The following is a 106,493-nucleotide window of genomic DNA, read 5'->3' on the forward strand; positions in this document are numbered from 1 at the left end:
CTCCGCCCTCCAGGTTCAAGTGATTCTTCTGCCTCAGCCTCCTGAGTAGTTGGGATTACAGGCATGTGCCACCATGCCAGGCTAATTTTGTATTTTTAATAGACATGGGGTTTCACTATGTTGGCCAGGCTGGTCTCTAACTCATGACCTCAGGTGATCTGCCCGCCTCAGCCTCCCAAAGTGCTGGGATTACAGGCATGAGCCACCAAGCCCAGCCTTACTTTTTAATTTGAAAAAATTTCAAACCTATGCAAGTATAGCAAAACTAATTCCTGTGTATCTTTCCCTCGATTCCCAGTTTGTAAGCATCTTGCCACACATAATCTATACTGTTTTTGTTTTTGTTTTGTTGACTCCTTCTAGAGTTAGTTGTAGACATCATGCCCCTTCACCACGAATTACTTGCAGCTTGTATCATCTAAGAACAGGACACTCACAGCCTCAGGACAATGATCAGATTCAGGAAATGTAATACTGATAGCATAATACTACCCTATATGGAAGATGGTCCCTGTGCACGTTTTGCTAATTTTCCCAATACTCCTCTTTTCAGTAATTTTATATTTTCCCTTGACCCAGGGTCCAGTCCAAGACCCCACATTACATTGGGCTGTGCCTCTTCAGGCCCCTTTAGTCTAGACCAACTCCTCAGCCCATACACACACACACACACACACACACACATATACATATATACATATATACATATGTATATATGCATGTATATATGTATGTGCATGTATATATGTGTATATATGTATACACGTATATACATATATGTGTACCTTGTATGTACATTTGTGTGTATATATATATTTTTAATTTTGGAAAAATTTTAGATTAACAGGAAATTTCCAAAGTTAGAACAGAGAGTTCTCCATAACCCTTCATCCAGTTACCCCTAAAGTTATCATCTGACGTAACCAGAGTACACCTGTCAAAACTGAGAAATGAGCTTTGTTACAGACCCCAGACTTTGGATTTTATCTGTTTTTCCACGAATGTCCTTTTTCTGTTCCAGGATCTCACTGTGCACTCAGCAGCAGCTGTTGATCTTTCAAGAGACTGATGGACGTTAGGTTCTTTCCAAACTTGTGTCATTTTAATTTCCTCGACAACCCGGCAAAGACGGTGTGTTATCGAGGAAACCAAGATGAGAGGAGGTGAAATGACTCGCCCAAGGTCACACGGCTAGTAAGTGGAAAAGGCAGACTCAATCCCCTCAGCCTGGCTCCAAAGCTAGCTCTAACTTCACCTGCATCACGAAGGTGCATACACAGAGCGTTTTACCCATGTTTAGCAATTGGCTAACATAAACAATTATAACACTGCGTCAAATATTAAAAGAATCCCTCACTTTATCCAACAGGTATATTCCCAAAAAGTTGACTGTAGTTCTCTAGAAGAGCTCACTAGAAAGTAGCCGTGTATCAGCCGGGTGAGGTGGCTCATACCTGTAATCCCAGCACTTTGGGAGGCCGAGGCGGGCGGATCACCTGAGGTCAGGAATTCAAGACCAGCCTGGCCAACATGTTGAAACCCCATCTCTACTAAAAACACGAAAATTAACCTGGCTTGGCGGTGCATGCCTGTAATCCCAGCTACTCCAGAGGCTGAGGCAGGAGAATCGCTTGAACCCTGGAGGCAGAGGTTGCAGTGAGACAAGATCACGCCACTGCACTCCAGCCTGGGCAATAGAGGGAGACTCCATCAAAAAAAAGAAAAAGAAAAAGAAAAAAGAAACCATGTATCCTTTGCCTGCTGTGGGCTCAATACTTTGCGTATATTTCATTTGATCAGTGGACAACTGTTGATGGGATGTGCTGTCACGCCCATTTTAGAGATATGAAAATGGAGTCACAGACATGAGAATTAACTCATTCTAGGTGGAATGGCCAGTTACTAGCTGAGCGGGGATTGGAACTCAGTTCCCTTTGTCCCCAGTGCCTCGTCCTTAACCACCAGGTTCAACTCACTCCCAGATGAAAGGGTTCCCACTGTCCTTGTGCATCCTCGTGCAGTGGCAGTGGAGAATGCTGGACAGAATGGCTGCAGAGGCTCTGGGGTGGACCCGAGGCCGCTCATGATTCCCGGGGACTCCTGTGCCTTGAGCAGCCGGTGCCACCCTGTCACTCAGAGGGACGAGGCTGATCCAAAGGCTCCACTTTAATAACGGGTCCAGCTGGTGCCAGCTTTTATTTTAGCGACGTGTGAATGCTGTTGCCATGGAATGCAGCCTTATACCCAGGGTGCAGGAATTACCGAGAGGAGAAGCTGCTCTGGGCTGCGTTTTTCCCTCTATCCAAATTTCATTTCCCTCGGCTTGTTCCACCACTGATTATCTTTTTAGTGTGCGTGGAAAACTGGCACACGGAGGACAATTTGAGTCAAGGCGCTCTGTGCTTTATAGTCCCCATGTGTTTACAAGCCACCACTTCTGAAAAGGAGGGATATGAAATAGTTATTTTCCCACCGTGTGTGAAAACAGCATCCGAGTAGAGCGTGGGGCAGGATTGGTCCAACATGCCAAACAGCAACTCTTCCTTCTCAGTAGGACAGCGGTCCCCAAACTGCTCCTCAGACACCCTTCACTCCTGTTAAAACTTGACTTAAAATGTCTCCTTTTGAAAAGAGGGGCTTGGGATTCCCAGGAGTCTTTGGCTGGGCATGTACACAAACCAGTGGCCCTCTCGGCTGCGCGGTGCGTGAGCCCTGGCTTACGCATCAGCAGACCTGGACTTACCTTCCAATGAGCTGGGTGACCTTGGGCCGGTGACTTCGCTACCCTTGCCCTCCTCAATTGCCTCATTCATTTTTTGTTTTTTTCTTCAAGATGAAGTTTTGCTCTTGTCACCCAGGCTGGAGTGCAATGGCGTGATCTCAGCTCACTGCAGCCTCCGCCTCCTGGGTTCAAGTGATTCGCCTGCCTCAGCTTCCCAAGTAGCTGGGATTACAGGCACCTGCACCACATCCGGCTAATTTTTTGTGTTTTTAGTAGAGACAGGATTTCACCATGTTGGCCAGGCTGGTCTTGAACTCCTGACCTCAGGTGATCCACCTGCCTCAGCCTCCCAAAGTGCTGGGATTACAGGCGTGAGCACTGCGCCCAGCCAATTTCCTCATTTGTAAACCAGGGAAACAATTGGTTACAGCTCAGAGCTGGGGGATAAAGAAAAAGGCTGTAAAGCCCAGTGCCTGGCACAAACTAACCACGCAGCGATGGGAGTTGGCAGTAGTATCGCCTTTTCTTCCCATGACCACTTCCTATTTCCTTCCTTCCTTCCCCTCTTCCTCCTTTCTGGACAAAGGGACAGGGCATGAGGTTGGGGAAGTGGTGAAGCAGTGGATAAAAGGCTAAATGGATGCTTTTAGCCTAGTAGAGGGCACAATACATATTTCCAAATAGCTGCAATGCCCGTGAGACTGTACTCATGGCCCGTGGTCACCGAGCGCAACCTCCGCCTCGCAAGTTCAAGACCAAGCACTTCTGGTACATACGGTTTTAAGTGCAACCTCCGCCTCCCAGATTCAAGACCAGGCACCGGTACACGTGGTTTTAAGTGCAGTTTGTGCATGATTTTTCTCTTTTCTTTTCTGTTTTTTGTTTGTTTGTCTGTTTGTCTGTTTGTTTGTTTGTTGAGGCAGAGTCTCACTCTATTACCCAGGCTGGAGTTAAATGGCACAATCACGGTTCACCATGGCCTCTATCTCCCCAGACTCAGGTGATCCTTCCACCTCAGCCTCCTGAGTAACTGGGACCACAGGTGTGCACCACCATGCCCCACTAACTTTTGTATTTTTTTTTACAGAGACGGGGTTTCACCATGTTGCCCAGGCTTGTCTCAAACTCCTGGGCTCAAGTGATCCTCCCACCTCGGCCTCCCAAAGTGTTGGAATTACAGGCGTGAGCCACCGCACCCGGCCTGTGAGATCTCTTCTAATCCTCAAAATAATCCCATGGGGAAGGGGCTATTCTTATTCTCATTTTGCAAATGGGAAGACTGAGATTCAGAGAGATTCACTAATACATCGAAGTCACATGTCTGTGGGAGGGTGAGGGCTGGGGTTTCAAGCTGGTTGTCTGCAGAGCCCTAAGCTTTGTCACTGCCACGCCCTTCCCACAAGAGCAGCCTAGGGCCTCAGGGGTCGGGGGCTGGCATTAGCTCTTCCAGGTGGGAAAGCCAGGGACGGCTCCTCAGAGGAGGGAGCAGCGGGGTCGCCGCTGAAGCCTGTAGGATTTCCTGGAGACCTATGGCGAGAGCAGGCCTGGGTTGGGGGCCAGAATCCACCATTTTCAGTGCCCACTATTTTGTTCCCAAGGAAGAAACGTCCAGACCAGGGGCATTGCAGGTGTGTATGGGAAACAGCCTGGACCGCCGGATTGCAGCGTGGAGGGCAGGAGGGAGCAACATGAAGGGGATGATGGGGGAAGCTGGGCTAGCGTCACTTTAGGGCCATTTGCAAACCTCATTCTCTAGGCAGTGAGAAAGGGAGGGTGGTCAGGGAATGGAACGAATGGGAGAGAAAGGGTGTGGGGCCCAGATGATGGCATTGAAGGTACAAGTCAGGAACTGAACTGTCTGCTGAGGGGCGTTCATGGTCATCCATTTACTCATCTGTTGTGTCCTTGAACTGTTACATTCTTCCCAACTAACATACAAGCTCGTTGAGGTCAAGTGGAGGAGCGAATGTCGTGGGTGCTCAGGCGGCCGTGGGGAGTTTCAGCAATTAGGGGCGGTTCACTGCTGTCAGCACCATCTACCCTCTGCCCCTGACCTGGCCCCTGGTCTCCAGTTGCCATGGTTTTTTCTTCTTCTTCCTCCTCTAGGGCAGGTGAAACCCCAAGGAATGCCTGGAAGTGGGAGGAGTGGACAGCAGGTGGTGAGGGGAGCACCCCATGGGCTGTCCAGGCAGGCAGGGGGTTCTCGGTGCCCCTCCATCTGCTGTGGGAATTCCAGGCAGCTGGGGAGAACTTAGATGGACTGTTTTCACTAGGAGTCATACCCACTAACCCACACCCACACACAGACCTCCACATTTCTCATCTGAACACGGAGAACATATTTCAGAGCTGTGATTGTCTCACTATGTATGTGAGGGGGAAAAGCTGACAGGTAAGACAATCCTATTCAGGAGAGAGAGAGAGAGTGTGAGACATAGAGAGAGAGAGAGAGGAGAGTGTGCAATAGCAAGAACTAGAAGGAAATGCACTTTTATTATTATTATTTTTTTAAGACAGAGTCTTGTCTTGTCACCCAGGCTGGAGTGCAGTGGTGCAATTATGGCTCACTGTAACCTCGACCCCCTGGACTCAAGTGATCCTCCAACCTCAGCCTCTTGAGTAGCTGGAACCACAGGGGTGTGCCACCATGCCCAGCTAATTTTTTTATTTTTATTTTTTGTAGAGATGACGTTTCGCTACATTGCCCAGACTGGTTGCAAACTCCTGGCCTCAAGCCATCCTCCCACCTCGGTCTCCCAAAGTGCTGGGATTACAGGTGCAAACCGCTTTGTCTGGCCAAATTTGATTTTAAATATGCCAATTAGCATCTATGCTGATCCTATTAATCCACTAATTACTTAGCTTTACCTGAGCCCACAGGAGTCATTTAATATAAACTGCACGTACCCCTCTCCTTACTCATTGCTTGTCAGTTCATTCAGCTAGCACACATGTATTGAGTATCTACTGTGGGCAAGGTACAGGAGGTCTTCACTGAGCCAGCCAGGCAAAGCCTTCCCACATGCAGCTTGCAGTCTGGTGGAGGTGTGAGGAGGGGACCCCAGTAACCAGGAAAGTCACAGCATGGTGTGGGCAGGGCTCTGTATCAGGGGAAACATCGGATCAGGTAGGAGCTGCAGAGTCCTGGGCACCCCCAGCATAGGCTCCATCTGACCCTCTGACTGTCTGCCTCCTGACCCCTCTGGGTTTCAGAAGGGTAGAACTATATCAGTGTTGCTCTCTGTCATCCTTCTGGATAAGGCACATGGAACGGCCCTGGTAGGTACTTATTAGATGAATAGATATCACTTTTTAACACCTACTCAGGCACAGTCCTTGGCACGACCGGCCTGTTTCATGCTGCATAATTGCTGTCTCTATTTCCTTTATGTAGATAAGGGGACTTGGAGAGGGGAGATTGCTCGTATCGAGTTTTATGGTGAGAGAGTGGTAGAGTGGGGATTGGAACTACTTCTTTCCCAAGATTTCATTCCCCCCATTCCCCCTTCTCCCAAAGCCAGACCTGCTTCTATCAGCACCTGCCACCTTCTCAACAGCCTGCACCAGGTAGAGGTGAGGGAAGGAAGGGCAGGTGGGAAGGAGGGTGGAAGGAGAGGGCAGTCTGGAGTCAGGAATATCTGCGGCGCCCAGTCTCAGCGTCTTGTGATGCTGAAACTCAAGAGCCCCCTGACTCAGCAGGATATTAATAACCCTGGCCGGTCCTGGGAGGGCGCTTCTGCCAGGGAGGAGAACAGCATGGCTGTGCACCCTCCCTGCCACCGCGGCAGCTCACACTCCACTGTGCTCACCTTGTCTGGCTCCGTACACAGGGAGCTCCCTGGAAGCTCCTTGGAGCAGATGCTGGTCTGTATCTCCAGACCCTAACACAGAGTTGGTGCACTGAAGGCACTCAATAAATAACTGTGAAGGGAATGAATGAATGGATGGACGGACGGATATATAAACGGACCTTCAAATTTCCCAGACACATCCCTCCCAGTTCCTCTCCCTACTTTGTCATCTAGTTGCACATAACATGTGCTCAATGAACACGGGTTGGTCGGGCACAGTGGCCCACACCTGTAATTCCAGCACTTTGGGAGGCTGAGATGGGAGGATCATTTGAGCCCAGGAGTTCAAGACCAGCCTGGACAACATAGTGAGACCCCATCTCTACAAAAAATTTAAAAAATTAGCCAGGCATGGGGGCACACACTTGTAGTCACAGCTACATGGAAGGCTGAGGTGGGAGGATTGCCTGAACCTGGGAGGTAGAGGCATGTCCTCATCACTGCAGCAGTCCTCATGGATAGCAGCAGACCCACATGCAGATGCTTCATGCCAAGAGGTTCTTTCTGGAAATTGCCTGGTTATACCTGGTTAACAGGTTCCAGCCTCACTCTGGCCTGGGCAATACAGTGAGATCCTGTCTCAAATAGTAGCAGTAGTAACAATATAGTAATAAATACACATATATTGCTTGGTTCATGTTTAACATTGCCCTCAATTGAACACATTTCTCAAGCATTGTGTGTGTCTGATGTGGCCCTGGGCTGTCTATAGGGTGGGCAGAGACTCATCCTCGTCCTCTAGAACAGGGAGAACATGGAGTCCAATGTGCCTCTCCCGCATCCCAGACAGACATGACAAATCCATCGCCAGGCAGCCATGACTAGTCAATCACAGCACTCTGTCCTGATAACCTGCGGTCCAGCTCCACACAGCCCCCTCATCAACAATAATACTTGGAATTATCGCCCTCTTCACCCTCTATGCCTGCTGTACTTTTCCATCTGAGTCTAAGAGACCACAGATGAGGGCAGCCAGAGAAGAGCCCCCTCTTCCATAGGCAGAAGCTACTCTCCTCTCTGGTTATAAAATGCAGAGTAGTGGTGGGCTTAGCTGGGGGAAGGTTTCTGGGGACAGTAAAGCATAGGCTCCATAGGACCAGAAGTTGCCTTCCTGCTCTGCTGTGGCGAGACCCCACGGTGGCCCAACACCAGTGACCTGGGCTCTGAGGGGGATGCTTGGGAGTCCGGTCTTCCTGAAAACACCCTAGGAAATCCCATAGGACAGCAGAGAACCACATCACCCCAAACTCTGGGCTGTGGGCATGTGCACATGTGTGTTTGAGGTCAGCAGTGGTTATCAGGATACTGAACAACCAGCAGGCCATGGGTGCTGCTCAAGGGGACAGGCAGGTGTCAGGTGAGTGCAGGAGTGAGACCTAGAGGTCCTGCTGCTGTGCCAGGCACTAGCCCAGGTAGCTGCTGGGTTTGGGGTAGGTCCAGCTATCTAGAGGTTTCCAGGGAAAGGTGCTGAATGACCTGGGAAGTGGGATGGGGAGACCCTCCAGGGGCCCAGAATGGTGGCTCTTTGCCAACAGTAAATGCATGAAGTATTTCAATGTTTCAACAAATGGGAGTGGTGGCCCTCGTGCATTCCAGCCGGATAGCAGCAGCCCCACGTATGGATGCCTCATGCCAAGAGGTTCTTTCTGGAAACGGCCTGGTCATACCTGGTTAAGAGGTTCCAGCGTCACCCTTGGGCTCCCAAGGCCCTGCAGACACAGAGCAGTTGCTAGGTACATGTCTGGCCATTTAGCTGAAAAGGAGAGTTTTTCCAGTGTACTGTAAGGCATTTCTGGAGCTCACATTGGCAAAAATTAAAAATCAAAGTGCAGACCGGTAGCTCAGGCCTGTCTACCCGGTCTGCTGCCTCTGTGTTCCCCAGTGGCCGCGCCGCTGGCTGCCCAGGGCGTCACCTGTGCCGTGTGCGTGGCATGTTAATGTCAGGCTTCTAACAATCCTGTTCTTGACGCATGTCTCTCCTCTCCTTAGGGAGTTGTCATTGTGTTGATCGTTCAAGGAAACATTTGTACTGGGTGAGCTGAGACTCCTGTGTCAGGAGAGGACTTAGGAGGTTAGCAGCTTATCTGAAAATGTTAGCACTGGAAGGACCCTGAGGACCACCAGCTCAAACTCCTCCCCTGAAGGACGAAGATCCTGAAGCCCAGAAATGGAGTCAGGGACTCAGCTGTAGTCCCAAAGCTTTCAGGAGACAGAATTGGGGCAAGAAATTCTGAGAAGTGTGGGAGGGGAAGGGTCAAGGCACTGGCCGTGGGGTCACAGGCGTGTGTTTGGATCCTGGTGTAGGACTTGGATAAAGTTGTTTCACCTTTCAGAGCCTCAGTTTCCCTATCTGTAAGGTAGGGACAAGGAAGAGTCCCCTCCTTCCAGGTCTGGCACATGTTCTGTTTTGTGGGGTGCGAGTCGGGGTTTGGAAGAGAGAGGTGGTGCTTTTGGCTTCACGGTGGATGGGTGATGTAAGCTGACCTCAGAGAATGAGTTCATTTGAATAGCAGTTCAGAGGTATGTCCCTCTATTTGACAGGAAAGTATATTTTCTTTGCCTTCCAATGTCACCCCAGTTCACTGTCTTATGAATTCAAAGCCAAAGGTGGCCTTTCCCACTTTGAGTTGGGGTGAGAACTCCCTGTTGCTAGAGGCCCAAAGGCTGTTCTAGGTAAGGAGAGGTCTTTCTGCTTAGGCTGGGGACACTTTCCAGGGTCAAGGGTTCACCTGCTCCTGGCAGGGTGATCACCTGCAGGGCTCCTACACCCTTCTGAGTACTCTGCAGTCATGATTACATTCTTATCTTCTCACGACAACACTGAGAAGTGGTGCTGTTGTGCCCATTGTACAGATGGAAAAATTGAGGTGAGAAGGCATGTCCAAGGATATAAGTGGCAGCACAGGGACTCTCAACCTCGGCTGTCAGGTTCTGAGGCCAGGCTCATAAATGTCAGGCTTACTGCAAATGTGGCCAAAGACCATCATATAGGCCACTAGAGGACCATCCTGGGGCCATCTCAGCGTCCCCACATGACCACACCACACATGCTTGGCTCAGGACCCCATAGGCCTCAAGGTGATCTCCAAAAGCAGTAAAAGGAGCTGGGGTCATCAGAGCTACAGAAAGGGGTCCTGGAGGAACCTCTGGGCAGGGCAGGGAGTGGGCCAGATAACCACAGAACTGCATCGTGCAGCCAAGTTGGACTCCAGAACCAGCAGGACCAAGAAGAGAGGAAGTCGGGCCCAGAACTTTTCTTTTCCCAGATTCAAAAGAAAAATCTCCTGGGAGTCCTTTTGAATGTGAAAAGCCATGTCCCTCCAACTCCCAGGTGACGCAAAAAGCAAATCATGTGGCTAAGTGACCCTGGCCACTTCTCCCTCCCAGCCTGCACGTCTGTGTTTACTCCACCAGTAAAAAAAAAAAATGAACCAAGTGAAAAAGGAGTGAAGGATAGGGATGGAAGGCAGAAGAGCCTATGAGGAATCCCCAGGGGGGACAACTCACCAGGACCCCCAGAAAGAGGAGGAGTCCCACCCACAGAAATGGGGGCAGCTTGGGTTAAGTGTGGACATCCTAGAGGTCGTGGGCAACGGCCAGCCAAGTCCACGGAGCAAGAGACCAGTGGCAGCTGGAGCTGTCTCCATCCATTAGGTCGAGCATCATGAAACGAGAAATCCATGCTGGTTCCCAAGATCAAGAGTTGACTATGTGAGCAATGGTACCTGCCACCTTCTAGGGAGCTCTGATCCCAAGGCCTTCCTTTGAATAGAAAAGATTGACCAAGAGTGTGGTAGGAGGAGGAAGAGAGAGGGACCCTGTCTCACCATGTCTTACAGCCTGGACTGCCGGAAAGCACAGACGTGGGGATGTTTGGGGAAATATCACTGTTTCCTTTTGGCAGGATTCAGAACAAGGGTCAGGGCCAAGGTCATAGGACTCAGAATTCAATGCTTTGATGGACCAAGAGAGTGTATGCCAATGGTGACAACTTAATGAGGAAATGGTTGCACACAACACAGCATGTGTGAATGTGCACGTGAGATCAGATGGAAGCAGCCAGGGAATACCTTTCTGTTGATCAGGGTCATCGTTCAGATTTTTCAGCTGCCTTTCGTTGCAAAGATTGCTGCGCCCGGCTTGCCTACAGCTGTTGTTCATCTGTGCAGGACTTTGCATGGTTGCAAGTGGGTGCTTTTGGGGTGGGGCCTACATGGGCCTCTTTTTGAATGAAGACAATGATGAGGGGAGCGGGGGTGGGGGTGCGGTGCTCTGAAGGCCGCTGCCATGAGCTCCCCAGGGCAGTGGGAGGCAGAGGGCTGAGGTGCAGAGCAAGTCGTTCTATAACTGGGTCAATTACTTAGTGACCAGCACATGTCTGAGAGGAAGACCACATCTGCTTTGCTGTCCTGGAGGCCCAGATCACCTGCCCAGTAAGGAAGAAAGATGTTTTCCTCTAGGTGAGGAGTCACCGGTGGGAGGGGCAGGCAGCTTCCTCCCGCTGATAATGCGTTTTCCCTTCTGATTGCAGCCTTTTCTCAGCTCCTGCTCTCCTTGCTGATGCAAACCTCTTCCCAATCACCTCCACACACCCCTGCTGCCCCGAACGGGAGCCTGTGAGAAGCTTGCACACCTGGCGAGAGGATCAGATGGACCCAGGAGAAAGATTCCGTGGCTCGGCCAGCTGCGGCTCCTTCCACAACTTCTCCAGCTCCCCACATTGGGAGTTGAGAGAAACTGTCCCAAAAGCAAGAGGGGAATGGGCGGCGTGAGGATGGAAATTCAGATTCTGATCCAAGAGCAGATTCTGAATTGCTTATGTGTGAAAAGAGACACTGTGGCTGGGAGGAGAGCTGCGGCTGGTGTTCCCATTTATTTTCCAGGCTTGATGACCAGGTGACACTGGATAGTCTAACCCCATTGCTCTTCTGACATGGAGCAGTGTTTCCCTGGACTCCCCATCACTGTGGAACAGAGAGCCTTGGTCAGAGGAGAGACTTGGCCAATGATGACTAATCAGAGCTGACATTTCTTGAGCACCTACTACCTGTAGCAATTCCTACACATTTTCTCAGTGAATCCGTCCAACAATCCCAGGAGGTAGGTGCCATGACTATCCCCACTTGACAGATGAGGTAACTGAGGCCCAGCGAGGTGGGAGTGGAGGTCTGGATTCCCACCAAGCCTGGGGATTGCTCTTGGCACTCCTAGTTTGAGCTTTCCTTGTCTCCTATCCTGAGAGGCAGGACTTGCCTCCACCACTAACTTTGTGTTGTCTAGTGTTTTTGGCAACACCGCCAGGCCAGCACGCTCACACTGTGCCTGCATGCATGTGTGTGTGCATATGCATACTTAGACCCACTCACACTTCCTCAGACTGCACTGCCTCCCTGGTTTGGCCTGTGTCTGGCACATAGTAGGTACTTAGACAATCTATGTGAGGTGCACAGGCAGCCTGGTCCATGTGACATGAATAATCCCACTATACTTGCTGCACCCCAGAGGCAGGACCCAGTGGATCTGTCACCATGGGCATCCCCAGGGCTGGGGGATGCTGGCACACAGTAGGTACTCAGTGGGTAGCCCACAATTGCCCAGAAGATGCCCCCTGAGCTCGAAGCTGGCAGGGCTGGGCAGTTACCCACTCTCACTGAGAAAGGGGTGCCAATGCTCCTTTGCATCCTGTCTCCTGAGCCTGAGGAGTCCTCAGAGACTCTGGAATTCATGGCAGTGAGCAGTAATGGGCCCTGCCTCTGGGGCTTCCAGACGAGAGACCAGCTGCCTGCGATCCCTGGCTCTCTGCTGCTCCATGGAGGGTGGAAGGGGCGGGCTTCCTTCTCACAGCAGAGACCCCTCCCCGGGGAGCTGAGCAGCTTTGCCTTGAGGAGCCTGGACTCTTCTGGGCTGAGCTTTGCTGCTTTCCTCTCCCTGTCATACTGCTGGAACTCGGGGAAAGAGACATTTCCATGGGAACTCACGGATTGGTGGGATCCCAGCCAGGCTCCTGGTGGAAGAAACTTTGCAGAGAAAGGCACGGTGGCTCAGTAGTATTTCCACCCAGTCCACAGGGGCTGTTCTCACTGCCCAGGTCCCTGGAGAAGGGACCAAGTCACTCCCAGCTCCCAGTCCCTGTATCTCCTTTTTTTTTTTTTTTTTTGGCTCTGTCACCCAGGGTAGAGTGCAGTAGTGCAATTTGATCCCTGGAGAAGGCACCAAGTCACTCCCAGCTCCCAGTCCCTGTATCTCCTTTTTTTTTTTTTCTTTTTTTGGCTCTGTCACCCAGGGTAGAGTGCAGTAGTGCAATTTGATCTCAGCTCACTGCAACCTCCACCTCCCAGGTTCAAGTGATTTTCATGCCTCAGCCTCCCAAGTAGCTGAGACTACAGGCACGCACCACCACGCCTGGCTAATTTTTGTATTTTTAGTAGAGACAGGGTTTCACCATGTTAGCCAGGCTGGTCTCAAGCTCCTGACATCAAGTGATCCGCCCACATCAGCCTCCCAAAGTAATGGGATTACAGGTGTGAGCCACCGTGCCCAGCTAGTCCCTGTGTCTTTCACTGGCAAGTGGAGACTGCAATGCCGGTTCCCTCCCAGGTCTGTTGGGAAGAAACAATCGTGGAATGATAAGCTTGGGACCGAGACCATATATCAGCCCAACTATGAAGCCTGGATTCAAATAGGAGCCCTGCCCTCCCAGAATAACCCAGGACACATCCTTCAACCTCAGGATTCTCGTCTGAAGAATGGCCAGGATAAGAGTCTCTTTCACAGAGTGGTGGTGGTTAAAGCAGAAATTGGAGATCGTCAGTAAACTGCTGTGCTTCGTGCCTGAGTGTGTAATACCAGAGCCACCTTGTGTTAAGCACTTTCTAGAAGTCAATTTGATTTCAAGCATTAGTTCACTAAATCCTTAGACCAAGCCGAGGTATTGGAGAACATTCTAACCTCCATTTTCCAGATGAAACAACTGAGGCTTGGCAAGGTGAGTCACAGAGCCAGGAATGGGACCCCATTGAAATCTGGACTCTGAAGCCCCAGATTTCACCTGTGACTGTATTAGGTGCTCATTTAAGATCTGGAAGGACCAACAAGGTTCAGCCACCATCCCATTTCACAGCTGAGAAAACTGAGACCCAGAGCAGGGAAGAGACCAGTCAAGTCATAGAGCTGCTGGTGCTGGAACCAGGCCTAAGGTTCCACAATTGCTGCTCAACATTTATCGAGCACTTACTGTGTGCTGGGTTTGAAATTGCTTTCTGTCCATCGTTGTATTTGATCTTTACCATAACTCTAGGAAGATGGAGACTATTATAATCCCATTTTTCATTTGGGTAAAGTGAGGCAGAGAAGGAAGTAGCTTACTCAAGGTCGCACAGCTAATTAGCGGGAGAGGCACAACTCATACCCAGGGAGTCAGGCTCTAGGGCCCTCATCCAAGCCACTCTATGGCACTGCCTCCCAGCCAGGGCAGGCTGGCCTTGCCCGGCAGCCTGGGGCCTAGGCCGACTTGCCTGCCAAGGGGGTGGGATCTGCATGACTCCTGCGGTACAGCTGCCACTGGGCAAGGCAGGGTGCTACTGAGCTGCAGTACTCAGGGAGACGGGCACGGAGCTAGGACTGGCAAGCTCAGTGTGCTCGAAGGCCATTAGCCCCCTGCCTCTCCGAAGAGAAGTTTATCCAACAAAATGCAGGCAAGCAAAGAACACGTTCCGCTTTATGTGTCTCTTGTTGTAGGCAGTGCACTTCTTGGGAGATGTGTGGATGAAAGGCGCCATATAAAATGCAATCAATTATGAATCACCATTACTGAATTAATCACATGTATGATTAATACAGTAATAATAATTAATGGGAGTATGGTCTAGAGATTAGAGCTGAGGACTGACAGGGAGGGGTCACAGTGCTTCTAGCAGCCTCTGCCACTGCCTGGAGGTGTCACCTTGGGGAAGGCCGCAGGTTCCCCCTTCCCGTACCTTGGCAGTAGAAGGGGCCCCAGGATGTCTTGAATACCCCTAGATGGTCCTGGGCACAGGATCTTACCACTTCCTTAACAGCTGCATCTCAACTGCTCAAGGTCAAGGGGACAAAGAGTTTCTCAAAGAATCAAACTCTTGGCCTGGCATAAGTGAACAGAGTGAGCGAGGAGAGGGGTGAGAACTTGGTAGGGGTGTCCTTTGAGCTTGCACTTGACTTAAATCAGCAATGTGAGCTCATTTTTTCTGTCTGTCTGTCTGCATCAGGACGTGTCTTCTCTTGGAAGTCCCCAGAGGGCCCGGACCTCATCTGTTACCTCTCATTACAAAGCTAGTAGATTCTTTTTGCTTGTGACTTTATAATTTCCTGTTACTCATCTATACCATGCATATTTCCTCATTGTAAAGGAGTCAAGCAACCCAGAGATGATATCTATAATAAAGCCCATTGGTCCCCCCCTCATCTCCCCTGTTCATGCTTTGGTGTATACCTTCATTGTCCACATATATAATGGATGTGTCCACATATATAGTGGACTTGTATACAATCATGTGTATATAATCATATATATGTATGGTTATATACAAATCCTTTTAAAAAATATAGATGGAATAAAATGAAATGCATTGTTCTGCAGATGCTTTTTGATAGCAAATTCCGCATACACAATTCAAATTAAAACTGTGCATTGGAGCCAAAATCCCACCAGTGAAGAGGATGATTAGGCTGCTGGTGAGAGGGGAGCCAGCGATTATTTTCGGGGAGATTCATTAACACTTTCCTGCCCCTGGTGCTCAGCTTCTTTTCATTGCTGGAAAAAGGTCATTTTTCAGAAGCTACCTTAATGAAGTTTAAAAATGAACGTCCCTCAACCACCTGGTCCCCACATGGCTGAAATCCTATTTGTTCCCTATCTTGGAAAATAAGTGCTTTATGGTTCACTTGAAAGGAACATCGTCTCCTGGAGGCTGCTGTGGAGTGCAGTCAACTCAGGATCATAGCAGAGGGACCACCCTCCTGGACAAATCCCCTCATCGTGCAGATGGGGAAACTGAAGCCAAGAGCAGGGAAGGGATCTCCCCCAGCCACACACAGTGTGGTAAGTGCTGAGCCAAGAAAAGCCCATTATCCCAACTCTCAGTGCAGTGCTCTTTCCATTATCCTGGGGCCTGGAAATGAGGAGACCAGAAGACAGCTTCTGGCATAGGTCCCCGAAAAAAACACTGTTGGCATCAGCTTGTTCCAGAGGCAAGGAGTATTGGGAGGGTGGGGGCTGGCAGAGAGGCACGTTAAAAATTGTTTCTAGTGGCACATATCTTTGCATACGGGTCACTGAAACCCTCCTGGCAGTGCTAGGGAGGAGGCACCCCGGTCCCTCTGCTGTGATTAGATGAACTACAAATAAGAGGCGGCCCCTCCATCTCTTTGGCTGTTCCTGACAGCATCCAGTCCACAGTGATGATGGAGGAGCAGGGTGGTTCCCAGGGATTGATGACCCTGCCCCGGGGTGACAGCAGGCTGAGGGCTGACCCTGGTCATCACTCACCCTGTGCAGGAGCCCCACACCCTGCCCTTCACTGCTGCCTGCAGGCTGAGTACTTAAAAATCATGCCACTAAGATCTGTTCTCTTCTCCCAAGGAGCTTCCTCCTGCATAGAACAGGTAACTAGGGGCTGGCCCATGTCTGCCTTCCTGAGCTGCTTGGTGGGATAGGCCCATCTCCGGTGGTAGGCATCTGAGAGCATGTGCAGGTAGAGGCACACAATGGCCCTGTTTTGACCCCTCTTTGAAAAAAGAAGGATTTACCATTCATATCTCACATATGGGGAAACTGAGCCCCAAAGCAATCTGGGCCGTGTTCCAAGTTAATCAGCCAGCCAGGCCAGTGACAGAGCATCACCCAGGAACCCAAGAGCCCTGCCTCCCCGGCCAGAGTCCTTAGCTATGTGACCTTCGGCAAGTTACTTAACATCTCTAACTTGAGGCTTTGCTACTAGCAGTGAAGTCACTGGGCTTTGGCAAAGATTCAGTGAATAATGCACACAAACTGGTTTGCACGGAGTCTGGCATAAAACAGGTGTTCAATAAATATATTATTATTACAGCAGATGACAATCTTTAATTCTGCATCCTCTGCCTGTTATGTCACAATATTCTAAATATTATTCAGCAGTATAACTCCCTCTCCAGTTTTCAGGGCAGCTGAGAGCAGGGAAGGGTTAAGGTGGAGGTGAAGAGTGGCAGCAGGGCCGGGCACTGAGGTGCCATGTCTTGCTCCATTCCCAACACCCTCTATGACCTTGGGCTGGTCTCTCTCTCTGCCTCTCTCTCTGTCTGTCCTCAGGCCCTTTGTTCTTGATGCATCCAAATGATAGTGCTGGCTGCTCAAGGCTGCAGTGAGCCCACCCCAGGAGGCCAGGAGTGTCCGAAAACCACATGTGCTTCTGGAAGATGTGGAAACTCTCCCAGAAGCCCTAGGAGGCAGCCTGGCAGGAAACCACCCGGGGGTCGCAGAGTACAGGGCTGCACGATGTGATGTTGCCAACTCGGTGGCCTCTGCCCGGGTTGCTGCTACGGGAGCCCTCCCACACCTGCCTTCCATGCTTGCAGGGGAGGGAGGCAGAGAACCCCTTAGCCAGGCCCCTCCTGCCCCCCTACTCTGCACTCTCTGCAGAGCTGGCTTGGCTTCGTCAAAAGCAAGGCCCATCAGGGTGGAGGCGGCGGTGTGTCAGCTGGTATTCAGGCTCTGGTTGTGCGCTCAGATCGCTCCCCCTCCCCATCTCCCCAAATCCACCCACCCACCCCGGTACCCACTGCTTTGGGCCTTCTGGGTGGCAGCACTTCACAGGGAGAGACCGAGGAGCAGCCCTGAGCCCCTGGCTGTGGGGGGTGGGGGAACTGACTCACTTGGCCCCCCTCCCTCGTGGCGATGGGGCAGTCCCCACACCCATGGGTGCTGGCACCCCAGCAGGCCCCCGGGTTTTGGAAAAGGAAGCTACAGCCCGGCTGCGCCTGACCGGAGCCGGCCGAGGATGCGCTCTGGGCGCAGGGACCCGCTGGCCCCCGGGCCGGGAGGCGATGTTTAGGCAGCGACCCCCTAGAGGCTGCCGGGGCCACCCTGGCCGCGGGCCCGCGGGGACGCCCCTGCTCCCCGCGCCCCTCCCCGGGCCGTGGCGCGTCCCCCGAGCCGCGCAGTATTTCCTTCCTGCACCTTTAAGAAGACCGTTGCTCCGTGGTGGGATGGTGTGTTAAAGCCACACAGAGGAAGTTACGCAGCCCGGATCAGACCGAGAGATAAAAGCCCCGATGGTGATCGTGAGTGATGGCAAGAGGATTTAGCCTCGGCATTAACTTGGAGCTGAGTGCAGGGGGGCAGTGAAGCGCCCGCCATCTGGCCCGCGCCGCGCCGGGGGGATGCCCCGGCTCCCCGACGAGCCGCTGCGAAGCCCACCCGGGCCGGGGGCTAACCGGCGCCGGAGCGCGGGTCCTCCCCGGGCCGCCCAGGGGGGCCAAAAAGTTTGCACTTGTTAGCGGCGACCTCCCGCTCCGCCCGGGCGGGCGATGCGGGCGGCGCGGGCGGCCCCCTCCCCCGGCCCGCGTCTCCGGGACGGCTGCGGGCGGCCCCCCCGGCGGCCGGAGGGCTCTCCGGCCCCGATCTGACGGCGGCGGCGGCGGCGGCCACAGCGGCGGGAGCTGCGCGGGGAAGGAGCAGCGGCTCGCAGCCCTGGGCCCGCGCCCCCACCCAGCGCCAGCCCGAGGGGGGAGGCGCAGCGCCGGAGGGTGGCTGTCCTCGGCCCTCTCGGGTCTCCGCGCCGGGAAGCCGCTCCGAGCCGGGGTAAGGCGGGCGGGGAGAGCCCGGGAGGCGGGCGGGGGAGAGGCTGCAGCTTGGCCAGGCTGGTTTCATTTTTAAAGGGCTTCGGTGACCATGCAGGGTTGCCCGGGCCCGGGAGCCACTTACAGCGGCCCGGCAAAGGCTCGGATGCAAAAGTTGTTTGGTGGCGGCTGCTACGAGCTGAGGACTGGAGTCGCCCCAGAGGGGTGTGTGAGGGTGCGTTCTTAGCAGCATCTTAAAGGGGTAGCTTGTCTTTCTGGCCGGCTTCCCCCGGGTCCTTTCCTTCGTGTGTGTGTGTGTGTGGTGTGTGTGTCTATGTGTGTCGGGGAGGGATGTTGCAAGGATGCTCGGATGTGTCTCGGAAAAGGAAATTAACCCTGCTCCCGCGCCTCTCCCCCACCCCAATTTCACCGCCACCGCTTAGAACCACCCCCATCCCGTGCCCTCCCATCTCTCTGCAAACTGGGAGCCTGTGAGTTGCATAGAGAAACTCCCGGCCAGCCCGGCCGGGGCTGGAAACTTCTCCTGGCGCCGGGAGGGGATCGGGAGGTGAGGGGGCGCAGGCACCGGCTTGGGGCCGGCGTGGAGTCGAACCTGGAACTGAGCGGCGCGCAGATTGGGGGAGCAGAGGCGGCGGGAAGGAGGGAAGAGAGGACCGCGGGCTCTCAGGGTCCGCCCGCACTGGAGTAAGTTGGCCGTCTGGGCTGGGGGCGGCGGCAGCCGGGTCGCCGCAGGCTGCAGCGCCGGGGCAAAGGATCCAACTAGTTCCTGGGCGCCCTGTTCGGTGTCTTTTAATTAAGTGAGGCAGTGCCGAAAAAGGGGGCACCTCAGTCCGGGCCGGGCCTTTATTACAGGCTTAATTATTAATTGCTCCTGTGGCTTGCACGCAACTTTGGGAAGACAAAAAGCAGCTGCGGGGCGCGGGGTTGTGGGTGTCCCAGGCTCGCAGCCGGCCGGAACTGACTCAACCCCGGCCCCGGCCCCGGCCTCGACCCCGCCCGCCGGGACCCACCCGAGGCCGGCTGCTCGCGCCCCGCCTCCCGCGCCCAACTTTCTAGGGCTCCCGCGGGCGGGGACCCAGGGGCCGGATAAAGGGCCCGCTCTGGAGCAGGGGACACTGGGGCCGCCGGAATTAGGACGCCCGCCGAGGCTGCGGTGAGCGCTGGGCGCCCGCTGGACCCCGCCCGGGGCGGAGGACCGGAAGGTGACCCCGCCGGCCAAGCTCCCTTTCCCTCCCGGCAACCCCCACCCTCCCCCGAAGGCAGATTTCAACCCCCTCCGCCGCCCCTGCCGAGGAGGGAGAGGGAACCCCGGGGTGGGCTGAGTCCCCTCCAATCCCAGGAGTCCCCAGCGCCCTTCCTCCAGTGCCCCCAAGGGCCCCGCGCCCGCCGCTGCAAGTTTCCCACACGGCGAGGGCGCAGCCGGCAACTCCAAGAGGAACCTGCTGGCGAGCCCAGCCAGCTCGGGAGGCGCTAATTCAATAAGACAGAGAAATCTGAGTTCAGAAATCCTGATAAAATCTAATTTTCGGGTTTTAATACCCTGGCTATCAGCCCCCCCTCGGTTCCTGACGACTCTTAAAAGAAAATAAAGCACATTGATTCTATTTGTTTCTGGGAGCTGCAGTTTCTTAATAATATCAGGTGAAGATAAATTTTCCACGGAGAAAACGATCCTCCGGGATGCAGCCTTTTACTCTGAAAATTTCCCTGCCGACTCCTCACTCTCTGCGCTCCTCCTCGTTATCCGGGGACTCCTGTGTCTCTTCCCCTCTTCTCTTTTTTCTTTTTGGCAGAACCCGCCTGTAATATTCGTGTGCTGAGCTCAGAATTCCCCCTGCGATGCCAGCAACGCCCAATTGATTGACTAGTTGTAAACACATTTTTCCCCTGGCAGATTTTGTTGTTGTTAGGGTTTTATTTATTTATTTATTTATTTTCCAGGGAATGAGTGGCATTTAAACCAACAGGACTGCAATTAATAGATTTGCGAGTTGCGCCGCGCGCGCCACTCGCCCCAGCCTCCCGGCCTCCGGGCCTCGCTGCCTCCCCGCGCCCGGCGGCGTCCAGCGCCCTGCAAGCCCTGAGCAGCCGCGGGTCCTGCAGCTGAAGGAAGGCGGCAGCTGCGCCCTCCTTGCAAGCCGCAGCCCGGCGTCCTGGTTGTCCCAGCAGCCAGGAGCTCCCTACCTGTTAGTGAACAGTTGGGAGTCGACTGCTGGAAGAATTAATTAGGAACCTGCTGTGCTCTGGGCAGCGCGAGCTCGGGTAGTGGCATCCAAACCTTTGCCGGCCGCGCTATTTTATTTTTACTACATTTTCTCAGGTTGCAAAAATAGACACCGGGCACGTTCTTTCTGAGAGTTTTCTAGCAAGGAGCGCCTTCAAGGCCGGGCAGGCTCTATAACAGGTTCCTCTTTAAACAGCCAGAGGTGAGATGGGGAAAATGGTCCTGGCTGGGTTCTCATTCATCTCCATCAGCAGCCCTTCACCCAGAGAGAGGGGCAGGGGTCGCCCTAACGCAGATGAATGAGTCCCATGCCTGGAGCCCTGGGGCCCTGGCTGGGGTCTGCTCGGAGCCTGAGGTGCTCAGGGCAGCAAGTGTCCGCCACTTCGGTTTGTCATTTTTGGCAGGAGCGTTTTTCTGTCTGGGTGGAGAACGGAGTTTCATGGAAGCACAGTTAACTCTTCAGGGGCCTTGCATGTACAGAAGGTGAAGAGGATGTCAGGAGAGAGCCAGACTCAGACTGGACATTTGGGGAGGTTTGGGAAGTCAAATGCAATCATCAGAGGCATAGTAACCAGAATAATTAATCATGCAGGCACTTCTGCTGTAACTTCTTGCCGTAACCTTTGCCCTATTGGCCAATATTTTTGGCCAGAATCCCATGCTGGCTGGACTTGGATTCTCCCGGTGACATATCCAGTGTCTGGAACACACCACAGTACTGCAGTCATGTTATTTCCCGATGTAACGTTCATATAACTGGTATCTATTTTGATATGATATAACAGTTATATCTATTTTGATTTTAAATAATTAACAGAAGCTTAAAATAGCACAGCAATAATCATAACAGTAACCCGTTTATAGACATACCCTCTAAGAATGATTTGCAAAATGCCGGCCTTGATCAGCAAAATCTGAACTCACAAAACATTGTCACCTCTTTGGCAGTCTTCAGTATCCCTAGTTTCTTACAGTTAAAAAAAATTAAATTTGCCATTTCAGATTGTGCCTATGATTGGGGAGCTGTTTCTCAGTGCCTGGCTCTTCATGGTTGGCCAGCACGTGGAGCACTCTGTTCATCTGTACATATAGGTATGGGCCCATCTGCACCTATAGTTACATTCTCATCTTTGCCTTTAACAACTCTGACATTCTGACTTGACAGTCACGGTATTTTAAAGCAACCATTAAATCTTGGCTCCTGGGGATGCTTTCGAAAGTCTCTGACCCCCAAACAGGAGCACTTCTGCTGAACTAACACTCCCATAAATGAGAGAAAAAATGCATCATCTTTTAAATAACATGCCCGATCTCCAAATGTGCAACTCTGATATTAATAAAAATAACCCAGTTTTCTCGGGTGACTTTGCTAATGCAACCTCATTTTTTGCACATTTTGCCGAAGAGCTTTTCTTCTTATACGTCTCTATTCTCCCCCTCTTTAATTTGTTGCAGGTGTTGTTGCTAATGAGCTCTCTCTCTCCTCCCCTCTTACAATGAAAGACAAGCCAGACCCCAGGTACCTGGATGGATTGAGAGCTGAGATCTCAGAAACTTCATAATAAGTTGCCGATGGCTACCAGCCAAGGTCAGCTGGGCCCCATTAGTGCCGGCCCCCACCAAAGCAGAGCCAAATGGCCTTCTCCCCGGTTAGCACCTCAGTAGCTTTTTATGCTAGTCCAGTCACACAGCTGTTGCCACCTTAAGCGCATATGAAAGAAATCTCTTTTATTGGTCTGAGAACCCAAGTCCAGTCCCAAAGAGGGAACATGTTTCCAGCTAACATGTCCACCTCCTGATTTTATTTTATCTTTACAACGCAGGCTGGAGGGTTGTTTTGCAGTTGTGTTGAGCACGTCACCCATTAAGAGCCCTTTAAAGACCTGGATTGATTGGAAGGACAAAAATTAAAAGCAATCTGATCCGGCCTCATGCAGGATCCCTGCGGATTTTCTCCTTATCCCATTTCCATCCACTGTCACAATTTGAGAGTCTGCCTGATTTGATCAGATTCACCTCCAGGGGAGGTGTGATGACAAGGTTAGGAGGACGTGAAGTTGTGGGCAACTTTCTGATCTGTCCATCAGCAGTCTGAGAAACGCTGGCTCTGAATTTTCCGTATCGGCCTTTTGGAAACAACAAGTTCCTTGCTGTTCGCAAAGCTTCAATGCTTGGGTCCCTGGGACACCCGGCCACCCTCGCCTGGTAGATGTGGCATTTCCATGCTGAGGCCACAAGTCCCGCCTGACCCCGTCGCTGCCTCTCCAGGGCTTCTCTGGGCCGCGCCCCTGCGGACTGCGCAGCCATGCTGCACCTGCTGGCGCTCTTCCTGCACTGCCTCCCTCTGGCCTCTGGGGACTACGACATCTGCAAATCCTGGGTGACCACAGATGAGGGCCCCACCTGGGAGTTCTATGCCTGCCAGCCCAAGGTGATGCGCTTGAAGGACTACGTCAAGGTGAAGGTGGAACCCTCGGGCATCACGTGCGGAGACCCCCCTGAGAGGTTCTGCTCCCATGTAAGTCCACTTACTGCTCTTTTGCTTGTCCAGGCCAAGTGGGAGGAGGTCTGGAGTAGATCCTTGGGGTGGATGAGCAGAGCCGGGGGACTGAGATGCAAGGCTGACTTTCCTGCCTCTTGACCAGGTCTGGACCAGACCTGGACCAGGTCTTTGTCCCACCTTGGAAATGTGTCAAAACAGAGGCCACCCTGAGGACACTGGGGTCATGTGACATTGTTCTCTGGGGTAGCGGCATTCTCGGCCAGCTGGCTAGATTAGTTCCCTCGGGAAGCCCATAGTATTCAGCTCCCCAGCCTTGAGGATAAGCCCCACCTCCTGTGTAGGAAGTCAGCATTCTGGGCGAGTGAGCGAGATGCTACCTGCAACATGATACCCCTCTGTTCATCCTTTCTGCGGTGCAACCTCTTAGTCCACTCAATCCAATCCAGCAGACTGTACCATGAAGCTAGAGCATGCCAAGCACTGAGCTAGCCCTTTGCACGGGGAGGTTTGACGGAGGCTCAGAGGGGATTCACGAAGGAGGAAGTTGCGGGTCAGGCCGGGACAGACAGTGCAGCTGGGTCCCCGTTCAGTTCCATTCCTACATGCAATGACGATAGCCCCTGGGTAAGTCCGGGGAAGGCAGACATTCAGGCGTTGTCCCTTGCCTCCCTAGTTAGAGAAGGAGGAGTCCTAGGGGCACGGAGTACTTCAGTACTCAAGTAATGTTAACAGCAACAACAGCAGCAGAGATGGTTGCATGCGAGCTGCCTGAGTGTGTGGGCTGAGCCTGATGCCATTGCCAGGAGTCCTCCCTTCAGCTAGCCAGGTGGATTCTGTGTTGTATAAAGAAGGAGCGTCAGGGGAGGGCTCTGACCCAGTGACATCTGTGGGCTTCTGTTCCGTCATCTGCAAAATGGGCACACTAAGAGCACACACTCCTAGGGTCATTGTGAGGAGTTTGTGGTTTAACTAATGTAGGTAAAGGGTTCGGAATAGGACCTGGCACAGAGTAAGTGCATGCAGATGTTAGCCATTGTCATTCCGGTCATACAGGTGGGGTAACTGAGGCAGTCCAGGGGTGGTGGGTGAAGGCATCTGGCCAAGGTCACACTCCAGGAGGTGGCGAAGCTGTGATTCCAGCTTAGAGTGGTTCCAGTGTCTCTGAGCTAAGCTGCTTCCCGCCAGGCAGTGCTTTGGAGGCCGTCCCTGAAGGCAGGGCAGAGCCGGGTAGGGCAGCCAGGCTGCAGGAACTCACAGGAGGGGGTCGATGCCATCCCCCAGGCAGCTTGTGCCTCTGCATGTCCTTGGAGGAGCCTCCAGGTCTCCCGGCTTATGGTGGGGCTGACCCGGTGCCCCCACCTGGGAGTCCTGAGGACTCAATCTCATGGGCCGGCTTTGCTCACATCACAGGGCAGTCAGCCTGAGAAGGTAGCTTCTTACTTGGCTTGTCAGTGGCGATGAGGCTGTCGTTGTAGGTGGTGGCTGGGCCAGGGCCAGCTGGGAGAGAGGGAGGGAGGGAGGGAGGGAAGGAGAAGGTGGCACGAAGCCAGGAGCTGGGGCTGGATAGTCTGTGGTCATAACTGCCCCGGGGACCGCAGGGCCAAGCAAGGGGGCTGGGCTCTGGAAGCCAGGAGGAAGGCCAGGATGGGGGCTGGTGCTCAGTCCACATCTCAGAGCCGGTGGGAGGGTTCTCCACACACTACTGGGCACAGTCAACCTCTGTCTCGTGTTAGAGTCTTGACTGTATTTTTTGTCTTAAATATTAATCACTACCTCAATGTGCTTGGGGGAGCAGTTAAATCATAATTCTAGGACCAGCTTCGTGTTGAGGGCTTGAGGTGGGGAGATGACCCTCAGAGGCAAGTCTGAGGCCCTCTCCTGGCCAAAACTGGCTAGGATGTCATTGGCCCTGGACCTCTGCCCCGCCCCCACCCTCAGACAGAACCCAGCACAGTGGGCAGCTGCCCTGGGGAGGGGGTCACCCCTCCCAGTCCCAGTGCTGGCAGAGCCTCATCCCAGGCAGCCATCCTCAAGCCCTGGGGTCTGGAAGAGTGCACTCTCCCATCCCCACCCCCTGCTCCTCTCCTGGGCAGACAGGTGGGGAAGGCAGGGGAGAAAGGATAGTCCCTCCACAATCTACCACATGGGCGAGTCCTCAGTGTCTCGCCACCTGTTTGATGGACTTAAATATTTCATCATGGGCTGCCATCCGGCTCTGCTTTGATTACAAATGTGCATCCGATGAGGATGGGGAGGCCGCTGTGGCAGGCTGCCGGCTTTTGGAGGGCTGGCTTTGGAGGGGTGGCTTTTGGAGGGGTGGTTTTTGAAGGGGTGGCTTTTGAAGGGGTGGTTTTTGAAGGGGTGGCTTTTGAAGGGGTGGCTTTTGAAGGGGTGGCTTTTGGAGGAGTGGTTTTTGGAGGGGATGGTTACTTCCAGGCAGATCTGGGTTCAAACCCTGATGTCACAGTTTATTGTGGCTTCCCTGGGAGGGTCCAGGCAGGTCTCATTTAATCATCTCTGGGATGCTCTGAAGTGGGTCCTATTCTAATCTCATCTTAGGGATTAGAAAGTGTTGCCTCAATCCTGCCAAGGTCACTTTGTTGAGAAGGCAGGCTGGGAACTGCCTGTGGCCAAGGCCCATGCCCACCCACCAGGCGGCACAGCCTCCCCTCTCTCAACTTCTGACCTCTCTGAGTTCCACTGTCTTCCTCTGCCCAGTAGAAGCCATAATGTAGGAGTGTCACGGTGCTGGTGGGACAGCGCAGCCCGGCCATGCTGCCGTGGTACACACGGACACATAGTAGGTATTCAATGTGCAATACTAGTCACTGGCTTATTACTGTTGTGATTATGGCCTCGGTGACTTTCCTGGCTTCTCGACTTCCCCGGAGTCCTTTGCCTCTCCCCAGCCTTGGGGACGCCACGCCTTGTATTTCTACTCTCTGGCAGCAGGTGGAAGATGCAGGCTAGAGGAGCTTCCACGTCTGCAGCCCCAGCAGCTGTTGTTAACCAGCCACCAGGGGGCGCCCTAATGGCGGCCAGTTGCCCACTGCCCCCCTTAGCCTTGCCATCACCCATGGGTCCTTGCTCCCCTTTGCCCCTTCTGCTAGGTGTGTCCCAACATCCAGCCTACGGGAGCGCAAGCCTGGCTGCACTCTGAGGGTACAAGAGGGGCCCAGGGGCGGACGGCCTTTTCAGAGGCAGGATGCAGACCCTCTCTCTCTCCCAGGCTTCTTGTCCTTCAGCAAGGCCACCTGAGAACTGAATTGTAAATTCCAGCCTTGCAAGGAAGGGGAGGAGGCTGAAAGACAAGATAAATGAATAAATAAAAACCTATTGGCTCTAAATGCACAATGAGAATTAATAGGGATGAGCTCTCAACCGAGGATTCTTGGGCAAGGACAAAATTGCAATGAGGGCTATGGGAGAAGAGAAGCCGCCGCCCCCACCCAAATTCCCAGGGCCTGCCCCAGAGGTCAGCCCGACAAAGCTGCGGGCCGGGGAGGAAGCAGGAAGGGCGGCGGGCAAAGGCGTCTCAGCCCCTCGCAGGGCAACTGCTACTTGCAGGACCCCTTCAAGATGGGGAGGGGATGACTGGCATTGGGAGGTACCCCTTAGTGCTCTGCAAGGCAGGGCTCCCGCCGGCCACCTGTGCTCCCCGTGACAGGAAGGGGGAAACCCTTCCTTTGTGCCTTGGAGACAAAAGCTAGCCACCCGAGACTCAGGGGCAAGCTGACAAGCAGGAGAGAGAGATGGAGAGAGCTACTGCCCAGGCAGCCTCACCTTGATAGAGGTGCAGAATCCTAGACTCCGCCCCACACTTGCTGAGCCAGAATCTGCCTTTCAACAGGAAGTCTCTGGAGTGCTGGGGTGGGATTGGTCCACCGTGGTGGATGAAGCCTGTCGTTGACAAAGGGGCCGGAGGTCTGTGGGTCCCATGGGGTCTGTGCAGGTTAAGGGGAGGGCATTGCTGAGGGGAGACAGGAGCCAACAGGAGAGCAGCAGGGGTCCTGGGAATGGGGGGATGGAGCTGGGAGCCTTCCTTGCCAAGGTGGGGTGGGGGGTCTGTGCTTCTGAGCAGGAGCCAGTGGAATGTACCAGAGAGAGGCAGCACTCCCTCCTGACAAGAGCTACAGGCCTGGAATCTGAAGCCCTGAGCTCACATCCCAGTGTTGTCACTTGGGGGCTGGGTGGTCTGAGGTGAGTCATTCAAATTCTCCAAGCCTCAGTTTCCCTATCTGTAAAAGGAGTATGATCGTGACTGCCTTGCCCACCTCACTGACTTCCTAGGAGAGGAAATGCCTCTCACAACATACCGGAAGGTGCTTGGCGGAGACTGTAAGTTCTGTTCTAGTGTGAGGCTTGAATATTATTGTTTATCCAACCTTGATAAGCTTGATGTTTCCACACTGACATGGGTGAACATTCGCATTTCAGCCATGTTGGAGTCTCCAGCATATGGAGGCATCTTGGCTTTGGTGGACAGGAAAGCCAAGGGCAGACTGTGAACGTGCATCTTTGAACACACATCTTACTCAGTTAGAACCTGCTTTAGCTTCTCGGTGCCTCAGTTTACCCAGCTGCAGAGCAAATGGTTCCATTCCTCCCCCAGGGGGTCTGCTGGGCTGATGAATGCAGATGGCAGGCAGGTCCTGGAGTCCTCGAGCCACTCCCCACCGTGACATTGAACACCACATGCAGAATCAAGGTCACAGACGCTCTGCCTCCTGCCCGGCCTCGCTGATCATGAAATGTTTCCATCCAACAATGCAGAGCTGACCAGCCCGATGGCTCTGGCCTCCTTGCCCCTCTGTGTTTCTGGCCGCAGCCTCCCTCCTCTTGCCATCACACAGCCCTCCCTCCCTCCTCTCGCCGTCACACCCCTCCAGTTGGTAGGTGTTTCCAGGTCTGACCTCATGCCAGGCGCAGTTGTGATGGGAAAGTGAGATGACTAGAGAGAACTGAAGCGAAAAACAAGAGAAAACACAACAGACATTGAAGACAATGCCCAGCTAACAACAAATGATGACACCGGCACCTGATATGACAGGAGCTGCAGAAGGAGGAGGGCGTGTCCCCGCCCATGAGCTCTCCCGGCCGCTCCAGCCTTGGCCCGTGCTGTCTCCTCCACCCGAATACCTGCCCCTTCCTTCCTTTGTTTTCAAGGCTTCCGCTTCTACCCAGATAACCCTGGCTCCTTTTTCAAGGTTCAGGTTGGACCCTACCTCCTCCTCCAGGAGGCCTTCTCTGACTCCCTTGCCCAGTGAGGTGAGGAGGCCCTGTTTGGTCATCATCCTGCTTACTGACTGGCCTAGCAGTAAAGAGCTCTGGCCCTAGGGATGGAGAGTTTAGAATCCTGTGCTGTGTGATCTTTGAAGTGAGACCTAACCTCTCTGAACCTTAGTTTCTCAAATGGGAGCTATTAATAGAATGTGCATAGGAGACTGTCACGAGCATGATGCTTGGCACATAGTAGGTGCTCACTGCGTGCTGGCTGTTGGGACCAATTCTCTAACTTTAGATGTCTGCTTTCCCCCTGGACTGTGAGCTCCTCAAAGGCAGGGCTGTCTCGCCATCTTTGCATCCCCAGCACCTCCCTCTGGGCTTGGTCAGTGCCCAGTAAGCATTTCCTGAATGAATGGATGCATGGGAGGAAACATGGTGTGATCCAGGAACGCTTCTCAGAGGAGGCAGGATCAGGGCTGAGTCTGTTTATTGGAGTCAGAGTCTCGCTCTGTCACCCAGGCTGGCGTGCAGTGGCACGATCTTGGCTCACTGCAAGCTCCGCCTCCCGGGTTCACGCCATTCTCCTGCCTCAGCCTCCCGAGTAGCTGGGACTACAGGCGCCTGCCATCACGCCCGGCTAATTTTTTGTATTTTTAGTAGAGATGGAGTTTCACCGTGTTAGCCAGGATGGTCTCGATCTCCTGACCTCATGATCCACTTGCCTCGGCCTCCCAAAGTGCTGGGATTACAGGCATGAGCCACCGCGCCCGGCCAGGGCTGAATCTTGAAGAAAACACTGGGGTTTGGGTCACAACAGAGAAGACCCTGGAAGCCGCTGATTCTCTCCACTGCAGTCCCTGTTCTGTGGGATTTGCAACTGGATGAAGCCGGGAGGTCTGCACAGCTCTGTCCTTAAGTCAGTTGCAAGTGACTTTGGCGCCTGAGCTGCACCAGCCGTTAAAGCCACTCAGTCTCTTGAAATGCCTGAGGCAGGGCCCAGCCTAGGACAAGAATTGTTGCGTGAAATGACATCTTGTTGCACAGTGAAGTCTCCCTCCCGGGCAGTAGACAATGAGAAGACCGAGGCCCGGGGCCCACGGAGTGAGACCCTTGCTTCTGACTTCCCTTGAGGGAATGGGGTTGGGTCCAGACACCCCGTGGAAGGCAGGCAGCCATGCGAAAAGGCCCAGAGGGGGACATCTTTCCAAAGAATGTCGGAGACTTACAGACCCCAGACCTTTCTGGTTTGCATGTCCCCACCTTCCTGGGCTGTCTTCCTCTGTGCTCCCTAGCCCTGATGTTTAATCCATCTCCCTGTTTCTCATTTATTGTGGGTATAATCACAAGCTGCCTCCAATCCCACCTGCAACGAGGCAGGCAGTGGACGGACGGATGGACGGACAGACAGGCAGATTGCACCATGCTGTGGATGTGAACTTGGGCTTCCGGAGGGAGCAGACGGGACTCGGGCACATCCCGCACTTCTGGGATGTGGAACTTGGGATAAGTCCCTGGTGACACTAAGCCCTGGTTTTCTCGTCTGAAACTGGGCATGGCACTGGGCACAACCTCAAAGGAAATGTGTACAAAGAAGATGAGACCAGGTGTGTGATGCCCTCAGCTGGGACGCCTGTAATCCCAGCACTGTGGGAGGCCGAGGTGGGTGGATCACCTGAGGCCAGGAGTTCAAGAATAGCCTGGCCAACATGGTGAAACCCTGTCTCTGCTAAAATTACAAAAATTAGCCGGGCGTGGTGGCGCTCGCCTGTAGTCCCAGCTACTTGGGAGGCTGAGGCAAGAGAATCACTTGAACCTGGGAGATGGAGGTTGCAGTGAACCAAGATCGTGCCACTGCACTCCAGCCTGGGCGACAGAGCGAGACTCCATCTCAAAAAAAAAAAAAAGTTGCATTTTTATTTTTTTTAATTCTAGAATTTAGCTTGAGGGACAAAAGAGGACCCCATAGGCCAAACCCATAGCCAGAGGCACAGGCCATGCGCTCAGAGGTGGGTCTTGCAGGATGGGAAGGGTCAGGAGAGTGAGGGTGTGGGCAGAAGGAATGGTTGGTGCAGAGATGCAGGGAACAGGGCCAGAGGATTCGAGAGGAAAGTGTGTGGGTGACAGACAGGAGACAGTCCGCTCCCCCTTCCCACCTCATCCAAGCCCCTGTAGGTCTATTACTGTGCATCTGACCGGTGAATATTCTGAGATTTCTCAAAGCCCACTGAGTGTAGGACCTGGGGTTCAGCCTTCCCGTGTCTGGCTCCTGACCGCTCACTAGGGTTAGGAGGGATTAGGCCATGGGCTCTGAAGGAGCAAGAGGGGCAGGAGGGCAACTGAGGGGTAATGGTGGGAACCCAGAGCAGGGAAGCCCTGCGCCACGGGACTGGTCCAGAGCCCACCAGGCTGGACCACGTGGGCGCTGAGCCGTGGCCCCTGACCGGGGCTGACCTGGCCAGAGTCCCTGTGGCCAGTGCTGATGCAGGGCTCCTTCCTGGAGTGGCCGGGCGATGAGGAATGGGAGAAACGGCAGATGATGCAGGAACAGGTTCTGTTCGGCTTTGGTTTGCAGGTTCTGATTTGTTTTTCAGCAGCAGCAGATTTGCTTAAATATATGAAAATGTGTTTCTAATGTGCCGAGCACACACCAACTGCTGGCGGGGGAGGGGGCAGTGCATAGGAGCAGAATGAACGCCACGGGGAGCCAGAGTTCTAGGCCCTGGCTGCTGAGAGACCAAGGATACGCCCCAGCCTCAGTTTCTCCAACTGAGCAACAGGGGTTTTGGCTAGATTAACCAGTTCATTCGATGTTCCCTGGTGATTGCCAGGTACATTCCGGGAGTTTAGGGAAATCCAGATTGGTCAGAGACAAAACCACACAAAACGGTGGACTCCAGTGCAGACAGAGGGATCCCAGATGTATATACCTCGGGCTCAGCATAGCAATAAGCATTTTAAAAAAGATTTAAAAACATTTTTTAAACTCAGGTGAAATTCACATAACATAAAATTAACCAGTTAATGTTTGGTGGGTGCAGTGGCTCACACCTATAATCCCAGTGCTTTGGGAGGCCGAGGCAGGAGGATCACTTGAGGCCAAGAGTTTGAGACCAGACTGAGCAACGTAGTGAGAACCCATCTCTTAAAAAAAAAAAAAAGTCTTACTGTATCTAACATAAAACTTGCCTTTTAAACTATTTTACAATATACAATTCAGTACATTCACAGTGTTGTGCAACTAGCATCTCTACCTAGTCCCAACACGTTTCCATCACCCCGATAGAAAACCCTGCACCCGTTAGTTACTCCCCATCCTCTTCCTCTGCCCCTGAAAACCACGAGTCTACTTTTCATCTCCATGAATTTACCTATGCTAGACATTTCATGCAAATGGAATCAGACAATATGAGGCTCTTTGTGACGGCCTTCTTTCACTGGCAAAATGTTTCCAAGGTTCGTCCACATTGTCGCGTGAATCAGTGCTTTGTTCCTGTTTATGACTGTGTAATATGCCATCGTGTGGACACACCATATTTTGTGTATCCATTTCCTAACTGATGGACATCTGAGCTGCTTCCACTTTCTGGCTATTAGGAGTGATACTGCTGTGGACATTTGGGTCCCAGTTTTTGCATGTGTGTACGTCTTCATTTCTCTTGGGTGTCTACCTGAAAGTGGAGTTTCTGGGTCACAAGATAATTCTATGTTTAATTTTTTGGGGAATCGCCACAGGTGCTGCACCTCTTATGTTCCCACCAGCAATGTACGAGAGTTCCAGTTTCTCCAAATCCTTGTCAACACTTCTTATTTTCTGGTTTTGTTTTGTATTATTAGGACGAGCCTAGTGGGCATGGGGCAGTATCTCATTATGGTCTTGATTTGTATTTCCCTGATGGCTAATGATGTTAGCCATCATGTGCTTATTAGTTGTTTTTTGTTTGTTTGTTTGTTTGTTTTTGTTTTGTGTTGTTTTGAGACAGAGTCTTATTCTGTCACCCAGGCTGGAGTGCAGTGTGGCGATCTTGGCTCACTGCAACCTTCACCTCCCGGGTTCAAATCATTCTCCTGCCTCAGCTCCCAAGTAGCTGGGATTACAGGTACACACCATCACACCCGCCTAATTTTTGTGTTTTTAATAGTGACAGGGTTTCACCTGTCTCGAACTCCTGGCCTCAAACGATCTGCCCGCCTGGGCCTCCCAAAGTGCTGGGACCACAGGCGTGAGCCACCGCCCCCGGCCTATTTTAACTTTAATAAACTCCAATGTATGTATTTTTTCCTTTTGTTGCTTGTGTTTTTGGTGTTGTATCTAAGAAACCATTGCTAAATCCAAGGTCAGCAGTACTTACCCCCATGTTTTCTTCTAAGACTTTTATAGTTTTAGCTCTTATATCTAGGTCTTTGATCCATTTTGAGTTCATCTTTGCATCTGGTATAAGGGAAAAGGTCTATCTTTATTCTTTTGCATATGGAGATTCAGTTTCCCCAACACTATTTGTTGAAGAGCCTATTCTTCCCCCACTAAGTGTTCTTGGCAACCTCGTCAAAAATCAATTGAGCATAATCTATGCACTTACTTCTGGACTCTCTGGACTCTCAAATCTCTTTTTTTTTTTTTTTTTTTTTGGAGTCAGAGTCTTGCTCTGTCACTCCAGGCTGGAGTGCAGTGGCGCAATCTCAACTCACTGCAGCCTCCACCTCCCGGGTTCAAGCGCTTCTCCTGCCTCAGCCTCCCAAGCAGCTGGGATTACAGGCACCAGCCACCACACCCAGCTAATTTTTGTATTTTTATTAGAGACGGGGTTTCACTATTTGACCAGGCTGGTCTCGAACTCCTGGACTCAAGGGATCCGCCTGCCTCGGCCTCCCAAAGTGCTGGGATTACAGGCATGAGCCACCACGCCCAGCCTCAAATCTATTCTTCTGAAGCATCGAACATTCTATGTGCACTACTTCATCGAACCCTCTGGGATAATCCGCACAGTAGAAACTATTACTCTCCTGTTGTACCCATTTTATAGATGAGGAAACTGAGACTCCAAAACTAAGTGAAGTCAAGACTCAAACTCAGATCCCAGTCATTTAATGACTATGCCACAGTGAGGCCTGAGGAGGGAAAAAACCCAAATGGTTACCCTTTCCTCCCCCTCCCCACCCTCATTTTCTTTTCCTTCTTTCAGGCTGGTATGTTGACTTGGATTCTCAGAGCAGGGGCCTTGGAAGGAGATGCTGTGACTTCTCTCTGGCCTCCAAATAGCTCCTCAGCCTCCATTCCACCTCCGTCCCTCTCCCACACAGCCAGGCACTGTTCTGTCCTCTTCTTTGTCCCACAGTCAGTGCTTGCATGTAGTAGGTACTTAATAAATGCTAAAGATAATTATCCATCACTTCAAATAGAGACACACGACTTAGAAGGCATGCTGGAGATTGTCTAAGGCCAGAGAAACCCGGACATCGATAAGCATGGTACAGCGAAATTGATGGCTCCCGGGAAAGGGGACCCCAGAAGCAAGTAGCTGGTGTCCCTCTGCCTTGCCTCAGGCCCCTGAGTTCCCCAGTCCACCCCCAGGAAGTCCTGGGCTCCTGTGAAGACAATATAAAACCACTAATCAGGCCAAGTGCAGTGGCTCACGCCTATAAATCCTAGCACTCTGGGAGGCCGAGGCAGGTGGATTGTCTGAGCTCAGGAGTTTGAAACCAGGCTGGGCGACATGGTGAAACCCTGTCTCTACCAAAAATACAAAAAAAAATTAGCTGGGCATGGTAGTGATGTGCACCTGTAGTTCCAACTACTCAGGAGGCTGAGGCAGAAGAATTGCTTGAACCCGGGAGGCAGAGGTTGTGGTGAGCCAGGATTGTGCCACTGCACTCCATCCAGCCTGGGCATCAGAGCAAGACTCCATCTCAAAAAAAGAAAGAAAGAAAGAAAAAGAAACAACCACCGATGAGCTCCGTCCCTCTCCCTTCTCATTTCCTATGGGGAAACTGAGGCCCAGAGGGTTGGAGTGACCTCCTTGAGCCCCCATGACGAGCTTCAGACCCTGAGGCTCCACCCCAGGCCAAGGGCTCTCAAAGAGGTAGACTGGAGCCATGAGGACCCTCCCCAACCAGGTCTCTGTCCATCTACACATGCCCTGGATCTGACTTCACGTGATGGCATCTGGTAGGGGACACGGTTTGCCTGCCCAGATGCCACTGCAGCCAGCGGGGAGCTGGAGCTGCCTCTTCAGGGTCAGTGAGGGTGATGCATCCACTTCCCAGCCTGCTTAGGTGAGCTCCCGCCTATGTGTCACTACTGGTGACTCTGGCACGGCTCAGAGCCGGATCTTGGGGGCCCTGAGGGGATCAAGAGCGCGCCCTAAGCCCAACTGCCAGCCGTGGTCCTCTCTGTGGTGGCAGCATCATGGAAGGTGGACAGAAAGAGTGCTCTGTGCCAGGAGGGCAAGGCCGGATAGGATGGTGGCGGGAACGCTGGAGGTCACAGCAATGCTGGCAATCATGGCGTGGGTCTCAGTGGTGCTCTAGACGCCTGGGAGCCTCATGAGTGAGAGGCTGGGGCACACGTGCTTCCGTTGTGCCACACACCAGTGGCGATTCAGAGAAAGGTGCTGTGCAAAGCACCCCATGTGCGCAGCTTTTTGCCTGCTCGTAATAGGACGGAGCCAGGTCAGAGGGCAGATGAGGAGAGGGAGGTGCGGGGAGGTGGAGACGCTGACCCAAGTTTGCACGGCCAAAACTGGGATCAGTCTCCAGGGCCTCCGTCACTGTCCTGTCCTGCCTTCTGTCACACAGGAGTCTGAGTGGTCATTCTGAAATTGAGAGCTAGCAGGGCTGGGATCTCACTGGGTGGCCACAGAGGGATCCCCTGACCTCTTGCGGTCTCATTGGCAGGAGGGAATTGTATTGGAAGATCCAGGTGTGTGGATCCCTGTGAATCTAGCCCTGGAGTGTTCCAGAACTGCCCACCCTGTGGAAAGGGACTCGGGCCTGTCTTCAAGGACCTGGCATCCTTCTGTCCCAGTGCAGTTTATCTTGGGGACCGTTTGGGCCTCCTCAGCCCCTCATTCCACCTCCCTCCTGCTGCCCAAGTCATTCGTCCACTTGACTCCAAGAGTCGGCTGGGGAAATAAAAGGAAAGGAAACACGGCCAGCCATTTTCCCTGGGCTGGAGCAGAAGTCTGCTGTTGGGCAAAAGGTGAAGAACAGACCAGTGAGAGATGAGCCCACGGTGCTCCTGCCCTCTGCCAAGGCAGGCCATCCTCTGCTGCCAGCCTGCAGTGAGGGCGGTGTCCCTCCCTCTCAGGGATCAAGCGATGGCCAAAAGCAGGTGGAGAAGCCTGTTATCCAGAGCGCACCTTGCCTCTGCCCCTGTCCCCACTCAGGCACAATCCAAAACCTTTGCCCACAGTTCTGAGGCTGACACTGTCCTGGGGCCCAGCTCCTAGGGATGGGGCTCCCCCGGGTACTGGCTGCCAGGAGCGGGGTGACCCCAGGGAAGTCTCTTCCCATTTCAGGGTATAGACTTCCTGCCTGTAAAATGAGGGAGTCTGCAGGTCAACCTCAGAGTCCCACTGTACCCCCAGATTCTGCTTCAGGGAAACAGAGAGAGAGAGAGAGAGAGAGAGAGAGAAGGGAAAGGTGCAATAACCTCCCAGCATCCAGGAAGACCCGGAGGGGAGAAAGGCAGGGAACCAACCCAGAAAACTCTGGAGCAGGGAGCTTCTCACTGTTAATGGTCATGGCCCCACTTGAGAATCCACAGTGCTCTTCCCAGAACCATGCATGTGCACATGTGTGTGCAAACGCTGGGCTCATGCAGAGGCGCACACACACAGATAAGGTTGCAAACACTTTCAGGGACTTCCCAGATTACCCTGAGTCCACCTGTGGTCACTTTCGGTCAACCATCTGGCCTGAGCAGGTTCTGCCCTCTGAGATCTCTTTACCCTTAGGGAAATCAGGCTTTGGTTCCTGTAATTGACAGGTCCAACTGTCTCAGGACTTTCTTTTTTTTTTTTTTTTTTTTTTTTTTTTTTTTTTTTTTTTGAGACAGGGTTTCACACTGTCACCCAGGTTGGAGTACAGTGGTGCAGTCTTGGCTCACTGCAGCCTCGACCCCCTGGGTTCCAGTGATCCTCCCACCTCAGCCTCCTGAGCACCTGGGATCACAGGCATGCACCACCATGCCTGGCTAATTTTTGTATTTTTGTAGAGATGGGGTTTTGCCACGTTGGCCAGGCTGGTCTTAAACTCCTGGGCTCACTTTTTTTTTTTTTTTTTTTTTTTTTTGAGATGGAGTCTTGCTCTGTCACCCAGGCTGGAGTGCAAGCGGCATGATCTTGGCTCACTACAACCTCTACCTCCCAAGTTCAAGCAATCCTCCTTCCTCAGCCTCCCAAGTAGCTGGGATTACAGGCACCCACCACCATGCCTGGCTAGTTTTTGTATTTTTAGTAGAGACGAAGTTTCACCATGTTGGTCAGGCTGATCTCCTGACCTTAAGTGATCCGTCCACCTCGGCCTCCCAAAGTGTTGGGATTACAGGCGTGAGCCACCGCACCCAGCCACAGCCAGACTGTCTTGATTCTATATCCTTCTCCTCCTCAGAGCAGCAACGTCGAACATTTGTTGAGTGCCTCATGTATACCAAGCCCTTAACCTAAGCTATAGCTCATTGAACTCTCACAGAAGACTTAAGGTAGAGCTTGTATTTCAACCCGTTTTGAATATGAGAAATCTCAGGTTCAGAGAAGTTAAGCCACTTGCCCAAGGCCACACAGCTTCAAAGTAGAAGAGCCTGGCATCTCCAGCCTGGGCCGCCCGGCCCGGCGTCCAGGTTCCTAAACAGGCTGCTCAGCTAACACGAGTCTCTCTGGATCTCAGAAAGCGCCTGATAGACGGAGGCGGCTGTCATCTGTGTGTGTGTGCGTGCATGCGGCCATGTGTGCTGGTGAGCATACTGTCCCTGTCAGCCTCTCCTCCCCCGGCACACCCCAGCGGTCTGGAGGAGGGAGGGCCTGGAGGAGTGACGGTGGTGTTCCCCACCCCCTGCCCTTTGAGACACGATGGAGTCTGCTAATCCAGTTACTTGATAATTCACTTATTTCATGTCTATTTGGCAGCAAGCGTGCTCCCACGCACCAGCTCCAGGGAAGGCGAGGTGGTTTTGCCTGGAGGAACCCGATCTGTTTTTTGGGGAAGGAGTGGGGAAAAAAACTGCACCTAACAATGGACATAATGGGCCTAAAAATAGAGGGTGGAGGGTGCAGGGGGCGGAGGAGTGCAGTGTCTGCCAAGGGAGGGCTCCAGGCCTGTCTGTTTGGCACGAGGCAGCCCTACCCTCCTGCCCAGTTACCTGCTCCTGCACTGGGTTGGCTGCCTCTCAGCCTAGAGGAGGGGCACAAGAAGGAGGGGGGCCAAGCGGGTGGGGGGCTGGGTGGCCTTCCTTGCTGCCTCTGCCTGCTCCAAAAACGGAAAACTGTCGCACCCAGGGGGTCCTCGAGGCAGCAGCCACGACCTCGGGTGGACACTGCACCCCATCAGTCCCGACTAGCCGTGATGCCCGAGGCCTTCCCCCAAGGGGCTCAGGCATCAGCTGAGAACTGCAGCTTTGGGTATGGGCTGTCTCCCAGCAAGAAAGGGAGGTGTCAGGGTTTTGTGGCTCTTTTCCATCTCCCAACACTTGGGGCAGTCTTCTCGAAGGCCTCAAGTCCAGCGGGCAGCTATGACCCCACCAGGGTGGAGCAGGCAGGGACCGGGCTGCCCTCCGAGCCACTTGGATGGCTCTCCGTCGGGGTGCACACTGGACTTGCCTGGGAGCTTTGCTTTCCATTCCCCCCGCTGCCTCAGCTGCCCCCCAGACCAGCTTCAGCAGCCTCTCTGGGCAGCCCAGCAGGAGGAGGCATTAAACCTCCCCAGGTGGTCCCAGTGCACAGCCAAGTTTGAGAAGCACCGATTGAAACTTCTCCCAGGCCTGCCCCAGAGCCCTTCCAGCCTGAAGCATCTTGTTGTCTTAAAACGGAAAGACCAGGAGACAGAGAATTCCATGGCCTGCCTCGGCCCTCTTGGAGCCTCTCTCACATCTGAGCTGCAGGTTCTCCGTCCTCCTTCTGGCTTCCTGGGTGCTAAGGGGTGCGGGCTCTCCAGTCTTGGGAGAGGGCCACCTGAGCCCTCACACTTTGTTCCCAGGCTCTTCACCTGTCTTCCTGGAAGGAGGGGGGCCGGCCAGCATCAGGGCTCTCCCTGGCGCTGCTTAATGTCAAGCTGCCCATCTGGCTCCTGGCCTCCCTTTGGCCTTCTCTCCTGTGCTCCCCACCAAGTGCCTGGCTCAGCGACATGCATGTGTTAACCCATTGCTCCCTGCAGCATTTTGTGCATCTGGCCTGGCCCTTTGCTCAGTCCACGTACAGCACCATCCTCCCAGACTAGTCGAGTCTCCCTCCACCTGTCCTGAGCCCAGATGAACTCCCTTCTCCCCCAGGAAGTCTTCTGACTGCCCCAGCCTGTCACCTCCAGGGCGTGTCATCTGTGCCACTCATGGGGACCAGGACACAGGTGACTTCTCCGGTGGACACAGCAGAACGGTCGACATTCCCGTAAGCGAGCAAAATGCCCGAGTCACCCCAAGTGTGACCTTGAGCAAGTGCCTGACTCGGGGAGCCTTGGCTCCCCCACCTGTAGGTAAAATAACAGGAACAGTGTCATCATGTGGGTGCCTGTCCCTGGGCCACCTGGACCAGCCTCTCAAACCTGGCCGCACATCTGAGTCACCTGCTGAGGGTTTTGGTTAGTTGGTTGGTTAATTACTTGATTGTTTAGTTTGTTGGTGTGTTTGTTAGCTTTCAATTTGGAGTAGAATCTCTGACTTCAGGGCCCAGGAATGTGGCCACACCCCTCCCGTCCCCAAGAATTGTCATTGTTTTCATGGGTGGCCAAATCTAAGAGCTGCTTCTCTGGGGCTACTTGGTGCAGGAAGGATGTTCACAAATAGTTGATGAATAAGTGAATGAATAAATAAATGAAACTTACCAGCCCAGCCTCACTACTCATACTCACCCCCCACCGCCAGCCAGGGTTTCATCCACAAAGGGGTGTACCTGTCCACGTGTCCCCAGATGTGGGCAGACCCAGTGGCTTTACTCTTTCCTTGGCCCCGCCGCCTCTTAACTCCTCAGAGACCAGCAGGAAGAAACCCTTGGAGGTTGCAGCTTCTGGCTGTTCTCGTGGGCAGACCCCATCTATCGGGTGCTGTGTCTACTCCTGAGACCTCGTTCTGACTATGGAACACCCGGAGAGGGAAGGGGCTGAGGACGGGGAGTCACTCCACTGTGTCAGGCTCTCCCCCTACCTTCCTGGAGTTCACAGTGGGGAGGGGACACACCCATCATTAACTGAAGAAGCCACTGGGGAAAACTGTGACCCAGTGCTCCCCTGGGACTTGGGGGGCAGGGGCCAGGGGTGTTTTCCCTGAGGAAGATAAATTTAAGCAGACACCTATAAAAGGCTGGAGGGAGAGCTGCAGACAGAAGGTGACTCAACCTGAAAGCTCAGTGGGGTGCAGGGGGTGTCCAAAAGGCGGGAGAGACTGGCCAGTAGAAAATGAGGCCAGAAGCCAGGCATGGTGGCTTACACCTGTAATCCCAGCACTTTGGGAAGCCGAGGCAGGTGGATCACCTGAGGTCAAGAGTTTGAGACCAGCCTAGCCAACATGGTGAAACCCAGTCTCTACTAAAAATATGAAATTAGCCAGGCGTGGAGGCACATCCGGTAAATCCCAGCTACTTGGGAGGCTGAGGCAGGAGAATCACTTGAACCCGGGAGGCAGAGGTTGCAGTCAGCCAAGATCGTACCAGCACACTCCAGCCTGGACATCAAGAGTGAAACTCTGTCTCAAAGAAAACAAGGCTGAAAAGACACGAGAGAGAGGCAGGGCTGGTGGCAGAGCCAGGCCCAGGGTTTGGACTTCAGAAGGGGAAGGCCCTGGGGCTCTGAGGAGGAACTGGAGACATGTGGATGTTTAGGAAGGGAAGGGCGGCTGGCTGCAGGTTGAGAATGGGCTGGGGGTGGAGAGGCTGGAGGGGTCGGTGGAGGCCCCAACCAAGGCAGGGCAGGGGAGAGCAGAGTGAGCCTTTAGGAGAAACCACTGCTGGGGACCAGGCTTCACCCTCAGCCCATCTGGAAACCTCTTTCAGTTGATGCTTCCCCACAACCCCTTCCCTGACCTGGGCCTCTGTTGGAACCTGGCTGAGGCCCTGTTGACTAGCAAGAAAGCCCAGGGCAGCTCTCAGAGAAGAGGAGAGGGGCCCCCCAAAAGGCCCCCAGGATCCGGGGAGGGGATCCGAGGAGAGGCAGCTACCAAGCGCCCCAGCCAGGGGGGCCTGCCCCTCACCCCACCCCGGCACTGAAACCCTCACAGCCACTTTTTTCCTCCCTCCGTGATAAAATATTCATGGCGGCAGAGTAGGCCCTCTTTGGGAAGGCTGCCTGGGTCTAGTTTATGCTTTGCACAAGCTTTTAAAGAGCAGGGCACTGTTCCTACTCTCTAAGCATTTTCTAAGTCCTGAATCAATAATGCACTTTCCTGGGCTTCTCCGGATGTAGCCCTCTTCCTCTCAGTGCCCTTCCCCCACCTGCCCCCTTCTCTTTCCCTTTTCTTCTCTCCCTTTCTTTCATCCTTCCATCTCTCCTTTTCTTTTATTTACTTTTTTTAAAAGTATGAAAGTATTGAGCTGTTTGGGTGGCCAGTGAAGCCTTGAGTAGGGAGTGGGCAGGAAGGGAGGCACCAGACTGAGCCCCTGTGTGTGCGGGGGGCGGGGGGAGGAGGAGGAGGAGGAATGGGAGGAGGAAGAGGAGGGAAAGGAAGAGGAGCAGCAGCAGCTCAGCACTCCCCCTGGCCCTGGTAGGGAAGTGTTTGAGGATCACTGAGTTCCTGGTGTGGGGGAGGAGGAGGGCTTAGCCTCACCCAGCCTCCCTCTCTCCTTTTTCTAATCCATTAGAAAATGTTTGCAGCATAGCCAGAGAAAAATAGGGAGCCTGGGACAAAGAAAAGATGCAAAGCACCCGCCAAATTACAGCCCCACACTCAAAGGAGGGAGCAGTGGGGTTTGACCTGTCTGCTTTCTGTGGTAATAAAACCCCTGTCGCTGGAGGTATGCAAAAGAAGGGGAGCCTTGCCCTGTCTGAGACAGATGTCCCATGCGTCTGGTCCATCTTGTCAGTCACCTGTGGGGGGCCCCAGGGATGCACGGGCACTCTTCAGCTGGGATAGCATTTCCCACCCCAAACATTCCTGGAAATCTGGCTGTGGGAAGAATCCACATATGCCCAGGGCAAAGCAGAATGTGTCCTTTAAAAACACAATAATACATTTTTAAGTTCCTAGAGAGATTAACCCATGTCTAGCCAGAGCCATGGCAATGCCTCTCCGCCCACCACACTCTGGCGGTTCAGCTGACGGAGATCAGTCATTCAGGGGTCTGCGGTCCTGGTGAGCAGTGGGTGCCCTCACCAGGCCTGGCATTTCATCCTTGGTCTCTGACCTTGGCTTCCCAGTGGACCCTCTCCTGAGCAGCTTGTCCGTCAGGGCAGCCCAATGCCCTCAGGTCCTCCGAAAGGATTTCAGGGTGTTCTGTGGGGACAACCCGAATTGTGATAAGAATACTAAGCAGTCATTCTGCAAGAACAGCATCTCCAAAGCAGAGTGAGGCCCACGGGTGCCCACCGCCTTTCCCCCAGGCAGCGTCCTACCTGGGTGGAACTGCCTGGAGCCACTGCAGAGGGTCTTTGCTTGGTTAGGAAATGTTTGTCAAATACCACTGTGTGCAAACAGCTGTCGGGAGTGTGGCGCAAAGCAGGGCAAGGCCCCTGCTCTCCCACAGTTCACACTCACAGAAGGTTCTGGAAGGAGGAACACTGTGGGCAGGGTTGAAAGGCCTAAAGCGCTCCCTTTCCTCCCAAATAATGCGGGGTGAGGGGTGGCGGGGAGAGCTGCTCTGGGCAACCAAAGAACTGAGATGCATTTTCTGGAGTTCTGCTTGGGCCAAAGCAGTTCAAAAGGTGGCCAGAGACTCTGGGTTCAAGGTGGACCTGTGCCCAGGCGACGCCCACTGTGGCCCGCCTGGGGGAGGGGCAGGGGCGGTCGCTGTGGCTTCTGGAGGCTCATTGCTGGGATAAGCGAGTCCCTGGGGAGGCAGCGCGCAGAGGCTTGGAGGTGGAGGCTCGCTTGCCTGCCCCTGCCTTAGTAATTGCTTGGAGCTGGGAGGAAAATTGCTCCAACCAGAAAACAAAACAGAAAAGCCACCTTGGCCAGCTGCAGCTCCAGCTCTGTAAAATGCCAGGTCGGTTTACGCTGATTCACGAGCAGGGAGGGTGACCTTGCTGTCTGTCGTCCAGGGCCTGTGCACGAAGAGAATCCGGAAAGGGAAGGAGAGAGAAGCCTGCACGCTGGGGAAGGAGTTAGTGGCACAGAGAGCAAGAGGGACAGCGATCAATGAAACCATAGAAGGAGAATAAGACACACACACACAGCAAGAGAGAGAGAGACAGAGAGAGAGAGAGAAAGAGAGAGGGAGGGAGGGAGGGAGAGCTCAGAGAGTTAGAGACCATCAGGGCCGCTAGAATTAGAATCAGCTCTGAACAGAATCTCCGTTTCTGCTTTGTTAATAATTTATCCCCTCTGCAACTTTTCTTACCAATAAATAGGAAGTAATCTGTTAAGGAGAATTCCCCCAGCACCCCGGCTTTCTCCCTAGAGTCAGGGGAGGAAGATGTGTCTCTGTGCCCTTCCTCCTTAGCAGCACCAGGGGCCTGAGGAACCTGCAGAACTTGAGACTTTAGGATGTCAGGGTCAGAGGCAGACAGCGCACTCCTGCCCGGTCATTTCGTGAATGGGGAAACCAAGGCACAGATAGGGCAAGGCCCCGAGCAAGGTCACACATGGTGTTAGGGGCAGTCCCCTGAGTCCAAATTCCATGGCCCCACGGGTCAGGGCACCTACTGATTTATGCACCTGCCCAACCCATAGAGTTTCCCCCAGATGGCAGAGGCCACGTCCAAGGAGGAGGATGGGGCTAGCTCGGCTGCCTTTCCTCGCCTTCTCCCACCATTGCTTCCCCCTGTGCTCGAGTCCTGGCCCTCTACCTGGGCACCCACACCCAGGGCCTCTCCTGGGCAGCCTCCAGCCTCCCACCTTGGATGCGGCAGCAGCCTCCCGTCCTGGTGAGGCTGAAGGGCTGAGGATGAGAAGGGTTCCGCTGGCAAATCAGCAGACAGGTTCAAAAAAAATCTGTCAGCTGCTAAACTGTTCCCCAGGCCTGCCCATGCACCTTGGTGTCAAGAGCTGTGCCGCCTGCCTCTCCATGGAACGCCGGAGCACAGTGTGGCCCAGGGTGAAGGGCACCACTTCCCAATTTGTCTCAGAGCCCAGCTCAGCGGGCCGTCCCCTGGCTTCTTGTCTCACTTTGGCTCCTGCCGAGCCGCATGACCCTGGGACATTGCTCAGCCTCTCCTAGTCTCGGTTTCCTAAGGATCCCTGAGAGAATGGGAGGTGGGGTTGACGCACATGGAGCACCCAGCACAGGGCCGAGGTGGAAGACATGCTCCCTAACGGCAGGGCCTGCTGTTTGCTGAAGCACCAGGCCAGACAGTGGTCATGAATGTTCTCCCAGCATCCATCACCCGTGAGCCAGCGCCACCGAGGCACTTGCTGTGGTTCACCTGGCATTATTCCTATGACAACCCTGTGAAGCCAGTGCTAGCAACCTCATTGGGCATTCATTCTTTCTACGAAGATTTCCCGAGTCCCTGAGGAGGGCTGGGGGCTGGGGCTGGAGTGGGGACAGGATCAGATGTGGTCGCCGCCTGCGTGAAGTTTCCCCTCCAACTGAGAAGACAAGGTTCTCGGGGAGGAGAAAGATCTCTTCCTCATCCATCCTGTTAGTGGCTGAGGCCCCCTCGTAAAAGATAGATTAACACAACCAAATCATATGAGTGGATTTAATATAAGTTTTATGTGAAAAAGGCTTTCGTTCTTTCTTTCTTTATTTTTTTGGCACAGTTATGGCTCACTACAGCCTTGACCTCCTGGGCCTAAGGGATCCTCCTATCTCAGCCACCCAAGTAGCTGGGACCACTGGTGTGTGCCACCATGCCCGGCTAGTTTTATTTTTTGTTCTTTGAGGTTTTTTTTTGTAGAGATGGCATCTCCCTGTGTTGCCTGGCCTCATGGGAGTTTTCATAAGGAATGAAGACCCAAAAACATTGGTAAACATCTATTTTTTATGCTAGGTTTAAGGGAGAAATAGTCATGGAGAACTATGATTGGCTTTAAAAAAGTATCATCTCCTGGTGATAAACTGGTGAGAACTTTGCAAGGCCTGTGTGTCCAGGTCCCTCTCTGTGACCCGTCATCTTTGGAGATGAGAATGTTCTGTCCTCCGGGCATTGGGAGGGCACCTCTCAAATGAGCCTCATGTCCTGCTTCAGGGAAGAAAGGCAGAGGAAGGTCAAAGTGATCTTCCATTTCTGTGGTTTTCTTAAATCCCTTCAGCTTAAAAAAAAATTTTTTTTTTGAGATGGAGTCTCACTCTGTCACCCAGGCTGGAGTGCAGTGGCACGAGCTCAGCTCACTGCAACCTCTGCCTCCCAGGTTCAAGCAATTCTCATGTCTCAACCTCCTGAGTAGCTGGGACTACAGGCACGAAACACTACGCCCAACTGATTTTTTATTTTTATTTTTTATTTTTAGTAGAGACAGGGTTTCACCATATTGGCCAGGCTATTCTCAAACTCCTGACCTCAGGTAGTCAGCCTGCCTCGGCCTCCCAAAGTGCTGGGATTACAGGCATGAGCCACTGCGCCCAGCCTAAAATATTTTAAGAAGGTTTTAGGGTAGCGTGTCCCAGGCCTCATCGGGCTCAAGGAAACAGAGACTCATCCAAGCCTGTGGAACGCGTCCGCAGTTAAGGGAGTGAGCCAGTGCATCCCACCGCAAACCGCAGAGCTCTGCCTGAGACACCCTGGCGATTTCATCCCAGCTGTGAAATTTCATCCCAGCGCAGGCTTGGGTGCAAGGCCAGCTGCATGACGTTGTCTGTTCTTCTTCGTGAGACTTGGTGACCATTCCAGTGACCGCCCCTCCAATGGGCTCCTTCGTCAGGGGCCCAGAGGTTCAAATGACTGGGCTTCCCACGGCCACATTTACCTCCGTTCTTGCTAACGGTTCACTTTCCCATTCAATTATGTTTTTTGCCTGCAGCTTGCCTATGATGTTTACAACCTGGCCTCTGACTTTGACTGTACCCTTTGCACAGAAAATAACATAAAAGGAAAAGCATTTAAGCTCCCATCACAAGGCTTGAAAAGCATGGCATGAAATGGTTTCTCCATAGAATATTTCATGCCAGGAGCTCAGGCTTGGCATCTGTGTAGGAGGCTCCCCGTCACCCAGTTCTCTGGTGCTATGGGCCTGGCTGACTGCCTTCCCTTCGCTCTGCCCACCCTCCTTTGACTTCTAGCCACACTGCCTGACTTTTCCGGTGACTTGCCTGTGTGTGTCCAGAGAGACAGGACAGCTGTAGACATGACAGGCTTGGTTTCCCCAAGATTCCTCAAGGTTGGGTCCCGTGGAATCCAGGGGATGGGTAAGTGATATGCGGCCATGGGTACTTACTGTCTTATCTGAGACATGGAGCTGACTGGAGCACCTACCTCCCTGGGGGTTGCTGAGAGGGTGCAGGGAGGAGCGGCTGTGAAGTGCCCAACCCAGCCCGGGCACAGGGCTGGCACTCAGCGAATGTTATGATCATCACACTCTTCTGAGTCAGGAGTTCCTGGAACGGTCCATGCCATGAAGTTCCCGAGTTTCTCATGCACAAGCCTGGTGGTCTCAGCCTCACCTCTTCCTCCTGTGGAAGCTGGGAGTGGAGTGTCCCTGAGTTAATACAAAGCTGCTGTTCAAAATAATCACTCCCGTTTGGAGACATTTCCCAGGGATTCTAGATAGTGTGAGACACAGACCATCTCACATGACATTCGGTGAGAAAACAGAGACTCAGAGAAGTCAAGTGACTTCGTCAAGGTCACACAGCCTGAAAGGAAAGAGCTGAGAGGGAACTCAGGGCTTTCAGACCCCAGGGCCCAAAACTGTATGGAAAAGGGGTATGTTACTGCATCTTTCTAGAGAAAATCCCAAGGCTGTTTTTAAAAATCAGGGGTATGGTTTTTTTGTTGTTTTAATTTTCATGAAATATTTAAAGAAGTAGCTACTACTTTTGATGCTATCACAGGGCGGCTTTGGAGCCATCCTGAAAGGCTAGAGGTGTGCCTAACAGTCTTTCCCTGTATTAGGCCACTTTGTTCTGACTGCTGTTTTTGTGATTAGTTGATCTGCTGTCCTGGAAATGGGTGGAAACGCACAGACCTGGAGGAGGCTGGCAAACCTTCACCCCCGCTGAAGGAGACACTCCCAGTCTCAGCCCCACCCCCACGACATTATCAGCTCTCAGATGCTAACTGGGGACTGGGGTAGGGGGGACTGGGGTAAACTAGGCTTCTAATACCCCAGTGGGTCCTCAGAATTCCCCCAGTGAAGAATAGAAGGTCCAAGCGCAGTGGCTCACACCTGTAATCCCAGCACTTTGGGAGGCCGAGGCAGGCGGATCACCTGAGGTCAGGAGTTCGAGACCAGCCTGGCCAACATAGTGAAACCCTGTCTCTACTAAAAATACAAAAATTAGCAGGGCGTGGTGGTGCGCACCTGTAGTCCCAGCACCTGGGAGGCTGAGACAGGAGTATCGCTTGAACCCAGGAGGCGGAGGTTGCAGTGAGCTGAGATTGCACCACTGCATTCCAGCCTGGGCCACAGAGCAAGATTCTGTCTCAGAAAACAAAACAAAACAAAAAGAATAGAAGGAAACTAAGAGGAAGCAATACTGTGTTTGCAGAGGAAAAGGAAGGTCAGGTCAGCGCCAACAGTGCCTTTGCTGGGATGCTCCACACTCCTGACCAGCTCAGTGGAATTCTGAGATCTTGGGGAGAGAAATCAGAGAGGGAAAAGGAGAGAGACAGAAAGAGAAAGAGGGAGAGAGAGAATTGTGCTGGCCGCGGCTCGGGATTTATTTATTGTACTTGCTGTTGACTGAGCCCGCACCGCAGCAGGCGAGGGGCCTGTAAACACACAGGCTGATTCATTAGTTTCTGACCATCTGCTTCCCGGGCCGGGGCAGGGGCCAGAGGGCCCTGTAGGTTGGAGCAGCCAGCATGGAGCCCCCATCTCCAGCCAGAACCAGCTGTGTCAGTCTTCCCAGTGACAGGCCAGGCGCAACTGGGGGCTTTGAGGGACACCCTGTCCCCACCTCAACACCTCCACCCCATAGAACCCATCAGGGGCCTGGGCAGGGTAGGGCTAAGTAAAGCAGGAAGATGAAGAGAGACCAGGGAAAAGGTGAAGTGTGGGTGGCTCAGTAGTTGGGGTTGACAGGAATACTATCAGCACTCAGTAGGAAATATGTCAATATCGCTGTCATTTGATTAATAGCTAATTAATATGATAATAATGATAAGTATAATTGAGTGAGTGGTTACTGAGGTCCAGGCCCAATATGGAGGCCTCACTACACTGTCCCCAATAAGCACATTAACAACTCTACGATGGATGATGAGACAACTCGGTTTAAAGATTGATTCAAGGCCGGGCGCAGTGGCTCACGCCTGTAATCCCAGCACTTTGGGAGGCCAAGGCGTGGAAACCCCGTCTCTATTAAAAACACAAAAAATTAGCCGGGCGCGGTGGTGGGCGCCTGTAGTCCCAGCTACTCAGGAGGCTGAGGCAGGGGAATGGCGTGAACCCGGGAGGCAAAGCTTGCAGTGAGCCGAGATCGCGCCACTGCACTCCAGACTGGGGGACACAGTGAGACTCTGTCTCAAAAAAGAAAAAAAAAAAAAAGATTGATTCAAGTCAGGAGGGTCTCCTGGAGGAGGCACATGTGGGAGGGCTCTGAAAACCAGGAGGACAGAGAGTGGCCAAAGGAGCACAAGCTCCGAGGTGGGCGAGGACGAAGTGGCCTGGGAAATGGCACAGCTTCAGTGCTGGGTTGATAAGAGCTTTCTGGGGAGGTGAGGCAGTGTGACGCCACTTGGTGCCAGCGTACTAAGAAACCAGGCTGGTGGGGGACACCCCAGAGAGAGCCTCTGGGGAAATCATCAAAAACTCCCGATTGATCTCTACCCCTCTGAGCCATTCCTCCCGGCCTGTTCCCTCTTTGCTCACCTGGGATGAGGCTTGTCTTAGCTCCAGCCACCATAACAAAGTACCACACGAGACCCAGGTGGCTTAAACGACAAAAATGTCTTTCCTTGTTCTGGAGGCTGAAAGTCCAAGATGAAGTTGTTGGCAGGTTTGGTTTCTGCAGAGGCCTCTCTCCCTGGCTTGGAGCCGGCCGCTGTCTCACTGTGCCTTCCAAAGGCCTTTTCTCTATGCACATGGGCCCTAGCGTCTCATCAGGCAGCCAAACTTCTTCTGAGTCCCGACTGGCACAGACAGAGTCCATTCTGCGTCCAGGCTCAGAGCGCCCTTCCCAGCTGCCAGCTCTCTCACAGGTCAAGCCTACCTCCTCCAGCCCAGGCTACCTGCTACCCGCTCAGGCCTTTGGGCCATCCCCACGGCCTCTCAGCCCCTCACCATTCCAGGCAACAGCACAAGACAGGGCAGTGTCTTGCCCAGAGTCACCTGGCCAGTGAGTGAGGAAGCTGGGAACCACCCTCCCCTGCCCCCGCCATGTCCCTCTGCTGTCCTGGCTTGGTGGGCTTGCCAGTGGTGTGGATATCTCTGATGGTGACAGCAGACTCCTCCTCAGAGGTGCCATCCGCTCTCCAGAAGGCTGGGGCCAGTCCTGCCCTGGCCCTGGCCTCAGTCTCCCCATCTGCTTAAGGAGGTACTGGACTTCACGGTGAGCTCCTGCCACTCTGAGGTTGCATGGGGGCCTGAGGACAGAGCTATTTTGGCCAAAGAGGGATTTGTGGAACCTGCCTCAATGAACTGAGGGTCAGCCCTGCCACCGAGGAGCCCCAGGCAGCCGGGGTACCTGTCCTCCACCCTACAGGATGGAAGCCCACAGGCTGAGGCTGCTGCAGTGGCGCCTGGTGGGGGCCGCAGGGGTGTGGCTCAGTCCCTCAGAGGGTGGTGGGCCCTACTTCCCCCAAGGGGTCCAAACAGCTCATTTGAGAGTGAGAAGTTTTAACTTAGATCCAAGCCATTTTGTCTTTGAGCAAACCAGATGCCTGAAATATTCATCAAAAAGGGCCGCAAGTGGTCTGGAGCACTGTGTGGCTGTTAGTGACAGTGTTCGATGATTTGTTTGTTTAATTAATTAATAGACTTAATATTTTAAAGCAGTTTTAGATTTACAGAAAATTGAGCAGATAGTACAGAAAGTACCTAAAACCCCATGCCGTCCTCCCCCACCCACCATCTTTCCCCGCCTACTATCAACATCTTGCATTAGTGGGGGATATTTGGGGTTTTGGGGGGTTTCTTTAGAAACAGGGTCTCTCTCTGTCATCCAGGCTACAGTGCAGTGGTGCTGCATAGCTCACCGCAGCCTCAAACTCCTGGACTCAAGCAAGCCTCCAGCCCCAGCCTCCCAAGTAGCTAGGACCACAGGTGTGCACCACTATGCCCAGCTAATTTTTACATTGTTTATGTAGATACAGGGTCTTGCTGTGTAGTCCAGGTTGATCTTGAACTCCTGGCCTCCAGTGATCCTCCCAGTTCTGCCCCCTGAGTTGCTGGGACTGGAGGCGTGTGCCACCACTCCACACCCAGTTTATTTTTTATTGTTTGTAGAGACAGGGTCTCTCTGTGTTGCCTGGGCTGGCCTCAAACTCCTGGGCTCAAGTGATCCTCCGGCCTCAGCCTCCCAGAGTGTTGGGATTCCAGGCATGAGCCACCATATGAGTCATGTCTGATGAGCCATTGTTGATACATTATTATTAACTAAAGTCCATATTTACATGAGAGTTCACTCACTGTGTTGTACAGGTCTATGGGGTTTGTTTGTTTGTTTGTTTGTTTTTGATACAGAGTTTTGCTCTTGTTGCCCAGGCTGGAGTGCAATGGCACGATCTTGGCTGACTGCAACCTCCGCCTCCCGGGTGCAAGTGATTCTCCTGCCTCAGTCTCCCGAGTAACTGGGATTACAGGCATGTGCCACCACGCCCGGGTAATTTTTTTGTATTTTTGGTAGAGACGGGGTTTCTCCATGTTGGTCAGGTTGGTCTCAAACTCCTGACCTCAGGTGATCTGCCCGCCTCAGCCTCCCAAAGTGCTGGGATTACAGGTGTGAGCCACCGCGTCCGGCCCGGGTCTACGGGTTTTGACTCATGCATAATGGCATGCATCCACCACTACAGTATTATACGGCATAGCCTCACTGTCCTAAAAATGCCCTGTGTTCGGCCTAGTCATCTCTGGGACCCTGGGAACCACTACGTTAGTGACATTTTCAGGTCTCTCTGGCCTGTTTCCATCAATGACACTTCTCACACCAAATGCATGGGTTTTCCACACCACCAACCTATTCTCTAGCTCTCTGGACACCAACTGGGTGTCTGATGATTGCATTCAATTCTGACACTGCCCAGAGCTGGCATCAGAACACTCAGGTGAAGGGCGCAGTCCCATCACACTGCCCCCACCTCTGAGGTAATTGCAAGTTCCGGCCTCCCATACCTGCCCGATTGGCTGCAAATTGGGGGTTCCCATGACTCCTCCCTCAGGTTTGATAGTTTGCTAGAATAGCTCACGGAACTCAGAAAGGCATTTTCCCTACGTTCACCCGTTTATCAAATTCAGGAACAGTCAGATAGAAGAGACTCAGAGTAAGGGATCAGGGAGGGACCCAGAGCTTCCAGTCCCTCTTTGAGCACCTCAATATGTTTACCAATCCTAAGGGTACAGGTAAAAAGGCTCAGGGGCCAGGCGCAGTGGCTCACATCTGTAATCCCAGCACTTTGGGAGGGCAAGCCGGGTGGATCACCTGAGGTCAGAGTTCGAGACTAGCCTGGCCAACATGGCGAAACCCTGTCTCTACTAAAAATGCAAAAATTAGCTGACCAGGGTGGTGCATGCCTGTAATCCCAGCTACTTGGGAGGTTGAGGCAGAAGAATTGCTGGAACCTGGGAGGTGGAGGTTGCAGTGAGCCAAGATCGCCCCACTGCACTCCATCCTGGGCAACAAAGCAAGACTCCATCTCAATAAAAAGAAAAATTAAATTAAAAAATAAAAGGCTCATGAAGGTGACTCAGCTAAGGAGATGTCTAGAGAGTCGAGAACGTGAATGGGAATTTTTGAGGCAGACAGAGAGTGGAAGGGCACATGAAGGAGAGAGAATGCCATCTGCAAAGGCTCAGAGGTACAACCAGGCAGGGGCAGGAGGACAGATGTCCTGGGGAGGCTGAGGCACAGTGTCACCAGGTGTGGGAGGGCACGTTGGGGTCAGTATATTACAGAGTCAGGACTGTGTATTCCAGGCAATGGGGAGCCATGGAAGGCTTCAGAGCAGGGGACTAACACCCAGCCTTCTTGGTTGTCTGTATTTAGAGCAGGAACAAGTGTGCATTTTCTTGGGAAGCCATGGGATTGCACACCTCTGCACGCATTGAGGAAATGGGCACAAATCCCCCAGCTATGTCTGGGCACCGGAGCACAGGCCCTGTAGCCACAGAGCAGGCGTCTGGGCTTGCAAGCAGGGGCCAGGCTGGGCAGGGGCTTCCCAGGCCGTCCTGAGTATCCAGCACCCACCCTTCCCTTCTCCTCTCCCCGCTGCAGGAGAATCCCTACCTGTGCAGCAACGAGTGTGACGCCTCCAACCCGGACCTGGCCCACCCGCCTAGGCTCATGTTCGACAAGGAGGAGGAGGGCCTGGCCACCTACTGGCAGAGCATCACCTGGAGCCGCTACCCCAGCCCGCTGGAAGCCAACATCACCCTTTCGTGGAACAAGACTGTGGAGCTGACTGATGACGTAGTGATGACCTTCGAGTACGGCCGGCCCACGGTCATGGTCCTGGAGAAGTCCCTGGACAACGGGCGCACGTGGCAGCCCTACCAGTTCTACGCCGAGGACTGCATGGAGGCCTTTGGCATGTCCGCCCGCCGGGCCCGGGACATGTCGTCCTCCAGCGCCCACCGCGTGCTCTGCACCGAGGAGTACTCGCGCTGGGCGGGCTCCAAGAAGGAGAAGCACGTGCGCTTCGAGGTGCGGGACCGCTTCGCCATCTTTGCCGGCCCCGATCTGCGCAACATGGACAACCTCTACACGCGGCTGGAGAGCGCCAAGGGCCTCAAGGAGTTCTTCACCCTCACTGACCTGCGCATGCGGTTGCTGCGCCCGGCGCTGGGCGGCACCTACGTGCAGCGGGAGAACCTCTACAAGTACTTCTACGCCATCTCCAACATCGAGGTCATTGGCAGGTAAGGCCGGGGGAAGCCCTGGATGTCACCTGCAACCTGGGACGCTATCTGTCACCTGGGATGTTACCTGGTATGTGAAACATGACCGGGTTCTTGGGATGTTACCTGGTACCTGGGACATAACCTGGTTCTTGAGATGTTACTTGATTTCCAGGAGGTTACCTAGCACCTGGGACATTACCTGGTTCCCGGGATATTACCTGATATTACATCATAGGGGCTGTCTAGGATGGCTGGGACTGCACAGACCCAATGCCTGAGCTTTTCCATGGAAGGAGGTGCATGTGTTGGAGGAAGGAAGTACATGTGTTGGAGGAAGGAAGTGCATGCGTTGGAGGAAGGAAGTGCATGTGTTGGAGGAAGGAAGTGCATGTGTTGGAGGAAGGAAGTGCATGTGTTGGAGGAAGGAAGTACATGTGTTGGAGGTGTGGAGGGCAGGAGTGGAATCTGTCTGGGCAGGGCTGGGCTAACTCCTGGTGCTGACTGTGAGAAGTGCTCTGAGGCTGTCCACTGACTCAGTGAATGGGCTCGCACATTCAGGGGTTTCCGAGACCACCCTCAGGCTCCATGATTCACTAGAAAATCTCACAGAACTCAGCAAAGCTGCTATATTCACAGTAATGATTTATTACAATGAAGGATACAGATTAAAATCAGCAACAGGAAAAGGTACACAGGTCTGGGTCCAGGAGATACCAGGTGCAAGCTTCTCATTGTCCCCTCCCAGTGGGGTTGTGCAGGCAGCACTTGATTCTCCTGGCAGTGACATGGGACAACACTTGTGAGCTACCGCCAGGCAGGGATGCTTACCGAAGCCTCAGTGTAGAGTTTTTATTGGGAGTTGATGGTAGAGGCATTGCTGATGATATGGCTGGTCTTTGGCTCCATTCCCTGCAGAGGTTGAGCTGATACTACATGGCCCAAGGCCCCCCAGTAAATCTCATCATCATAGGCTTTCTGATGTGTGCCAAGACCCGCAGGCAAACATGGACACTCTTTCTAGACAGGATACTCCAAGGGCTTATGGAATAGGGGTCACCTCGCAGAAGCCAGGCCAGAGTCAGACCTTTCTTTGGAATGTGCAGGGTGTGGACAACCCAGACCTACTGAGACAGCTCTTTCTTGCCCAGCTCTGGAGAGGAATGTGTTTTGAGGAAACTTTGAGGAAGGCAAAAGACTGTCATAGGAGAAGAAAGCAGCCTTTACCTCCCAAAAACTGTTTAGATTGTGGATGAATACATGGTTCTGTGCTGTCCTAAGTCATTGATACTTTTGGCAGATAATATGCCAGTCTGTGGGGGCAATGCCGTCTTCCCTGGGCCATCTGTAGAACGGGGATGGTAACAAGCATACTTCTCTTGCTGGATTATGGTGAGGGTTAAATGAGTTAAAGTTGATGAAGTACTCAGAACAGTGCCTGGCACATAATATGTGCTAAAAAAAAAAGTGTTTAATAAAAAAATTGGACAAAATAATGCAGTGAGAGGGCTGGGGTGGGCTGAGGGAGGAGAGAGTTGAGACCCAAGGGTGCTGGGGCAGTCCGGGCCAGGAGCCTGGCTTAGGCAGGTGCAGGCAGGGGCTGCACCTGGGGAGCCCAGCTGGGATGATCACTCACTGTGGGCATCTCTCCACTGCAGGCTCTCAATGCCCACCTAAATCTATAATTCCTGACAAGTGGAAAAAGTGATTTGCCATATGGCATGTAGAGCATAATCCTGTTTTTGTAAAATATATGATACGCCTTGTGTATCATTTCTGCATCTTGAACACACATTGGCTGTAAGCGTATACAAGACCGGGACAAACATCATGGGTTGGGGAGAAAGGCTGGAAGCCCGTTTGCCAGCCATATGCTGTGGTGATGCCTGCGTGGTGAGGCTGGACAGGCCACTGTGGTGCTACTGTTTCCAGCTTCTGTGTGCATTTTGTTTCACTTTGACAGTGTGTGTGGATTCCAGGTGGGCAAAGGCAAAGACAGGTTGTTCATGAAGCCGGAGTCAGCTTCAAGTCTGGCAGATGCGAGTGAAGCAGGTGCAGACAGGGGCCGGTGGTTCTGATACCCGTGATCTCTAACCCACCTCAATTGGGACAGGATATTCAAAATCAGGAATGTTCTGGAAAACACCCCATATACAGGCACTGTGGTGGAAGCTGGTATCCAGACTTTCAGCCTCTGGGTATCTCTGTGACCTCTGCCCTTGGAATGCCATTGTCTGGTTGTTACTAGACACCCGCCAATCCCCGAGCTTAGCAGCTCAGGGCTGGGAACCAGCTCCCCAGGCCCTGCAGGCTCCTGGCTTGTCTTCTGACCTTGGGCTGCTCAGGGAAACCCTCATCTTCAGGCAACTGTTCAAGGACCCTGCCTTACATTTCATAAGGCGGCTCATGTGGGGCCCTCTAGGGTCCAGAATAGGCCTGTGATGGTCAGGGTCTGGTGGTGCCACTTCAACCCCAGCAGAATGATCTAGGGTTCAAACCCTGCCTCTCTGCACCCTGTCTTGATTTCCCATCTGTGACAAGAGAACTGAGGCTGCCTGGAGCCCAAGTCTCCCTGGAGGTGGTTCCCCTTGGCACCCAGCCTCTGCGGGCGGCAGGGAGGAGCCGAGGTGGTGGCAAGAGTGTGCAATCAATTCAGAAAGAGAGTAAACACTCTTCAGGCGGCAGCTTGGCTTGTCGTTGAATTGGGTCGGGTGAGACGGTTCAAGGAAGGGCTGAGGCTACCTCCCCTTTTACCTCTTCATTTCCCCTGGGAAAGTCCAGCCATGCTGAGAAGCCAGAGACACAGGACCCGTGGCAAAGGGGGATGTGGGACCTGAAGTTCCTGAGTGGGCACCAGGGACCCCTGGGGGTTCCCAGGCTCTGGGATTTCACACTGAACCTGTTCTGGGGATTCCTTCAGAATTTCATGACCGCCATGTTGCCCAGTGGCTCTGCTGCGGTCCGCTAACAAGAACAGCAAATGTTTATCCAGCATTTGCTACAGGCTCATATGCTATTGAGTGCTGTTATTAACGGCTTCATGTGTATTTTCTTGTTTAATCAATAGTCGTTTAATTTCCCAATGGTTATTGAATGGTTCAGATCCCACATGCCAAGGACACAGCACTGAGCAAGCCGGACCTGATCCCCACACCCTGGAGCTCTCCCTGCGGGGGCAGTGCTCCCCCAGCTTCATGTTTTCAGATGAGGAGGCTGAGGCCTGTGAGGTCAGGGAATAGAAGGAGATTGCACAGCGCCACTACATGGCAGACAGCTAACATCCAGACACAAGCGTGTCCGGGCTCAAGATGGACTCAGCCAGCGAGCGGTCCCTAGCCCTGGCCTGGTGGCTGCCTCATTTCTGGTCCCAGCCCTGACTAGAGCCCACCTGGAGCTCAGATAGCCTGTATGATGGGGCCATCCCACAGGACTCCCCTCTGAATTGAAGGTTCTTTGATGGATGGTGGCTCCCTGCTCTGCCACGCAAGTCAGCGATTTCCAGCTCCAAGGGGGGACCCCAATGGCAGGCAACGGTGTAGGCAGGAGAGGGAGGACAGAAGCACCTGGCTGCAGAGGAGGAGCTGGAGCAGCTGCAGCCAGCCCAGGGTCCTGGGAAGGAGGGACTGGTACAAATGGTGAGGGGGACAAGAGGTGGGGACAGACTGAGCTCCAGCCCCACCACGGGGGGCAGGTGGGGTGCCAGTGGCTCTGAGAGAAGCACAGGCACCCGCAAGTCCCAGCCACACCCCCTCCCTGCCTCCCGCGAAGCCTGCTCCACGTGCCCGTTCCTGGAAGGCAGGCAGGGGGCGGGAGCTATTTTCTCCTTCCACACATGGGGAAACTCAGGTGCAGAGCTTGGAGAGTGGTTGGCTTCAGACTGTGCAGCAAATCTGGGGCAGAATCTGGATTTGAGGAGGAATGAGATCATCCCTTCATGGTGCTTGGAGCGGGAGGGGCCTCTGCTCCCACCCTCCACACAACCATTAAGAGAAGCGGGGCCCAAACCTGACCCAGCATCTCACAGGAGAGCCGTTTAAGACAGGGTTCCCCAGCCCCACCACTGAGAGCTTTCGGACTGGGAGGCTTCGGGTGAGGTCCAGAAGCCTGTGTCTTTGCAAAGCTCTTCAAGTGAGCTGGAGAGGTGGAAGCTGCTGCCTCCATGGAGATGGATGACCATAACCTGTTGGAACCTCAGTTTTCTCATCTGCAAAATGGAGAAATAGTAATGTCGTCAGCTGCTGGTTGTGAGGAGTCAATGAAATGCTATATTCAAAGAGCTTATCCCAGTGTCTCATTCCTCTGGTTAGACAGTGGGAGAGGGAAGGCGAGGAGGCTTAGGATCAGGGCTGCCTAGATATGGGGCCATTCCTGCACCCAACCCAGGTACTAGAAGGAGTGTGGAAGTATGCCTCTGGGTTCACAGGGGTTGCAGTCCCAAATGTCTGCAGAGGCTGGGAACATAGCTTCTGTGGAAGCCAGGCATGGTGGTGTGCGCCTGTAGTCCTAGCTACTTGGGAGGCTGAGGCAGAAGGATTACTTGAGCCTGGGAGGTTGAGGCTGCAGTGATCTATGATGGTGCCACAGCACTGCAGCCTGGGTGACAGAAAGAGATCCTGTCTCTAAAAAACTAAAAATAATAAATAAAATCAAAAGAATAATAAAAATAATGAGAAGAAGATAATGTATATGGGTACCTATGGTACCATCAGAAGTGATAGGGAAGGGTGTGGCCTGGGGAGAAATGGAGACAGCAGGCCCCTCACAAGACAGCAGACCAAACATTCCAGATCTTCTGCAGTAACAAAGGAAGGTGCACAGCAGTATCTATATAAAGTCTCCTGCTTTCAAAAATATTGGCACCTACTTCAAAAAGTTGTTTAAACTCTGTGCAGGGAAAACAAAATACACCTGCAGCCCAGGGCAGCTCACTAGCTGCCAGGGGGCACCCCTGCCCTGAAATGCTCAGTGTCCTCCTGCAGCTGTGGTAGCAGCCGCATTCGATGAGCCCGAGGCAGGGCCAACACACTAGAGCCAGGGCAGGGGCAAAACAGCAAAACAGCCCAGTCAGCCCTGCGCACTCCAGACCTGGGAGTCGGAAGGAAGAGAGCATCATTCCATGCAAGTTCCTCTGCCCAGAAAACCCTTGGAAGCTCCAGGGAGGCAGCCCAGCAGGTCCTTTGCCAGCAGGAACAGGAAAGGAGGAATGAGTTCTCCATCCCTGGAGGTATTCAAGCCCAGTGGGTGGTGTTTGTGGGAGATGATGAAGGGAGGTCCTTTGCACCAAATTAAGGTCTTGTGTGCCCACTCTGCTCAACAGGAATAAATGTGGATTAAGGGAACAGGAAAGGCAGGTACCATTTATTTGTTACGTGCCAGGCATTGCATCCTCAACCCCTTTCTGCCCAGGAGGAGGTTGAAGTCCTTGAGCGAGAGGAAACCCGTGAGATCCCAGAGGCCGAGCTGGGCCCGGATGGGCAGATCTGAGCTCTGGAGTGGCCAAGCCCAGCTCCTGCAGACCCAGCTCCCCCAGACCCTGCGGGGGTCTAGCTGCTCTATGTCCCTGGGCCTCCCCCAACCTGGTTTTCCCCCCCATTGACTCCCTCCCCTCTTTCTTGCCTTCTTGATTTCTTTCATAAACGTCCTGTCCCTATTGATCGCCCCGTAACCGGAGATGGACGGACACTGGACGAGAATAGAAACAGCAGAGGGAAGAAAACCGTGGAGGGTGGGCAGGTGGGTGCGGGGAGGGGAGTGCAGAGACAGGCGATTTCAGTCACCCTATTCCTGTACCCACCCTCCCTGCATCTCTTTCTCAGCTGCTCTACAGGAAAAACAGGGGCAAGAAGGGAATTCTGTGATGTTATTCTGCCTGTGCTGACTCCTTGAAACTCTAGGAAGGCAGAGCCTCCTCCCTCAGCAATACTAACTATCATTCACCAAAAATTCCCATAGCCCAGGTAGCATCCCGAGTCCTTTATGTACATTTCCTCATTAAGTCCTGTCCTGTGAGGATCATTGCCCCCATGACATAGATGAGGAAACTGAGGCCAGAAGGTTGAGATATAGATGGAAAGGCTGGGGTGTGGTGGCTGGTGCCTGTAATCCTAGCATTTTCAGAGGCTGAGGCAGGAGGATCACTTGAGTCCAGGAGTTCAAGACCAGCCTGGGCAATATAGTGAGACCCCCCCCATCTCAATGAAAACAAAATAAATGGAGGTACCCATGAGGATGGCTGTTATTGGACGAGCAAAAAATGACAAGTGTCAGCAAGGATGTGGAAAAATCAGAACCTTCATGCATTGCTGGTAGGAACAAAAACGGTGCAGCCACAGTGGAGAACAGTATGGTGGCTCCTGAGCAAGTTAAATATAGATTTAGCAATTCCGCTCCTAGGTATAGACCCAACAGAATTGAAAGAAGGGACTTGAACAGGTACTTGTACACCCATGTACAGGTACTTGTACACCCATGCAGCTTTATTCTGAGTAGCCAAAAGGTAGAAACAACACAACTGTTCATCAACAAATGGAGACACGAAATGTGGCCCATCCATACAATGGAATATGATTCAGCCTTAAAAAGGAGGGAGAACCTGACACACGCTGCACCACAGATGAACACTGAGGACATGATGCTAAGTGAAATAAGCCAGACACAAAAGGACAAATACCATATGATTCTGCTTACCCGACGTCCCTAGAGTCATCAAATTCATAGAGACAGAAAGTAGAATGATGGCTGCCAGGGGCTGGGGGAAGGTGGAATGGGGGTTAGTATTTAATGGAGACAACTTCAGTTTGGGATGATTTAAAGTTCTGGAGAGGGATGGTGACAGAGCTTGCACAGCACTGTGGATGTACTAATGCTACCAGACCGTACACTTAACAATGGTAAGGTGACTGGGTGCGGTGGCTCATGCCTGTAATCTCAGCACTTTGGGAGGCCAAGGCGGGAGGATCACTTGAGGTCAGGAGTTCGAGACCAGCCTGGCCAACATGGCGAAACCCTGTCTCTACTAAAAATACAAAAATTAGCCAGGTGTGGTAGTGGGCGCCTGTAATCACAGACACTCGGGACACTGAGGCAGGAGAATCACTTGAACCAGGGAAGTGGAGGTTGCAGTGAGCTGAGATCGCACCACTGTACTCCAACCTGGGTGACAGAGAGAGACTCCATCTCAAAAGAAAAAAAATGGTAAGGTGATAAATATATACATATATTTTAGCACACTAAAAAATAAAGGAAATAGATGGGTGGGTGGTCTCCATGTCAGACTGTCCAGGTGCAAATTCTGGATTAGGTGTGACCCTGGGCAAGTTGCCTAACCTGTCTTTGCCTCCTTCCCACCTCCACAAAATGGAGACAATCACCCTGGGGTTTAAGTGAGACCATCCAGGGAGAGGAGCCATGGCTGTTGGGGTTGCACAGAAAGAACAGCAGATCACAGAGGGCCTGGAGATTCTTCTGCTGGGGACTATGGGCTCTTAGGAGGGCAAAGGGTGGGCCTCAATGATCCATGGACTCCCTGAAATATATGCTAAGTGTCGTGTGTGTGCAGTCAGTTGGTGAGAGCCCCTAGTTTTTGTTCCATTCTCAAAGGGAGCCCATGATCCCAAAATATTTGGAGAGTCCCTGGAAAGGCAGCTTTGTGTTGTGCTTTTCATTTTTTTAAACCCAACTCTTGGCTGGGCACTGTGGCTCACGCCTATAATCCCAACACTTTGGGAGGCCGAGGTGAGCGGACCACCTGAGGTCAGGAGTTCAAGACCAGCCTGACCAACATGGTGAAACCCTGTCTCTACTAAAAATACAAAAATTAGGCCGGGCGCGGTGGCTCAAGCCTGTAATCCCAGCACTTTGGGAGGCTGAGACAGGCGGATCATGAGGTCAGGAGATCGAGACCATCCTGGCTAACATGGTGAAACCCCGTCTCTACTAAAAAATACAAAAAAACTAGCCGGGCGAGGTGGCGGGCGCCTGTAGTCCCAGCTACTTGGGAGGCTGAGGCAGGAGAATGGCATAAACCCGGGAGGCGAAGCTTGCAGCAAGCTGAGATCCGGCCACTGCACTCCAGCCAGGGCAACAGAGTGAGACTCCGTCTCAAAAAAAAAAAAAAATACAAAAATTAGCTGGGCGTGGTGGCGGGTGCCTGTAATCCCAGCTACTCTTTAGGCTGAGGCAGGAGAATCACTTGAACCCGGAAGGTGGAGGCTTCAGTGAGCCGAGATCGCGCCACTGTACTCCAGCCTGGGCGACAGAGTGAGACACCATCTCAAAAAATAAATAAATAAATAAAAATTTAAAAAATAAAATAAACCCAACTCTTTGGGGACACCCAGCTCTTTGGGGACAGACATTTTGTTAGGTGCAGTTCACACACCTTCAACTGCACCTCCCAGGCCCCTTGAACTACTGCTTCCCACCAAAAAGCCGGCATGCACGATTCAAGACCACATCGGCCTCCACTGAGAAATGCCCATGTTGGGAAGGCGCCAGACTGTGCTAAAGAGTTGGGGAGGTCCACTGCCAAGGCGGGTGGTTGGCCCCTGGGCCTGGGGTCTCCTCTGGTCTTTGGCTCTGCTCCACTGCTGGGTGGAGCAGAGAGGGCAGGAGGGGCATCTCAGGCTTGGCCAGGGTCGCAGGAGGCTCGGGGAGCCCTGCAGGTGCTTGGGAGAGAGTCACGCACAGCAATGCTTTCCCAGCGGCACTGGGCAGAATCGGGGTTCCCTCTTCTCTTGCCTGAGAAGGCATTTCCTCTGCGAGCTTTCTTGCCATCATATTAATTCACTCAACAGATGTTTTTTCTCAGACCTTGCGGGGATGAATTAACACATATTTCTAATGAGCACTGCCTTGGTTTCTTGGAGCCTCCATAACAAAGTACCACAAACTGGGTGGAGGTCAGGAGTCTGAAATCAGGGTGCAGCTGGGCTCACTGTGGACCCTGCAGGAGGGAACCTGTCCCACACCCTCCGCCCTCCACTCGCTCCTGGCGGGGCTGACAGCCTCTGGCATTCTTGGGCTTGCAGCTGCGTCACTCTAGTCTCTGCCTTGTCTTGCAGCTGTCCGATTCCTGAGCGGCTGTCTCCCCGTGTCTCCTCCCACCGGGACATCAATCACATCAGATAAGGGCCCGCCCTCCTCCAGCATGACCTCAGCTTAGCTTATATCCTCATCACCTCCACAAAACCCCATTTCCATGTAAGGTCACATTCACAGGCAATGGGGGTCAGGATGTCAACATATCTTTTCGGGAGACATGATCTGGCCCAGAGCAGGCACCTAAGACGTGCTGAACACAGCAGGGTGCCAGGGTCCAAGAGCGTGGAGGGGCTGACGCTTCCATAGTGGGAGAGCAGGAATCCACAAACCCAGTACCCCCAAGTGCCCACAGGTGAGAAGGAACCCAGGGCAAGGCCAGGCACGGTGGCTCACACCTGTAACCCCAGCGCTTTGGGAGGCTGAGGCTGGCGGATTGCTTGAGTGCAGGAGTTCAAGACCAGCCTGAGCCACATGGTGAAACCCTGTCACTACAAAAAATACAACAATTAGCCAGGCACGGTGGTGTGCGCCTGTGGTCCCAGCTACTTGGGAGGCTGAGGTGGAGGATTGCTTGAGCCCAGGAGGTCAAGCCTGCAGTCAGTTATGACTGCACTCCAGCCTGGGTGACAGAGCAAGACTCTATCTCAAAACCCAGGGCAATGTGGGCGTGGAGCTGGGAACCAACCTGAGACCTGGACCCGGGGTTTGGGGAAAGCAAAGAGAAACCCGAAGGGGGAACGGGGGCACAGCATTTGTGGCAGGGGACAGCAGGTGGGACAGGCGCGGTGCCTTCTAAGGACTCAATGTGATGCGGCTGTGGTGGGTGGGTAAGATTCCAAAGAAAAGCAGGCAGGGCCCGATCATGCCAGTCCTGCAGCCGCGGGAGGAAGTTGGTTTTGGTTGAAGTTTGGTGGGAGGGCTACAGGCAGGGGTGAGGTGTGATCTGATTTCTGGTGTTTGGAAATCTGAGTTGGGGGTGGTGGTGCTGGAGGCCAGCAGGAGACCGGGCGGGTCCTTCCAAGACCGACAGCAGCCTGGCGGGGTTCTGGCGGGGACAGGGGCTGTGATGTGGGCCGCCTGGAGGTGGCCTTTGGTGGCAGTGTTGCTGAGTGGCTGGTGGGAGCAGGGGGTGGGAGGCATCGGGGGGGACTCCCAGGCGTTGGGCTTGGAGACACTGGGTGGATGGAGATGTTGCTTTGTAAAATGGGGACGGAGGTGAGGGAATTTTCTGGAGGGGAATTTTTTAAATTTCTTAATTTTTTTATTTTTATATTTCATATAGCAAAATGGACCTGTTGGGGGTACAGTTCTAGGGATTTTAGCACGTGGATAGCTTCATGTAACTGTCACCACAGCTTGGGTCCACAACAGCCTGTCTCTCCAAAAACTCCCTGTGCTACCCTCTGGAGCCCCCACGGTCCCGGTCCCAAAACCCCTGGAAGCCCCCAATCTGCTCCCCATCTTTTCTGAAAATCTCCTGTAAGTGGAGTCGTGCGGCACGTGGCTTTTTCAAGGGGTCCCCTTTGTCCTCGACATGTCTCTGAGGCTCATGGCGTGGCCACCTGCGTGGCTTAGGCTCCTCACTCCTGAGTAGGACTGTGCTGTGTGCGCGGCACACCGCGGTCTGTTTACCCAGTCTCCGTGGAAGGACGTTTCGGTGGCTCCCAGTCTGGGGTGATTATGAATAGAGCTGCTATAAACATTCGTGGCAAGGTTTTTGGGTGAACATAAGTTTTCGCTTCTCTTGGGTAAGCACCCAGGTGTGGACGGCTGGGTCATCTGGTGAGCGTGTTTAACTCTATAAGAAACTGCCAGGCCGTCTTCCAGCGCGGCTGTGCACTGGAGGAAGCCTGACTTCTATTTTGGACCTGTTGGTTGTGAGCGTTTTGGAGGCATCCGGAGCATTTGGGCCTTTTGAGTGTGAAGCGCAGGCGAGACTGGGCGCAGGGAGTCCTGAGCTCCGCGGTGCGGATGACGCCCGCCGTGGGGGCGTGCGAGACTTCCGAGAGGAGAGCCGGGGAGCCGGGCGGTCTGCAGCCCTGAGATCAGAGAGAGGGAGATCTGGCAGGGCGGTGCCCCAAAACCACGCGAGAGCCGTGCCTCCAGGACATCGGCCACCTGTGTCTTTGCTGCTGAGGGTCCAAGTGGAGGAGCCAGCATGGGCCCCTGGACCTGGGAAGATGGAGGTCACAGCAGACGCACCCAGAGCAGAGCCCGGGATGAAGGCCGTCGTGGGGTGGTTTCAGGGGTGAATGCCAACACTTTTAAAAGAGTGAATAGGGGGTAAAAAAGAGGGGGTGTAGGCAAGCTTTGAAAACATTTGGCTCGGAAGGGGAGCAGGGAGATGGGGTGTGAGCTGCTGGGGGAATGGGGAGGGGAGAGGGCTGTTTCTGAAAGGCGGGAGGCGCGGCAGCGTTGGCGTTGGGATGGGAAGAATCCACCAGGACTGAAGATAGCTGCGGGGAGGGCGGGAGGGACACTGGGGACAGGAGCCGAGGAAGTGATTGGGGTGGGCGGAGAGCTGACAGGACAGAGGGCCCACCAGCATGCGTAAGGAGGAAAGGCTGACTGATTTCATATTTAGGTCAGAAACCCTGCTTCTCACACCTTCTAGAGACTCCATGTCCATCCTGACAACCCAGGGTGGCCCACCCTGGTGGCTCACAGGAATCCCTTTGTCCTGAGTAAAGAGTGGCACATCACGGTGCCAGTGAGCAGCCTGCCTGAGATTCCAGCTCTTTCCATTTGCTCTTTTCTGGCAAGTCTCTTCCATTTCTCCAGGCCTCAGTTTCCCCACCTGTAAAATGGGATCCTGCTGTTGTAAAGATTGTCTGAAACTTGTCGGCTCAAGTCCCAACACTCAGGAGATGCCTGAGGAAGGGGAGCCATGGATCCCTCGAAGGAGTCGGTATTTTGTCACCTGAACACACAGCCCATGTTCCTCCGTCACTCACCTGGGGGCCGAGTGGAGCTCCTCAGCTTCATCTGCAGCTCTGTCCTCTGTCCCTTCATCAGTCAACAGTCATGCAGGAATGAGAAGCTCAACTCATAGTAGATATAGCCAAAGGGACTTCGGAGGAGAGTGCTGCCACCAACAGCGGACAGGGGACTGAGCCCCACCCAGTTCTGCGTGGGCCACTCCCGCTGGGTCTGTAGCCACAACACCTGGCAGGCTCCTGTCCCCCCACCCCAGCTCTGTGGCTTGCTGGGCCTCACCAGCTGCAATTGGGTAGGACAGACGGGGCTGGAGAGGGGAAGTTGGGTGGGGAGAGGACAGGCCACATCCAGGTTCATCCTCAGGCCTCGTTCTGCCCCTGGGCTGGGCTGCCGCCCTCCACATCTCAGCAGAGGGAGCGTGGGGGGGGTCATTGCAGAGGATCCCTGGCCCTTCATCCCATATGAAGCCTGTTTTAGACACACAGATGCTCCCTTAGATGTAGCCGCCAAGTCACACACACACGCAGGCATTCACTCATCTGTAACGTGCCCCTGACTCACACATAAACACACACCTGCCCCACCCACACTCGCGAATCTGCTTCCAGAAGCACCCAGTCATAGACACATCACACTCCACACGGCCGCCTTGCCCCCCTGCTCACAGACGCAGACCCACAGGATGAGCGGAGGCCTCCGCGGGGGCCCGGGGTTCACCAGAGGCCTTGGCTTGACTGCCCTAGGCTCAGGGCTTCTCTGTGCTTCTCCCCCATGTTGAGGCACCCACTTCATGCTTTGGTTCCTGGAGGCCTCTTTCCACTCTGTGGGGCAGAGCTTCTAACCATCCCTCCATCCCACTCTCAGCCTGAACTAGGTCCCAAGGCGGACCCCCCCATCAGCAGCCCTGCCCCCTAGAAGAGAGGTGCAGGCTGGCATCAGGTTTTGGTTTGGGGACATGACCTCCCTCCCTCCCTCCCTTCAGTCTTGCCCTTTCTGTAGTTTTTTGTCCCTAAACACAAACTCAGTCACTTCTCTGCACAGTATCTCTCGCGGTCTTCTACTGACCTAAGACTCAAGTCCATGCTCTGTGATCACAGACTCGCCCTCTCACCTCCTTCTGCAGCCTGGGCTCTGAGACTCCCAAGACCAGCCACCCCGAAGGTTGGGTCCCTCCGGCTGGCCTAGGGCCTAGTCCTTCTGCCTGGAACATGACCTGGCCTTCCTCGGCCTTCCTGTCTGGCAAACTCTTCACCCCTCAGGGCTTGGCTCAGAGAGCACCTCTCTGGAGCTCCTGAAGGCTGGAGACCTGTGCAACCAGCCCCTCGGTCCCCTTCTCCAGCCTTGGCGGCTGGCGGCAATCCCACAGCCTTGCCATAGCTACCATAGCTATGCACGTAAACGTCTGACACCCGCCCCCATAGGCTCTGAGCTCCAAGGGAGCAGGGATGGGGTCTGGCTTGTTCTCACCGTAACACCAGCACCCAGAACCAGGTAGGCGTGCTGTATATGTGTGGAATTCATTCATTAATTCAGTCAGTCATTCATTTATTTATTCATGAACAAATGAACTTACATGAACAAAGAAGTCTTACTATCTGGAGCTCTTTCCAGAGAAGAAAGAGACTGGAATATAGGCGCTAGGAGGCAGAGAAGCAGGACCAGCTGGGCTTGCTAGCACCCACCCCTGTCGCCTCCCACCCTTCTACCATCACACCCTGCTCCTTCTCCTGTTTTCCTTGTGTGAGTAATGGGCCTCTCTGGGCTACCACCTGGACCTGGTCCTTCCCTCAGGAGTGTTGGGCCTTCCTACAGGGGAAGACACAACCTTGCTGAAGTCAGCTAGGCTGCTCAGGCTGGGGGTGCCTTCGCAGGCCCTGGCCATACCCACTGTGTTACCCCTAAGCCTCACACCCAAGCCCACCAGCACCTGCCCGTCAGCCTCTGTCTTGTATGCAAGGAAGCTGCCTCTGGCTTTGTAATGGGTAATAGGATTTATCAATAGACTGAGGAGGTGAGGTATGTTAAAGCACTTAATAGAAACGGGCTTCGCACAGAAGCCCAAATTTGATTTAGCCAATGAACTCAATTGCCGGCCTGATTGCGTTCCAGGAGGCACAGCAGCCAGCATTTGTCCACATTACCCTGGAAAAGCCAGGCTGCACCAGGTGACCGACCCAGACCGCCCAGACCTCCCCTCTGTCCCCACAGCTCTGCCGTTGGTTCCCTGCTTTCTCAGGGTCTCAGGTTTGAATGGCAGTCCTTTGACCCAAACGATCTCAAATTCTCTCCCATCCAACAGCCTCCTTCCCTCTCGTGCCTGAGGCTCCCCCATCCCGTGAATTAGCTAGAAGTCCAGTTTGCTACCATGTTCCTTTCACCATGATCCTCAAATCCGTGTGTCCTCTGGTCACTTGTTACCTCTTAATCAAGCTGGCCTCTGCAGGCTTCCCTCCTGACCATTTGTTGTGCCTCCGGCTGCTGCCCATCTCTCCATACTGCTTGCCCGAGCCAAGGACACATTTCTCCCAACCCCGCAAAGAAGACCAAGACCCCCAGGTCACAGTGTTTCATGACACCTTGACTCAGGCCTGGGCATGGCAGATGGGAATTACCATGTAGAAAAGAAGGACTTGAGGCCGGGCACGGTGGCTCATGCCTATAACCCCAGCACTTTGGGAGGTTGGATCACCTGAGGTCGGGAGTTCGAGACCAGCCTGGCCAACACGGTGAAACCCTCATCTTGACTAAAAATACAAAAATAAAAAAAAATTTTTTTTACATTAGCTGAGCAGAGTGGTGCGTGCCTGTAATCCTGGAAACTCAGGAGGCTGAGGCAGGATAATCACTTGAACTTGGGAGGCGGAGGTTGCAGTGAGCCAAGATCACGCCGTTGCACTCCAGCCTGGGTGATGACAGAGCAAGACTCTGTCTAAAAAAAAAACATTTTAAAAAAAGGACTTGAGAGGATTTCCATTAGTCATCACCAACCTCGAGGCTGTCCATCTGTTGGCCACGGCCACCCACTGGCTGGGGAGGGGAAGCCCCTTGGCCATGTGAGCCCCCAGCCCCCTCCCAGGGTGGCATCCTTCCTCACTGCGGTCCAGGCCCACAACCCCAGCTCTGTGAGTCCTCAGGAATGTAGCGCCCTTGTTGCTTCAGCCTTCTCCTTCATCCTGCAGAACACGCCAGCCTGCCAGGCGAGCATCTCCAGGCCAACGTAAGATCTGAGATTTGCTTTAGGTTATTTTGTCCATAACCCAGAAGCTCATGAAAAATGTTTTTCCAAAAACAAAAAGAACACTGTTCACCCAAAGATAAATGCACTACCTGGCAAGAGAAATTGGAAAACATTGCTGGCTGCTTTAAAATAGTACTCTAACTTTAGCCCCCAAGGTACCAGAGCTCTTCGAGGCCAGTCTCAGTATACCCGACATGTAATCATGTGGGGATGGGTGGTAACATACCATGAAAGAAGGACTAAGCAATGTGATTAATGACCAGCAACCCCCATGGTCCTACAAGGAGGTACTTTGAGAGAAGTTGGGGACTAGCTCTCCCCGCCCAGCACCTGCCCACCCCAGTTCAGAGCCATCGCCATGAACCCTCTAAAATCCCTGTGGGGCTTTGCCTTTGCAGGGAGCCAGCCCTGGGGCATCCTCCTCCCTGCCCAGCTCCGGCACCATCCCTGGCTCGCTCACCCAAACTCACCGCTTCCTCCATCGTTCCCCCCAAGGAGTGGATGACATCACTCTTTCCGGCAGCCAGGAGTTGACCTACATTCCACCCGCCCTCCTGTCTGGGAGACTCTCCAAACCCCCCGCTCCTCTCTCCCTGGGAGGAGGGAAGGGCCCCGCTCACGATTTTTGTGGAGTGACGGTGCCAGGCCCGGGTCCAGATGGTGCCCCCGCAGCAGCTCCTAGGCACTGCCTGCCCCTCCCCGCAGGGCAGGGCACGCTCCCGCCTGGCACGGGCCAGGGTCCCTGTCATCCTTCATGTGGCTGTCGGGCCCCCAGCTGAGCCTGCAGTGTTTCCTGCAGAACTGTTGTCTGGACTGAGCTTTCCCCTGGAAGTGAAGCCGGGTGCTGCCTCCTAACAGTTGTGGTCTCCGGGGGCTTCGTAGAGACTTGTCAATTCAAGAAAAAGGGAAACTTAGCTGAGAAGCTGGCTGTGACTCTGTCCTTGCTGGTAGCAGGGCCAGCATCCAGCGAGTGAGTGCGCCCCATGTCAGGCCGTGAGAGAAGTCAGGGTCCAGGCAGAGGGGCCAGACAGCCACACGGGTGAGCAAGGTAGCACGTGGGCCTGCCAGATGAAAGACAGGATGCCCAGTTAAACCTGAATTTCAGATAAACAAGGGAATCTGTTTTTTTAGGATAAGTATGTCCCAAATATCTCATGAACTATACTTATACTAACAAAATCAGTAGTTATTTATCTAAAAAAAATTTTTTTAGAGACAGGGTCTTGCTCTGTCACCCAGGGTGAAGAGCAGCGCAGTGGCACAGTCACGGCTCACTGCAGCCTCAACCTCCTGGACTCAAGCGATCTTCCTGTCTCCGTCTCCTAAGTAGCTAGGAAGATAGATGCTCACCACCATGCCCTGATAAATTTAGAGTTTTTTAAAATTTTTTGTAGAGATGGGAGTCTCACTATGTTACCCAGGCTGGTCTCAAACTCCTGTTGTCAGGTAATCCTCCTGCCTGGGTCTTCCAGAGTGCTCGGATTACAAGCATGAGCCGCTATACCGGGCCTAAAATTCAAACGTAACTCTGTGTCCTGTATTTTTATTTCAGAAATCTGGCAATCATTGTGGCATGGGGCTCTGTGGGGCAATGACCCTGAGAGGCCAGTGAGGGCTGGGCATGGTGGCTTATACCTGTAATTCCAGCACTTTGGGAGGCTAAGGTGGGTGGATCATTTGAGGTCAAGAGTTCGAGACCAGCCTGGCCAACGTGGTGGAACCCCATCTCTACTAAAAATACTAAAATTAGCCGGGTGTGGTGGTGGGAACCTGTAATTCCCAGCCATTCAGGAGGCTGAGGCAGGATAATTGCTTGAACCCAGGAGGCGGAGGTTGAAGGGAGCTAAGATCAAACCACTGCACTCCAGTCTAGATGACAAAGCGAGATTCCATCTCAAAATAAGTAAATAAATAAAGGATAAATATTTGGCAACATATTACTGAATCCTCCAAGAGGCCAGTGGGTGTGTCACCCCTTGTGGGCGGCCCCAGGGGTCTGGAGAATAGGTTGATTATCTCTATTTTGGGGAGCTGCAGGCTGCGGATAGAGGCTCTGGGGTGGATGTTGGAGGGGACAGCATGAATAAGGGGCCCTGCCCTTGGGGCCAGGCACCTCGGGGCTGCCAGGTAAGGCCGATCTTTGCACCTGGGAGCCCCTGTACTCTCATCTCCATCCCTCCCTCTATCACCTGTTGGCTGTTGACAATAGCAGCAATAATAATAGCTGACATTTCCAGAAGACTTGCTCTGTGCCAGACCCAGTGCTGAGCACTCGAGGGTACCAGCTCAGCTCGACCCCTGACAGCCCTGCCACGTGGAAACAGCCACTTCCTAGGGTTACAGGACGCTGACTGATTCCCCAGGCTGGTCACCTTCCTGCCTTTGCCCAGCTTGAGGGGTCAGAGGCTTTTTTTTTTTTTTTTTTTTGCGACGGAGTCTTGCTCTGTCGCCCAGGCTGGAGTGCAATGGCTGGATCTCAGCTCACTACAAGCTCCGCCTCCCGGGTTTACACCATTCTCCTGCCTCAGCCTCCCGAGTAGCTGGGACTACAGACGCCCGCCACCACGCCCAGCTAGTTTTTTGTATTTAGTAGAGATGGGGTTTCACCCTGTTAGCCAGGATGGTCTCGATCTCCTGACCTCGTGATCCGCCCGTCTCGGTCTCCCAAAGTGCTGGGATTACAGGCTTGAGCCACCGCGCCCAGCCGAGGGGTCAGAGGTTTGAACCCGTCTGTCTGGCCACCATGCAACCTGATGCTGCAGCCCAGCCGTGACACTCACCGGCCTTTAACCCAGTAGGTACCCCGTGCCGGATGCTGCACAGAGAGCTCCCTTGCATTATCGCCTTCTCCCTTGCTTCTTTCCGCAAACATTGAACGCCTTCTCTGTGCCAGGCAGTGTGTTAGACATTGACCAAAAATTAAACCCAGAGAAGTGACTTGCTCAAGGTCACCTAGCAAATCAGTAGCAAAACCTGGGTGAGAATCTGGCTGCTGACTCAGCCTCTCTCTCTCTCTCTCTCTCTCTCTCTCTCTCTCTCTCTCTCTCTGTGTGTGTGTGTGTGTGTGTGTGTGTGTGTGTGTGTCCGTCCCATGGAGCCTTCCTGCTGCTGTCTGAAGAGCTAAAGCCGTGGGATTCTGCAATGGAGCAGGGGTGGAGAGGAAACAGCCCTGGTGGCCTGGGAGGGGTCTGCCTCATGGGCTGGCCAGCTTGCCCTGTCTCTATGTTCATTATTAAATCATCCTTTCTGATGGATGAGCTGAAAAGCGCTGTGTCGGGGGATCAGGTGGCCCAGGTGATGGTTTTCTGCGAGATTCATGGTTCCTGAGGGTCAAATTCAGAGAGCACTCCCTTGGGAAAATTGATCCCACAGAAGAAGGGGAAATATCTGGGCTGGAGTGCAGCCAGGAGCCCAGACTGCCCACCCAGGTCCAGACCCAGACTGCCCACCCGGGTCCAGACCCAGACTGCCCACCCGGGTCCACATCCAGTCTGCCCACCCGGGTCCAGACCCAGACTGCCCACCCGGGTCCAGATCCAGACTGCCCACCCGGGTCCAGATCCAGACTGCCCACCCGGGTCCACATCCAGTCTGCCCACCCAGGTCCAGACCCAGACTGCCCACCCAGGTCCAGATCCAGGCAGAGGCTGGTGCCGGGAGGGCATGTGGCAAAGGGGGCTTCTTTCTTCTTCTGTGGCTGCATTTCCTTGGCCGTGGCTTGGCCACAGAATTGGTAAGCAAGGCCATGGATGGCAGGCATGGGGGCATCTGGCTTAGTGGCCCCTTTCCTGGCCTTCTTTGTCCCCATGGTATGGACGCAAAGCCAGCACTGAGAGAGACGCAGGGGGCAGGGGGCTGTGAGATCCAGCTTTAGTGCCATGCAGCCCTGGGTGCCAAGCCTGCTTCTTCCACCCAGAGCCCTGGCCCTTGACCCATCTGAGCCTCACATTCTCACCTGTAAAGTGGGAAGGGCAGCGCCTTCTGGGTTTTCACGAGGATTTGGTTAAGAATGCGTGGCGTCCGTCCACGTGTGAGCGCTCGGCCAATTATTTCTATGTGCTTGCTTATTTATTTCATTTACTTCATCTCCCAAGGGCCTTCCAGAATAGGGGAGAGAAATCACAGAAGGCCGACAGCCTGACGCAGGGAGGGGAAGGGTGGACCTGTGTCTGGGGGACCTGTGGGGTGGCTGCAGTTCCAGGAGCCTGTGTCTGTCCAGGAACCAGCACACTGAGACTCTTCAGGCTCTGCCCACAGCCTGCTTGAGACACTTCCTAAAATGGGGTTCACCAGCTGTGTGACCTTGGGCAAGTTGCTTAACTTCTCTTGCCTCGTTTCCTTGTCTGTGAAATAGAGATAGTAGTAGTATACTCTGCATAAGCTTCCTATGAAGAGGTGATAACTTCACTCATTGAAAGTTCTGAGGATCCCTGGCTCTAGGAGCTCCTAAGTATAAGAAATGGAAAACTGGCATGTCCTGGGCACCTGTTTTGTCTTATGCAAGAGCTTTGTAGACTATCTCGCAGCTGATCCTTCCAACAACTCCATGAGGCAGGTGTTACTGCCATCCTTATTTTACAGATTAGGAAACTGAGGCCGAGTGAAATTCAGCAACTTTCCTGAGGTCACACAGTCGTTGGCAGAAGATCCCAGGCCAGTGGGGCCCGGGGGATGGGGCTACCATCTCACAGTCACCCAGAAAGACAAAAGGAAGGCACACAAACCCCAGCGGCCACCGCTCTGTGCCAGGGCTTTTGTTTCGTCCCAGCCGCGATGAGCGTGGGTGATGTGGCCGGTGCGGTCCACATCTCTCCTCAGGGCCAGGGTCACTGGTGTTCGTAGCAGCCTGTGGCATACGCAAGATATTGTTTCCCGCTCTTCAGGTGAGAAAAGTGAGACTTGGTTGGTTAAGAATTTGTGCAGGCGGCCGGGCGCGGTGGCTGAAGCCTGTAATCCCAGCACTTTGGGAGGCCAAGACGGGTGGATCATGAGGTCAGGAGATCAAGACCATCCTGGCTAACACGGTGAAACCCTGTCTCTACTAAAAAAAAAAAAAAATACAAAAAACTAGCCGGGCGTGGTGGCGGGCGCCTGTAGTCCCAGCTGCTCGGGAGGCTGACGCAGGAGAATGGCAAAAACCTGGGAGGCGGAGCTTGCAGTGAGCTGAGATCCAGCCACTGCACTCCAGCCTGGGCGACAGAGCGAGACTCCGTCTCAAAAAAAAAAATTGTGCAGGCCACACAGCTGTGTGCAACATGAGCCTGGCAGAAGCCCCGCCCAACAGCACCACAAGGGCTCCCAGCTTCTGCCACATGGGCCACCCAGGAACGCAGACACTAAGTTTGGCTCTGAATTGAGCTGCCTGGATTCAAGTCCTGCCTCTGCCCCTTACCAACTGTGGAACCTCAGGCAGCTCACTTCACCACCCCAGGTCTCAGTTTCCCCATCTGCTCAATGGAGATAATAATGACATGTCATTTGGAGGACTGCTGTGAAGGGCTGTTGTGCTAATTCGGGTGGCACTCTCAGAACAGTTCTTCATGCAAAGTGAGCACTCACACCTCAGCTCTCTACCCAGGAGCCTTCCTTTGAGGCACAATGTGATAGGGTTTTTTGTTTGTTTGTTTGTTTGTTGAGACCAAGTGTTGCTCTTGTCCCCCAGGCTGGAGTGCAATGGTGCGATCTCGGCTCACTGCAACCTCCACCTCTTGGGTTCAAGTGATTCTCCTGCCTCAGCCTCCCGAGTAACTGGGATTACAGGCACCTGCCACCACACCTGGCTAATGTTTATAGTTTTAGTAGATGGGATTTCACCGTGTTGGTCAGGCTGGTCTTGAACTCCTGACCTCAGGTGATCCGCCCACCTCAGCCTCCCAAAGTGCTGGGATTACAGGCATGAGCCACCATGCCTGGTCACAATGTGATAGGTTTATACAAATAGGAAAACAAATCTCCGAAGATTTTTAGGAGAGATACTGCAAGAAAAGCCTGTAAGCTGTCAGCATGCAGGTAAGCCCTTCACTGTTTCCACACACCCCATTCATTCATTCACTCACAGCTTTAGCCAGATGTGATTCACACATACAATCCACACATTTAAAGCGTACAATTCAGTCGCTTTTAGGTTATTCACAGAGTTGTGCAACCATCACCACAGCAGATTTTAGAACATTTCCATCACCCTAAAAAGACACTCTGGCCAGGCGTGGTGGCACATGCCTGTAATCCCAGCTACTTGGGAGGCTGAGCCAGGAGAATCACTTGAACCTGGGAGACGGAGTTACAGTGAGCTGTGATCGTGCCACTGCACTCAGCCTGGGGAACAGAGCAAGACGCTGTCTCAAAAAAAAAAAAAAATGCCATCTATTTATCCTAGACATTTTGTGTAAATGAAATTACATAATATGGCTGGGCCCAGTGCTTCACGCCTATAATCTCAGCACTTTGGGAGGCCCTACCGGGAGGATCACTTGAGGTCAGGAGTTCAAGACTAGCCTGGCCAACATGGCAAAACCCCATCTCTACTAAAAACACAAAAATTAGCCAGGTGTGGTGGTGGGCGCCTGTAATCCCAGCTGCTCAGGAGGCTGAGGGAAGAGAATCACTTTAACCTAGGAGGCGGAGGTTGCAGTGAGCCAACATCATGCCATTGCCCTCCAGCCTGGGTGACAGAGCAAGACTGCATCTAAAGAAGAAAAAAAGAAAGAAAAGAAAAGAAAAGAAAGAAAGAAAGAAAGAAAGAAAAGAAAGAAAGAAAGAAAGAAAGAAAAAGGAGGGAGGGAGGGAGGGAAGGAAAGAAAGAAAGAAAGAAAGGAAAGAAGGAAGGAAGGAAGGAAAGAAAGGAAAGAAGGAAAGAAGGAAGGAAGGGAAAAGAAAGAAGAAAGCAGGAAAGAAAGAAAAAGAAAGAAAGAGAAAGAAATTATACAATACGTAGCCTTTCATCACTGACTGCTTTCACTTGGCATAATGTTTTCAAGGTTCATCCATGTCATAATGTGGATCAGTATTTCATTTCTTTTTATGGCTGTATAGTATTCCATTGCCTGTTTACACCACATTTTTTTTTCTGTTGATGGACATTGGGTTGTTCCCCCCTTTTGACTATTATTAGCAATGCTGCTACCAACATTCGTGTACACATTTTGTGTCCCTTTCTCTTGGTTATATACCTAGGTAGAATTACTGGGTAACTCACAGTTCACCTTTTGCAGAACTTCCAGACCACTTTCCAAAGCAGCTGCACAATTTTACATTCCCACCAGCAGCAGCGTATGAGGGTTCTGATTTCTCTGCATCATCACCAGCAGGTGATTATCTGTCTCTTTGACTCTGCCTCTCCTGGCAAGTGTGAAGTGGTATCTCATTATGGCTTTGGTTTGCATTTCCCTGATGGCTGTGACGTCGAGCATCTTTTCGTCTGCTTCTTGGACATTTGTATGCCTTCTTCGGAGAAATGTCCGTGCAGATCCTTTCCTCATTTTAAAAACTGGATTATTTGTCATTTGATTATTGAGTTTTAAGTGTTCATTAGATGTTCTAGATGTAAGTTCCTTTTTAGCTATGTCATGACTTGCAAATTTTTCTCCCATTCTGTGGGTTGTCTTTTCACTTTCCTGACAGTGTCCTCTGAAGTACAACAATATTTAGTTTTGATGAAGTCTAACGTATCTGTTTTTTTCTTCTGTTGCTTTTGCTTTTGGCATCCTGTCTAAGAAACCATTGCTTAATTCAAGGTCATGAACATTTGCTGCTATGTTTCCTTTTTTTTTTTTTTTTTTTTTCTAAGACATAGAGTCTCGTTCTGTGCTCAGGCCAGAGGCCAGGTCACCCTGGCCTGACCTCACGCTTCTAAATAACATTTCTAAAACATGGTCTTTAGGCCAGGTGCGGTGGCTCACACCTGCCCTCTCAGCTCACTGCAACCTCTGCCTCCTGGGTTCAAGTGATTCTCATGCCTTAAGACCTCCCAAGTAGCTGGGATTACAGGCACCCACACCCACACCTGGCTAATTTTTGTGTTTTTAGTAGAGGTTTCACTATGTTGACCAACTTCAACTCCTGACCTCAGGTGATCTGCCTGCCTCAGCATCCCAAAGTGCTGAGATTACAGGCATGAGCCACCGTGCCTGGCTGCCTACGTTTCCATCTAAGAGTTTTCTAGTTTGCAGGTCTTTGATCCATTTTGAGTTAAATTTTTGTATGTGGTGTGAAGGATCCAACTTCATTCTTTTTATGTGGGTTTCCCATATTCTTTATTTATTTATTTATCTAATAATTTCTTTAAATTAATATACTTTAAAAATTTGGCCTCACTTAGGTAGTATTTTTGAGATCCCAGGTCTTATGAGTTTGACATTTAAAAAAACGTACTGTGTATTCAAAAACAGACAATAGCCTGTGAAGCTGTTTTACAGTCTGTGTGCCCATCTCCCCAGTCATCTGGTGCACCCCACTTTGGGAGCCAATGCTGATCGTGAGTTTTATGGAGGGGGAGAGTGTAGCAGGGGCTGATTGGAGGTAGGGGTCGTGAAAGGCCTCCCTGAAGAAGTGGCATTTGGCCTAGAATCTCTCACCACCTCTAAGTATTAGCTCTAGGAGAAGGGGCGGAGCCTGTAGTACATTCCAGGCAGAGGGAACAGCATGTGCAAAGGCCCAGAGGAAAGCAAGATGAGAACATCTGCTGGACAGAGACGTGGAGAGAGAGGCAAAGAGACAGGAGAAGACAGAGACATGGAGAAAGGTGCACTGAGAGAGTCAGAGAGGCCAAGAGGTCATACACAAACACCACGTCCACACACAGACACCGAGGCAGTGCCACTCACAATGACCTGCAAAAGTCAGGGAGACCAGAAGCACCCGCATTGACCAGGTGCCATGTCTGTGCCAGTCTTGCCAGCCTTTCCCCACACTGTGCCAGCTCCTCCCTGCAGCCCTGCCAGGAAGGGCAGTTTTCTCCTTTGGAAGAGGAAGCACTGTGCTCATTCTGGGGCTCAGCCATGGAGTTGAAGAGGCCAGGACATCTTCTGCTGTTCCCGAGGAAGACAGGACTGATAGGAGGGGCTGGCCAGGATGGCGCCTGGGCAGAGCCAGCTGGGGAGGGACATCTGGATTTGGGTCAGGAGAAACCAACTATGTGACCTTGGGTGACTCCCCACCTGCACCACCCAGCCTGTCCAACTCCGACAGCCAATGGCTACCTATTATCACCGTTACAATATGCTTCTTGGATTCAGCCGGTCTTCCATGCATCTTTACTAAGCCAAGGTCAATGTGATCACCCAAAGTTGATGGCAATCTTTTCTTTCTGTAGCTGATATCTAAAAATATCCCTTCTTCAGGCGAGCAGTGCAGAGCACATCCCCGGTTCCATACAGCTGCAGTGCTCCTCTCCAGCCAGCTCAGGGGGGTGTTAGATAGGAATTCAGAAGAAGGGAATTAAAACCTCCCCAGGTCAGATTTTGCAGACAAACTCTTGTTAGACAAAGTCAGACAGGTTTCTTCCCTGCAGGTCTTGTCAGAGCCTTTAATCTGCTGAGACGTACTATGACCCTCAGTGGAGTGAGGTGGGATCAAGGAGCAGATGTCAGGGGATTTGGAGAGCATCATATGCTTGACCAAAAAGGTTTAATCATGGGAACTTTCTGTGCCAAGCATCATCTCTGGGATCTGGCATCTCCAGAAAGAAGGGCCGCCCGTACCAATAGGTGTCTGCTGTCCCCCTCTGTGCCTCTCCCAGAGCTAAGCACATAGCAGTCCTGCAGCACGTGTGTGGCAATGGAGAGACGGGAATGCCAGGGAAAGAGTGAAGAGGCTTTTTAATGCTCTATTTATTTCAGCTTGGTGTTGCAGTAAAACCTCGGCAGGGTTAGTGTCCAGGCTCTCAGGGGAAGATGGAGTTAAAATAACACAGACTTCAGCGGTGGCTAGCACTGCTGGCCAGGGCTCTTGCTCTGCCTTGGAATTCTGTTCCAGAGAATTCCAGAGACGTCCTTTGTCCTAGGAACTGAGCATCACAGCGCAGTGGACACATGTGACCTACAGCGGTGGGTTCCTGAGTACCCCCTCTCCCACGGCCCGTCCAGGGCCTGCAGGATTCTCTCCTTCTCCTGGGAGGAAAGGCGTGAGCTCAGAAACCTGCCACCTTCTCCACCCTGGCCTGACCTCATGCCTCTAAATAACGTTTCTAAGACATGAACTTTAGGCCAGGCACGGTGGCTCACACCTGTAATCCCAGCACTTTGGGAGACTGAGGTGGGCAGATTGCTTGAACCCAGGAGTTTGAGACCAGCCTGGGCAACACAGGGAGCCCCATCTCCACAAAAAGTAAAAATAAAAATAGCTGGGCATGGTGGCACGAGACTGTGGTCCCAGCTACTCAGGAGGCTGAGGCGGGAGGATCGCTTGACCCCGAGAGGCAGAAGTTGCAGTGAGCCAAGGTTTTGCCACGGCACTCCAACCTGGGTGACAAGAGTGAGACCCTGTCTCAAAAAACAAAAGGATTCCATCACCTGGATGTACCGTAATTTCCCTAACCATTCTGCAGGATAATTTGAGGACAGAGAGAAGCCCCCAAGGAAGAAGGCAGCCCTGGTGACCAAAACTGGCAGATGGGGGTTACCTGGGAGCTCCAGGGCTGGTGGATACAGGGGCCACTGTTTCCCCACCCAGATCCTTGCTCTGGAAGGCGCCCCCCAGAGGACCCTTCATTCCCAGTCAGATGGGGACAGAGGCGAGGCAGAGCCGAGGGAGGAGGGCTCAGATGAAGCGCCTGGCGGGACTGATATATGAGGGAGGCCAGACGCGAGGAGGGAGATTCGCAGCCTGTGGTGTCCAGGAGAATTTGGGGGGTGTGAGGTGAGAAAACAAAAAGCCTCACCCAGCCCAGTGGAAGGGGAGCATGGAGAGAGAAGAAAATGCCAGTTACACATCCTCAAGACAATCTCTGAATGGACGAGAGCCAGTCAGGGGGAAGCGGAAGCTGCAGTGAGCCAAGATTGTGCCATGGCACTCCGGCCTGGGTGACAGAATGAGACTCTGTCCCAAAAAACAAAAAGATGCCGCGTACCCCAGGCGCAATGGGTGGGACCAGGTGCCCTGCCCTGGTCCAGGCCTGTATTCACAGGGTCTCACTGGTCTCTCCCTGCCCAGGCTTTTGTCTCCCAGACAAACCAATCTCCATGAAGCGGCCACAGCAATATAAAATACGGCCCAAGCAGGACACACTTAACCTGTCAAAGGCTTGCAGAGTAAAATCCCACCTCTGTCTCCTGGTCTGGCCTCCTCCACCCCCCAGCCTCGTTGCAGACCTCACGGGTGGAACGCCTTTCAACCCTAGGGCTTTCCTCATGCTCTTGCCTCTTTCTAGAAGGTTCTCCCCTTCTGGCCCAGCAACTCTTCATCCTCCTTCAGGTCTTAGTTTAAAACTGTTCTTCCTGAAAATCCTGGACTCCCTTAGTGCCTTCTTTGCACAACACATGGGCTCTTTTAACGGTTGAAATGAACACTTGAAGAGGTGTGTGATTCTTATTTTTATAATTAATAGACTTTATTTTTAGAGCAGTTTTAAGTTTACAGAAAATTGAGCAGATAGTACAGAAAGTTCCCATTTCCCCACCACCCCTGCACAGTTTCCCCTATTGCGGAGTATATGTGTTACAATGATGAGCTAACACTGATACAGTAGCATTCACTAGAGCCTGTTGTTTACATCAGGACTCACTCTGTGTTGGACACTTCCGTGGGTTTTGCCATATGCATAATGCCAGGTATCTACCATTGTGGCATCATCAACAATGGTTTCACTACCCAAAAAATCCCTGTCTGCCACCGATTTATCCTCCCTCCCTGTCCCCTCCAATCACTGATTTTGTTCATTGTCTCCCAGCTAGACCCAAAGCACCATCAGGGCAGGGAGCCATCTGCTTTGTTGACATTATACTCACTGTTCCCAGCTCAGAGCCCCTGCCACATAACAGGTGCCTGATAAATATTTTTCTTTGCATATTTTAATAAAAATAGGATTCTACTAAACCCATTGTTCTGCAATTTGCTTTTTCCAAATATTGACAATATATCTTGGAAATCTTCCCGTATCAGAATATAGAGCACACACTCTCTCTCTTTCACTTTTTGTTATGGAGAATTTCCAACACAAAAGAAGACAGAATCTGCTATGACGAACCCCTGTGTGCCTCTCACCCGACTGCAGTTATCAACTAGTGAACCTTCCTGTTTCATCTGTACCTCTGCCCATCAGATAATTTCATCTGTAAATATTTCTGTGTGTAGCTGTCTCTCCTTTTTTTTCTTTTCTTTTTTTTTTTTTTTTTTTTTTGAGATGGAGTCTCGCTCTGTCTCCCAGGCTGGAGTACAGTGGTGCAATGGCTCACTGCAACCTCTGTCTCCTGGGTTCAAGTGATTCTCCTGCCTCAGCCTCCCAAGTAGCTGGGATTACCAGATGCACCACCACACTTGGTTAATTTTGTATTTTTAGTGGAGATGGGGTTTCACCATGTTGGACAGACTGGTCTTGAATTCCTGACCTCAGGTGATCTGCCTGCCTTGGCCTCCCAAAGTGCTGGGATTACAGGTGTGAGCCACCACACCTGGCCCTTTTTTTTCTTTTTTTTTTTTTTCTGGAGACAGAGTCTTGCTCTGTCTCCCAGGCTGGAGTGCAGTGACGCAAACATAGCTCACTGAAGCCTCGAACTCCTGGGCTCAAGGGATACTCCTGCCTTAGCCTCTTGAGTAGCTAGGACTGCAGGCATGCGCCACCGCACTGGCTAATTTTTTTATTTTTTGCAGAAACAGGATCTCACTATGTTACACAGGCTGGCCTCAAATTCCTGGGCTCAATCGATCCTCCTGCCTCAGCCTCCTAAAGTGCTGGGATTATAGGTGTGCACCACCATGCCTGGCCTGTGTGGTTCTCTAAAAGATAAGGACTTTAAAAAACATAACCACAATATCATCATCACACCTAGTAAACATTAATTTAATATCATCTAATATAGGCAATGTCCAAATTTCCAGTTATCCCATAAATACACGTTCCATTTGTTTGCGTGTTTGATTTTACAGGATGTTTGAACCAAGGGCCAGAGAGGCTTCACGTCTGCCATTAATTGGTATACTTTTGAGGTTTCTCCTGCTCTAGGTCCATCCTTTTTCCATATCAATTTTTTCTCCAGTCAACTCATCCCTTGAAAAAAGTGGGTATTACTGCCGGAGATTCCTCCAGTCCAGATCTTGCAGATGGCGTCCCCTGGTGTCGTTTAGGGCGATGCTCTGTCCTCTGTCTTTTTTTTTTTTTTTGAGACGGAGTCTCGCTCTGTCACCCAAACTGGAGTGCAGTGGCCGGATCTCAGCTCACTGCAAACTCCGCCTTTCGGGTTCACGCCATTCTCCTGCCTCAGCCTCCCAAGTAGCTGGGACTATAGGCACCTGCCACCTCGCCCGGCTAGTTTTTTTGTATTTTTTAGTAGAGACGGGGTTTCACCGGGTTAGCCAGGATGGTCTCGATCTCCTGACCTTGTGATCCGCCTGTCTCGGCCTCCCAAAGTGCTGGGATTACAGGCTTGAGCCACCACGCCCGGCCATGTCCTCTGTCTTTCCTCTGTGCTCACAGCTCGGTCTAGAGGCTTGATCTGATTCAGGTTCAATTGCTTTGGCTTCGGGTGAGGGTGCGTTCTTCTAGAGACGCTCACTGTCTGCTGACCTCGCAGTGGGAAATTCTGGGCTGGTGCGGCTCCGTGCCTGGAGCCATTCATTCATCAGGGACTGCAAATTCTCCTGTGAAATGCTTCTACAAAAAAGAAGCTTCCCCTCATCAACTTTCGGTTACCCCGAGGTGCAGTTTATATAGGACAGGCAGGATAAATGCTTGATTCTTTCCCTTTATTTACCAGTTTTCGGAATAATGAGTCCCCTATAAATATTTGAATGAATGGATGAATAATACATGTGTGAATGAACTGATGGGGGTGTGGGAGTTGGAGGTTCTGTCACCCTCAAGGGTGTGGCCGTGGACCACAAGCTGACAGCAGAGGTCCAGCCCGAAGCCAGGTGCCTTTCCACACAGTGAGGTGCAGCCCGTGGCCAGGTGCCTTTCCACACAGTGAGGTGCAGCCCGTGGCCAGGTGCCTTTCCACACAGTGAGGTGCAGCCCGTGGCCAGGTGCCTTTCCACACAGTGAGGTGCAGCCCGTGGCCAGGTGCCTTTCCACACAGTGAGGTGCAGCCCGTGGCCAGGTGCCTTTCCACACAGTGAGGTGCAGCCCGTGGCCAGGTCCCTGTCTCCACCAGGGGCTGGCAGCAGCCTCTGCCACCCATCAACCCACCTCAGTCAAAAGCTAGGTGATCAGAAGCTGCATTACTAAGAATCTAGCATCTGGGACCAGGGAGTACCATCACTCTCCCCAACTGAGATGTGAGGAATCCTTGAAACCAGCATCGGAGCGGAGAGGAGAGCCGCGCAGTGAGTGCAGGCGCGGCCTTCGGAACACGGCGTTGATCTCTCCACAGGAAGGGGAATCAAGGAGTTTCTGGCCTAAAAGTTGGGCTGGTGGTCTCCAGGGTTTCTTCCTGGGCGGCCTAACACCCTCCTGAGCCCCTCCTGGGAGGCTCTCCTTTCCCCAGAGGCCAGGCCAGGCTGCCCACGAGCTCTCTGACATCTCTGCCCTCTCGGTGTCTCACCAGGTGCAAGTGCAACCTGCACGCCAACCTGTGCTCCATGCGCGAGGGCAGCCTGCAGTGCGAGTGCGAGCACAACACCACCGGCCCCGACTGCGGCAAGTGCAAGAAGAATTTCCGCACCCGGTCCTGGCGGGCCGGCTCCTACCTGCCGCTGCCCCACGGCTCTCCCAACGCCTGTACGTGCCATTCCCCGGGGCCACAAGCCTGCATAGCTGTAGTCTTCCCAGCCTATCCATCCCAGGAGCTATGGATCATACACATGCACACATACCTGCACACAGGCACATACGTGTGCACATGCACAGAAACACACGAGCATGCATGCACAGGCATGGGCATACATATAAATGCACAAAGACGTGCATGCACAGAAGCACACATGCATGCATGCTGCCCCCACACACACACTGTTCTACAGCTCCCAAGCACCAGGTCTTGTAGCAAGTCCCGCTAGCACACCTGCATCCCACCGAACGCTAAGCTGCCCTTCCAGCCCTGGTCCGCAGGGAAACCTGAGATGAACAGCATTTCTGCAGCCCTTCCCCTTCTTAACCCTGACAGCTGGCAGGAGGCCCCCGTGGGATGGCAGGGAGTGATGGGGTGGGACCCCCACTTCAGGTGAGGGGATCAGTAGCGTCATCCCTGATCATGAGCATCTCTGGGGTGTTTGGAGCAAGCCACAAAAGCCAAGTGCTTGCGTGTTCAGCACTTCCTCCATCCTCAGAGCAACCCCTGGGAGCTGAGCTCCTGTCATCCCATTTTACAGATGTGTCCTCTACGGCCTGCACCAGAGTCCCCGCATGTGCTCTCTGCCCACCCCTCTCCTGTCCTCACCCAGCCATGCCAGGGAGCCATCCTCAGGGTCTGCCCACTCGCATCTGCATCGTAGACCCCCTTCTGAGGACCCCCACTCAGGGGGACCCCAGCGTAGTCCACGCTGTCTCCATGAAATCAGAATGCCAGGAAGCCCCTGGGCTGCAAGTGGAGAAGGCCACAGACTGTCCCTGGGGTGGGCTCTCCCTGACCCCCACGGCTGCCACTTTACGGATGCTGGCCGTTCTCAAGTGCGTGGTTGGTGCCCAAGGCCCTCCTAGGCACTTTGTGTATCTCGCTTCCACCTCACACAGCCCCACAGGGTGCAGTCCTTATTATGGTCCATTGTCCAGATGAGCAGACTGAGGCCCAGCAAACCTCGGGGCCCTCCCAGGTTTCACAGTGAGTTGCATGCCAACGCCAGGGCTTAGGGCAGCTACTGGATCTGATGCCCACACCAGGCCTGGGAAGTGGGCTCCTGCACCCCATCTGGACATCCTCCCTCGACGGGTGGAAGATTTATGTGACTTTAGGCTGATCAAAGCTGAGAGCCATGTGCAGAGGCCATGACAGGCATGTCACGCGTGTGCTACAGCAGGCGGTGAGACAGGCCTTTGAAGGGGTGACTTGGCAGGCACCAAACAGCACTCTCGGGTCTTCAAAGGCACAAAGAGCGCTCCGGGGGCTGACAGCCCACTCCAGCCACTGCCTCCTCCCAGCTTGCCATCCCCATCTCTTTGTGGTCCAAACCCTTTCCTGAGGTCTCTCTTTAGTGGCCGTCCCTCTCTCCCTGACTCACAAATTTGCTTCCCCTTTGTCTATCCTGAGGGCCTCTCTCCCTTCCCTCCTTTCTGCCCTGTTCTCTCCATCATCACACCCTCCTTTTTTTTTTTTTTTTTTTTTTTTCTTATAGATAGGTTTCTCACTGGAGTGCAGTGGCACAATCATGGCTCACTGTAACCTCAACCTCCTGGGCTTAAGCGATCCTCCACTTCAGCCTCCCAAGTAGCTGGGACCACAGGTGCATGCCACCAGGCCCGGGTAATTTTTGTGTTTTTTGTAGGGAAAAGGCTTTGCCATGTTGCCCAGGCTGGTCTCGAGATCCTCAGCTCTAGTAATCCTCCTGTCTTAGTCTCCCAAAGTGCTGGAATTATAGGTATGAGCCACCACGTCTGGCCATTTCTGACTTTTTTCTTCTTCCACTTGCCTCCTGCCTCTGGAGGTTCTGCAAGGCCTCCCTCTGCTCGTCTCTGGCCACCTGAGACACTTAGCTGCAGGTCACACCTAGGAGGATCCACTGTCCCCACCCTCACCACCACCGGTCTAGCCAGCGATGGACAGACAGGCCTGTAGGGGCTGCACAGCTGGGGCTTCCTTATTTAGGGGAGACTCCTGGAGCTGGCCCCACCTGAGAGTCCCTGGGAATTGCTTTTGAGGGCCCCAAGCCCCAGGAAGGAGGAGTTTCTTCTGATATTTACAGGCGCTGCTGTCCTCAGCACCTGAGTCTCCTGCCTTCTCTGGGGCACCAACAGGAAACAGCCCAAGGAGACACAGAGGCTAATTTTGCCCTCACCCTGCCCCTGCCGTGACCCGTCCTCAGTAAGTGGCACCAACACACACAGGGCCAAGCTGCAAGTCTGGCGGTCACCTTGACTGGAATCCCTCCTCTCCCCCACGTTCTTCCAACTTCCCTCCATCCCCCCAGGTCTCTCCCAATGCCATCCTCAGCCTTGCAGCAGCCCTCACTCCCAATGTCTTCCCACCTCCTTACCCCTCTGCCCCCACCTGGCCAGCCCATCATCACCCTCCAGGGCCCAACTTAGAGGCCCCAGGACCTCCCTGTGCCCTGCCTGATGTCCCGCCTGTCCCCACGGAGCCTCACTTGGTCACCACCCAGTCCTGGTGGTGCTTACTGTGGCTGCACCCTGAGGTGTCCTCAGGGTCTAGCAGGTGCCTGCCCAGACACAGAGGTGGAGGAAGGAGTGGGTGGGGATGGGCTCGTCCTCCCAGGCCCAGGAGAAGTCCATGAGCCACACGTCCCACTGCCGATCCTACAGCATCCTTTCTTGGGAACACTGTGGAGAAAGCTGTGGCACCAGCTCCTTCCTTTTGCAACTGGGATGAATCTCACCCCAGGATTTCGAGGCCACTGGTCACACCAAGATCATAGGCCTCCCCCATCCCCTGGACACACAGAGACACCCAGATTCGAGTCAGGCCTCGCCCACTCCCAGCTATATTTCTCCCCCAGCCACGTGTCCTCAGCTGTAGAATCAGGACCGTAAGGAAACTCCCTCATGGGGTTCTTATGAGGACGGCACGGTTCATGTAGGGGATGCTGACACCGTGCCTGGCACGTGGGACGCACACCACCCGCGACCGCCGCTCCCGTGGTTTCTCAGCGAGTTTTCCAGCCACACTGCACTTCTGAGACAGGAACACTCCATATAACGTCCTTGTCCTGCACTGGAGGGCCCAAAAATCTAAAATAGGAGTGTGTATGAAGCTCCCAGTGGAGCGTTTGGCACCTGTCAGCATGTCCCCAAGGGCAAGTCACGGCTCTGAGATTCAGTGTCTCCATCTGCAAAATGGGCCAATAGTGGTTCCTCCCTCCCAGGGCTGCAGTGAGGATGGAACTGGATAATCCACCCCGGTCCCCACACCCTGCAGGTCATCATTGCTAGCAGCTGTGTGGTGCAGCAGGTGCTCTTGAGGGAGGAGCACCTCCAGGCGCTCCCCTGCCCTGCTGGCCCCTCTGCAGGGAGGTGACAGCCAGGCCCCTTCCCCTGGGGCAGCCAGCTCACGCCCCTCTCTCTTCCGCAGGTGCAGCTGCAGGTTCCTTTGGCAGTAAGTACATGCCCAGGGAGGGCAGCCAGGGCCCCTCTTTGCATGTCCTGGAAAAAGCAGGAGAGAAAAAAGGGGCTTTGGTGTCCCCTCTGGGACTTGGGCCTATTCACTCCCTCCTCTAATTATGCCCCATCTGCTTCTCCACCTCTCCCCCCTCCACCTCTCCCCCCTCCACCTCTCCCCTCCACATCATATGCCATGTGTCATGTGTCATGTTGCTGCGGACTGCTGTCCAGCAACTCTCACGCTCTCCCAGGAGCTCCATCAGTGCTGCTTTGGAAAACGGGACAGGACCTTTTGTAGGTCCCTTGGCCCCGGGTGGGCTCCCTGCTCCTCCTGCCACCCGGGCCTCTTCTCTCACCTGGATCTGGGAGAGGAGTCTCTCCTGCCAGGCAAGAGTGGGGTGACCTTCCCCCACCAGGGGCAGAATCCACCCCCCAGCCTGACTGTGGGGGCAGCCTCCCTCTGGGCAGCCTCTGCAGCCAGCTTGGCCCAGGGCTCTGCTCGTCCAGGTCAGCTCAGATCCCAGGGGAGTTGGACCAAGGAGGGCCATCTGCAGGAGGTGGGGGTCCTGAGAGTTCCCCAGGAGGGTGAGGGTGACATGGTGCCCACAGGTTATCAGTGAATGTCATCGAGACTGTCCCCAAACACTCACAGGGTGCCAGGCACAGTCTCTCATTTCAGCCTTGCAAACCCCTCCCCCGGGAGGTCGCCATCTGCTCCGAGAGGCAGCAGGAAAGGACTGGCCAATGTCAAAGAGCCAGCCGGGAGCAGACCCCAAATCTCAGAAATGCTTCTGGGGTGCACTGTCAGCCTCCACCAGGGCTCCGTGAGGCCCCACATCCCACCCGAGTTGTCCCTCCCAGACCCAGAGGGCCCCTGACTGGGAAGCCAGTGGGCCGAGAGGGCGCCAGAAAGAAGCCGGACCCTGCAGGGACGCTGTCCTGCACAGCCGTCGTAAGTTGCTTCTCTGTGGTGTCCCCACCCCAGCAATCCCCCCACCCTCTCTTGCTTTTCCCATCTCTCACCAGGCATCAGCAGGTCCCAGAAAGACCCTGACCCCAAAGGCCCTGTGGCCGCTGCGGCCACCACAGCCATGACAGGGGCCCCCACTGCTCCTGTCCCCTTCACGTCCACTGCCTGGGCCCCCACGGCTCCCAGCACCCCACAGCCCACAGGTGGGTGCCAGGGTACAGTGACCCCTGCCATCCCACCCTCTGCTGCTTCTAGCCTGGGTCCCTGCCTCTCTTGGGGTAGGAGGGTCGGCAGCCCCGTGCGGGAGAGCAGGGGCTTGGCTCTTAGAATAGAAACGGTAGAACCCTAGAGCTGGGAGGCCACAGGCCAAAGGGGCTTCCAGGTCACCTGGGCCAACCTGTTCCTGAGCCCAACCAGGGGATTCAAGGGTCAGTTCAGCTTCCGAAATCGTCTTCCTCCTGCCCTTCAAGCCATTGCCTAGAAGGTCTCCCACACCAGTGTGGCCAGACAGCTGCAGGAACTGGGAGGAAAGGTGCTGGGGGCAGCAAAGCCATCCTGACATGCAGCCGAAGACCGGCCTTGTCTCCCAGTGGTGCTTCTGCCTCCACGGTGGCTGGAGCCCCGCCCACACCCTGCCCCCACCTGGCCCCCAGGGCCTCTCTGTCCTTAACCCCTCAGCAGCGCGCCGGTGCGATGGATGGAGCAGGGTTAGCCCAGAAAGCAAGTGTCTCTGATCAGTGGGCAGAGGGAGCCTGTGGAGTTGGGTTTGGCTGCTGGGAATGTGGGGGCTGCGTGTGTAGTGCAAGGCCAGGCCAGGGCCAGACGTCCTGCCCCCTCAGGGGTCTGCCACAGACAAGCATGGAAACCTGGTTCTCACTCCCCTCCAAAGGAGGGATTCACATACATTCAAGGCTGGGGGTGCTGGGGTAGGCCTCTGCTCTCACCTGCACTCAGCTTGGGAGTGTCCCTGGACTCTGCACACTGCAGGTGCCAGGGGTCTGAAAGGATTTTTCCTCCCCAGAGGGCTCCAGGAAGACAATGACCAAGGGGAATTCTTCCTGGTCCCAGCCGGGGAGGGGTGCTCCAATAACCTGCCATATCCTGTCCCCCACCACCCTGCAGGGAGGACCTGGTGGGGACTCCTGACCCCTTGGGTAGTGCCCTGGCCCTCCCTCTCTCTGATCCAAGAGGACCTGCCCCACTGCCCCTTCCCCCTGGAGGGGTGGTATTTCTAAAGGGCAGAGTCCTCTCCATCAGCTCCTGCCTTGGAGTGTGGCTGGGTGGGCACTCAGGCTCCCCAGGCGCGGGCAAATGCTGAGAGAAAGACTTCCTCCTTCCTAGACCATCCAGAGCAGCTCCCCAGGGGGCGGCACACCCCACTTCTTTCTACATCCTTCCTTTTCTGCAGGAGGCATTTACAGGAGGCAGGGGTAGCCAAAAGATTGGAGGATTTCAGGGAAGCCTCCTGGCCCAGGAATCCTCCTTGGAGTGGAGGACGTGGGTCACTCTGAGAATTCTGGACTTCAGACATAGGTTGGCCCAGCCACAGGGGACCTGTGCTTGGCTACTGAGCCTGTGGTGGGCAGACAGAAGCAGAAACAGTGGTGGTGGGTGCTGTGCCTGCCTCCAAACAGTGGTCTGGCTGGGAGGCCAGATACTCTCCATATCACATGTGCAAGTGTACACACGCACACACACATGCATGCACACACACACACGCATGCACACACACGTACACAAACACACACATGTGCGCGCACACACACGCACACACAGAGGAACCTTGAATCCATTTGCGGAGCTGCTTCTGACTTGGTGCCAGGGCAGCTGTGGGAGGCTGGGCAGATTGTGCAAACTTGGGAATTAAAGAGGAAAAGTCAGAGGCCGAAGTGGTAAATGTGGGGGAGGCGAGGGTCCCCAGGATCCCCTCGGTGAGCAGAAGGCACACCCTCCCTCTTGGCAAGACAGTGTTGCTCTGCACCCTCAGCCCTGTGTCAAGAAGCAGGACATTAAGGTAGGAGGTGGCTCCAATGTGACAGTCAGTGGCCCCCACAGCCCACATCTAGGGGCTCCTCCCTCTTCTTCAGCAACCGAAGCCCCTGTCCAGAGCCCCCATTGATAAAAACGATCATTGCAGTTGCTGAGTGTGAGTTCTCCCGGGCTAAAGGCTGTGCTCCTATCATCGTATCATTATATTCTGGGGTCACAGCTCTGTGAGATGGAGGCTGTTATTTTCCTAGTCCCACAGGTGAGGGGATCAAGGCTTAGGAAGAAGCAGCTGGATTTTGTGATATGTAAATTATACCTCAATCCAGCTGTTTCAGAAGGAAAAAGAAAAAGAGGCAGCTGCCCGATGTCCCGGGATTATGGAGAGGCACAGGCAGGATTTGAACTCAGGGTGCGCCAACTCAGCCACCCAAAGCTGTTGCCCTGAAGCCTCCAGGGGCTATGAGGTAGTGCTATCTTTATTTATTTATCTATCTATTTATTTATTTATTTTTGAGATGGAGCTTCGCTCTTGTCGCCGAGGCTGGAGTGCAATGGTGCGACCTCAGCTCACCGCAACCTCCGCCTCCCGGGTTCATGCAATTCTCCTGCCTCAGCCTCCCAAGTAGCTGGGATTACAAGCACCTGTCACCGGGTCCAGCTAATTTTTGTCTTTTTAGTAGAGATGGGGTTTCACCATGCTGGTCAGGCTGGTATCGAACTCCTGACCTCAACTGATCCACCCGCCTCAGCCTCCCAAAGTGCTGGGATTCCAGGCGTGAGCCACTGTGCCCAGCCAGGTAGTGTGATCTTTAAGGCCTGGCTTGCAGGGCTTCCCAGTTCCAAAGGAACAGACCAGGCTTCCATGGGGCCTTGGCACAGCACACAGGCCATGGCGAGAACTTGCTTTCTGCACACCTGAGTGTGTCCCTGGGCAGCCCAGCCAGGACTGTCTCCTTCCCCAAGACCCTGGTCCCTGAAAGATCCTGAATATCCCCGGATGCCTCCCAACAGGTGCTTTGGGCTCTTTGACCAGAGTCCAGCTGGGCCTCTGAACTCCTGGGCCAGATGTTTCTCCCGCCTGCCAATGTCAAGCTGTCTGGAGGACAGCGCTGGGGGCGGAAAAGGCCGCTGGAGACACTCATCCTCTCCTGGGCTTGGCCACGGAGGGTGGAGGGAGACAGACTCCGAAGCAAGTGCCTTCAGGGCTGGCTTTCTCGTGGCTCTAATTAAGCCCTTGCCAATTTGGGCCTGGCGGCCTCATCTTCCCACTGAACATCATATTAAAGTCAATTGATGTCCAAAGCTCTCCGCTCCCAGCTGGGAAGCCTTCAGCCCTTGTTAGCTGGGAGCTTTTCCTTTTCTTTCCCCGCAGCCACCATTGTGTATAATCCCTTCAAGGAGCGGAAACAGCAGCCCTCCCCTGTCCCCCGGGTTTCTCCTTTGAAATCTGGGCACAGGACAGTTCTTTGCCAGCCCTGCCTGCCTTCCTGGCTGGGTGTCCTGTTAGTCTAGGGGCTGAGCACTGTGGCATTTGGGGGCTGATTCATGCTGGGGTCCCTGGTGAAAATGGGCCCAGGCCAGGGGTCAGGAAGGTAGAAGGGCGGTGATCAGGGAAGCAGGTCAGATGCTGGGGAGTGGCTCCAGTCCCTGGATTGGGGCTGGACAGGAAGGAGGCCTTCCAGAACACTTCTGGACACATCTAAGATCTTGGCCGGAACACATGCCCCACTTTGCAGCCATTAGAGACATCAGCTCAGAGAGGTCTGGGCCCAGAGACGGGACCTGGTCTAGCTCTGTCCTTCAGTCAGAACGGGAATCACACAGGGAGTGTAGAAGGGTCTCACTGAAGCATATGCAGATTCTCAGGCATGAGGCCACCTCCCATCTATCTGGCTTTAAGTCTGCATGTGCTGTCCACAGACCGCAATAGTGTAGATGCTGCCTCTGTAGTAGATTTGGACCCAGTTCCTTTGGCCAGTGTAGACAGAACCTCTCCTAATAGTGCTGCTGCTTTAAGGGGCCTGTGGGGTGCGGGGCTGTGGTGCCTCAGTAAGTGCCCAGCTTCCCTCAGCACCACCCCCTCACATAACTTGGTTTCTTCTCTTCTTCCCCCCAAGAGTGGACCAGGCCATCTACGGCTGCCCCTCTCTCAAGCAGGTGGTCCCAGGTGGCTGCCCGTGCAGAAGGTATGGGGGCAAGGCCTGTAATGGGCCTGAGACCCTGGGGAAGTGCCCTCTTAGACTCATAGGCCCCTCCCCCTGTAGTGGAAGTAGCAGGGGTGCGTGGTGGGGACCTGGGGTCGGGGGGGGGATGGTGGCGCAGCAACCAACTGAGGGCACAGGTGTAGAATGTCGGTGCCTGGGAAGCTCTAGGGCATGGTGGTGAGGGAGCGGCCTGGTAGAGCAGGTCTACCAGCTCTGCCCCCAAACTTCACCAGCTTAGAGAGGTTCCATGTGGCACCGCCATGCCAAGCCCTTCCACCAGCACTCCCTCCGAGGGCTTCGGAGTCGAGTGGAGGTCCTGCCTCCCACGACAGGAACCCCCCTTTCCAGCTCCCCCTTGCTCACAGGACACCAGGGCAGTTGCTGGATCAGAGAGAGTCAGAGGGGGCTTCCTGCAGGAGCGGGGGCCGTAAGACCTCGGAGGGTGGACTGTGGCGGGTGAAGGGAGAAGGTGGCATATTCCAGGCCGCAGGACCAGCCAGGGCAAAGGCTTGGCAGTGGTATGGCAGGGAGCCTGACAAAGTGGAAAATGTGTGGGTTAAAGGCGGGAGGGGGGTGTCCTGGAAGACACTGACATCCTCCTGTTACATGGGAGGAGACGCACGGGCTCATCTGTAGCCGTAGACAGACACGCCGAGGAAACGCGCAGGCCTGCCTGACTCTCCAGAAGGGAAATTGTCCCTGGCCCCAGCTCACCAAGCCTGGGCTGGGAATTCGTGCCTGAGGTCTAGGGAAGTGGTGAGCTGTTCCTCCAGCTCACCTGTTCAAATTCCCTCCGGCCCCAGCTCTGAGCAGCGAGCCGGGCTTTGAGCGCCCTCTACTGGCAGGAAGCTCTGGCGCTGGAAGCATATTTAGAGAGGGTCGGATGGTTGGTTCCTAGAAACCTGGAGGACCTGGGTCTGGAGTCCTCTCTGGTGATGGAGACAAAGCTGACGGGAGCCATCACTTCCCTACCCTGGGCCCACCAGGCCACCACAGACCCCCCATAGGGAAGCCAAGGCAGTGACGCTTCCGGGACAGTGGCTGCTCACGCACAGATAGGGCGCTGGGGTCCCGGTGGGATTCTGGGCAGGGCGTCGCTGTTCCTGGCTTGACAGCACTTGCGAGTGGGACTCCAGGGACAGCGAAGGATTCACTTTGGCTGGAGCAGGAAGATTGTTTCAGAAAGGAAGGGAGATGCCAAAGTCCTTAAATGCCAGGTTTAGTCTCCGGGTTTGATGCTCCAGGAAGTTTGAAGAGGAGGTGGGGAGAGGAAGAGACAGGTGTGCAACACGATACCAATCCGTCTAAAAGCCGTTCGGCTTCCAAGAAGGCCTTAGCAGGGCGTGGGGGGTGTCAGGGGTTACAGAAGTCATTTGGGGGAGTAATCCAGCCAGATGTGTCCATGGTCTCAGAGAGGGGACCCAAGGGCAGGGCTGATTTGCAAGCTCGGGATGTGCGGTGTTTCCTTCAGGAAGGGGCCCCACCTCCCTGGGCTCTTCGAGGAGAGGGGCTGTGTGATTTGAGGCCAGAGGGGCCTCTCCCTCCCTCACATCTGAGCAGGCGACAAGGCTGCCTGCCCTAGAGCTGGCCCAGGGCCGCTTGGAAGCCTTTGCTGGGCTCTTCCCTGGGCAGCGGGACCATGGCAGACGAAAGAACCTGTGTCTCATCTCTCCAAGCTGTGGGCACCCCTGCTGCTGCCCCTGCCCCTGCCCCTGCCAAGGGCTACAAACTTTTCCAGCTCAAGCCCAAATCTCCTCAAGTGATGCCTATTGAAGAATTCCAAGGTAAGAGGATGGGCCTGGGGCCCCATCAGCCCTCCCCGACACCTGTTCCCCAACCACCACTGGAAAAAGACGGTGCAGGACAAGAGGGTGCAGGACAGAGAACAAATGCCTGGCTCAGAAAACCCTCCCGGAGTAGCTGGGCCAAGGTTAAACTGAGTCTGTCTTCCCTACAGGCTTCCCTCCCCAAGGGAGCTGGGAGCAGGTATGAGTCAGAAGCCAACTTGGGCACAGTGGGCAGGCCACACAGCGGGCAGAGCAGATGGCAGAAATAGCCTGTCCCGGCTCCCCTGGGAGGTGTGGCCCAGGGGCTCGTCTTGGTTGAAGCAGAATCTGGGACACACGGGTCACCGATGCTGCTCTTTGGGACACTTAGAGGATGCCTCACCTCCTCATTGTCTCTGGAGGGACAAAGTGAAGGGGGCAGATCCAGGTGGTCCACAGGTGGGAATGCCCACCATCTCTCGTGGGCACAGGCTGTTTCTCCAGGGTCTCCCATACCCTTGACCACTGGGTCAGTCCCTCCTTATCCCATCACAAAAGGAAAGCTGGGTCCTCTAGAGATACACTGATGGTGTTTCAAGAGGGTGGCCGGTGTCCGTCCTTGTTCAGGGGCAGCCACATTGGCTTGTGGACGGGTGAATACTGTGTCCCTTCGTAGGAACATCAAGGGATGCACCCCCCATTCTTAGGGGTGGTGACCTTCCTTACCAAATCCTCCATTGACATTGTGGGGTTCACCTCCAATCCCTGAGAGCCTTGCCCCGTGCTTGTCTGGTCCTCGGAGCGGAGCTGATTAGGCAGGGGTCAACCTGAGAACCACGTAGGAGTGGGGTGCAGGAGGCGGCAGGACATGGTGGTGGTGGTCCTTGGAATGAAACCATGTGCTTCCAGGAGCAGCGAGTCACAAGCCAGGCCAGGGCCAGGGCCAGAGGGAGGCAAACAGGTTCCTGGGGCACCTGCTTTAAAGTGGCACTCACTCGTAGCATCCTGCAAAACAACCAAACTTGCAGAAAGCTCAGGCTAATAAGAAGGGTCCGACAGGTGGGCGTTTTCCTCCCAACCATCTTCCAAAGCAGCATGGGCAGGAGCTCCTGGCCCATTACATCTTGTCCAGTGTCCGCCCATGCATTCATCCACCCGAGGACACCACAGGGAGCGCCGGCAACCCAGGCGTCGCCCTCCCCCAGTGCACAGCCAGGTGGCATGAGCCCGCCCTCCTTGCATGAATCACTTTCTAATCACTCTGGCACGCAGGCATCCTTCAGCGAGCACTTGGCCCTGGTGCCCAGCCAGGCGTTGGCACGTGCTGCCCACTGGCCCTCCCTGGTTCCCTGCCCACAGGGCCAGGTGGGAATTCCTGGGCTCAGCCTACTCAGGTTCTCCTCCGGGCTCAAAGCAGGGAGGCCTGTCTCTTCCTGAATCCGACAGAAGGGTCGGAGGCCTAGGGCACCTTCCGGTACCTTTTCCAAAGATGCCTTCCTCCCTGCATGACCTGGGGTGAGTCCTTCCTTGCCCTGTGCCTCAGTTTCCCTGAATTCTCACTGATCATTGGTATTTTTCCTACTTGGCCGCCCCAGACTGCGAATGCTACGGTCACTCCAACCGCTGCAGCTACATTGACTTCCTGAATGTGGTGACCTGCGTCAGCTGTAAGCACAACACGCGAGGTCAACACTGCCAGCACTGCCGGCTGGGCTACTACCGCAACGGCTCGGCAGAACTGGACGATGAGAACGTCTGCATTGGTGAGAGGGCGTGGACACGGCACAGGGAACTTGCTGGAATGTGTGCAGGGTGCACTGCACTGCGAGGTGGCCTCTAGGGCCCCCTGCATCAGAATCACCTAGGGAGGCTGTGGGAATTCTAACTCCAGGACCCACTCCATCTCTAAGGACAGAAAGCTCCAGAAGCTGCTCTATTAGTAACCTCCCCTTGCGGTTCTGCGGCAGGCACTGGAGTTGCAAAACTTACCAGTGGCCTTTCCCTCTCTGGGCAACTGGAGGGGACACTGACCCTTCCTGGTTCCAAAGAGCTGTGACTCTAGCAGGTGGCAGGCACTCAGTGGCAGAGGCCACTGAGCATCTGTCTGGGACTGGTGTCGGTGGGGGGTGGTGGAGGGGACAGTCCCCCTCCATAGCTCCTTTCCAGAAGGGTGGAGGGGCCAGTTGGGGGCCAAAAGATGGCCTTGCTGCATACATTTGGGCAGGTGCCTTCCCCTCCCTGGGCCTCGGCTTCCTCATTTATCAAATCGGGAGGCAGATCAGATTCATTTTCAGCTCTTTTCTTGTGGCTGAAGCTTTTCTTCAAACGCTTTACCAGCCCAGGTCCAGCTATAAAGCTGCTCTTCACCCCCGGTGGGCACCTGGTCTGCTTTCTTCCAAGTTCTACTCAAGGACTGGCTTTGGGATAGAGAAGGAAGTTCATCAGGGCCTTGGGCCTGAGCAAAGACCAAAGCCATGACCGCCAACCAAAACGCACCAACCTGGAATGGTTGCCCCTGTCGTCAGTAGAGGCCAGGTCTCAGCCCCAGGGGCTGTCCCCCAACCCTGCCCAGCCAGACCTCTTGGGACACCATCGCCCATCCCCCCCCCCCCCCCCCCAGCAGGCGGCTCTGGTTGCGCAGAGGAGGGGCTCCTGCAAAGCTGGAGCTGTCGGTTTGAATTATGGCGGCAGCCTTCAGATAATTCCGTCAACTCTAAGTGATCAAAGCCGCTGACGTCACAGGGGGCCAGCTACAGAGACAGGGCAGGGCCTTTGGATCCAATTAGAGGCGCCCCCACCCTGGCACCCTCCTCCTCTCCCTGGCTCTCCCTGCCTCCACCCCCAGAGCCATCACTGAGCTGCAAAGTTTCTCAGGGTGGAGGATATTCGCCCCTTCCCACAAAGCAGAGCCCCAAGGAAACAAACTGGGCCCCCCCGGGAGCAGACATAGGCTGTTCCTCCACTCCCCTGGAAAGGAGCTATGGAGGAGGGCCACCTCCACAGCACAGCAGCCCCAGACATGCTCAGTGGCCTCCGCTGAGCTTCTGCCATCTGTCGGAGTCACAGCTCTTTGGAGATGGGAAGGGTCAGCGACCCCTCTAGTTGCCCAGAAAGGGGAAGGGGCTGACCCGGGCCACGCCAGAGCCAGGGCGAGGAAGGCGGGGCTGGGAGATTTTTGATCCCAGGGAAGGAAGCCGGAGTCTTTTCTCCAGGTCTGGACACCCCGGGCAGTCCCCACCCGCCGTCAAGCTGCGGGCTCACGTGGACCCAGTGGGAGGAGCATCCCCTGGGGAGTGCGGAGACCCGGCTGCGAGGCCGGGAGAGTGTGGGTCCGAGCAGACGGCGCCCACAGGTAGCCCTGACCGCACGCCCGTGCCCGTGTCCGTCCAGAGTGTAACTGCAACCAGATAGGCTCCGTGCACGACCGGTGCAACGAGACCGGCTTCTGCGAGTGCCGCGAGGGCGCGGCGGGCCCCAAGTGCGACGACTGCCTCCCCACGCACTACTGGCGCCAGGGCTGCTACCGTGAGTGCGCGCCGTTCCCCCGTGGGCGGAGCCTGCGGAAAGGTGGCGGGGCAGGACCGAGGCAGTGGGCGGGGCCTAGCAAGACGGGACAGGGCCGGAGAAGTGGGCGGGGCCTAGTGGGACGGGGCAGGGGAGGTGGGTGGGCCTCACGACACGGGGCAGGGGAGGTGGGCGGGGCCTCACGAGACGGGGCAGGGTCCGGGAAGTTGGTGGGGGCCTGGTGAGATGGGGCAGAGCCGGGGGCGGTGGGCGGGGCCTAGCGAGACTGAGCGGGCAGGTGGGCGTGGACAGGATGCTGCTAGGGTCGGGGTCCGGGCCGAGGGGCGGGTCCAAGAGCTCAGGGCGGGGCCTGATGCGACCTAGGGCAGGGTGGTGCGTGGTGGGAACTACGAGAAAGACGCAGCTGGGGTTGATTGAAAAGGGTTTTGCGGGGACAGAGGGAGGGAGGCTGTCCGAGTCGGCGTTAGCCGCGGGCAGAGGGTGGCAGGGCGCTCCAGGCGCATGGAACAGCGTGTACACAGCTCTGGAGACTGCAGGCGCGTCTGAAGAACCGCACCGAGGCCAATGGGGCGGGGAGAGAGGGGCAGCGGTGGGAGGCAGCCGGGGGCCAGATCTCGCCCGGGCGCCGTTACCCTTCCAGCGGGACGTTTCACACCCAGCGCGCCCGGAGCCTCCTACACCCCCGGCCCAGACGGCGCCCCCAGGAGCTCGCACACCCTGCTTCGGAGGAGCTCAGAGGTGGGGCGGGAGGGACCGAGCCACGCCCCGTGCTGACCGCCCCCTCCGCCCGCAGCCAACGTGTGCGACGACGACCAGCTGCTGTGCCAGAACGGAGGCACCTGCCTGCAGAACCAGCGCTGCGCCTGCCCGCGCGGCTACACCGGCGTGCGCTGTGAGCAGCCCCGCTGCGACCCCGCCGACGATGACGGCGGCCTGGACTGCGACCGCGCGCCCGGGGCCGCCCCGCGCCCCGCCACCCTGCTCGGCTGCCTGCTACTGCTGGGGCTGGCCGCCCGCCTGAGCCGCTGAGCCCCGCCCGAGGGACGCTCCCTGCACCCGGGGGACGCTCCCTGCACCCAGGGGCCGGGGGTCCCGGGGTCCCGGGGCGGGGCCGGCGTCCGAAGCCGGACGGCGAGAAGGGTGCGGCCCGAGCTGCTCCCAGGTGCTACTCAGCAGGGCCCCCCGCCCGGCCCACGCTCCCGCCCGCACTGCCCTCCCCCCGCAGCAGGGGCGCCTTGGAACTCCGGTCCCCGCGCCTGCGATTTGGTTTCGTTTTTCTTTTGTATTATCCGCTGCCCAGTTCCTTTTTTGTCTTTCTCTCTCTTTTTTTTTTTCGCTGGCGGTGAGCCAGAGGGTCGGGAGAAACGCTGCTTGGCCCACACCCCGTCCTGCCTCCCACCACAGTTGCACACACGGGACTGTGGCCGACGACCCCTGGCCTGTGCCGGGCTCACGGGCGGCGGCGGACCCCGACCTCCAGTTGCCTACAATTCCAGACGCTGATTCGGTCCCGTTTTCTATTCTTTCTTTATTTTTCCTGCAACCCCATCAGACCCTAGGCCTCACCGGAGGCCCGGTGACCAAGGAACTCACCGTGTGGGGGAGGAGGAGAGAAGGAAGGGGTGGGGGGCCTGGAAATTTCGTTCTGTAGAGAACTATTTTTGTTTGTATTCACCGTCCCCTGTAGGGGGGACTGGGCGGGAGTGTTGGTCACCGCGGGGGCCGAGGGGCGAGAATCCGAGGAGTAAAGAATTTGCTCACTGCTGCCTCCACGGCCTGTTTTCTTTCTGTGTTGGGGACGCTGGGCAGGTTTGGGGCTTAGTGAGGAACCCACAACAAAGCCTTAAAGAAATGGTTTCCCTATTGGGGCCACCATTTCCATGTCCTCATTAGCTTCTCAAGATTAAGGAGGAGTGCTGGAGGGGACAGGGGCAGCTTGGGAGTGGTGAGAGGAAGCTTCTTGATTCGGGGTTCATCCCCTGGGATCTCTGCTTCAGAGGATCCAGCAGCTCTCCCAGCTCTGCTTGGTGTCTCCAGCCCTGGGGCCACACTTCCCCCTCGGTCCAGCCTCCTGTCCACCTAAATTTATTTCAGAGCAGTCCCGGAGATCCGGTCCCGGTTGCTAACTGCTCCCACTGCTCCACCTGCAGGTGCTCCCAGACTGACTTCTGCCACCACACCTGTTCTTTCCCGGCTGTGAGGTTTAGACCTGGGTCCTTCCCTTGAGTCCCCAAAGCTAAGCTAAGACCAAGTGGAACAAACTTGGCCTTGGGGACAGCAGGAGAGTACAACACAGAAAAAGAGGGGGAGGTATGACAGGACACTGCATAGGATTCACAGCCTCCCGAGCCCACATGCCAGCCCCTCCTGGCCTCATCTGTTAGCTCCCACCCCCAGCACCCCGCTGACCCGGAAGTGCCTTCTGCCAGCCCAGATCCTCCCACAGCTGACCCATCTCTACCCTCACCTTCTTCCTTATGCACAAAACCCCACTGCCTAGGACCCAAAGCACCCAGATAAAACACCTCTCTGGGGCTTCTTGTGGATAGGAGTGGCCAGGGGACACAGCTCTGAGCAGTGAGATGTAAGCAGGAGTGATGGGTGGGGCTTCCAGAAAGTTCCTTAAAAGTCATGCCTTCCTCCACACCCCACAAAGCCTCAGTTGTCCAAGTTTGTGGCTCTGTTTTTTCTCTCTCGTCCCTTCCTCTGTTTTTCAGTCAGCAGGATGGGGAAGGAGCCTTCTTGAGATACTGAGCATAAAAGTGAAGGGTGGAGCTGGGGGTGGAAGTTGCAGAGCCTGGGACACCTGCCCTGGCTGCAACCTCGGCACTGCTTTTATTTATCTACTTATTTTTTATAGAGTTGGGGGTCTTACTATGTTGCCCAGGCTGGTCTCGAACTCCTAGGCTCAAGTGATCCTCCGGCCTTGGCCTCCCAAAGTGCTGGGATTACAGGTGTGAGCCACCGCACCACCTGCATGTCTTACTGTGTGAGAAAAAAAAATAAACGTTGATGTGATTAAAACACTAGAATTTGGGTTTTCTGTTCCATGCACACTTTCCAAGTTCTTGTGACCATCCCTGATTGGCATATGGGCCCCCTGAGTCCTCTAAGGCCAGAGAGACTGAAACCCACCCTTCCTTGGCCGCAGTCCCCTGTGGTGACCCTCAGGTCACCAGGAAGAGGACTGTCCATGACTCAGGCTGAGAAGTCCACCTCTGTTCAGAACAGGACTGCCCCTGCCTTCCAGTGAGCACAGGGCAGCCGAGCAGAACCCACCCCAGAGAAAAGCAGCACTGGCCGCAGTCAGTAAACAGCAGATGCTTCCTCCTAGTCATCAAGATGATAAAGTATCACCTAGAAGCAGAACTAGAGGCAGAACTTGAGACAGGGACAGCAGGGCCCAACCCCAGTGGCCAGTCCTGGTCCGATCCACGAGGCTGGGGACCCTGGAACGTCAATGACATCCCAGCACTGTTCTTGTCTGGAGGCAAGTGGGCCACCCTCTGTCAGGCATCAGTGCCAGGCTGGCATGGGGGCTGCAGTAGAAGCCCCTGGTGCAGAAGGTGGGCAGCTGGGGGCTGTGAAGAGGCCCACACAGTGGTGCAGAGGGCATACCTCTTTATGTCACCCTGGATGTGTCCCCGAATACCCTTGAGGGGTCTGGGAGGCAGGGGCCTCTGTGGGCACCCACTCTGTCCTCCTTGACCTCTGTCAGCTGGGCCCACTCTGTGTCAGCTCTTCTGGCACCGGCCTGTGCATCCAGGGCTGAGGATGTGGAGCTCGTTGTAAATCAGAGTGGCAGTCCCAGTCCCCAGGGACACACTCAGGCCCTGACCTACCCGGAGGGTGGACGGAATGTTGCCAGTGGCCATTTGGAAAAACTCTGACATCTTCCAGGCAGCAGGAGAAGGAGAAAACAAGGTCGGCGGAGCCAAAAGTCCTAGACCATTCTCTTTTAAAATGGCACACCCTTGTCCCCAGAGCTCATATTTTGACACCTCGTTCTGGGAGGTGAGGAGGAAAAGGTTCCCATTGTGCGGCTTGGATCATCATCACCGCACGCCCCAGGCGCTGTGCTTGCATTACTGCATTAACCCTCACCTGCACCCTAGGGCAAGGTTTTCAACCTTGGCACCATTGACCTTGGGGGCTGGGTCATTCTCCATGGCAGGGGGTGGGGGCATGCCCTGTGCACGCGGGATGCGCAGCAGCATCGCTGGCTTCCATGTGGCACTTCGATGTGCCCTGTCCCCAGTTGTTGCAACTCCAGGTGCCTCCAGTAATTGCCAAATTGGGGGGAAAATCGTCCTAGATTGAGACTCACTGCCTCCGGAGGAAGGGATTGTCATGCCCATTTTACAGAGGGGTAAGTGGAGGCTGGGAGAGGCAAAGTCACTTGCCTGGGGTCACAGTTTCTAAGAAGCAGAGGCGAGAGTTGAACCCAGGACTGCCTGACGCCAGAGTCCAGTGTTTCACCCCCAAGCCAGGCAGCCCTGGGCAGGCATCAGGCATCCACTCCCCCGCTGGGCGGCCGCAGCTGCCCCCCACCTCCATGCCTCCAGCTGCCTCCTTCCTTTGGCGCCCAGAGCCAGGTCAGGCTGAGCAAGGAACCCTGGGGAGCCCAGCTTCATCTGAACGGCTCTGCTGTCAGGGGAAACGCCTCCGCCAGCCCTCTGCAGCAGTGTGGCCTGTCCCCTGCCCCCACCTACTCCCCTAAATAAGCAGAATTGCTGCGTCGGCGTTTCCTGCCCAGCCCATGCCTTACTGTTACGAGGCATTTATGGGAGCCTGGGGAGCATCCAGCAGCATCTCCTGGCAGACCTAGGCCCGCTTCCTTGTCTCCCCAGAAGCCTGGTCCGTCCCTGCGCATCCCAGCCAGAAGAGTTAAGGGAAAGGCACCAGGAAGAAAAACATTACTTATTTTTTGGTTTAAATCACATGTCACAACTTGTAGGAAAGTTCGAAAATACAGAAAAGCAAAATCATAATAATTTGTAAATTAAACTCACCCACAATTCTTTATCCAGAGCTAGTAACTATTAATATTTTCTTTTTCTTTTTCTTTTATTTTATTTTATTTTTTTTTTTGAGACAGAGTCTCGCTCTGTTGCCCTGGCTAGAGTGCAGTGGCACGATCTCGGTTCACTGCAACCTGCACCTCCTGGGCTCAAACCATCATCTCACCTCAGCCACCGGAGCAGCTGAAACTACAGCCACACACCACCACACCCAGCTAATTTTTTGTATTTTTGGTAGAGATGGAGTTTCACTATGTTTTCCAGGCTGGTCTCGAATCCCTGGGCTCAAGCCATCCTCACTCCTCAGGCTTCCAAAGTGCTAGGATTACAGGTGTGAACCACCACGCCCAGCATAACTGTTAATATTTTCTGATAGATATTTCTAGTGTTTTTCTGTAAAATAAAATCCACACTCAGACATCGCCTCTCACCCCTGCATTTGCTAAGCCCTAGCACTGAGGCTGGACATGCCTTATTTCAAGGGTCCCTGCAGTGATGCTGAGAGTGGGATCAACTAATATAATATGGCCATCTTACAGCTCCACACACCAGGGCTCTGAGGCATCCTGGCCAGCGACCTTAGCCACAAGCACCAAAACAAAACACCAGGTGATTTAAGAGGCAAAGGAGATTATTTGAAGGATCACAGACCCCTCAGACACTTCAGGAGAGCAAGGTAAGAGTAGGGAAAGTGGGCTGCACGGTGGCTCACACCTATAATCCCAGCACTTTGGGAGGCCAAGGCAGGCGGATCACTCCTGAGGTCAGGAGTTCAAGATCAGCTTGGCCAACATGGCGAAACCTTGTCTCTACTAAAAATACAAAAATTAGCCAGGCGTGGTGGTGAGCGCCTATAATCCCAGATACTTGGGAGGCTGAGGCAGGAGAATCCCTTGAACCTGGGAAGCGGAGGTTATAGTGAGCCAAGATTGCACCACTGCATTCCAACCTGGGCAACAGAGCAAGATTCCATCTCAAAAAAAAAATATATAGTAAAAATGAAAAACCAGCTGGATGTGGTAGCAGACGCCTATAGTCCCAGCTACTCAGGAGGCTCAGGCAGGAGAATCCCTTGAACCCAGGAGATGGAGGTTGCAGTGAGGTGAGATCACGCCTCTGTACTCCAGCCCGGGCGACAGAGCAAGACTCCGTCTCAAAAAAAGCAAACAGCTGGGCACAGTGGCTAATGCCTATAATCCCAGCACTTTGGGAGGCTGAGGTGGGCGGATCACCTGAAATCGGAGTTTGAGACCAGCCTGACCAACACAGAGAAACCCTGTCTCTACTACAAGTACAAAACTGGCCGGATGTGGTGGCACATGCCTGTAATCCCAGTGACTCAGGAAACTGAGGCAGGAGAATCACTTGAACCTGGGAGGCGGAGGTTGCAGTGAGCTGAGATTGCGCCACTGCACTCCAGCCTGGGCAACAAGAGCAAAACTCCATCTCAAAAACAAACCAACAAACAAAAAAACAAAAAAGAGGAGGGTAAGTGGAGCCAGGAAGGGCACCCAGTATCCTGCACAGGGTGGCTGGAGAGCCGGAGCCCCAGATGCCGCCCTGGGCACAGCCCTCACCCCCAGGGATACCCCCTTGCTGGCCTCCCCACCACAGCTCCCACCACGCACCTGCACCCTCCAGTCCAGCATTTCCCACTCCAGCAAGGCCGGTGGGCTCTCTTTCCTCAACCAGAGGAAGAAAACAAAGAAACAATGTCCACCGCAGAACAGGTGTGTAAGCTGCCCGGGGTCACACAGCCAGGAAGAGCCTGAGGCCAGGATTCAAATGCACTCTCTTGGGGAGGCTGCACAGCCCTGCACCTTTTCTTAATTTTATTTTTTCCATTTATTTATTTATTTATCTTATTTATTTTTAACAACAATGGCCTCATCGTGTACACACCCTTCTTTAGCCTGCTATATAAAACTTAGCACTGTATCTAGACTATCAAAGGAGGCCTTTTAAAATAATAGAGAGGCCGGGTGTGGTGGCTCACACCTACAATCCCACCACTTTGGGAGGCCGAGGTGGATGGATCACCTGAGGTCAGGAGTTTGAGACCAGCCTGGCCAACATGGTGAAACCCCGTCTCTACTAAAAATATAAAAAATAGCTGGGCGTGGCTGCAGGCACCTGTAATCCCAGCTACTCAGGAGGCAGAGGCAGGAGAATCACTTGAACCCGGGAGGCAAAGGTTGCAGTAAGCTGAGGTCGCGCCATTGCACTCCAGCTTAGGTGACAAGAGTGAGACTCCATCTCAAAATAAATAAATAAATAGACAAATAAATAAATAATAAAAAATAAGAAATGCAAGGCTGGGTGTGGTGGCTCATGCCTGTAATCCCAGCACTTTGGGAGTCCAAGGCAGGTGGATTACTTGAGGTTAGGAGTTCCAGACTAGCCTGGCCAACATGGCAAATCCCCGTCTCTACTGAAAATACAAAAATTAGCTGGGGTGTGGTGGCAGGTGCCTGTAATGCCAGTTACTCGGGAGAACAAGGCAGGAGAATCGCTTGAACCCGGGAGGCGGAGGTCTCAGTGAGCCGAGATCATGCCACTGCACTCCTCTGGGTGACAGAGGGAGACTCCATCTCAAAAAAAATAAAAAGAAAAAGAAAAGCAAAGCCTTTCATTTTTTGCCCAGCCTCTCACCCTCTTCCTCTCCCAGCCTGAGCCCACTGGCAGTCGGACTCCGGCTCCCAGGGCAGGGGGTTGCCATGCGCTCTTCTGACACCTCAGGGTTTGGCCCAGCGCCTGTGCTCCTGGTGGCACAGGAGACCTTGCTGTTCCACAGGGGAGGCCAGGTGGAGGTACCTGCAGCCGAGTTGCTCCAGATGGCTTCCAGCCACAGGCTCTCTCCCTGGCTGATGGAGCAGGTGGCCCTTGGGACCCAGCCAGGAGTAGCTGGAGTGATGCCCAGAGTCCTGGGAGCTCGTGCCTTTCCAGCTGACCCAGTGCTCACATTTCTGCCCCTGAAGGGGAGGGCAGCTTCCCAGGCAGAAGGACGGTGAGCTCTGGAATCTGACCTGGGCTCGAAGCCGTCCCCCACCACCTACCAACTATACAGACCTTGGGCAAGTTCCTCGGTCTCTCTGTGCCTTGGCCATCTCATCTGTGAAATGGGGATATTAAAAATAGTGCCTACATGGCGGGACCGTTGTGAGGAATGAATGAGTTAAGCCGCCCAGTGTTTAGAACAGGGCCTGGCACAAAGTCAGCCGTCCCTAAGTGTCAGCTGCTGTGATTGCTTCATTTCCTCTGTGCCGCCCTCCCCAAAACCTGCCAGGAGGGTGCAGGCTCACTCACACCTCCTTTCTCACTCGTCATATTCCTGAGCACCTCAACGTGCCCAGCCTGGCCCAGTGAACCAGGCAGACACAGGCTCTGCCCTCCCGGAGCTCCCAGTGGGCCCCTCCTCTGCCACCTGCCTTACACACCAGGCAGGATTGAGATTCTTCGGAATCTGCAGAGGGGCCCAAGTTTTTGTGCCAACAAGAAGAACCAAGAAAACTCCAAAGCCCCTGCCTGCCCCACCACCCTCACCTGGCCAAGCCCGGCCCCACCCAGCAGACCCCAGAAACCTCGGTGCCTGTTCCTCAAACACCCGGACACCTCCTTTCCCTTTCCCCTCCTACCCACAGGAGGTTTCGGATTGGGGATGGGGTTGGTGGAGGGGTAGGTGATGAGGGCAGAGGGAGGCTCACAGGACTGGGGAGGTGGGGTATGAATGGAACAGTTGGGGACCAGGAAATGGAGGTTCCAGCACCCTTTCTAGCAGGCACAACTGACTGTGCCACCTGCCTTCAGGGACTTCTGCACGCCCAAGAAAGGACGCATGGGTCCCTTGGCTTGGCCCAACAGGAACATGAGGGCCAGGCAGGGCCAGTTCCCAAGAAGCTGAGCCTGTGAGGGACCCGTGGAGAAGGTGGGCCTGTAAGTCAGGGATGGGGCTCCTGGAGGCTTGGGGAGTGCAGGCCTGGACGATGCCTTTGGTGGGGTGGCTTTGAGACCTGTGGCCCGAGTTTGGCACAGCCAGGCAGCGCTAAGCCCAGAGACCAGGATCCCGACCTCTGGGTGTCGACACCGCACCCCCTGAATTTCCAGAGCTGGGACGAGAGCGCAGATGGAGGCCCCTGTACCATGTATCTAAATATTTAAAGCCGCCCATCAAGTGGTTGAATAAAATGCAGCCAGTCCTAGACAAGCAATCCCTTCACAATGACCTGAAAGACCAGGCTCAAATCTGCACCCTTGGACTCCTCCAGCTGCGGCCAGCATGTGGTGGGTGGCTGGGCCTGGCTTCCCCAACTAGTCACCCTACCCAGGCCCTGATCCTGGGTGGTCTAGAAGGAGGGTGCAGGCTCTGGGGGGCATGCCCCTTTGGCCCATGGCGGGGTTGGGAAGGCCCCAAGCATGGCTGGAGATGCCAAGCCTCACCTCCTGGCTCCCCCTGGGGCCACAGAAGCTATTGGGCAGTCTCTGTGACTCCTCTTGGAAGACCAGCCACAAATACCCACAGTTACATGGTGTACATAGGGGCGGAGCTCTGGGGTAGCATGAAACCTACGAGTGGAGATATTTGGACCCACCCCCAGCCAGCCAACTGTCTGCTGGTCAGCAGCAAATGGGTACTGCTGCGTGTGCCAAGCTGGACAGCC

At 54.2% G+C, this 106,493-nt stretch overlaps 1 protein-coding gene across 10 annotated transcripts; it reads left to right on the forward strand.

Moving 5' to 3' along the window:
• The first annotated feature begins 18,092 nt into the window (after positions 1-18,092).
• Positions 18,093-98,586, forward strand: NTNG2 (netrin G2). Of its 10 annotated transcripts, XM_033194621.1 has the most exons (13): positions 18,249-18,385; positions 21,611-21,700; positions 22,064-22,196; positions 22,432-23,126; positions 52,163-52,806; positions 82,699-82,871; positions 86,332-86,355; positions 87,387-87,533; positions 91,437-91,505; positions 93,200-93,307; positions 94,885-95,052; positions 96,680-96,814; positions 97,608-98,586. In XM_033194621.1, the coding sequence occupies exons 4-13, from the start codon at positions 22,914-22,916 to the stop codon at positions 97,841-97,843; spliced, it is 1,917 nt and encodes a 638-aa protein (XP_033050512.1). In that variant the 5' UTR covers positions 18,249-18,385; positions 21,611-21,700; positions 22,064-22,196; positions 22,432-22,913; the 3' UTR covers positions 97,844-98,586. The 10 variants fall into 10 exon arrangements, with proteins under 10 accessions (XP_033050580.1, XP_033050512.1, XP_033050549.1 ...); XM_033194658.1 differs by lacking the exon at positions 91,437-91,505; XM_033194625.1 differs by lacking the exon at positions 21,611-21,700 and having other exon boundaries at positions 18,252-18,385.
• Positions 98,587-106,493: the final 7,907 nt, after the last annotated feature.

Source organism: Trachypithecus francoisi, unplaced genomic scaffold, assembly GCF_009764315.1.
Source record: "Trachypithecus francoisi isolate TF-2019V2 unplaced genomic scaffold, Tfra_2.0 Contig01585, whole genome shotgun sequence".
In the NCBI taxonomy this organism is placed as follows: domain Eukaryota; kingdom Metazoa; phylum Chordata; class Mammalia; order Primates; family Cercopithecidae; genus Trachypithecus; species Trachypithecus francoisi.

Excerpts from the sequence above, each read along its gene's own strand:
- NTNG2 (XM_033194621.1), top strand. The coding sequence starts at position 22,914 with ATGCTGCACCTGCTGGCGCTCTTCCTGCACTGCCTCCCTCTGGCCTCT. Across the intron at positions 23,127-52,162 it reads CTGAGAGGTTCTGCTCCCAT|GAGAATCCCTACCTGTGCAG; the intron begins GTAAGTCCACTT and ends TCCCCGCTGCAG. Across the intron at positions 91,506-93,199 it reads GGTGGCTGCCCGTGCAGAAG|CTGTGGGCACCCCTGCTGCT; the intron begins GTATGGGGGCAA and ends CATCTCTCCAAG.